This window comes from Ptychodera flava, chromosome 11 (genome assembly GCF_041260155.1).
Source record: "Ptychodera flava strain L36383 chromosome 11, AS_Pfla_20210202, whole genome shotgun sequence".
Classification (NCBI taxonomy): domain Eukaryota; kingdom Metazoa; phylum Hemichordata; class Enteropneusta; family Ptychoderidae; genus Ptychodera; species Ptychodera flava.
In genome coordinates this window covers 32,256,983-32,370,558 of record NC_091938.1, presented here as the reverse complement: position 1 = coordinate 32,370,558, position 113,576 = coordinate 32,256,983, and the positions used below count along the sequence as shown (strand labels likewise).

At 37.3% G+C, this 113,576-nt stretch overlaps 3 protein-coding genes across 6 annotated transcripts; 1 reads left to right on the top strand and 2 right to left on the bottom strand.

Moving 5' to 3' along the window:
• Nucleotides 1–7,004: 7,004 nt before the first annotated feature.
• On the bottom strand, nt 7,005–23,082 carry LOC139144109 (transmembrane protein 26-like). Of its 2 annotated transcripts, XM_070714779.1 has the most exons (3): nt 22,385–23,082; nt 8,447–9,263; nt 7,005–8,393 (listed from the first exon to the last, which is right to left on the bottom strand). In XM_070714779.1, the coding sequence occupies exons 1-2, from the start codon at nt 22,391–22,393 to the stop codon at nt 8,478–8,480; spliced, it is 795 nt and encodes a 264-aa protein (XP_070570880.1). In that variant the 5' UTR covers nt 22,394–23,082; the 3' UTR covers nt 7,005–8,393; nt 8,447–8,477. The 2 variants fall into 2 exon arrangements, 1 of the variants encoding a protein (XP_070570880.1); XR_011554742.1 differs by lacking the exons at nt 7,005–8,393; nt 8,447–9,263 and adding an exon at nt 11,068–11,236 and having other exon boundaries at nt 22,385–23,053.
• A 6,821-nt stretch (nt 23,083–29,903) lies between these two features.
• LOC139144107 (kelch-like protein 3) lies at nt 29,904–45,638 on the bottom strand. Its single transcript, XM_070714778.1, has 2 exons — nt 45,375–45,638; nt 29,904–33,392 (listed from the first exon to the last, which is right to left on the bottom strand). The coding sequence occupies exon 2, from the start codon at nt 33,357–33,359 to the stop codon at nt 31,101–31,103; it is 2,259 nt and encodes a 752-aa protein (XP_070570879.1). The 5' UTR covers nt 33,360–33,392; nt 45,375–45,638; the 3' UTR covers nt 29,904–31,100.
• Nucleotides 45,639–45,695: 57 nt separating this feature from the next.
• Nucleotides 45,696–99,793, top strand: LOC139144106 (uncharacterized). 3 transcript variants are annotated; one of them, XM_070714776.1, is made up of 21 exons: nt 45,696–45,880; nt 51,763–51,954; nt 52,599–52,723; nt 53,397–53,562; nt 54,385–54,503; nt 55,143–55,288; nt 56,306–56,452; nt 67,095–67,313; nt 74,727–74,879; nt 75,708–75,828; nt 76,146–76,359; nt 79,358–79,397; nt 80,027–80,151; nt 80,605–80,780; nt 81,351–81,424; nt 81,552–81,631; nt 88,703–88,847; nt 89,220–89,335; nt 96,793–96,925; nt 97,647–97,717; nt 99,611–99,793. In XM_070714776.1, the coding sequence occupies exons 2-21, from the start codon at nt 51,767–51,769 to the stop codon at nt 99,654–99,656; spliced, it is 2,604 nt and encodes an 867-aa protein (XP_070570877.1). In that variant the 5' UTR covers nt 45,696–45,880; nt 51,763–51,766; the 3' UTR covers nt 99,657–99,793. The 3 variants fall into 3 exon arrangements, with proteins under 3 accessions (XP_070570877.1, XP_070570876.1, XP_070570878.1); XM_070714775.1 differs by lacking the exon at nt 45,696–45,880 and having other exon boundaries at nt 51,717–51,954; XM_070714777.1 differs by lacking the exons at nt 45,696–45,880; nt 67,095–67,313 and having other exon boundaries at nt 51,717–51,954.
• Nucleotides 99,794–113,576: the final 13,783 nt, after the last annotated feature.

Genomic DNA, 113,576 nt, shown 5'->3' with positions numbered 1-113,576 from the left:
GACAGCAGAAATGCTATGTATACACGCATTTCCAGCCTTGTACTGGCAACCAATTGATCGATCACGTGCTTTTAATAAGATTGAAAACGAAACATTGTCTCATTTAGTTGTCTCGGGCTGGCCATATACGTTGAATTTAAATATTTGCCTGTCAGAGCTTTGCACAAGCGTACAGAAGCGTGTGTGACTGTCCGTAAACGATGCCAATCGCATGTAACCTCGATAATCCTGATAAATGAAGCCTGCAGAACCATTACAAAGAACGAAGAAAAATGTAAGAAACTATTAAGATTATTATTAGATCTCCTTGGTTTCTAGGTCGACCGAAATGGGGCATCCCACTAATTATCAAACAATGCACGATTCTTAAGCATACAGCAAAAAAGGCGAAGATGGCATAGTTGTACTTAAAACCCATTGAAAACTTAATTCCCATCTATAATGTCTACAAACATGTCATGTCTCCATAGTGACGAATCCTGCAGCAATTGTACTTAGTTATGTGAAAATCGGGAATTTTATTTCTCTCATAGAGATAACACAGGGATGACGGCCATTTTGAATTTTCAAATATTGGTAATCATCTGGTAACTTGTTCCTATATTATAATATGCTTAGCTCGAATCCGGCAATCTGATTGGCTGGACCCGGGGTTTATATTCTCAACAAGAATACCTGCGCGCCGCGTACTATTTTTGAGCTCGCGCAAATTTCGAACGCCAACTTGAGCATGTTGAGAGCTCAACGCGCCATAATGTCGAACAATTCTATGGCTTCAGATTGATTTTGATTGTTAAATTTTAGTCTAGTGCAGCTTGACGAACCAACAAATGAAGAGTTTCTGTAAGGAGCGGAGGCTATGTAACAATACAACATGATTTTTTAAAGTTTTTTGAGCGTTCTTTTAAGTAAAATTCTTCACGTTCGATGTCTAATTGCGATATCGCTGCCTTGCGTAACCGTATTTTATGAATTCAACTGTGCACGCGCGCGCGTTCTGAAACGTTCTTTTTTTGAGTTTGTATGAGGCTGGGCGCTCCTGAACTGTCGTTCCAACTTCGGCCCTATATAACGAAATTGCCCACTTTTTTCAACTTTAGCATATTATAATGAGGTTATAAACGGTGCGCTCGGGTATTTGGTTCGGATATAAGACCTCTGGGGTGAAATTAGCATATTTGGGTGAAATATGCTAATTTTCACCCCAGAGGTCTTATATCCGCAACCAAATACCCTCGCTTGCCGTTTATAACCTCTAAATACCGAACTTTGCACAGTGACCCCTGATTTTTATTCTTAATTTTGAAAGCGAAAGGTTGAAAGTTTCATCGAGGAAAGTTATAGCAAAAGTCTAACACTTTCATTTCGAGGCTAGAACTACCTCTACAAAAAAGGTCATGGATTCAGTTTGCCTCGATGGTACTTTTCCTAAATAAAGCAAAAGTACTTTGACATCCTTTCTCTCTTTAACATTGAGGTTATTGGACACCTAACTCGGGAGTAATACACCTTGCGCATTAAACTCTCCAGATATTTGGCCTGCTTTTATCCGCGGTAAGGTATTTCTGTCGACTGTCAACAATCATATCCCATCCAACCAGGATATGACACTCCGCTCTTGAATTGGACAACAATAATCGAATTTGGCAGTGCGTATATTGAAAGGTTAAACACTCATTTACTTTATTTCTGCCTTTCAAAGTTTTTCTGCCCTGACCCACGTCAGGCTCCTTTCTCTCTCGGCTTTTCATCCAATCGAAATTGCAATGGCTGTCTGTCAGGTGTGTTTGCTTAACGAGTCGCAGAAAATCGAATTACACGCCCAGTGGAGGCTTTGTATAGCATCGACATTAGGCTAACTTCCGTTCTGCACTGCCTTGTTTTCGTTAGTTTCTAATTCAATCTCAGTGGATGTTTCCGATGCCACTTTCTCTGGTCGAATCAGACATTTATTTAGTTCATTTCAATTTGATTTTAAGCGCATTGTTCCTCGTTGGGCGTTATAACGCCTTTTCACAAGGCGTTGGATGACGTCTATTTCAATGATTGTGCATTTGTTTGCAATGGGTTTTATGAAACCGCGCAAAGGATATTTTCAGCTTTGTCGGGAGAAAATCAACATGATTTATAGGTGAATGGAAAAGAAACGGAAAAAAGGAGGCCAGGTCAATGTCAGAGTAAAATATGAGTTTTCCGTACGTGTCATATTAAATAGTTTTATTTTCCCCTACATCCGACAGACCTTGTAAAACGGCAGCAAAATGTAGTCGAGGCAACAGTTAATATTTCCTTCGTTTACCATAATTTTCTAAAGAGACTTTTCCACAAAGCTCAAACAATATAGTTATTCGCGAATATTTTATGACTTTTCATTCTTTTACAAGGACGCCGTTGCAAAGACTGATTAATAGGCAACTAAAATATATGGTGTGCCAGAGCGAATGGTTGTGCGTGAAATAAAAATTCAACTCGTCTGCAGAGGTTACACAGCCTATTTCAAAACACCAAATTCAATGACAATACACACTTTCGGGCTAGACTGTAAAACAACGTTAAGACAACCCCGAACAATAAAAACCCATACATAAAATGAAACAAAAATAACACCCCGTCCCACTAAATAATTTCTGGGAGACGTGTTAGTTTTTGTTCTCATATAGTTCGTCTATCGTAGTGCTTTAGAGACATGAAATTAAAATTTTAAACCCCCGTTGCCATGGTTTTTCCGCAGTGTCAGTAAGTTTTTGACGTCATTGCATAATAACAACAGTTCATATTTTTCCAACAAATCTGGTCGATAAAAGATACAATAATGTAAAACCTGTGAGTAATATCTAACCACGCTATCGTAATTACTGCAGGGATGAGAAAAATAATGATATCCTTCGTTATAGCCCCTAAAAGACACCGGGTAAAATTTAAATAAGAAAAGCAAGCAATAACATTACAAGTCTTTTGTTCGATTGGTATAAACAACGATGCCTGTCCACTGCAGCTGCAGGTGTACTATTTACTGTCGTGTCTTGTTTTGGTTTTCATCGCGTTTTAATTTTAGCAATAATCCATGAAGAGCCTCCAGCCCTGAACCGCAGCGCATTTTAATTGTGTACAAAGGTCACGCGGAGTGCCTAAAGCGAGTCTCACAGACTGTCAGGCTTTGCAAAAGTCGGTTTAATGAAACCGATTTCATTCACAAATATCAGAATCTAATGAAGGAATCCAGATTGGCCAGCGGCGAGGATTATGCGTGCATAGTTACAATCGTCTTATGAAGTGAAATGAAATGAAACGAAACACTGGTCTTTGACGTAAAAATGGATAGAGACCGATAAGAACAGTTTGGTCTAACAATGACTGAATATATGAGTCATTAGATCTGCCTTATCAGACTTACTGATGATGACATCGCCATCTTATTTCGCTGATAACAGAAATACCATGGAAACAGAAATACCTTGGGTTCTGTCTAAAAAGGGGACTCCCACATACATGCATACATACATACATACATACATACATACACATACATACATATATGTGCATAAAACATGGGTATGCGTTGTCTCACAGTGTTGCAAATTCAAAAGAAGTGCAGGGCACTATAAATATGATTACTTCGAGTGCAATGTGATGATGTACGTAGCTCAGACACCGTGCATATTAACAGTTGTCACGCAGAATATTCACATTACAGTCTGGGATGAACAATAGATTTGGATTTTATATTTTCTCTCTTTCTTGTTCTTAAGATAGTATTTCTCTTGCATACCAAATATCTTGATAGTCCTGCTTTGCCTTTTTGCAATTTTGTATGATACTGCGCATGAGTAGTGAAAGGTGATGTTTCTATTCTGTTCACAAGATGTGTATTTTCGTTCCCATAATCCTTTGTACCTGAGTGATCCCCAATGGCGGGACTGGCAACGAGAATGCGAAGAATTGCCCAGCAGTTAATTGGGGGTAGTAGAGATGGGGGGGGGGACTTGAAAGTTTTGCTCTGACTCGTACATGTAGGTTTCCGCATGCGCATGTTTACCGAAATAAATGATGCCGCAGTCACTGTTTTGTATTTGACGAAGATTGTACGTATGCATACGTTACTCGTACGTGCGCATGGATTTTGGGAACGAGGGCAATAAATGGCTGGGAGGGGTGTGGAATATTTCGCCCAACAATAGCCTAAATTGTTAAGAGCCCCCAGCCGCTTTGGAAATCTAATTTCAAAGATAAATCCACTTGACTAGAGTACGGTGATGGAAAGCGTATTCGTATGCAAGAAATTCGATAATAGAATTTCACCTAAACTGTCATTTCACTATACCTGGTACATGGTTGCCTATAGCACGAACTATTAACAATCTATTTCCAATGCAAAACTAGCTATATCTGTGTATTTATATATGTTTGGCAATATTGATATGAATGAACTTTTACTTGAATATAGTGATTAGAAAGGCATTTGAGTGTATACAAGAAATTTGATTTGGAATTTCACCAAAATGTGCCATTTCACTACTACTGCTAAGGTGTGCAACAAATATGATATTGAACAGTTTCATCAAAAGGTATCAATGTGTTATACATGTACATTGAGTCTCCTTGGCTAAATACGGAAAACACTAGCTTTCTATGTTAAATTGATTAATTTGCCAGAATGCCCTTTTCCCTGGCCCATCCATTGTCTAGCCTTTTGATACCTTAATGATAGTCAACTGTCGCTGTCATTTCTCATTCTTCTCTCCCACTTTACAGTCAACATTATAGCGTTCACACTTACGAATTATTCATAATCGCCAGTCACTGAATCACAGTTGCCAGGAAACCAAAGGATTGTTTTTTGCCTCGTTCAGAATTATTTGCATTGAGTGAAAAGTTGGAGGCCCCGTCATGGTGCTCTGCAACTTTTAAGGCCCCCTTGAGCACCCACTGCCTTTCTCTTTTGCCACTGCCATTAATTGTGTTCATCATATTGATTGCGCATGCCCAATAATAGGTCTTCCTTTCCATCCTTGGCGCTGTGTTAAGTCCCAGCCAATCCCGTCCAAGCAGCATTGCGCTGGCTAAGCGATTCTCTGTAAAGCAAACCACTGTTGGTGCATGTCTGCTGACCGTGGTTATAATATACGGAAAGTACAAGAGCCAGTTATATTTCTGATGAAATCTGTGATATTTTGAACATAGAAATGTGTTTTCTATCACTGGTTTCATCTTCCTTTACTTTACGCACCGTCCTTCGGTTGATAAAAGGGCAGTGCTCGGCCCTTATTGCAACCCCTGATATGATGGTCTCAATTGCAACCCCTGATATGGTTAACACAGTAACGTATTAGGGAGTGTTTGTGGACAAACAGCAGTGTTATTAAGTGATCTGAGGTTGTAGTTATAGTGTTAAAGGCCTGTGTTGGCACCAGATTGTCCCATCAGAAAATTTACCCACTAAATTACAATTTCAATGGAAAACAAAGGCTATCTCAACCTCCATAATCCTCTTACATACTAGAACAAAGGCGACGCCAGGGATCTCCAAAAGGGCCTTAAGTAAAGCATGGAACTACCAGCGAGATGGGTAAAGGGGCAGAGACTCTCAATAGGAAATAGAACAGATACCATCAAGAAAGATAAATGACTAGTACTTATTTGTACTTTTCTATTTCATTATAACAGTAATGGCCAGCACATATACTGCGGCTGCGGCTTTGGACGCATAGTACCGTATACGACAAATACAGTAGAACGCCTCTAAATAAACAATGTCATGAAAGTAAACAATAAACAATGCCATTGGAGCATACGTAAACAAAGTCATTATATGGTAATAAGGCTGGCTGCCATAACATAAGGTAAACTTTCTTAGAATAATTTTCTTGTATGTTCGCCATGTGCATTATATTATTTCATTTATTTTTTATTAGACGTCAAAGCAAACTGTTTATCAGTAACAATGCTTTCATGTAGCAATATTAAGCAGCATTAAAATCTTTCAGGTCATATGCACATAAAACAAAGTGTTGTGTTTTGTCAAAGTGGACATGAATTTCTCAAAGAGGTAAGTGTAAACATTTTCCTCAACTTTATTCTTCAACGTACTTTACCTCCAAAGAAGCCAAAATTGCAGTCAAGCGAATAGAAAGATGCTGGGCATATTTGCTTGTTTTCCTTCACTATTATAGAGAGTGAAGTTTGTTTTATTTTTTCCTTTTTGTTAGAACTGTAAACAGTGGATGTTTTACCATCATCCCTACATTCCAATCTGCCAATAGTTCAGTATTTGCCTCAGCAGCAGTGATTCCAATTTAGGTAGGCAAAATAATTCAACCAAGGCTGGCTGCAATATATTAAGGCATTTCAGTGGGCACAGCATTTACGCAATGAGCCTCAATCTTGTAGAATGTGAATATTTAAAACTGGCTAATAATGTGAATATTTAAAAGTGGCTAATCTTTATCAGCTGTACAGATAAAGAAAATGGAGCATCAATCATTTGGAATAGATATACAATTATGCACACCAAGACTGGATTATTTCAGTGGTCGGATACGGATAGAGTGCAAACAATTTAAGAAATGTGAAACCAACCTGTCGTATTTACTGTTCAAGTCTACTGACAATCTTTACTTACCAAGGCATTTAGCTGCATGGCCTATAAGAACACAAAGCACTTGAACGGGGAAGAAACGGCTAATCATCATACTATATGGAACCATGGAACCTATCAGCACCAGGCATGGTTTGGTCTATACCAATTGTTTACAGTGAATTAAGTACTAAGAGAATGATAGCAATCTGTTTGTTGTTTATGTTTATTCATCTGTTATTAGCTACTTATTTTCATAAACATGAAATTCTTGTCGTTTCAGCAATATTGTTATCATTGTGAACGCATGTCAAAGAGTTTTGGAAATCACAATACGGACACTTTAACGGCAGTTTAATGGTATTCTTTTGTGTGTCTACATGCAAGTCACTGGTATATGAATACAAGATTGATGACTCAGAGACTATGATACTGAACAAGAAACAGCAACATATTTATTGGCTGATGTTTTACATTAGAAAATGAAAAACTCATACAATGAATAGAACAATCTTCTTAATGAATAAGAAATGAAATGACATTTTGAAAATTGAAAAATAATACCCAATTGACTACTGTTAAAGATGGAAAGGTAAAATTTCAAAAATGCAAAAATTCTATTGACCAATCAATGAAATCTGAAGATTCCGCTGAAGGCTCGATTTCAACAATCGTAGAGATCAATAATGTAAAACAGGAGAAAATCGTGCGTTTGAATTTCTAGTTATAACGGAATCATTAAGGTTTGCTTGTAAGGGATAAAAGCTGTCAACATTCCTATATAGTTTCACCTGTGGGGCACTGTTTGCGCCAATGCGTTTAATTAATTATTGGCAGAAATATAATTTTCTTACTAGCAATATAAGGGAATGACGCAATCCCTGAAATAATCATGTCAAATCAGGCCAAATCCATTAATTGGATGGTTGAATTGAATAACATGAGGAGAGAGAGAGAGAGAGAGAGAGAGAGAGAGAGAGAGAGAGAGAGAGAGAGAGAGAGAGAGAGAGAGAGAGAGAGAGAGAGAGAGAGAGAGAGAGAGAGAGAGAGGCACTAATCGAGTGAAAGAAGACTCGGACAAATTAAATACGTAGACAGACATGTAAAGATCGAAACATGGGCAGAAGGGCAGTCAGATATAGACATAAGGGAAGGGAGACAGGAGTAGAGAGGCAGAGAATGGTCACCTACCTAGACAGAGAAAAAGAGCGAAGTGGGCCTACACTTATGGCGAATTATTGCACCTATGAGCAAAACTAGATTAAATCCTACTAAAATTCACCACAAAAGACATTTAATAGTAAAATTGTAATATCATAAAATTGGTAAATGAATAATGAGCCTTTCAAGTAGACTGGAGATATCGGCTTGTAATGATGTGAATATAAAGTTGCAAATGGCAGTTATCTCTTGTCGGATATGATGATAATTTTGTTCCGTCTATTAAATTTCCCCTCCATTTTCCATAAATTGTGAAAATTGATACCTGAGAAATAGAGAAAGTGTACACAAAGTGACCCACTTTCAGTACACATGGTAACAGTCATGCTATGTGCCCTTCCGAGTGAACGGGGTTTCAGTGTTAATTGTGAATTTCTATCTTATTGAGAAATGTTACCGAGTTTGTTGGTGTCAATACAATGACACAACACATCACTGCGTGTCAATTGATTTCAATACGAAAAGTGAACTCGAACGGCAAATACAATACGGATTGCTTTCCGACTGGCAAATTGTTCATTGGTACGTGAAACTCTTGAATGGTGTTATCTCGAATACTGCAACGTCGGCCGAGACAGCCACGCTCTTATATTTAGTGCTATACCATCGTCGTAAACCACGCGCCTCTTTACGGCAACAGCTCAGCGCTACCCGTCATACAAGTGTTGCACAATGGAACAGATCAGGCAATTTCAACTGCGTGGTTGATATTACCGTTCTCTTGTCTCAAGTTTTCCAGAGATTTTATAACTCTTTGCCTTTCTTCGTTTTTAGCAGCAAGAATGAAAGCGGACACGTCGATCTCGTTATTTTGTGTCTTGACGTTTGAAACTGCCCGCGCCATTCCGGACCGCTGCCCTCTTCCATCAGTGGACGAGATAGTCGCCAATGCAACTGTATCCGGTCGCCGATCGTTTCCGGACTGTTTCTCAACGCGCAGAACGATGAGTCGATAGAGTTGCAGCAGCACAACGAGCAAATTCTTGCACGTGAAAAACACCATCATCTGACTGTCGATATTGTACCTTACCAGCAGATACATACGCGTCGTCAGATACGGTCCGTCCTGCATCAGCAGGGTCAGCATAATCGCCCACACCTCCGTCTCACAGCAGTGACACGTCGGCGATGTTATTGACACCGTTCTCATTTGTGATGCCATTCTCGGCTTCCGTACTTTTGTCGCTGTCAACACAAAGCAGAATTGCAGGAGACTCCAGGACCAGACCCCCATCAAAATAATGATGAGTATTTCGTTGCATTTGACCTGTTCTTCCTTGAGTGCCTCCGTGGAGAATTCTAGAATATCAGCAGCGATACCGATATAGACCAAGAGTAACTGAGAAAGTTGGTCTCGTGTAATTTCTCCCTTCGGAAGGATCCAACGCCCGACAATGAGCAGTCCAAGTAGAAGTTGTTGCATGGCAAGAACCCATTCGTCGCTTTTCAGAGCGATTGGCAGGCGAAACTAACAAGAGACAAACATAAAGTCACAGTTTACAAATTTATGCCAGTGTTTCTGTACTTCCAACACAATTTCCAAAGACAACAAATTTGCAGCTTGCATGTGCGATATTGGTATGGGTTTGAAAACCCAATTTAAATCTATAACAGAATAGTGCCTGTGATAGAATAGGCTATGTACAAAAACAATAAATAAGTAAATAAATACCCCTAATCCAATGTCATTGATTTTCTGTGATTTTCCAGCGATGGGAGGGATGGAAAATTACTTGTCTCCGGAAGTCTTTGAGTTGCAAAGTCGAGCCAGACTTTCAAACAGTGTGATTGAGACGATATCGTTTGAGTCACGCTACATTTGATGAAAGATTTAACTGAATGACAGCACATTGTTTATTTGTTACCCTATCTAAGCTCCATCTTTAACAGGGAAAATAGTAATGTAAAGGCAAAATTATGTAACGTTGCATGCAATTTATCTAATCAATGACATATTCGACTATTTTTTCTTACTTCAACGTCTGCAATTGCAGGGCTGTAACGGCGTAGACTAATGCATACAGGGCAAAACAGTTACATTATCGATTAATAAGGTAAAGAAGAGTTACGCAAAATAGAGTTCATAGCAAATATTAAGGACACCATATAATATTTACAATTCCACTTGATTAATTAGCTCAGTTAACAACATATAACTATTGATAGCTAGATGAAATTTAATTGTACCCACTGGCAAATTTTAGTCCCCATTTCAGTACAATCTCTACCTAGTAGTCGGTTTGGTCTGGCAATTTACAGGTGTCCTTGAAATTTCCAGTATAGAAGGTTTCCTCTACGCGGAGTTTCCTGCGCCGCCGTGACTCTCAGTTCAAACGCTTCTAGCATTCGTAATTTAACGAATTTCAACATCGCAACTAATCAGGCTAGTTTGGGATTTTCAGAGACCTTTCACACATCATTTCACCACATGACGTTAGACCTTGAAGCCTTTCGTCTAAAATATCTTTCTAACGTCAAATATTCATCGCTGTGCATTATTTATTTTGTGTATCGAATTTTATGACTCAATTACTTAATTAATCTTGTCATTTCTGACGTTAATTCTGAACACGTGCACACCAATGTTCAATCAAATTTAAAAGGCGGCATTTCCACTTTGTATTTAAACCCTGAAAAGCCCTGCTCTGATAAGAATGTTCTTATTGCCAAACGTTCCTCAGTTTTATTATCAATGATATGATAAGCTGGAGAAGATGCTGATTACCTACGGTTCGATGTTTTCAAAATAGTAAAATGACGTGAGGGACCTGTTGAGATTCAAACGCATGCGTACATGGGATTGTTTACAACCCTTTGAGGTATGTAGCCCAATATCACAACACCAAATTGACATCGTGAGCCCGGGAAGATGATGATAACCCGCAGTTCAATGATTGCAAACTAATAAACTAAATGAAGAACCTAGTTGAGATTCAGAATGTGTGCGCATATGCGATTGCTGTCAATCATTTGACACAAGTGCCGTTTATGGAATCAAACCGAACTTGGGGAACACGGCATTAAGACAGACAAATTGAGGAAAGGATAATTAGATTTTAAAAGTATGTGACGAGGAAAATATTCTTAATGCAGCCCACTCTACTCGCCGTGATTTCAACTCACTTCGTATAAAAATGTGCAAATGTACACTACAAACTGATTAGCAAGTCAAGTACTGTATCAGATGTAATCTCCTAGTGTTTCCAAGTATCTGATTTATTAGAATTGAGTTTCCATAATTTAAACTGTGTATTCTTTCCCTCAAATCTTACCCCTGACATGGTCGTCAGTGCCTCGTCCGCTTTGAATACGTTCAACTCCGAGCAATTGCTCATTCCATGGCTATCCCGATATTCCAGACGCCTTTCCAAGTTCACAAGTTCCATTATCCACATGCAGGGAAGTACGGATCCCAGATAAAACAAAACGCTGGGACAAAACCTGCACAGGAGGAATAAAAAAGTGTACAAGAATTTATAGGGGAACGTAAAGGGTGATATATCTAGAAATGAGGCTGATTTTAAATTTGAGTGTACACTGAACTCGTCAATGCTTAATAATCTAACTGGTTTTGATCAAAGTTTTACTGCGAGAAAAAAAATGTCGGTTACGATTAAGATGGTAAGGTACAAGGGTGCCAATCATAAACTCTCATTTACGACCCCAGATAGAGCCGGTTTTGCCTTTGTACAAACAGAATTTCTGACTACATCAAGTGGGCTTAATCAACAATAAAGAGGCCACGGATGTATTTAGAGCTAGTATTATCACTTGTGAATTTCGCTTTTCATGTATATCATTAATTATGTGACGTGAGTGTTAAACCTGGTCCAGATAACTAGGTCCAGATGGCCTAGTTTATGTGTCTTTCCACCTCTCTTATTCCCCTTCCCCATTATTGTGTAAAAACCGTACGCCTTTACGGATATAAAGAAGGAGACAATATGACGACAAAAAGTGTACGCATGATCACCAGCTTATAAATAACGGCTAAAATGTCAATGATACGCGAAAAAACCCCGTGGAATCTGGATTGAATGGAAATTTGCCGGTCGCAGTGGAACCTTTACATAATTGCCCAGTGACGCCAGTTTCACATTAAAATGTTTTCAGAGTCACGTATTACAAGCTGAGAGAGAAAGTTTAATTTAAATGGAAGAGAAATTCAATCTGTAAGACAATAGGGTTTTCAAGAATTAACATGCGTTTATTTCATGATCCTCAATGCACTATGTAGCAATGAAGTTTTAAAACTCAAGGTTTATATTGAAAAGGCTGTTTACCAAAACCAAGGATTTGAAGAGAAATCAGATTAATGGTTTGAATCAGACAGTGTTATTATCAGATGTCTGCAGTCTTGTCACGAACCTTGCCTGTCCTGACTTGATAGAATATAATATAGCTAACACACCACAAATGCAGTCATTGTATATTTCATTCACCTCATCATCAGCACATTTCTTTAAGTACACCTCGAGGGAACAGGTTAAACGAGGTCGGCGCAAATTTCAATCTTCTGTCATAGAAATAAGCTGTTCGTTGTTGAAGATAAGACAACAAGTCGATCTCGACACATTTTGCCCGCGGTGTTTTACGGGTAAATTTTCGGGTATTAAATATTTATTGGGCAACCGAAAGCTGTAAACCACAACTCTCCTGCTACGATTTGAAAGAATGTCCCCTCGTCCACGTTTTCCCGTCTCGCACACTCCTCATCAGAAACAAACAAACAAACAAACAAACAAACAAACAAACACCGCACATGCCCTCTCCCCGCCATTCACTAAAACTCTGGAACCCCTTCTCCGAAATACACAACCCCTAGATGTCCCCCCTCCTTTGCTCCTCAGCAAACACCCCACTAATTGGGGAAAATGCGCGTCCGCCCTCCTATCCTTCAAGAAACTGCATGAAACACGTTTCCATGCGAACAACCCTCAGGTGAAACACACCAATACCCATTATCCCCACTGATCACGTAAACAACATTTTTTTTTACCTTGAGAAAAACAGATCTCAAGATGCAACCGAAAATTAAGATGCATTGAAACATGGCTGTAGGATCCGAAATGGATCAGTTCTAAAGTGGTCAAATGGAACGCCAGATAATAGAACACGCTATAGCCGCCAGTACTCTGCATGATAAACCAACGCAAAGCCAAACTTTATGAGTGCTGTGCAGAGACAACTGTATAAGGTGAACTCCGCAGTTATCCATATCACAGCCCCTGAAGAGGGTTAAAACGACCACGACTTAATATCACGTGACGTTTCTTTTGGGACTATTGAGTATTAAGCCCGTAGAAAAGCGATTTACACGTATTGTGAGATTACATCCAGGAGAAAAGTAATTTCTTGCGAAAGAAAAGCTTATATTGATTAGCCTGCATCAATGGCCTCCCGGGTCGTTTATAATACCCGTCGACGACATAAAGTGGCAAAACATAATAAAATACAGTAACAGTAATTGCGACCCACCTTTATATAGATGTCAGTTGGCAATATAAGATTCAAAATTATTCCGGGTTCTGATAATAACGGTAAGTAAAGGGACAGTTATCCGAATGACGCACAATAAATTGCAATAGTATGGCTCCGCATGCATCTTTTGTGACATGTGTTATTACGACTGACAACACATATTAACTTTTGATGGTTCTTTGGCGGCTGAAGCGGCAGAGATTATGACAAAATTATGGCGTTATTGCGGTATACATTACGATGAATTTCCTGCCATCAACGACGTGTTGTCTTGGGATGGCGAGATGAACTGACTATAACTCGGGTGATGACGAGAGCTAGCTGAATGTCAATAACCTTTTGTGATGGAAGCTTCGTTGACTGACACATGACTGAAATAATATACCTGAAGTTGATTATTGAAGAAGACGTTGAAATATTGATGGTTGGACTTGAGATACACTGGAATACTGCAGATGGTATTATTGTGGTCTTCAAACCCGAAAAGTGTAAGGAAACATACATAATCCTGTCTTCATTTCGTTCAATGATAGAGACACAAATATACATACATGACGAGTGTACATGTATTTAAAAGCTGCATAAGCTGTATCTTTTGGCTGTTTTTTTTTCAAAACTGTTGTTTTTTGGTTTCCCTACACTTTCTGCATTGAATCCCTAAACTGTAATTTAATGCCAGTGTTTATAGCATATCAACACAACCTATATGAGTATAATCTACATTGTTATTGTTGAAAATTGTATTCAAGTCCGGACTAGATAGAATTCATTTGTAAACAATAAACAATGATCACTGCACACATACAAGCTGTGTTGACAAAAAGAATACGCGAAAGTTCAGCATGACAAACGGATTAGGGTCAGACACGGTAGTTGATATACAGAAGCAGAATACTGAAAAACTTGCCACAAGTTACAGCTTATGTCCCTCTAAACACGTATAGCAATATTCGGAAGTGTCACTACTTCCGTCACACAACTGCACTCTTCTTCAAAATAGTTTAAATTGCGTAGTAAGCATATCCAAAGGTGAAAACGTTTCTATTTAGATTCAATTCTATATGAAAGTTTGTTGCGCCATCGAAGACACTTCAAAGAAATTACTTTACTTTTCAATTGTTTGATGAATCAGCTGTATATGATTAACTTTATACAGACAGTTTCTATTATTTTGGATAACACGGAGCATGCGTAATGCTCGCCGCATCTGTACAAACGTGACGAAAGATTGACATTTTCGATCGGCAGCTGTTGACGTCGATGGTACAGAGCCGTGCAATAAATTGCACAATTCCTTTCTGACAGACGTCCTTGTCACCAATGGAAGCGATTCTTTTCTATTGACGACAATAATACTGACTTGCGGCCAACTAAATTAACTGCTAGAATTGCCAGTTGCTCTTTGAAAACTGTAGTCACGCACATCAATTATAACACAATGTGACTTAATTAGCAACATTTGTTTGGTTTCCTCATCTACAGACAAGTAATTTCGGAGCAGCTTTTCGTCTTACAATTTTGACATGAATAAGACCATCTCCATTGCAGTGAAGTTAGTGATCGACTAAACAAACAAGGCATCGTGGTAACTGTGATTTCAACCGTGCGTTTCTAAGAACCATCATAAAATGTGTATCTTGGATAAAGTGCCAGGCTTCAGACATGCCGCTATTTTGCTTCTGTATACCATTCAGCACTGAACGCACGATTTCACATTTTGTGGTGGCTATAAAAGCATAACAAAAAGCAAAATTAAATCACGTATAATGGCGACTCAGTTTGAACAATCTGAATGGTAAAAAAGCTGATTGAAAGTGACATTTGTTAATCGCTATGACACGCTCTTCACGCTCTTGGCTTCCGCGTTCACGAAGGTCAAGGGAAAGAGGTTTGCTTTTCTTTGAATGATATAAAGATAAACACTCGGTGTATAGGAGAGAGAGAGAGAGAGAGAGAGAGAGAGAGAGAGAGAGAGAGAGAGAGAGAGAGAGATTATGCAACTAAGAACACGTAAAGCTGCAGAAATGGTGCAATTGATATAATATATATATATATATATATATATATATATATATATATATATATATATATATATATATATATATATATATATATATATATATATATATATATATATATATTTATCACATGAACTGGCCCGTATCTCCACCTGTGTGACGTACACCAGCACAGATAAGAAATCCGTATTACCCCTGTTGTACGTCATCAACCGGAACTTTTTTCCTGCAATGGTACCGTTCGCACATGCACGTCGCAACACAGACCGATTTGTCGTGATCGATGCCGTGCTCTCATGGCATTTTACAAAAAGGTGACCCGATAAATCCAAATATGGAAACATAGAAGGCATGTCCAACGAAATTTCGAGTCGCTAAAGCTTTAGCTATTCCCAAGAATCGAATGAGGATACCGTCGATCGTTTTAATGGCTCAGTAACGTCACGGCACCAGTCGTAAAGCTCAATGTGGACGTCGTCGTACCTGGCGATCGCCAAGCGACGTCGTACCTGGCGATCCCGGTTGGCGATAAACCCGAAAGATACACCTCAACGAAAGTTCAACTTAATAAATGAGTACCGTATAATCTTCGGGAAAGCGACATAGAAGCCATAAGCATAAAGTCATTCGACGAACAACGATAAATTTCCTTCATCACACAAATTATTCCGTTGTTTCTCGATCGGAATCAAACCTGCAGCGTAAGGCTGTAGTGAAGACATAAGCTGTCGACCTGTACAGTGCAGCGCTGTAGAATCCGATGTATTTCGAAAGTTGACTCGGACAACACTCACAACAGAACAGAGTTCCCGTCAAGTAACAAAATTGGGATGTACCTACGGGCGATATATGTGTCACAGCAAACATCAAAGTCCGTAAGACGAAAACATTGACGACTGAGATGGCCACCGGCGGAGACCGGTGACGGCAGCTGTGCCCACTACAAACGTACACTGTATGTGTCATCGATCTGAAACTTTCGGGCTCGCCAAGATTGTAAACTTGTGATATTTTAAAAGCCACAGGATCTCTAAGAATGATAACTACTGTTTCGATCGTGTCGTTGCATTAACTTCATAAATATAATTGTAAATATTCTAAATAACTCAAAATACTGTGGTTATCCGTCGCTAGCGCGGTGAAAGATATGTCCGCCGATGGCAGACTTGCCTTGGCATCGGTCCAGCGCGAGACAATGATTGACAGGCGCACGTGACCGAATCCGTATGTCTGATTGGTGGAGATACCATTCGGATGTATCTAATTTTCAGGTTAATGGGATTTATGAATGAAAGTATACCTGTAAACATTTGCACTTCTCCTGGGTGACTGGCCGCTTTACTCATAAATGTAACTAATCCGCGTAAATAAAACACAAAATCGCGATAAAAATCATGCAGTTTGTTACAATAATTTTGATCCATCCACATCACAGCAAAATAAGAAGACTGTTCATGTGATAAATATATAATCCCATGGTATTTTTCTCTGTTTGACGTCATCGTATACTCGTGTTTTTCGCGGAGCCGCACAACTTCTCGCCTTCGGCTCGAAGTTGTACGGCTCCGCGAAAAACACTCGTATACGATGACGTCAAACAGAGAAAAATACCATGGGATTATATATAAATATATATATATATATATATATATATATATATATATATATATATATATATATATATATATATATATATATATATATATCACCAGTTTAGCAGCTAAGCGTGTTCTTTGAAAAAAATAAAAATATATATATATATATATATATATATATATATATATATATATATATATATATATATATATTGTGTATCAATATATATATATATATATATATATATATATATATATATATATATATATATATATATATATATATATATATATATATATATATATATATATATATATATATAGTGTATCAATGTTCCACTCTGAGCTTGTAAATCCCGATATTTCGAAGGGACTAAGGCTTAGTCCCTTCGAAATATCGGGATTTACAAGCTCAGAGTGGAACATTGATACACTCTAATACATTATTAACGATTGAGACTATATATATATATTATATATATATATACATATCGCAACTCCAAAACTGAAATGACGCGAAATGAAAAACCTTGCCGTAACAAAACTTGCGTTTACAATGGTGAGACTGTAAGTCAAGAAGTTCTGACAGTCACTTGTCGTTGGCAAGGAAGGTAATTTCAGCCGAGATTTCAGATGAATAGCCAACTGAACTTAAGAGGTATTGATCCCATCACGTTCTCCGCTATGCGACATTGTTGAATCCCCGATCAATTGATGTGTTCACATCTGACTTTTTCGCTGGCATTATTTGCCCATTAGTTGAGACACGAAATGAAGACAGTGTGTAATGGCCTTTGCTACTGAAGTCAGAAATGATATTGATTGACTTTGAGCATAAACCTGAATGCCAACCACATCTTATGAGGGACCGTTTTGTTATAATGGGCCATGGATGGGCAAGATATTTCAAATTTCCTCTCTCACGTTGCCCTGCAGTACATGAAGCGATCCTTGATGAATCGATCGAGAGATTTTAGTTAAACCGCTCTGATTGGAAAATACATGTGATGACCCCTCGGGAAATTTATAGATCGACAAATTCTAGATAGAAGGCAAGATTTTTATGACACGGACGTCATCTTAACCGATATTTTCTTCAAACTTTATATTCACAAATTACAATATTTAGCTTGCCAAAGGTTAAAAATGTTAGTGGTTCTCAGAGAGTATTACGGAATAAATTTTCATTGCTTTAGTAAAAAATGTATTGTCTGATTTCTAGTCAATCCTTCAAATTCCTGTGCTGTAATTTCAGAAAAGGATGGATTTTTTCGACATCGATTTTGCTTTTTTTGATGTACTGTCATTCACACATGTCAAAACGTACATCTACCAAAGCATGTACAAAACATGTACCATGCGTATGAAAGGTGCATCTGTTCAAACTCTTCCGCTACAGTGCCTTTCCTATTGAAACGTGTCACACAAGAGAAATGTGTAAAGATCATAGAAAACGTTAGCGGAGTCGCACTGTAACATGATTTTTTTGTTCGGTTACATCGATGAAAATGAATAAAAATAAACTTCATCTTATTAGCTGCTCAAGTAATAAAATCAAGAAATGAACGAAGACAAACACAAAACAAAACAAAACAAAACAAAAACACAAAGTAATATGCAATCGTCACACAAATGAAAAGGCAAAGAGGAGCACTGCAGTAAAAGAATTATCTGATCAGTCACAACATGTGTATCCAATTCAGAACTCATATATTCAGTTCAATGCATGTTTACGTGAAGGAAACAGGATTTGATGGAATTCTTCATTTTTCTGTTGTGTATATATTGAAACACAGATACTGGCATATTACTTCAAGAAACCGATATATTTGTGAAATTTGGGCCGCAATGGCCAATCGTTCTTTTTATTTAAAATAAGTTTGCATGGAAAATAAGCAGTGTCATTTTGAAGATTGTCTAGCTATTTAGAAGGCTTGATTGGCTATTTGGAGTATATAGGTATATGGAAGAGATGTTCGTTGGGGCGAGTGCGTCCAGCATTTATTTGGCATGGTGGGATGAGAGAGAGTATAGTCTTTAGGCTATTCTATATGTCAGTGATTATCCCCCTCTTCTTGCTGGTAATGCACTTACAAGATTCGTGAACATACCGATGGTCTAGTTCAGAAAAAATGATACCTCGTGGACTTTAGAAGACCCTATCAATGACATGTTAGATAAACGTACCTGTGTCCTCCAACCCTCCCCATTCATCGATTGGACGTTCCCTGGTCACGCTATCAATCGAGTTATCTCGCATCTTTTTTCATACTAATGACATTCATTGGCATTTACGTACCTTGTCTCGATTACTGTTTATTACTGTTTATTTTCACCTCGTGATGTCTTCAATGACAGTGAGAGCTGCACTGATAAAAATCCGTAACGTATCAGATGAAAATCGTGGAAACACTATTAGTGTAAAAAGGTTAAGTACGCGTTGGCGATGACGCGCTGTTTCTTGGGTGATCTTAAAACGTTTGATAAAGTAGTTCGTTTTTCTAGCTTGCTGTTCAATTCAGGTATTTCCGGAAATATTATTTGAATATTCGAAAACCCGAATAATGTATTCGTCAATTTTTTTGCATTTTCATTTTAATTTTGCCAGTGTATTTACAGGCACAGTAAGTGTAACGTTCGATAAAACTGCCATTGCGTTTTTGTAAGAAAACAGATATAATTATTAATAGTTGTTTTCTTCTTTGAAATATTTTAAATTTAGCATGCTGTAGAAAGAGAAGAAAGTATCATTAAACTAATGAAGCATTCAGCTTGCAAATTGTGTGCAATGAGTGACGTCAAAGTAGACAAATAATGAATTCTCCACGGGACTTGAATTCAGCTGTCCAGGATAACATTGTACTAAAGGTCGGACAAGTTGAACACTAGGCATTTTGACATGGTTTTAAGGTAGAATGCGCTTCGGGGACAGATATTCGGACTCTCAAACTTTTACAATGCTGATATTTCTCTTGTGGGGGTTCATTTTAAAGCTCTAGGCGTAAGGAAACTTTTCACCGGCTTAGGTTTTGAAAAATTTGAAAATTTTATTTTTCTTTATAGAGTTAACACAGGGGTGGCGGCCATTTTGAATTTAAATATCGGTAAATCTTGGATTATTTGTTTCTGTAGTACTAAAATTTGCACGGTGACCCCCCCCCCCCCCGGTTTTTATTCTTGATTTTAAAAGAGAATGGTTGAAAGATTCCTTGAGGAAAGTTTGAGCAAGAGTTTATCTTTCATTTTCGAGGTGCATACTACCTTAAGGAGTGAAACAAAAGTTGGAAATACATAAAACGTCAAGACAACACAGCTTTATTTATTACCATATTTAGACGTCATTTAGTAATGATTTATTACTGTTGTAAATGATAAACTGTGACTAATTCTATGTATCCGTTCATCTAATATTTTGAAACCACGCTGTTATTTTTCACGTATGGATGAAAATGTAATATCATCAATAATATCGGATTCACATTGCATGAAGGAAATAAGTAATCTCCTTGTAAGAAATAACTAAGCAGCGGCTATTAGAAATGACCGTAAAAAGCTGCATAGACTATACGTATGACTACATAGGTAATACCTAAATGATGGCAAATCCAGTGAAGCATTATGTACATAAACTGTACAAGCGTGTTCTTGACAGCTTGGCATTTTACAGTATAAAATCGAATTTACATTATCGATGAAAAAAAAATCAAAGTAGTGCCGTTATTCTGTCAGGTATTGCCTTGATTCCATTGGAACCTTCTCTTTGTCCATGCTGTAATCTATAGAAGTCAGCCCTTTATATATTAAGTACTAGTAATTATAGAAGATTTTAGATTATAGCTTACGATGTAATATTTGCTCCTAAAATTATACGGTATCATAACTGTCGGATTTGCAGAGGTGGCATGGGAACGTATTCTGTGTTTGCTTTAATCCCTAGGATCGGTACATCATCCTTCCACAAACTTTGTCGGCAAATAAGTGTACATTTGGCAATATTTCAACACAGTCTCTGGCAGCGCGCTTCTTACCGCTGTTCAGTGTGACCTATAGGGCACAGCAGATTGGAAACAAGCGGCTAGGTTAATACCTGCAAATATTACGTCGTTTTCGTTCCCAGCTGTCTTTGTCCAGGCTTATCGTTTCCTTAGGGAGTAATTACACAGTTTTCTTTCAATTTAAGATTCATCCCACCCGGTTTTTCAACATTATAGGTGATAACCGGATACTTAGGTCAATGCCTTGCACTACTCGGTCGATATTGAGACTGCAAGCATGATAGCCGACAAAGAATAGATTTATTGAAGGTAAATACCATAGCTCATAAAAAGGGGAAAGCGTTGGCACGAACGAACAGCAAGCAACCGGGAAATGACCGTTAAATTGCCCCTTTCTGTATATAGGTCATATATCCAGCTATTAAGATATATACTACAAAGATAAAACATCATTTACTGACTTCTGTGATAGAAAACTGATGTATGTGGCCAAAGGCTCCCGCAAGTCAAAAAGTCTGCCTAATTATATTTGTACCCAGCTTTCTCTCTGTACGTCAACTATATCCTTTACGTACCAGTCAATAATGGTAAATGTGGGCTCCCAACCAATGACCCAGTCGGAGATTTACATAAGAGAGTGTTTCTTAAGTGTAGTATGCACCTCGAAAGTGAAAGACTTAAACTTTTGCTCTAACTTTCCTTAATGAATCTTTCAATCATTCTCTTTCAAAATCAAGAATAAAAATAGGGGGTCACCGTGCAAATTTTGGTACTAGAGAAACAAATTACCCAAGATATACCCATATTAGAAATTCAAAATGGCCGCCATCCCTGTGTCAATTCTGTGGAGAAAAATAAAAAATAAAAAATAAAAATTTTCAAATTTCGAAAAACTAAGCCGGTGAAAAGTTTTCTTTCACCAAGAGCTTTAAAATGAACCCCCGCATGTTGTATATCAGAAGAGAATTGTAAAAGTTAGCGAGTCCGAATGTCTGTCCCCGAGGTGCGTTCTACCTTAAATGTATTTATGTTTTTGCGAGGGGTGAGGCTATGAAACGACTACTATGGGCCCTATAATTACGGGAAAACAATATTGTTAACATGTTAACTCGCCTCTTTTATGCAGCTTCAAAATGCCATTAAAATGATAAGTAGTAAAAAGTCGATTCCGTTTTGTTTAAAAGATATGAAAATAAACATTTAACTGGCTTTGACTGTTATTCAGCAATTTTCAAAAAGTCTGCCTATAAATGTGACTTGGCAGCAATATTTGCCTTAATTCGTTGCGTTACAGTGATGACGATTTTCTACATTATTTCCAAATTTAGGGTTTTGATCTTCATTGCCAGCGGAAGGACGCCGACACCTTAATTACTCTGTTTAAGAAAATAATGCACTTCATCGTCTAACTCGGTTACTCTGCCTAATACTCCGAAAGTACGAACTTCAATTTTCCTTAATATTAAAACTGTACAGGTTAAAGCTCTGTGATAGACTTACCACTTCCATTCCTTTCCCTTTCTCAACTTCAGTGTCAGAGTGCTTTCACATGCCAGCCCTAGCAGAGACACCAACAAAAACCAATAATACTGATCCTTCCTCACGTCTACCACTCTCCAAATTGCTAAAATCCCATGAACAGCAAAGAGAGTCCGGACAGTACACGCCTTGACAACGGTGATCACGGCCATGACGTCGTACTGGACAAAATCAACGATCCATGCTGCAGATATCCACTGGTGTTTCATTTATGAAACGCTGGGACTTTTTGTCGTCTTGTGCTCTGCTTCATCTTATGTTTACCGTGCAGCATGTTTAACTTCGTTTGTAGGCCTACTGTAAAGCTTTTCCCGGGAATTCAACGACGGTCGACACATCCTGTTTATCTCAGTTATCCCGCATCAGCGTGAGCACATGCATAGATTTCGTAGTTCTCACTCACAGCGGTGGCTTTTCTTCATCCTTCGCGTCAATCCCGCTGACGGAACAATCTTAACTGTTCGTGATATCAGAATGACTTGCGCTCTAGTGTCTCACAAAGATTCGTACGCGTTCGTTCACAAACAAATGCTGAGCTTTTCACCACCGTCAAGGTAAGTTCAACAACAAGATAAATAATCCGATAAAGTTCCTACCACATCCAAGTCACCTCTTAGAATCTGTACCGATGGATGCGTATACATGCTTAATCGTCATTTAAATCACGTCGGCAGTGTAGTGAAAGCAGGGCCCTTTGACGTATGGTTACCATGTGTACAAACACTAAACAAAAGAACATCGCTACATGTAGCCGATCCTTTATGGCAGGGTGCAGTAATTATAAAGTTGAGGTAAATCGTATCCATACAATTGTAGTTTAAGTTTCTCGTCTACATTTTATGAATAATTCGGTTTAATCCTCCCAAGAATGGCCAAATGAAATGTCAATGCTACCACATCAGAATTTCATATCACCACACTGACCCCAGATAGGCGGCATGAACTTTGCAGATTAACCCTTTGAGCGCCAAAGTCAATTTTTGTCGCCTATATCAAAATATACACCAGTCAATTTTTTTCTAATTTTTGCGAAAATTTTGATATAAATATGAAGCCAATAAAATGTGATATTCATTTGGTCCAAAATTGTCGTAAAAATTACAGAAAAATTCACAAAATTGGTAAAATGTTGCACACTATAATTTTGGTGGGAAAAATTACAGCGCTCAAAGGGTTAAGGTTGAGATTTTATAAAAGCAATTAGTTGTAACCTCTGACATTTTCAGCAAGTAAAGAAGTATATATTTTTTATTAGACTCCTACCTGAAGTTTGTTGAGATTACAAATATTCGCCTTGTTTTCATAATACATCATATACATTAAGCAACGTTGTTGTTTACTAATAAATTTCAATTCGGACTAGAATTCAGATGTCAACAATAATTCTTGACCGCTGAATGAGGTCAGTAGGTGAAACGCACGTGAGCCAGGTGAATGAGAAATGAGACAGGAGAGCGAATGATACTGAAATAGCGTAAAAAGAAGCAGAACGAAAAGTTATGTCATTTATGTATGTTGACACTTTGAATATTTGTTTGGAGGTTGAAAATCGAACTTCAACTTCAACGGAACTTAAATTATTTGTTTTCTCCGCGCTGTGGCGCAAAAATGTACGGACGGCCTGCGGTCGGGAATACCTTTTTTGTGACAGCACACACATGTACACGCTGTTAGATCAGAGTTAATCGTCCCTACACAAGTATATTTCGGTTATAACAGCTCCTATCAATTTTATAAAATTCGAATCATAAATTTCTAGGATAAGTTTTTTGATAACACCGCACAGAAACTTACAAGGGTACACTTTTCTCCAACTTACTACCCTGGCTTCTGACATTTTTGTTCCGAAAAAAAATTCTTTCGTTTATCGCTTCTGTCTCTAGAGGGCGACATTTACAGACAGCCACTATGGCAGGTGAGCATCCATATGGTATTATAATTATGTTGAGTACTATTAATAGAGTAGTTATCTGGGTTTCATGTTGTTTCCATGTAATGTGAGTGTACTCTCAATAATAAAAGCTGGAACTTTTTTCATCCCTACATTTCACACTTAATGTGACATTCTGCAAGCTCGCTGGCATTTAAGCATATTTTGTTAGAAAACATTTGTAGATAGAAAAGCCACGTGGTAGTCCAATTCAAAAGCACTGTTTTTGTATATAAACCTGCAAAAAAAAGTACACTAGGACACAAACAAACAATTATTTCTATCTGATATTTCGACTGGGAATATTTCCAATATTGCTTAAAAACTGTATTTGACATAAAAAGCATATACTTTAAATATGATAGAGAACAAATGCCTATTGTTGATTAAGTTTTTGCAAATGCTATAAAAAGGCAATAACTTTCAATACTACATTAGAAAATATTCTACACTTAAAAACTGTATTTGTAATAGAATAAATGCATCTCGTCAGGCAATTTGTAATTCATGCACAACATTTTATTAACATTTTAAAGCAAACAGCACATCCACTTCAAACAGTGTCAATATACTTACAACAAAAATAGTTTCTTATAAAACTATACATTTTACTACAACGTAACACTTCTTTCTTCAATCATTTTAACAGCAAGAACAGTTCAGGTCTCAATACCACAAATGATTAACAAGACACTTCCATATCAATTGCTTGTGTGTCAAACTGTTTGCTCAGCTGTGTGTACGGAACATTGTACAAGTACCAGTATATGTAAGTGTGTAATGTATACATACATGTACAATGTATACAGGAGGCATATATGTGGCATTTTATGTATACATGTGTGTAGATACAATGTGTATGTAGATACACACATATGTATAAATACATATATCCACATACATTACATTACATACATATGTACGTACATATGTATATATATATTCATACACACACACACACACACACACACACACACACACACACACATACATATATATATATATATATATATATAATGTGTGTGTGTGTGTGTGTGTGTGTAATTGCAAACATACATGTACAAGATGTGTTTATATATATATATATATCGTATATATATATATATATATATATATATATATATATATATATATATATATATGTATGTATGTATGTATGTATGATGTATGTATGTTTGTTTGTTTGTACATACCATGTATACATGTATGTACCAGGATGTGTTTTACATGTGTGTGAATACACAGCCAACTTTGATATTCATATGCTAAAACATCAACAAGATTTATAAATAATTCTCCAATACCAATTCCATGATAGTTCTCCTATTTTCATTTCAATGCAGTCAAAATTACCTCATGGCCATTCTGTTGTTAATTTAGCTCTACAGTACATCTCCACTCAAAATTTGAACCACAATGGTGACGTCATTGTTACTGATCTCTGGCAACGCTAAACCATTCAACTACCAAATTAATTGTATGTGCTGACAAACACTGTAAACAGATACACAAATCTCACTGATGCAGAATACAAATAAAATAGGAAAATAAGTTATTTCTTTAAATTACAGAAATAAAAGCTCTGTTGTGACAAATAAAATACATCTCAATATGTTCTTGAATATAAACGTAGCTGTGCAGGCAATGGACTTTCCATATATGAAAAACAACAATGAATAATACAGTGGATGCTGTATGCAAATATTGACATTACTGCGGTAAAATTTTTGCCACATAGTTGGGTCTGGCTAGATCGTCAAAGTCTATGCTTTTATCACAGCAAGCATTTTTTCTTTGGTCATAAATGCCATCATAAGACATTACTTTGTTCTCTTATTGTTGATTTTGTTCAGCTTTGTCATTTACAAGATACATGTGTGTTGTACTGTTGCCTGTGTGTACATTGCTGCAACTTTCAATGATGATGAACAATAGAAAATTCAGTGAGTGAAGTCAGTAGGGAGATTAATCTTAGCTGTTTTTTACATGCATCTATTGACACGATGAGAAAGGTGTACTCTCCTAACTAAAATTGTAATAAAGCATTTTCAAAAAACACAATTTGAATGCCTTGCCATTTACATTTGCTAACAAAGCAATGTTCATTCACAGACATTGGAACAGACTACTTGCTATGGATCATGTGGGTTGGGACATTTCTCACCATGTAGAGAGATAGTAGACAAGCCTATAATTTTACACTCTGGTAAATGTAACATATTAGATCAAACGGCCAACACATTGGAATACTAAAATATCTCATCTGATACTGACACATTAAACACAGCTTTTCAGCTCAAAATGTAACATAATCCATATATTATGCAAAATATTATGAAATTCACTTCAAAGCTGTAACTGCAAATGACAATTCATACCTAAGACCCAACAACTCTATGAGAAACACTGTAACAACCAGCAATGTATTATAGTACACACATAGGGTACTTTGCATGAAATCCTCCCTACGTCACACTGTAATTTATCTTCTGTTGTGTTGTTGAACAGATATTTGAATTGGCAGAATGTCAAATATTCATGGTCTAATCCTTGTTTTTTAAAGAAGGAATATATGTTTGTGGTTGGGGACTAGATGACTTCTATAGCCATGGCCACAAAGGGCTTTGCTGAAATTTACTAACTCATACTATCCCTTCCATTTTCCAGTTCCAAATTAACATTTGTGTGATTTTAATTATTTTATCTTTGCTAAAGTTATTGCCACCAAGAATCTCTTTTTCAACAGAATGATTCTGGCGAAAAGCTTTGCTTTCCTTGTTTCAACAGCAAACACAGACGAATCATATCTCTTTGTTGCCACATATTAATGTTCAGAGTAAAGCTTTCTTTTCTTTGTAACTCTGACTGAAATGAAAACATGCATACTGTGAATACTGAAAAAAATCAATAACTGTTCTGTGTGATTTTAATAATTGAATCACAGCTAAAGTTATCAACATCAAGAATCCCTTTTTCTGATAGAATAATTCTGGGAGAAATGAAACTGAGAGGGTGCAACGTCTTTCTGCTATAACTTAGTTTTGAGAATGGGGAAGCGTGATCTTTAAATAAATCTGGTCATTACAGACTATATCAGCTGTATTTTCATAGACACAGAATGCACAGGGTCGGTCATAGGTTGTGACATGCAATGGCCTGAATTCTGCTCTGGATTGCTTTTGAACAGCAGTCATACAATGGCTAAATAAATCCTAACAAATAATGGGACAAGTTCATGGAGTCAAGAGATTGGCTGACAATTGAGTGTTCATAGCAAACACAGAGTGATGTATATTTCCATTATCAACTGTGAAAGCTGGTAGTCAAAATCATGCATAAAGGAAAAAAGTTTAATCTTCAGCTGGCAGTTGTATGTCTTTTGAGAGAAAAGAGATTGCAGATAAGATATGTTAAAGCTTCTGTTAGTGGGTGCTTGCAACAGCTTTTGAAATACAAACTGGTAAAATACTGAGGTGGAAATAAAAAATGACCAACATGTACTCCTTTGACCTTTGACCTAAGCATTGTTGACAATTATGTATGAAATGTCTCTCAATCTAAGCAGAATATGATTTAAAATGAACTGTCGAAAAGCAACAAAAGTTGGAACTACTGCTGTACAGTGGTGTTTTTGGTTGTCATTGTCAAAGTCAAGACTGCTTATCTCATCTTGTTCAACTGTTTTTTAACAATACTGTGTCACTTATAATACATCATAAACCTTTGCCAGGGAGAGTTTCTGGTTCTGCTAAGGGGGAATTGTTGCTGTATTTGTCTTAAAACTGAGAAAAGTTGGGACATTAATTTTCTGGAATCAGTATTTAAAGCTTATTTTGAACGGTTTGATGCTTTCTGCCATTTGTCCAAAATTGTAACGAAATTTGTTATAAGTAAAGCAACACCAATCATAGCAGTGGGCCAATAGCTGAGGTGGTTGTGGTGACACCTGAAGAGTTGTTGAAGTCAAAATCCGCATGTAAACGATGCAAAACCGGTCAGAAAACAACCACCACAGCTATGATCCCACAGCTACACAAATCACTGCCAGCATATTTCAGTCTTGACAGCAAATAAAGTACTGTATTATATGCCTGCTGTCACATGACATACCAGTACTTTGTGTGGCGTGTACTAAAATATCACATGAATGCATGCAAACAATTATGTGATAGTATCTTTGAATGTCAGATAATATGCTATGATAAATTTGCCTACCACACAGATTGTTTAGCTGCTAAATTTCTGATCTATACTTTACCAAGTAAATGCTTTTCACACTGGAAAAGTCTCTAAATGTTGGATGAAGAATGACCTTGACCTTTATCAAAATCTTGAATTAGGTTAGAAAAATAGGACTTTAAAATTTGTCAATACAGGGTAAATGTACGGTATCTGCGCAGGTTTGCAACTTTTCAAAACAAATTTCTGACCTGTCTAAGCCTTCAAGATAAAATTGTACCAAAGAGGACTGTAACATACAGTGTATGTACATGTATGTTGAACTAGGTGATACAAACTTTCAGCAGGTATCTACATGTATATCATAAACATTCTACGAACTCAACTGCCAAATTACTATTCATTATTTAAATTTTTGGTGAACACAGTTTCGCATGCTTTTCCTAAAAAACACAGTGTAAGGAGTGCTTCTTCATTACACTTGCAAAAATAACTAACATTGCATTTTGAAATCCTAATATCATTTGACTTAGCAACCCCTTGACGCATCAATTATTCCTGACCAATGACTTATCACTTAATTTTTCAAAACCCTTTCATAGCTATGGTTTAGCCCAAAACTATTGTTTTTCAAAGGTGACTGCGGACCTGCGCACTGTGAAATGGGGTACAAAGGCTCATTACATCAATAAATCATGTCTGAAAACAGTTCTGCTTCCTTATTGAATGCAGAACACAAGCGGATTGTGACTGGCAATATCCACAATGAGCTGATAATGATAACCACTGAAAAAAAATAAATAAAAAGGAGTTGAAGTATTACCTTCATACAATTGCTGCAATTTCACAAAATATTTTTAACTGGGTGGTGTATTTTTCACAACATTGCACTGCCTGTAAAATGAACTTTCAGCTGATAGAAACTCAATGCAACTAATAAATATAGCAAATTTCTATTTCTCTAATTGCTAAAACATAACAGGTTAATATCATACTAATAAATAAACTAAATGGGTCAAATAATTTATGATGAAATAAATAAGTTTCAAATATTGAAGAACAAAAGCAGATGTAAATGCTGAATTAATCACACCATCGCCGGGTAGACACAAAGGGACAAGATTACACAACCAATGATTAGTAGTTTTTTTCTCTAAACTGAAAATGTAATAATTAATTTGAGGTTTGGTATCATTAGTGAAATTGTGGCATCTTTGCCTTTGAAAACCTTCTCAGTAATTCCCTGTTGAAAATAAAACATCAAAATTCTTGCATTCATAATTATTGCTTTGGCCATTCGATATACTAAAATTTTTAAACAATGTCTTCCCATTTTTGGAAACTTTCCTAATTTAGATTTTTCTTTCTTGCTTTCTTGAAAATAATGTACCAGAGTGATTTTAAAAAGCTTGAAATATTATTTTGAAATCAGGCATTGAGCTACAAAGACATGCAGGCTATGGTCCATGCACTGAGATTCACTATGACAATACTGTGTTTACTAGTTACTAAATATTTTGAATCAATTATTTTTATTCTGCTGCTTCTCTTTAGATTTATGGGCAATATGGCATAGCTTGATAAAGACCAAACTGATAGTTACATGTATGTGTTCATACACATGCAAACAGAACACTCCCTTGGGTAGTAGCTATGCAAACACAGCAAATGCCTAAAATATTTCAACGCACACTGAGGCTTGTTTATAGTGATAGTCTACATTATAGACACACTTATACTGTGTCTATGCCTACATGTGCACGTATGTATCAAAAACATGGGTGACTTCCTACAGGCAATGGTACAGTATATGGGTTATGCATGTACAGTTGTTGGCTAATTTCCAATCGATTGATTTTTTTTCACTATCACATGATTTTTTGGTGATTGTATCCATGGTGACATGTCACTGACCTATTTCTGCTCTTTCATTGCCATGTTTCATCAACACCATCCCTTGTGGCAAGGAGACTGCGCTCCATGCCATCAGACAACAACGACATAAAATCATGATATATCATCACATTATCCATGTATAAAAATGTCTCTAGAAAAATAAGCATTTACACTGACTATACAGTTTGAGATTTACAAATTCTACAGGTATAATTCTGCTCAAGTCAAAGACAGAAAAAAAATGTTAGAAATCTATCAATCACAATGTTGCCTTTGAAATCTGACAACATCCCTGATCTTTATCTCTCTACAAACTACAGGTACATATATTGTATCTGATTCACAAATATGGCACAGTCAACCAAAACACTTGTGTTAAAGCATGTCAAACACTGTTGTCTGATAATGATAAGCATATGAAGTGAAATATTATTTCAGAAAAATGTTTAAGCAGCAAAATTCAATCATTTTGTTTGAAAGCGTAGATATACTCTATATCTAATCCCTTGTAGCCTTATGCAAAGGACAGACTTTGATAGGAGGGGCACGTGGCTGCTGTGGACAACTGATGTGACCTTTGACCAAGCACAATTTGTAGCATCCATTCCTTGCATACACATATTACATCTTTTTTTTTGCACTTTAGAAGCTATATGATGCATGCTTTTCCCTTTAGCTTTCATTCTGCCATGGTCTAGCAATGTAGCCTTTGTAAACCACACACTGAAGTCCGGATGTAATTCCTTTGGACAGTGGAGTGCTGATTTCAATCTGCTCAGCCCATTCATTGCTGTATGGATTGTACCTATCTATCAACAGATGCCTACCACGCCTGGCCTGAGCATCACTGATGACGAACACTGTGTTGTTGTTCATTGCCAGGCCTACTGGATTCACTGGTTCAAACTTTGCCGGGTGCTGCAGTCTCGGCGACACCAGGGGAGGGTGACGAACCAGCATGCCGCCACGGCGCGGGGGGAAATTCTCTGCGTTGAACCTCTGGAAGGCGTTGTAAGTCAGCTGACAGCCTTCTGCGTCGTAAAGTCCCCAGCACAGGATGGAGTTGTTCATGGTCATCAGATGTTCAATGTAACGCATATTCATCAGACCAACACCAGCTGGTACAACACCCCACAGTCCAGTATAGCTGTGGTACACACACAGTGTGCGGATGACTTTGGAGTGGCTAGCCGCATCCATGGCAAAGATTCTATCTTTGTAGACTGTCACCACTGGCTTGGTGAGTGGCGTTGGCAGTGGTTCAACTTCTATCCACTGATCAGTTCCTATGTCGTATTTCTCCACTGCCGCTACAGGATGAGCCACATCTATGGATCCGATCTGTCCACCGATGGCATAGATGCTGTCATCCATGACTCCGACAGCCACATCATAGCGAGCCAGGCTCATGTCAGCACAGCGGATCCAAGCATTCTTGGTGATGCTGTACTTCCATGTTGTTTGGCAAGCTACGTCATGGTCAGTATCCCAGCCTCCTATCACAAATATATCGGTGTCTTTGGATATGATGGTGAATCGAGACAAGCCAGGGGGCAAGTTACCACTAGTTGCATTAACATGGTGCACCGTGTGGTCTGAGAGTCCCAAGAATGCACATCGCGGTCCATGAGAACCATCAAAGGCCCGAGTCAACACAAAGATCAAGTCCTGATTCATTGAATTTCTTGGACGGCATTTCTCACTGAATGTTTCGCCGGACGATGACAGTACTTGCTTAGTCTTGATGGCTACTTCAACTTTCTCCTTACAGGTACCTGATTTCAAAATGTAAGGATGCTGTTTGGAGATACTCTGCAGAAATGAATCATGAAGAAGTGGAAAGCGTACACATTCCATTAGCTCATCAAGGTAGCACCACCGTGTGTCTATGTCATAGTTCAACCAACTGCACGCTGCAGTGAAGACAATCTCTTCAGCAAGTACATTCAATCTGTCATCGCTGAGAATCTGAGTTAAAACTGGCAGTGGTAAATTGTAAAAATCTTCATTGTCAGTTAGCTTTGGAAATGCTTTGAAAATATACAGCAGTACATCGTCTCTTAGCTCGGGACTGAAGACGGTTGAAATGTCCAATATTTTAAAGCAATTTTCCGGATTAACAATGCGTTTGATACTGCTGATTGTTGCTGGTGGAAAGCACACTTGAAAATATGCAGCACTGGCTAGGAGTTCAAGGATGTCCTCATCTTCGATGTCGAACTTTGACGTGTACATGTACGTCACCAAATCTTCCACAATATCAGCTGGCTCTGAAAGGTCAATTTTCTTTGCCTTCTGCTCGGTGAAGTTATGAGTGAACATGGCTTTGAAGTAGTCACTGCATGCAGCGAGTATTAGACTGTGGCATGAAAACTCATCCTCCTGGCACACCAGAGAGACGTCTGTGTTTTCAGCGTGGCTTTTCATGAACTGAAACTCTGTCAGCACTTGAACACCGTGCATCGGTTGACACACGACAGCTTGGTCTGGCACAAGATTGTCCTGAATCTCGTCCAGCTCTTGGCTGATCTCCATGAATTTCAAACATTCCTCCGCGAGAAAGGTCAGTCTCATCAACGATGTCACCTGTAACACCTGCTGGACGTTCTCTTTAGTGATCAGAATTCGGCCAGTGTAACAGAAATTTACCAGAGCCTTGACAATGCTGGCTGCGATGTTATCAACATTGATGGCAGTGTTTTTCCCGACCTGTCTCCTACTGATGGCTTCCTTCCCTGAACAAAAGTCAGAAAAGTCAACGCCACATATTCTCAATAAAATCTTGTGGCAGTTAACTTGGCTGTTCTCAACATAGATGGTGTAATCAGTGAGCACTCTGTCTTGACGAAGTCTGTCCATGGACAAAAGTACTTGTGTTGCATGTTGGACGAGTTGATCGCTCTGTTCAGACTTTTCCATAATATTCATCATGAGTTATTATTTTCTTAATTCCAGTAAGTTTATCTGCAAGAAATGAAGTAGAAACAGAAGTGAATTTTAACAATGAATTGGTACTGATACATGTACATGTATGTATATTTTGTAATGTATAACAAATTTGTGTACTTTACTGTTTAGAAATAAACATATCTATAAATTCGATTCCTACATGTACATGTATACAGTGTTAGTAGCACACAGCAGTAGAACACAGCCAGTTTTCACATGCACATGAAATGAAGAGCCCCATCTAAGTGACAGGACTGACCACAGTAATTCCGACTGATCCATTAGCTCAGTTGGTAGAGCATCCGAAATGTATTTGGGGGATGTGGGTTCGAGTCCCGCATGGGTCACTTTTCATTTCATTTACTACAAAATAAACATGTTACCACATTCATGTATATGTAGGAACAAACTACACAATGTTCAATTGACTCACATCAGAACTAAATCCTGCCCCTTTAGACACTTAGCCAGTTTATTGAACCCATTGCCAGGTTATCTGTATACAAAACATGCCAATCTTTGGGTTGAACTGAATATATGTATTGTATCTTTAACTAAAAGAATACAGTATATTTCAATGCAAGGAAAGGAACACTAAAACACATTCAAAATTTCTCCTTCCTGGATGTTTTATCCCAAAAATTATTGTGTGTACAAATCTTGCTGAATCCAGTCAAAAGAACTGACCCACTCACCTTACATACACATTAAAAAAAATTTTCATAGCTGTCGAAGTTATGTACAGTTGTACAGAAATCAAAGGATTGCAGACACACAGATCTGTCGCAAAGCTGTTTGAAACATCAAGGTATTTGTAAACTGATTTGTGCGCAAATTGGTTGGCAACTTTTCAATAAGCACACTCAGGCATATTGTATTCTTTTGCTTAGTATACATGAACAGGTAAACTTGAAAAAAGTCTTGAGTATAATTTGGCTATTGGGGTGTCAATGAAGCCAGTGAGATATGTTGATGGGAAAGGGCATTGGGAAACTTTACAACCGGAGAGGGCCGGTGGTGAGTAATCTGTGTGGTGAGAAGGCAAAAGTAGAGGGCAGATGAAGAGAATTTTTGAATTGTAGTGACATGTGCAGACAGCCTTCACTTCCCCAAAGAATTTTGTTCAAAACATCCACGAATACAGTAAAACAGACCTGATTAATTTAAAGCTGCTCATAACAGATCAGCTGGCTCCCCCCCCCCCACACACATGCACACACATGCACATCCACCTCAGACCCTATTATACTGTGATACAGTTTTATTAGAAGTGTATCAAACTGTAATTCATATTTGCAACAAAGGTCAACAATCTGCGTATCAACAGGACTGGGTCGGGTCAGTTGCCGCTATGTTCAAACAAAGCCTTAGATAATTCTGTGGTTTTATCTGACACAAAACTTTTGATGTTGCCCCTTACTGTAATATCCCTGGTTGAAAGACCCCATGTTCAATTATAAATGAACTTGGAAGTTGAAGTACAGTATCATTCACTTGTTCCATTTTGATATTATAAATTATCTGTTCAATACAATGTACCAATCATCATTATGAATATATGTAGTACATGTACATACAGACAGATGTCCATTTTTGAAGTGTCAAAAATATGTACCAGCAGCTGTTCAGAGCTTTGATTTCTCCATTATTTTAATAAAAATTTTTACGAGGTCAAATAAGGCATTTTATAAAATCTAACTATGAAAGTAAAGGTCTAAATATTTTTGTAAACAAGAGGATTCATGTTTACTCTCATCCTGCCAAATTCATGTGACACCATCAGGTCAAGTTATCTAAAACCAAATAGGCATAACAGATCCAATATAATATTTCAATTTAACAAAAATTTGTGAATTGTTGACAGCCCATGAATGCTTATCTGTAAAAATATAATTTTCTATGACCAAACCTACCATAACGTACCGAGCCAAGCAGGTAAAAATTCATATCGATTTAGCTCAATACCAATTTTTACTGACTGCCTGACAGTACAGGGGTTTAGTGATAGTCTGTTTGATGGGATCAGTGTTATTATTCAGATTGTCCAGAGAATACTAGTCAGTGTAATTGTCAAAGATTGTATGCGGCAAAAAGCAGAGAATTTCCTGTGAAATGGCAGAGGACCTCTAAATGTACCTGCAACTTGATGACACATTTCCTCAGCCGAATAGTTATTAAGAATTTGACTGATGCATTTAATCACACATCGCATTGAGTAGAGTGCATTTGAAATCTTAGAGTTTTCATGGAGAGTTGTTGTACAAATACAGTACTCACACACTGTACACAGGTGTACTTTTAATCTGATCATTTATGTCTCATTGATAAAACACAAATAGAGTGAAGCAGCAGATCAGATCACTGAGATATAAATGTGTGTTTTTGTACAATATGTGAGACACATTTGAGGTTTTTTGTTTTAATCCTAAGTATTCAAATTAACCTGTGTTGTTCAGAATACTGTAGCTGAAGATACACTCAGCTGTCATTACATAAACTTGTCATGATTTGTATGGTATTACCGGTATAGTGTTATTTACACGACCGAAAGGTGGAACTATGTTAATTGCATGGAAACGGTTGTTTGACACATCATATACATAGGGTATGAAACTAAAAGTATTCAATAGATAGTTTTCATGTGGTTTTATTCCTTAGCAACTAAGGTATTGGGAAGTACAATCACATTGTCTTTTTGTCCGGCTGATATTTTTCTGTACATGTACGTGATAAACTGCATGTCACAGCTTTCAAAATGGAACACTGCCAAGTGAACCCCTTCCCCTTACCTCACCATAACAGTGCTAGCAAATCTATCATTCAAATTGGGATATAAACATTGTAGTGAAAACGCAGGTGTTTCATTAAACCGGTACACAATAACACAACCTTGAAGGTATCTGCCAAAAGCATGCCGAGTCCTTGGCGAGACTGTGTATCTACAGATATACCAGACTGTAAGGCCATCACTTACAATACAGGTCTATACTGTGTGCATCACATGACCAATATTAGTCCATATGCGCTAGTAGGTCTGGTTGAATTTTTATAAATATACCTCATGATAGTTGTGGTGTGCAGCATCAAATTAACCATATCTAGCCTAGTTCGATGAATGTACATGTATGATAATACTATAGGGGTGGTGAGGTACTTTTGAATAACATATCAATTTGTATTATATCTTGAGTACATATTGCTTTGTTCAGAAGCACAAACCGATGTGTTCAGCTTAAGAGGGTTCAAATTCAATCCAGAAATGTCAAAATTTTATACACATACCGTATGTATACATGACATGAAGTTGGCTGACTGAAGGAAATTTAAATAAATGGCTTAATTTCCTTAAAGAAACATTTAAAAGTTGGAGGGAGAACTGCAGCATCGTAATTATACAGTCCTCAACACTGACTTGCTATTTTTGACATGGAGATAACATGTGTAATGAAATATTTGATGGCAATGCAGAGACACAAGTATTATGATGTATTTTAGTTTTTAGACTTTTCATTGCATTTAGTGAATTAGATTTACTTACATGCAAATTTATGTATGAGGGGTTCATGGTAATGTGTAATTACAGCACCTTTCAGTGAACAATAACAACTACACCCAAGTTGCATTCATCCATAAATGATATATTAACTCAAAGGAAATGGTAAACAGAAAGACTTTGTACATGTATGTAGATATTATTTCTTCTTGATGTGACCTGGCCTTGTAACACTGCAAAGGTGCAGAGATATGATAATTGTGACCATGACAGCAAAAGATGTAATGAAGATTTTGTACTGAGTTCAGGGGATCTGTTTCTGATGCTGACTTAATAAATTCTTGAATATGCTTCAAGTGTTTATACATATTATGTACAGAATAGTAATGTGGCTGGGAAATCTAGAATGAAATACAGTCTGGGTCAGTGCCACTCAGTGGCCTTAGTCTGCCTTCCAATATGTTTACCTGACTGTGTTTACAAGTATCATTCCTTATCAAATAGCCAGTGTTGACTCCATTTAAAGGCCATGGTTTATCACACAATTTATCAGCTACTCATTGTGTTTTTTTTTCCACCTCTTTAGTTTAAGGCCACTTAATTTTATTACTTCTGTTTATGAAGTTTCATAATTGAAATTCCTTCTGTTCAAATATCCGCTTTTAATTTGTTCAACACTTCCATACCAACACAAAGGCCTAGACAGGAAAACTTAAATTCATGTTTCCCTGCACAAGACAGACAATAACACAATACATATTTATTGATAGACACCTTGGACAGGACACGATGGTCATGCTTGGATGAGAACTGCATGTACGCTTGATTCATACAATAACACATCAATGACTTCCATGAATGAAATAAATATGGATATTCATATTTCACCACCAGGTCAAGTTCATTAAAACTGGCAAGACATTACATTTTTTGTATGTTGAATTTTGAACATTTCATTTACGGCTTCTGTAAGCCTACTGTAAAATGCTATTTTTTCTTGCTTTACCTGCTAAAATATATATATTAGGTTGATGAAAATACACATACATTTTCCCTCAATACTGCTTTTCATTGAATCGACAGATGGGGATGTGATACAAATGTAGGTCTGGCAGGGTAAATCTGAAAGAATTGGCCAATTTTGAGGAAGTGCTATCAAATATCACTGACATCTTAGAAGTGTACATTTCCCTTTCACAGGAAACATGAGGAAAAGGATGTGATGTAAATGACCAAGCAAGCAAATGTATTGCCACTGAAAAGTCTACTATATGAGTAAATCATAACATTTTTTTTTCAGATGTTGATCAGCTTATCATACTTTTGCCTAGTTTTTAATCCTGAATGTGGAGAGTTCTAAATGACTTCACACATGAATGGCAATATCATACTAAGAGCTGAAGTGGCATTAAAGTAAAGCCACACTACATCTACTGCTAGTATTTGATTTTACTCCCTGACAGACTTCTACAAATTGGTATCACAGGTTAGTTTTGGTACTGGTACATTGGTAATATGCATCTACTCACTTTCAATGATGTGCTTGACTATATTTATGCACTACATACAAAGTAATATGGTAATACACATAGATTAAGAAATTTGCTCAATATGTTTCTTGCACCATGCATTCCATTCCATGTACAAGTAGATTGTCCATAGTTCTCCATGCCTACTTTGGTGGCCTTCATGCAGTACATGTATGTGTGAGTGCAGACTCAGTCAGGTTCACACCATATGGATGTGGCACCAAATTAAGCAAGGTTAAAGGCCAAACTGTTGAAGCAGGCATAGTCAGTTTATATAACAGGCCGGATAACAGGCAAAGTTTGAGTACTGTAAACCCTTTTCCTGCCAAGTCCATATTTCACCACCAGGTCAAGATGGTTAAAATTAATGAAACACAACGTATTCCATATGATGTATTTTAACATAATACTGTACATTTGAAGGCTGTTGAAAACATAAATACTGTAAAGTTGATTTTTTTTGGACAAAAGATGCTATAACATATCAAGCCAAGTGGGTGAAACTACGTCATTTTTTGGCTCAATACTGCGTTTTACTGACTTGGCTGATGGGGAAGTGATACAGTTATTACTGTCTGGCAGGAAAAGGGTTAAATGAGCACTATCGGTTAATGACCTGTGCTAATGCATGCTAGTTGCCAAGGAATTTATTGCAAAATTTTACATGTGTACATGTATGTACAAGTGATGGCCCATTGTACATGTATGTGTAGGCAAGGATGTGTGCATATACAGGTACTTGTTAGTCATGTAACATTCTACACTCCAATTACTCTGTCACTAAGTACTCCAGCCATGGTGAATGACAAAACAGGAAGTCATGTCAGAAACAGTACTGATTTATTACAAATTCTGATGTTTCAAGGACGTAGAAAACACACCCTTTACTTTTCAAGACATGCTCAGAAATCAATGACCATGACAATGCCCATTTCACTGAATGTCAGTCATTGTTTAGTCAATTACAAAGTATCATCTGTCAGATTGAAAAAGTTAGTTTCACTTAAACGTGTCTTTGCAAATTGTAAGGAGTGATGGTACATATGTGGCCCAAAATGAGACAACGTTTTATATGAGCACACTACACGACCGGTCGTACGACTCAATTTCGGTCGTGAATGTTCAGTATTAGGCGCCGTTCCAGTTGGTCATGACAGATTTAAACACGCATGCGTGATGAGGTAATTACCACAACGGTACCACCCAACCGGGTGTTCTTTCCGACACCAGAAGTTGGACGAATTTTAACTAATTTGTTCATTCAGGAACCTTCCACGACCAGTTGTCATGTTGTGGCCTTCAGTAGCGTTGGTTTTCCTTTTAATATTTGCTCCACGACCGGTCACAGGTCGTGGCTTGATTATTTTTGTTTTTCTTCCCCACGACCGGTCGCAGGTCGTGGATTTTTGCAAAGTTGATTAATTTTGCCGTTCTTTTCCACGACCGGTCGCAGGTCGTGGCCTGATTATTTTTGTCCTTCTTCCCCACGACCGGTCGCAGGTCGTGGCTTTCAGTAGAGTTTTTTCTGTGATTTTTCTCCATGACCTGTGCTCGTCGTGACTCTTAGTTTTTGACCTTTTTGCTCCACGACGGGTCGCAGGTCGTGGCTCTTAGCAGAGTTGTGTTTTTCCCGCATCTTTCTCCGCGACCGGTCGCGGCTAGTAGTTTTTGACATTTTTCCCGGCATTTCTTCTCCACGACTGTATACTGGTCGGAATGGATATGAAGTTAGATTATATAAAGTTCAATCTTCTTGTATTTCTGCACGGCTTCAGCCATGCACACGTCGCTAGTGTTGTGGGTGTCCCCTTAGCAATAGCGGATGTAGCGCATGCGTGAAGCCGGCAATGTTTTATGGGTCAAGGTCAGCCTACGTACGCAGTCGTTATAATCGGTCTGGTCAGAGAAAATCATTACGATTTGAAGTCGTAAAATTAACAAGAATGACCGTAGCATAAATGTTTTACATTTGATTTAACAAGAGAACAACTTTCAAAAAAATAGCGTCAATGACACTGTAGCTCCCATCCTGGACTATTTAGTGTTTGTTCTCTGGTCAGATATTTGAACATGTGTGAAAGGGATAAGTGCATGAAGTGAAAATACTTAAATGAAATGTACTGGAGACAGTGAAATATGTTTAATGTAATTATTCAGAATATAAAATGGAAAAAATACAGAATTAGATATATCGAATACTGTGATACAACCATTAACTCAACAAGTCATTTACAATGACATAGTCCCCACTTGAAATAGGAGTATTAGTCTTGATGGGGCAGGAAAATGTGGTCATTAAGAAGTATCACTGGAGTGTATATGTTGAGATCTATGGGCACATAGGTCTATGTCGTTGTTCCCAATTTGAAACACATGAGGCATGTCTAAGTTATGGTTCGAAATCGGGAAAAAGATCAGACCTCTAGCAGTATTGGCCAGCCAAGAAATACATATGCGCATTATAAATGAGGTACAAGATGTGACATCTTAAGGTCTAATATCCTATCAAAATTGCAGGGTATAGAACTTGTGGTTACTGAAATATGCATATATATGTATAATCAAGGTCAAAGGTCATCGAGGTCACATGACATTTTGAAAAAAAAAATTATATTGCTAATTAATCCCTATATGCCAAAAAATCAGATCTCTAGCTCTATTCGCTTGCCCAGAATTAGATGTGTACATAATTAATGAGGTAAAGCGTGTGTTGTCATAAGGTCTCCCATCCTACTAAATACAAAGGACATAGCACTTCAGGGCTCGACGTAAGGTCAAATCATCCACTAGCCCGAAGGACTAGTAGCAGCTCATTTTTAGTAGTCCTAAATGAAATCTACTAGTCCTGCTCAAGCAAAGCCAAATGTTGCTCTCATGTTGTAAAGAGGTGTATATGACCATTCTCATATTTTTTGTCGCAAAGGTTTTTAAACCCAATAACTAACTTTCATGCAAGACCAGCACATTTGCTTACTGCAAAATGTTTAACTTTGAATCATATATAAAGCACTAAAATAACCTGAATGAAATGTCTTGTGTAGGAGGAGAGGTCATGAAAATAGCCTATTGCCATCAAGAATAAAATCAGACGTAGGAATGAATTTGTTGGAAAATCCTTCATAGCTCAGGTAGTGCGCCACTAATTTGCAAAGAACATGTTTGTTCATGGTGGGGACAGATTTGTTTCTCCAGAACTGAAATTCATACAGCCATTCACAAATGTTCCAGTGGAGTGCCTTCATATTTTTGACATATATCACATTTTAAAATTGACCAGCTTGTGGGGAGGACCTCTCATTTGTAATAATGGTTTGTGAAAAATTTTGTTTTTAATAGTAAAAATGTTGCATTTTACCATTTCATGTGCTTGTGTCTTTTATGAGTTTTTGCCAGTTACTGGTAACAAAATGTGATTAGCACAAAAATAACCAATGACTCCCAGAAGTGATTGGATACAACAGTCTGATACACCCATTATTTCATACGTTGTTTTTTCACTACTGTTTTAAGGTTCACTTCACTTCACTGTTATTGCCCCAATAATTTACACTTTTCCACTAAAATGGCAAAACAATAAGTTGCTAGCACCAAGTTATTATCTGTGAGGAATTCCCTCACCTGTACAAGCAGTAGCAACTTGCCATAGCACTGTTTTGGCAAGCTAGATGGCTCTTTTTAAGATCAGCTTCAATCAAGCTAGGGGGTCTTGACTATATATGGAGGTCAGCATGTGGAGGCATTCTAAAGCAGGGTCAAGCTGGCTACGAACTATCGGAGGTGTTGTTTGGGAATGCCCTGAAGAAATCTGAGAAAAATCTTCTTTGAAAGGCAAGGATACAGTGTTTGAACGAAATTATGGGGTTGCTCATGTTTTTAGGCGAAGTGATAAGCTTTAAGCAAACCAAAATACACGACGTGCAGACAATTCCGTTTGATGCTCAGCGTTGCATTGAGCCATGTTTCCCGGGGCCATGTTACTGGCATGTACAGTACAATTTGATTCTCCGTAGCAGGTAAACTGTTTCATTTTAAGTTGGTGATCAATAAAGTTTGCTTCACTGTTTCACTGTCCAATTTGTTTGGGTAAAAGTTAGTTTATTTTTATATAAAATGTTCGAGGCTTGGAGTTGGTTCATTCTTATCGAATGAGTGGCCCGGCGTCCCATTAGTTTTGTAGCGATAAACTTTCCTGGACAGCTACGGAACTTGAAAATTGCACTAGTCCGCAGGACTACCTCCGAAGACATTTTTACTAGTCCTCTTGAAAATTTACTAGCCTCGGGCTAGTGGGCTAGCGCTTATGTCGAGCCCTGCACTTGTGGTTACTATTTATTGACATAAACATATGTTTTAGGTAAAAGGTCATCGAGATCACATGACATTTGGTCAAAAAATTTCTCCCTATAGTTATCCCTATATACCAAAAATCAGACATCCAGCTCTATTGGCTCGCTCAGAATGAGATATGCACATAATTATTGAGGTACAGTATGTGGCGTCATGAGGTGTCCAATCATACCAAACATGAAGGGTGTAGCACTTGTGGTTACCGAGTTATGGAAAAATATGTATATTTGAGGTCAAAGGTCACCAAGTCACGTGACATTTTGTCAAAAAAATTGTTTTGCTAAGTTATCCCTATATACCAAAAATCAGACCTCTAGCTCTATTGGCTCGCTCAAAATTAGATATGCACATAATTAATGAGGTACAATATGTGGCGTCATAAGGTGTCCCATCATACCATACATGAAGGCTGTAGCACTTGTGGTTACTGAGTTATGGACAAATATGTATATTTGAGGTCAAAGGTCACCGAGGTCACATGACATTTTGTCAAAAAATTGTTTTGCTAAGTTATCCCTATATACCAAAAATCAGACCTCTAGCTCTATTGGGCGCGCTCAAAATTAGATATGTGCATAATTAATGAGGTACAATTTGTGGCGTCATAAGCTGTCCCATCATACCATATATGAAGGGTGGTAGCACTTGTGGTTACTGAGTTATGGACAAATATGTATATTTGAGATCAAAGGTCATCAAGGTCACATGACATTTTGTCAAAATATCCGAGATATCTGCGTGAACGGATGGACTCACGGATGGACGAACAGACGGACATGACCCAATCTATAAGCTCACTGGACTTCATCCGTGGGGACTAAAAATTGTGTCACTGCATCCTTTTTGCAATATGAATACGATGAGAAACTAAATTTTTATTTTTTGTGGCCTTATACATGGGAGTCTATGGAGATCTGCCTTATACATGGGAGTCTATGGACGTGTAAACTAAAAATATGCAAATTTCACCACGATTTGCCCAAATTTGGGAAAGGTCACTCCTATGCACTTCCATACCAAGTTTCAAATCAATCGGACTTGTGGTTTCAGAGCAGGAGATTTTTGACCAAAAATGGGAGAACATTACAAAAAAATTCATGAAAAATAGCAAGTCCAAGATACTGACCCAAGATGCGCACAATCATTTCATGTCAGCCCAAAGTACTTACATGCTAATTTTTCATGTAATCTGCTCAGTGGTTATTGAGTTTTTTCAATTTTGACTGTTTTTACATTTTTTCACTTAATTTGCATATTTTTGGCAATGACAACTTCATTTGAACAAAATCTCATCTACAGCCCATCATCCATGTACACACCAAATATCTAGATGAAATGTACAGCGGTTTTGGAGTTTTTGATGTTGACGGACAGACATACAGACATACAGACATACAGACATACAGACATACATACATACAGACATTTTCCTAGCCTATAAGAATAGCTTCCATTGCCATATATACATATGGCTATGGGAGCTAAAAAACACTAGACAACTTTGCGATGTGCAGATGGCCTAAAAGCATGTGTGTCCATGTACAGCCTGAGTGATATCTGGACTGGAGGTTCGAACATCGCCGACAAATTCACACTTCAATATATTACTTTTCGGAGTTCGTTGCTGAATATTACGAATGAAATATTCTTTTAAACACAGTCTTACTTAGGCCTACCAACATCAGATTTCTTTCTAACATTTTTGTCCAGCCTTTTCATTAATTTTGTTTGCCCGACCTGATGTTTTCATTACGTTTTCGACTCGGACAATTTGCGTAATTATTGCATATTGTGTCGTGTTTAAAGTCATATGACCGTACCGACATCGATAAAATACGATTCTCTCATACCCTTTCCTTCTCAGATGGAAACCTAAGCATTCAGACATTTTGCCTATCCTAATCTGATGTCTTAGATGCAGGGACTCATCAGTTTCTTTGGTCAGGGACCCTATGTTTGATTTTGGTGAAGGGGTCACTGTGTTTTTGAAAAGCATCCACCTACAAGCACAAGGCTCCTGACACTAAGTATAGTTGAGTATTTATAAATAATATAAGGGTACTGCACTCTGTATCAAGCACTCGCATTCTCCTAAATTACATCTGACATAATATAATACCGGTACACTGATGCTGTGTATACCATTCCAATGAGTTCTGCTGAAGCGAGATTTTCATATACCGGAAACAATGTGTATAGTATAGTTTCGGCAGTCATTAGACACAGTTCCTGAGGTTGGCTTTATCTTGCTTTCTTATTGTGGGGCTGTGTTCTTCGTGACACCGGCTTATACTGCTCAGGGCGGTGCAGGGTTCAGACCGGCAGCGCATTATTTACATGTGGACGCCGGATGAAGAGAGAACATACCGATGGAAATGACAAACCTGACGACGCCCATCGCACGAGCTTTAGCTAAATTCACATGACATGCATTATATGAATAGAAACGTATGCATATAATGATCCGCTATTACCATTTGACAGTTACATCTTAGATTGATGAATTTGAATTCAAAGAAATGTCAGATTCCTTGTATTTTTAAAAACTGACGGTCACTGCGCCGTCGTGCCGAGTTGTCAAAAACAGTAAGTAATCGCACTGGTAAGGAGATCGGTATTTGTACTTACATAAAAACGATTCGCGTTTGTACTTTCCTTTCTTCGAGGCAAATAATGAAAGAACCTCTACCTGCTGGCTAAAATAATGTTTAGGTTCTGCCACTTCCGTGAAATGTCTTGGTCAATTTGACAGTGACGCACTTGTGTTAGATCCGGATTCCACCTCACGGCCAAACAGCTGTGTCGCCGGCGATCTGCCATAGAAAGTTAATTTGTTCGTGTTGGCTTTTCTCCAAGGGAAAAACTGGCATTAACCAATCAGAATAGCACCTCGTCTTCTACAGCCCAATCAAAGGTATTTTACCATATCAGTACTGTTACAAGGAATGATTCGTTTGATTGGTGCAAATTCCGGCGCGAGAGTGACTTCGTAATGGTAAAGATAACAAAGTAGGGTCTCATCGGTCCCCTCCAATAAAGGTTTCTTCGATTTACCACGCGTCAGTAGTGAAATGTCGTTTTGGAGTACGATCTGAAGTTAGACAGTGTTGGTACACTTACAAATTCATTGACAGGTATGTATGTAAATAGCAGTAAGCACGTGTACCTTTGTTTACGTACAGCTCAGCCAGCTGTCGTCCGTACTTAGAACTTCTAAAGGTTGTAAGGTGTAAAGGTAGCTTAGGTTGGCCGCCGTTGCGCAACACTCGAGTCGTCAATCACTCGCTCTCTTTCGGTATGTGTGGACGATTGTTTGAAGGGATGCACCTGTGAGTTTCGCGCGGGGCCGGGAGCACATTAGCTGTGGGTCCATAGCTGTGGTGTTCTCGGACGGGATTCCTGCCTTTTACGGGCTGGTTTTGACTTTTTACGATTTTAACCCCGCACCACAGCTATGGGAAAATGCGTAGAAAAGCGTCCATGTTACGCCCGACAGCACCCTTGTCGCAACTTTGTTCGGCGATATTTCGAAAAGTTTCCATCCAAATTACAAATTGCCAACACTCATCGACAACTTGGTTATTAGGGACTCACCACGACCAGAAATCCGCTTAAAATTCACTGAAATATCGCCGTTTTTCTAGCTTCAACCGACATGACTACCCGGAGATCGCCATTTTGCTGGCGTAAAACTGTTGTTCGAGGCTCTCTGCAGAACGTCACTACAGTGACGTAGCGGTGACCTCTCAACTTATAAAAACAAACTGAGAGATTACGGCCGGCATCCGCGCCGCATAAACAATCACAGATCCCAGGACTGAACTATTTTTTTCCCAAGTTAAAGTTTGATTTCAGTTATGTGAGACTGGCAATGTCCATAGGACAAACGATGGTCATCGATATCACACGATGAAATACTCAGTTTGTTTTCTATAAGTTGAGAGGTCACCGCTACGTCACTGTAGTGACGTTCTGCAGAGAGCCTCGAACAACAGTTTTACGCCAGCAAAATGGCGATCTCCGGGTAGTCATGTCGGTTGAAGCTAGAAAAACGGCGATATTTCAGTGAATTTTAAGCGGATTTCTGGTCGTGGTGAGTCCCTAATAACCAAGTTGTCGATGAGTGTTGGCAATTTGTAATTTGGATGGAAACTTTTCGAAATATCGCCGAACAAAGTTGCGACAAGGGTGCTGTCGGGCGTAACATGGACGCTTTTCTACGCATTTTCCCATAGCTGTGGTGGCGGGGTTAAAATCGTAAAAAGTCAAAACCAGCCCGTAAAAGGCAGGAATCCCGTCCGAAAACACCACAGCTATGGACCCACAGCTAGGAGCACATGGGTTCCGAATCTTGAGTGCATTTGTATGCAACACGATCATAATATTCATATTGTAGTGGTTTGTCAAAATGAAGTGTGCTCGGACATTTTGTAACTACCGTACATGTGTGTGCCAACCACCACCACCACACCACCACCATCATCATCATCATCATCATCATCACCATCATCATCATCATCATCATCATCATCATCATCATCATCAGTTATTCAAGGAAAATTGTGACAGATGAAAATACTCTATACTTCAAGTAATTTTGTTTGTATACCCTTTATATACCCGGTATATTTCTGCAACGAGCACATTAATATCCCATTCCTGGGAAAAGACATCTGGCACAACCGTAGCAAGTATTGCCTGATCGATACTGAGAGCAGAAATTGTATATTTTGACTTCCCTCCAAAATCACTGGTTCATCCCTAACCCTATCTGTGTCTTCCTTCATATTCAAAATATTCGTGCAAATGTACATCTCTATCACAGACACTGTTGTCCTCCAAGTTGTCTACGTGCCATCTGTGTGTGAGCCCTTATCCAATAATCCGCACAGTGCGATGGGTGACAATCTATCAAAAGAATACGTTGAATCTTACACGTACATATATGCTAACATAACATTCCATTACATAACATGCATTAAGTCATAAAGCAACATTCCAATCAATATACAAGCTCAAATCATTTTACTGTACAAATGACAATTGCTATCCACAGTACTCTAGCACCTATCAATGTCATTTACATGTATGTAGAACACTCATTTCTTTTAAAGGTCATGTGGTCTTGCGCAGATGAACTTGGTTCTGTGTTTCAGATTTATTTCAGCGTTCCACTGACACTGGCACTATCCCCAAACTTTGGAAAACTTTGACAATCGTATCCATTCCCAAAATTCCATCACCTTCACAAATCACTACAGACCAGTAGCCCTCAAATTCCTCATTATGAAATGTTTTGAAAGGTTGATTCTGTCAAATCTCCTCACCACGTTCAATCAAAATTGGACCTAAATTACTTAGCATATCAATGTAAAAGAGGTACAGATGACTCAGTCGCTTGTCTTCTCCATAAATTGTTAGAATATCTTGATAAAGCCGGTAACTATGCCAAGATTTTATTCATTGATTTCAGTTCTACCTTTCTTCACACTAATCAGTAACAAGTGTGATTGACAAATTAATGAACTTCAATGATCCATTTTCGAATCATTCACTGGGTTTGTAATTTCCTTACTAACGGACCACAATGTGTAAGTTTCACGGTCCAAACACTTGTGCCCCTCGAGGATGTATTTTGAGTCTGTTCCTGTTTATCTTGTATACAAATGATTGCCAGAGTAGTTCTCTAACTAGCCCATTTTTCAAATTTTCAGACAATGCAGCTGTACTTGCTCTTCTAAGTGACTTAGACTCAAAAATTCATCACAGAAAATATTTTTCTGATTGGTGTGGCTCAAATTTCTCAGCGCTAAATGTATCAAAGACAAAAGAGCTTATGATCGATTTTCGTCAGGTTCCTGATTAGACTGAAAGATACATCGCTTGAGGACGTTCCCTACACTCCGTAAGAGGGGGAGCGTACAGAGCGCCCTCGAGCGACGGATCTTCCAGTCTAGTTCTTGATCAAAATGACCCAATTTATCTTGATGGTGAACATGAATTGTTTTGTACTCAACTAAAATTTCTCTATAATTATTCCTATAGTTTTCCAAGCTTTTGATTTACCTGAAATATGTGACAACTGATGTTGAGTAAAACTCAAGGAATTGAGTATCCACTATTATTGTAAATGTGTAGCTCTGGTGGTGTTAGATAGCAAGTTATTGGGTTCTTGCAGTGGAAGGGGGGGGGGTAAATATTGTAATGAAGTTTGATATGATATTTGCATTATGTTTGTTCTAAATGTGCACATTCTTATTCTTCTCTTGCTAACCACAACTTATCATAGTCAATATAGAAATTTCTTGCAAGCCATACATACCATTTGAGTAGGTGACACAGAAGTTGTAAAAAACTTAACATCAGAGAGAAAGTTTTTGACTCGTTGCATGTGAATGAATTTAGCACACTAGTTGAAATACAAATATGTTACCTTTGCCAACACAACACCTTGTGTAAAAATGTGTATATACATACATCATACAGTGTTACTGTAGTAAAAAAAAAATTCTGGTTTAAGTTGTAAATTGAGACAACAGTAAATCATATCAGCCGCATACCAATTGCAGAAAGACGTGATTTGAGGAAAGGATCAAGATACTGTGTTTTACACACTAAACAAATATGTTAAAAAAAGGCAACAGAAGATACAGCTAAAGGAGCTTTATTATAACTGTATAAGGAGAACCAAAATCTTGGTGGCCATGTTTTCTAAAACCCTGCATGTACCATATGTACAGTTGTAAACAAAAATACTTGCCGAGAAGTCACAAAAATACCTATTAGTGAGATATCACTGGTAAAAATTTCTCTTGGTTCACCATTTTTGCAATAATAAAAAAACACAAATTTTATTTATAATGTTCAAAATTTCTGCCACAATGTTATGTGTGAATCCAAAGAAAATGTCATGTGTCGGTGATCAACCACAGAGAAGAAGAAAATATTGTCTGTGGATCAACCCATATGAACTGCATGTACATGTAACGGTCTTTCATTCATCACTGGTACTGGGTATTTCAGTATCTAGTTTATCTTTCTGTTTAATGACTGTGTTTTCCAAGTTAGTACCTTACTGAGAAAGTCAAGGTTTGCTTGGGAATTGCGATAAATGTTGACCTTGAAGTCTTCACTATAGCCTTCTTGACTTTGTATGTTACAGCAACCTTGTGACATGTAGGATGCATACTGTGAAAGATAGTGATGCCATCCTGTTGAAAACATAGTGTTTGTCATACAGCTGCTGATCGTGTCAAATTCTACAGCTGTTTTGGAAAGTCAGACAATGACATGCCTGTACATGTGTATTGGTACATGTATGGTGTGCAGCATTGGCGATACTGACAGCTATGCTCTCAAGAGAATGATGAACATCTGTCACTGATATTTCTGTCTTATGTTGACATCAAAGGTTAGGTTAGAAGATAAATGTGTGTGCTCAGATTTTCTAATCTGTCCTTGATTATGTAGACATTTTGTCCACAAAGAGTGTAGTATTGTGTTCCTAGCTTTGATGCTCAGTGCAGTGACATCATGAAGGCTGTGTAAACATTCAGGGTGGATGCAAGTTTTGGCAAGAATAATACCAGCACATGCTTAATTCTCATCCTGGTTTTCTTGCAAAACTGAGACATCAAGCATTTTTTCCTTTTTTCCTTTTTATATACATGCATGCACTTTGAGTTGAAACGATCTGAATGCTGACATATAACACAGTAACACACATGAATGTTTACTGTGCATAGCCCTAGCATCCAGTCAGAAGATAATTTACTATTTAGGATTGTACCAGGTACAGTGTGTACATGTATGTGTGATTCCAAACACATCTTCTATTTTGTGTAATAATGCACTGATATATTTTATATTTATGTTTTTGAATTAATATGCAAAAGAGATGACACAGCTAGCCCATGTTGATCGCGTATTAGGATGAGCAACAAAATATTTTCTGTGATCATATGGTCAACATGTTTTTTTGATTTGAATTTTTGATAATCATTATGACATTAAATATGAATAAGAAAGTGACAAAAATATTTGGTCATTCTGTATTTTACTTTCACTTCTAAAGACAAACTTTTGTGAACAGTGAAAATGTGTTCCAATATACAATGCAGAGTGATAGTGCTTGTGCAGTAATATCTAACAGTATGTCTTCGTACAATATTAAAATCAGAGTCAGAATTGTATTTTCCAATTTAAACAAATCTGCCCATATCTGCCTAGAAATATCATTTTTCAAAAATAGAAACCTTGACAGCAGAAATGCCCACCATCAACATGAAATTTCATATCTGTATAACTGTAGATAAGCAATTAAGCAAACAAACAGTAAACAAGAGAATTGAATTTTTAAGAGTACTTGCAGGTAATGATCTGGTAAGTAAGCAAAAAATAGGACTTGAAGTGTATCCTTTACAAGTTTTCAACCTCACTAAGCTTAGAAAGTGAAAAAAATAAAACAAGCAATTTTTGTATTTTCATCATCAAATGCATTATGAGCTGTCATCCATGAAGAAAGCTATCACATCATTTGCATTACATAGTATTGAAGGGCGACCTTCATTTCACAAATGATTTTTTTCATTGCCAAGTTGTGTACTACATTAAACATGGTATGTAGAAAGTGTGATATAGTAAATAGATAAACTGTGATCTACCATTGTTGTCATCATCAGTTCCTTTTATGGATAATATTTGATTATTGTATTGTTGATGATTTTGTACTCTAACACCTAGAGTAGCAGGCTCATGTTTTTGAACATTTCCTTAACATATTTCCATTCAAAAAGTATATCTTCAAGGATTTTATATTGGCGAACAAATACAAATTTTTTATTACACAAAAAGTTTGGCATACTTGCTGTGACTTTGCATCCCTGGAATTTCATCTGATCATCTGCTTTTTCAGCATATGTGTTATTTTAAACACTGCCCTCACTGGCAATTCTCAAATTCATATATTTCTTTTGTTTTTTTCTCTACTTGACTGCTGCTGCTTGAAATGTTCAAGGAATATGAATGAAGAATTGAAGACTCTCCGTGCCATTGGGAGCAGTGAAGACAAGCTATGTGATGCTATTCAAAGCATTAATCAGTACATCAAACATTCTGACCAATCATGCATTGATATGATCATTGAGAATGGAGTTGTTGAAACGTGCCTTGGGTTCCTAAGATCAACAAGATTTACTTATTATTTCAGGTATAGCTACAATTATGCAAACAGGAGCCACTGTGTACACAACATCAATAGAGCTATTGAGATTAAGGCTGCAGACTACTTTAGTTCAGTACATGTCAATGCGCTATTTTTTTGCCATCATCAATAATATTCCCAGTTTTGTGTCAGTTTTCTGACAATGTGAACGTTTGTTTTGACAATGTGATCACTGTTTCAAATGAAAACCAGAATCAGACCAATATGATGTGTATATTTACGACTTCAGTATGCCATGTGATTATTGGCCATTGCTACATAATACGGTTTCCTATTTAGAGAATTCAGATTCTGAATAATACAATTCATAAGAAATGTTTTGCTTTCCATTTGATAAGAGATTCTAAATGCTTAACACTCATTTTTAGTGCAATTATGCATTATGTAAAACAAAATATCCCTAGATTTCATTCAAAATATTGATTGCAAAAAAAACCAAAGGAAAAGTGAAATAGAGAGGTCAAAGGCTGAAGCGCATGCACTGTTCACTGCATAATACTGCCGTCAAAAGATGTGAAACCACAGATAAGGTTCAGAAAAGACAGCACACAACCTCAAACAGTATTTTTTCACAGATCACAACATGAATAGCAATTTAACACAGTCATTATTTACACTTTTTCCCCCAGGGCACATGTCTGTGCAGTATTGAACCTACTGTGCCATGGCAACAGTAAAGTGAAACAACAAGTTTGTTGCCCTGGTAACCTGTCTGCCATGCTTGATGACATCACATCTCTGTGCTTCACTACCAGTAAGTTACCCATTTGTGTACAGAGCAATTGTTTGTTTAAGTTTCTTGTATACGCCCCTACTGTTACAATTAAAGTGCCAAACTATTAAAAGAGAAGACATTTATTTAATGTGTAAAATGTATTATATTGATATATGTTTGCTAATTGTCAAGGAAACCACAACCAAAGATGGCAGCTATGCTGGGCTACCTTCCTGTCTGATAATGACATCATTTGGTTTTCAAAGATCATAATATCATAAGCCTGTAAAGCCTCACTGTGTTTCAACACTTTTGTAAAATTAATGGACTAGTTGCACTAAAAATTTGTTTACAGTGTTTTATACCGGTATTTCTCGAACATCCCTGTCGATTCGGCAAACTGTTGTTCACTAAGTAAATAGCATGTTTTTCCAATACCAGCAGCACCCAATTAAGAATTCTGTACAACATAGAACTGATATCATAAAATTTAGCCTCAACCGTCAATGACAGAAAATATCTGTGGACATACCAAGGGTATACATACCGGTACACATTTCACAAGATTTCAAAAGGCGATGAAACTAAAATTTAAAAGAAAATTTTGTATATCTTTTGCTAATTATAAAAACGAACCAAACATCAGCCAGGACAAAAACTAATTAAATCAGATTCTCATATCAATTTTTGTCGTTTAATTTTGTGTGTGCAGAGGAAGACCAAATAGTAATGGTTGAACAGGCAACAAGTTTGATTCAGACTCTAACCTATGATCATCCTGAAAATCAAAACACTTTGAAGAAACAGGGATTGGTTGAAATGCTGGTCAACTTGTGTGATGTGTATGGTGTCAAACATACACCAAGTCTGCAATGCAGGTACAGTAAAAAATATTGTTTTAGAAGAACACACAGATGAAACCATGTAATTAATTATTTTCTGGCCAGTTTCATTTTACTCTTCTTACAAAGCATTAGATCAAGATAGGGTGAAAATCATTCAACAAATATCTTATGGACCGATGTGATCCCTTGTTGTTCATTTGCCATTCTATACTATTTTCAATCTGTAAATTAATGTTTTAATCTCTCAGCATTTTTCCTTTCTTCTATTTCTTCTATCATCAGTTACCTTCTGTTAGTGTTGTTTTAATATTGGCATTGTTTGATCTACTTTCATGACCACTATATACAGTAGCGTTACCACATATATTTCCTTTAGTATCATTTCAACAGTCCAATGTACAGCTCTGTCGAAGCAAACTGTATTGACTGAATTTTATACTGCATTGCCACTGTTACTAATGTTCAAGCTTAGTGGTGCATATTACTCATAATGAAATGTCACATTTAGAATAGGAAACACTGGGATGGAAGGTCTTGTTGTAGGAGGGGGAAGGGGAGTGGATGAAAATAGCCAATAGTATTCATCTTTTTCAAAGTCCATGGCTTTTAATCTTAGCAATGACTTTTTCATCTGTCAAATTTTATAGATCAAATTTCAGGGCTTAATTTGAACAGTATCGTTTTCATAAATTATAGAAAGTGATTTATCTCTTTGTACTGTACAATATCAGCCTCGATACATGATGTACCTTTAAGCTATACCTTCTATTTTTGAATATGAAGGTCTTAGATATTGTATGACAGTCGTTATTTGCTGTTAATATCAGTTAAAACAAATTTTCAAATTTAATCCAGATATCCAGATGAAGCCTTGGACTTGTTCCGACAGCTTACTGACAACAAAGTATTGATTGGGAATATGAGACAGCTGGATGACAAAAAGTTATCTTATCTTCAGAGAAACATGCAATCAGGTAAATTATAGCATGTATCTTTATCAATCAATCTATCTATCTACCGGTATTTATATGTCTGTCTGTCTATCTATCTATCTATCTATCTATCTATCTATCTATTTATCTATCTGTCTATCTATCTGCAGTGTATGGAGCTTATGTATTTATATATCTGCAATCTATCGATCTATCTATCTATCTACATGTATCTGTTGTTAATATAAAACTAACAGCATGTATCTTTATCAATCAATCAATCATTCTATCTATCTATCTATCTATCTATCTATCTATCTATCTATCTATCTATCTATCTATTTATCTATCTATCTAACTGTCTATCCATCTATCCTATTTAGCTCTATCTTTTTATCTATCTATCTATCTGTCTATCTGCATTGTACAGTATCTAGCTTATGTATTTATACTGGTATATCTACCAGGTATCTGTCTATCTATCTATCTACCTATCTATCTATCTATCTATCTATCTATCTAGCTAGCTAGCTAGCTAGCTACATGTACCGGTATCTGTTGTTAAATATAAAACTAAGTTTTAGTATTTTGACTTCTTAACAGTCTGAGCTGAGTACTATCAACAGAAAATGAGGGTCCATAATGTAATAGATTTTTGTCTCCCTGTATCTATTTTGACAGTCTACAGGGGATTAGAATCAGAAGAGATTTATGAAGTTGATCTGTACGACACATCAACAGAAACTGACATTAGTATCAGCAAGGAATTGATATCTGCAGGATATGCCTGGCCATCACCGGATCAAGTTAGTCAGCCAGGATTGGAGGTTTGTGTAATTCAGACATTACCAAGTTGAACACCATTTGTAACTCTATGGACACTCTCCCAAACATGTAGAATTGTTTAATAATAGAAGTGAATATTATATTGCAAAGATTAGAGAATGTAATTTCCTAACGAGGTGGTATGCATTGTCATCTCTGGTTTACAGAAGTTCTGAACGCATTGACAAACATGACAAATACACTTCTGACGAGCTTTCAGTCTTTGGTGCATGTACTGGTACAGTATAAACAGAAACATAACCTTGAATCTCCTGTTATAATAATGAGATGCTATCATTGAAACTGAATGTGAACTTATGTGCAAATTACACGTAAAACTGCTCATCAAATCAAGTTCATTGCCATCAATAGTGTTTGTGGAATAATTAAAACAGTGAGTATGCTCATATAATGTATTTACTGCGCATTTAGATATCCCTTCATGTGCATTGTTACATGGGTACAAAACCATATCCATGCAAAGTTGATATTGGTGTATATTGCTTACATTTTTGATATCGAATGAAACACAAATGTACACTCTGTATGGTATATTTAATTCGCTTGTTCTGGATGAAAGTTTATTTGTGCTGTCGGAGCCTTGCTGTATACCGGGGTACACCATATTTTATTGAACTCTGCAGCTATCCATATAAGTGATTTTGCGCTATTGCTCTTTGAAAGAAAGAATTCATGTAATGGAGAGACCCGTGTAAAACTTTGTCTTGTAATTCTATAAATGATAATGTTATCGTTAATCAGGACAACTACCGATACAAGAATGACAAAGACGATAAAGATGATAATAATAATGGAGTTGATGTATAATTACTGCACATGATGTAACATGGTTCATATGCCATTACTCATACAAATCATAATTTAGTTTTAGAATATACCAGTACTTATGATTTCTTTTGAAAATTTGGCTACGTGTACTGCTATAAAATGTACCGGTATAAGTTAATAGCACCGTTCCACAACTTTCTTTGCTGATATTATTACACCTCTCATTTCAGGAAAACTACATGAAGGAAAGTGGAGCTGGTGTATGGCGTGATGTGGTAATCTCAGAATACACTGACATTCAGTGTTTTTGTGTACGTCTCGTGGAAGAAAATACATCCAAGACAATTCACAAACTTGAAGATATTCTGAAGTACAAGGTAATCATGTGACACTGCTTTTCTTCTGATCAAAAAATCTCAATCATGAGTGATTAGTGGTGAGCAAATCAGAACTGGTTTTCACACATCTATACTGTACATGTTGGTCTGACAGTATTAGGTTATACATGTAATTCTTCTTTGCTGAAACCAGGAAACTTGTCATTAGGTTGTCGGACAGGCCAGTGGACAGTCATTGTACTCTGGGTTTCAAATTGTTTTTGTCTTAACCCTTTGAGCCCCAAAGTCAATTTTTGTTGCCTTCATAAAATGTACCCCAGTCAAATTTTTTCAGATTTTTGCCAAAATTTTGATGAAAAACTAGCAAATGAAACGTGATGTCTGTTTGGTCCAAAATTATCAAAAAAATCACAGAAAAATTCATAAAATATGGTAAAATGTTGCACTAAAATTTTGGTGGGAAAAATTACAGCATTCAAAGGGTTAAAGGGACTGTAATAGCATAATGTTTAGTTGTAACATTAAAGCCCCAATAGCTGCTAATTTTATGCATTATTTTCATTGTATTTTCAAACCAAAGTTGGTTCGTGTAAATGTGCTAACTGAAGGCCTGTGTTGAAGTATCACTGCTTGCTGATTTGGACTGTGACTACATGTTTTAACAGGCTAAATAATAAAGGGATGCCGCACCCATAAAATGGCGCCCTCACGGGAAAATACAAAAAACATATTTCCTGCACATACACATCATGATCATACCAGAAACAAGCATGATGCCATTTACTTGAATGTACAACACAGGATGGCCAACATTTTGTTGTTCAGTTGTAATCTTTATTTTCTCTGTCATATGATTAGTTTTTGAAAATGGTGGGAAATCTAAAACCTTGACAGTGTTGTACACTTTTTCAGTCTCTAATGGGTCTTATCCAAAGAAAACTCTTGGAAAACTTAGGATATTTTGAAATCGGTTTATTAAACATTTGCAGCTATTGGGGCTTTGATAAATATCCACCAGAAGAGCATGGCTGCAGTGCTTCATTGATGGTCAGGTATGGCAATTCCCTTCACTCATATTGCTATGATACTTATACCGTACCTTTCCAAAAAGTTTGGAGCAAAGATTGCCTAAAACGTGTTTCTAGTCATTGTCCTCATAGAATGAATGACCTCAGCTAATACCTGTAGTTGACTGTACCGGTAGAAGACTCGTTTTTTTGCTCACGTGTTCATACACGTGGGCATATGTCGCAGCGATGTCTGTCTGTCTGTCTGTCTGTCTGTCTGTCTGTTGGTCCATTTTCTCAAAAACAGCTGAACGTATTTCAGTCAAATTTGGTAGACATCTTCAGAATTCAAATGGCTAGAACTGAAAAGGTTTTGGTGGGCATGGCTTGCATATTAATGAAGTTATCACAGTTTTAATTTTTCTGATACATGGTAGTCTATGGGAAGCCGGTATCTGTGGTTTGAGGGCGCTATCCCCACGTTACACTCTGGCTAGACGATGCTGAAATTAGACTCGGTTTCGGATTCGGTTTCGGATTCTAGAGACTGAAAGAAATTTATATTTTCAGCCAATTGTTACACTGTGGAATACTGGATTTTCCTTACTTTCCCTGGACCCTTTTTTCAGCTAAAATAATATCTAATCACACTAAACAAAGTGAAAATAACAAATTTTTTGACAAAATGTCATGTGATCTCGATGACCTTTGACCTTAAATATGAGTATATGTCCATAACTCAGTAAACACAAGTGCAACACCCTTCATATTTGGTATGATGGGAGACCTTATGACATCACATCCTGTACCTTATTAATTATGTGCATATCTAATTATGAGCCAGCAAATAGAGCTAGAGGTCTGATTTTTGGTATATAGGTATAACTTAGCAATACAATTTTTTTGACAAAATGTCACGTGACCTCGGTGACCTTTGACCTCAAATATACATATTTGTCCATAACTCAGTAACCACAAGTGCTACAGCCTTCATGTATGGTATGATGGGACAGCTTTTGACGCCACATATTGTACCTCATTAATTATGCGCATATCTCATTCTGAGCGAGCCAATAGAGCTAGAGGTCTGATTTTTGGTATATAGGGATAACTTAGCAATACAATTTTTTTGACAAAATGTCACGTGACCTCGGTGACCTTTGACCTCAAATATACATATTTGTCCATAACTCAGTAACCACAAGTGCTACAGCCTTCATGTATGGTATGATGGGACAGCTTATGACGCCACATATTGTACCTCATTAATTATGCACATATCTCATTCTGAGCGAGCCAATAGAGCTAGAGGTCTGATTTTTGGTATATAGGGATAACTTAGCAATACAATTTTTTTGACAAAATGTCACGTGACCTCGGTGACCTTTGACCTCAAATATACATATTTGTCCATAACTCAGTAACCACAAGTGCTACAGCCTTCATGTATGGTATGATGGGACAGCTTATGACGCCACATATTGTACCTCATTAATTATGCGCATATCTCATTCTGAGCGAGCCAATAGAGCTAGAGGTCTGATTTTTGGTATATAGGGATAACTTAGCAATACAATTTTTTTGACGAAATGTCACGTGACCTCGGTGACCTTTGACCTCAAATATACATATTTGTCCATAACTCAGTAACCACAAGTGCTACAGCCTTCATGTATGGTATGATGGGACAGCTTTTGACGCCACATATTGTACCTCATTAATTATGCGCATATCTCATTCTGAGCGAGCCAATAGAGCTAGAGGTCTGATTTTTGGTATATAGGGATAACTTAGCAATACAATTTTTTTGACAAAATGTCACGTGACTTCGGTGACCTTTGACCTCAAATATACATATTTTCCATAACTCAGTAACCACAAGTGCTACAGCCTTCATGTATGGTATGATGGGACACTTATGACGCCACATACTGTACCTCAATAATTATGCGCATATCTCATTCTGAGCGAGCCAATAGAGCTGGATGTCTGATTTTTGGTATATAGGGATAACTATAGGAGAGAAATTTTTTGACCAAATGTCATGTGACCCTGATGACCTTTTACCTAAAATATATGTTTATGTCAATAAATAAGTAACCACAAGTGCTATGTCCTTTGTATTTAGTAGGATGGGAGACCTTATGACAGCACACGCTTACCTCATTAATTATGTAACATCTAATTCTGGGCAAGCGAATAGCGCTAGAGATCTGATTTTTTTGCATATAGGGATTAATTAGGAATATAATTTTTTTGAAAATGTCATGTGACCTTGATGACCTTTGACCCTGATTATACATATATATGCATATTTCAGTAACCACAAGTTCTATACCCTGCAATTTTGATAGGATATTAGACCTTAAGATGTCACATCTTGTACCTCATTTATAATGCGCATATGTATTTCTTGGCTGGCCAATACTGCTAGAGGTCTGATCTTTTTTCCCGATTTAGAACCGTAACTTAGACATGCCTCATGTGTTTCAAATTGGGAACAACGACATAGACCTATGTGCCCATAGATCTCAACATATACACTCAAATGATACTTCTTAATGACCACATTTTCCTGCCCCATCAAGACTAGTACTCCTATTACAAGTGGGGACTATGTCATTGTAAATGACTTGTTGAGTTAATGGTTGTATCACAGTATTCGATATATCTAATTCTGTATTTTTTCCATTTTATATTCTGAATAATTACATTAAACATATTTCACTGTCTCCAGTACATTTCATTTAAGTATTTTCACTTCATGCACTTTATCCCTTTCACACATGTTCAAATATCTGACCAGAGAACAAACACTAAATAGTCCAGGATGGGAGCTACAGTGTCATTGACGCTATTTTTACTTCAGCCAATTCCTAATTTGCATATTAAATGAATTTTCATACTTAGAGTATTCATCTGAATTGACTTGATCAAAATTGATGTAACTTGCTATGTACATTTCAGACACTGTAATACAATATTATTGAAAGTCATTAATCATTTTCTCTTCAGCAAATTCCTAATTTGCATGTTTAATGAACTTTCCTAATAGAGATATATATCTGAATTGACTTGACCAAAGTTGACAAAACTTGCTACATATATTGCAGATACCATGATACAACATTATTGACAATCATTAAGCATTTTTACTTAAGTCAATTCCTAATTTACATATTTAATGAACTTTGCTTATTAGGGATATATACTGGGATTTACTTGATCAAAGTTGGCAAAACATGACAACATTGATGATTATACCTGGTTAAAACAATATCGAAAGTCATTTCACATTTTCATGTCAGCTAATTTACAATTTGCATATCTAATGAGCTTGAAGGACTTGGCCAACGGTAATTACACTTGCTATATAAATGACAGCAGTCAAAGAACTTTAATATTTTTATTTCAGCTAATTACATATTTGTATACTTCATGACCTTTGAGAATTAATCAGCGGTGATTATTGTTCATTATGTTGATCATAATACTTTCAATGAAGTTGCAAACATGTGGCAAAGGTTCAAATTTACACATAACTGTATGAAACACGTGAGCATTTTCAGTTCATATCTGGTATGACGTGGGTGTGTTTTGCAGAAAAAACAGTGTACTGGTATCATAAATATGATTGTATCTCTTTGTATAGCATTATTATCATATTCACAGTGGTCTTCAATGATATGGCTTATCATTCTCATATTTCTCACCAGTGCATGTCTCTCAAAGTTTGTTCAGGGCCATTCCACTGTCGTACCAGGTTGTGCGTAGTGGTTTTGGTTTGATTTGTTTCATGATTAATTTGGAAGCCAGTTCGTTTTCAGACAGGAATTCATTCTGCAGACTCTTACTGAATGTATTCAACAAGTAAGCACAGGGTTGAGAATTACAGCCTGGGAGGAGTTGTAATGAAGAGGCTGTACTTTAAATCTCTTTATTAAGATAGCAAGGTTTCTGCAGGCAATAACATGTCGGTGTCAGTGTCAGTGTCAAAAATTCCCAAACTCATGTTAAAACATTTCATTCAATCCATTGGGGTGTGGCATTGTATTACATTGTATTTTCTTGGAAAATATGAAAGAACTTTTGCAAGGTTGACTCCTGCTTTCATTTGGCACTCCAAAACAGTGAAGATAAGTATTTCATGCCAGCAGTTTACTCCAAATTATAAAGTCTGTTTAGCCTGCAGGAGTGTTTTAAAACTGCCAACCTAGGGAGTTCATAAAGGAGCTTCATCCTACTGTACATGTTTGCAGATACAACATATAAAAAATTCATGGTTTTATGCAGGGAAGGTTTACACTGAATCAAATTTTCAGAAAATTATCTGAATTTTAAGAGGATGAATATTTATACAATAGCTGTAAATTCAGTAAATGCAATTATAACTCAAGGGTTGGTAAATTTAATTTAGTTCAGTTGTTCTGTTTGTCAAGATTACCCATACACCCTATATATACATATAGTAATATTTTATGGATTACGGAAATTAACAAATTTTACACTGGTAAATTGTATTGTCCTGTGTGAATATGATGTTGGAGAGGGGTGGTATTTGCTTGTGGACACAGCCAGGGTTCTTCACAAATACTCAGCAAAAAGTGAAGTTTTTGCTAATGTCCTCAATTGACAATGAAAGTTCATATGATAGACTGGGTCACTGCTAATATCTGCTTTCTTTTCAAAAGGTATTTGTGTCAAATAAGTCTTTCAGCAACAAAAAGATAATTTATCCATGGGTTTTTAGATATTTGTCCTAAAGTGTTGGACTGGGAGCTGGAAGTAGCTTCCTGTTGCTCTAGGACGGTCATCTCATGGACACAAAAACTTATCCATACGCCAACTCATGGATGGAAAATGTTCGGGTTGTTAAATGTCCAGTAATTACCAGCCTGATACCCTCTTGTCATCTCGCAAGTGGTCATCTATGTATCCTCTATATTCTAAAAGTGGGGTGTTTGTTTCATACTGTACCGGTATGTACCAATATTGGATAGTAATTATTAATGACATCTTTAAGCTTTATTTTGGGTTCAGTACTATACGGTAGATGACGTGGACTATTTACCAGCAAGTCATGGCTTCCATTCTTGTGTTAACTGTATGGAGAAAATTAAATTTTGGATTTTCAAAAAACTGAGACGGTGAAAGTTTTTCTTTCTTCAAGAGCTTTAAATTGAGCCCTCACAAGTGGTAGATCAGAAAATAATAGTTGTAGAAATTTGAAAGATTGACTATCTGTCCCCAAGGTATGTTCTGCCTTAAGGAAATGTCATTGGCTTATGAAAGTTATGATGACATTTTACATGTATGAACTTTATTCCTAGGGTAATCACTCTTCAGTAAACAGACGTAAAGAGTCTATCCAGAGTTTAATTCTCTTGTTGGCAGAAGACAGGTGATAAGCTATGAACATACTCAATTGAGATGAATGATTAATTGTTACACTTGTTTTATTTGTTGCCAAGTAATTGCAAATTTAATTTACTAATGATATTTTTCATAAAAGGTCTTAAAATATCAATAACAAGAAAAGTGGTGATAACATTGTTCTCTCGCCAGGTACATATGTACTCTCTATATGTACTCTCTTTGTATTTGATTATTCAATGAATAATTAAGTGGATTCTCAATGATATTTCTTATTTTCAAGAGTGCAACGGAAATTAACTGAACTCTTCCATCAATTGCAAATGACATATACAGCATGTAGCAAATTAAAGAAAATTTGGTGTTCATCTAGGAAAGATGCAAATTTTAATCAGTTATTTTGAGCTATAAATTGAGATGCAGTTTAGACAGCTTTTGGCAATTCTTCTATAGTAAATTGGACATTGATTCAAGTCAACTGTAATGGCAAAAATTACTGAAATCAGTATTATGTACTTTATGCATACTGTATACATCAGAGAAAAAAGTCAAGAATTTTATTAATTTACAAAAAGAGTTTTTCACATTAAAGTTCTTTCTTTTTCAACCTTAAAGAGAATGGCAACTCAGCATAATTTCACAATGTATGAAAGCTGTATGATAAGTGATGCCATTTTTAGCTCATATTTGGTTTTGTATATAAATACCAAAAAGAGCTTATATGATGAGTCGGTGGCGTCTGTATGTCTGTATATTTGTGGGTATGTATGTGCGGATGTATGTCCGTCACACACAAAGGCTCCCATACCGCTAGAGCTACCATCTCAGTATTTGGTGTACAGGTAGATGCAGGGGTTGAGATGTGAATTTGTTCAAATGAACACATCAGTGTAAAAAATGTGCAAATGAGGTAAGAAAAAGTGAAATCCTGCAAATGTGCAGGAGTGATGGCATGCCAGTAAGAAACAGGCCAACTCCACTGATCTTGAGTCATTTCCTGTCATTGTTTATGAACTGTTACATATTAACAGACCTGCTGAAACCATAGACAGTAGAGGGGGGGGGGGGAAGACTGTGTATACTGAGAGGGGCCTGTTTCTGCTATGCATGTTGCTAAAGTTGACCCCAGTACCTAAAGTTTCAGACCTTAATTACTTTTGTCATTCTTGTTTTTCTGGTTGTACTGTGCAGAAATCATTGTCATACATCAACGTAGAATTTTCCTCCATTGAACAGCAGTGTTCTCCCCAGGATTTTTTTAGAAGAGGGCGAAGACGTGGTGCGAAGCACCACAAGCGACCGCGTAAGCTCCGTTGGAGCTTTTGAAAAACAGATATTAAAATGGTGTTATTTGGTGGCACTTGGGGAGTATTTTTTCAGATTTTTTTGTATAAAAATTCAAAGGAAGGAGATCTGAGACAGTGTTTCATAACTTTTACTACAGTTCACTGATTTCAATTGTGAAGATTACATTTTTTGAAATCGAAAACATAGCGAGAGACATACATTTATTCATCGATGTCAAAATGATCACGGTGACCATAAAACTCAGGCTTGGGGAGCATTTTTTCAGATTTTTTTCGTATAAAAAACACAAAGGAAAAGAGATCTGAAACAGTGTTCCATAACTTTTATTACAGTTCACGGATTTCAATGAAGATTACATTTTTTGAAAACGAAAACATAGCGAGTCTAGAGACATACATTTATTCATCGATGTCAAAATTATCACCATAACACTCACGTGTTCTCATCCTGATACACGTCCGACCGAGCCTAAAACAGGGCTCAAAGTTGCGACCATTTCAGTCGCATATGCGACCAAATTTTTAGGAGTTGCGACTAACTTGTTTCGGTTAGTCGCATTTAGCGACTGGAATCTTACGTGGGGCTACCGGTATAATTGCGGTATTTTTTGCTCACGTGTTCACACACGTGAGCATATGGTTTAGCCATGTCTGTGTGTGTGTGTGTGTGTGTGTGTGTGTGTGTCCGTGTGTCTGTGTGTCTGTATCCCCATTATCTCAAAAACGGCTGAACGTATTTCAGTCAAATTTGGTAGACATCTTCAGAATTCAAATGGCTAGAACTGAAAAGGTTTTGGTGGGCGTGGCTTGCATATTAATGAAGTTATCAGTTTAATTTTTGTGATACATGATAGTCTATGGGAAGCATGATGACCATGGTTTCTGGACATCTCGACCCGCTACCAACCTAACCCTGGTTAGACCTTATAGCCTTGCTCCTTCATGCCAAATATCAAAATCACAGGTCTTGCCAATTTTGAGAAGAAGATTTTTAAGTATTATTTTTCTGATTTTTCTATGACCTTTGACCTCCCCTATACCTATGCAGCTAAGCTATGGCAATGGCTTATTCTGGCGTATGTTAAAGTCCAAGACAGCCAGCGTCTATTGGACAATGGCCAGTAGGGGACCAAATTGCTCTCCACAATTTTGGGGATTCCACTTGACCTTTGACCTTGGCATCTTCCTGCCAACTCATTATTATGTGCATTTCTAATTCTGAGCTAGCCAATAGAGCTGGAGGTCTGATTTTTGGTATATAGGGATAACTTAGCAATACAAATTTTTTGACAAAATGTCATGTGATCTCGATGACCTTTGACCTTAAATATGAGTATATGTCCATAACTCAGTAACCACAAGTGCTACACCCTTCATATTTGGTATGATGGGAGACCTTATGACATCACATCCTGTACCTCATTAATTATGCGCATATCTAATTCTGAGCCAGCCAATAGAGCTAGAGGTCTGATTTTTGGTATATAGGTATAACTTAGCAATACAATTTTTTTTACAAAATGTCATGTGACCCCGATGACCTTTGACCTCAAACATACATATACGGCTATAACTAAGTAACCCCAAGTGCTACACCCTTCATATTTGGTATGATGGGAGACCTTATGACACCACATCCTGTACCTCATTAATTATGCGCATATCTAATTCTGAGCCAGCCAATAGAGCTAGAGGTATGATTTTTGGTATATAGGGATAACTTAGCAACACAATTTAACTTGATTTTAGTCATGGAAACTTGCTATATACATCAAAGATACTGTGATATAACATTATTGAAAGTCAAAAGACATTTTTACTTCAGCCAATTCCTAATTTGCATATTAAATGAATTTTCATACTTAGGGATATTCATCTGAATTGACTTGATCAAAATTGATGTAACTTGCTATGCACATTTCAGACACTTTAATACAATATTATTGAAAGTCATTAAGCATTTTCTCTTCAGCCAATTCCTAATTTGCATGTTTAATGAACTTTCCTAATTAGAGATATACATCTGAATTGACTTGACCAAAGTTGACAAAACTTGCTATATATATTGCAGATACCATGATACAACATTATTGACAATCATTAAGCATTTTTACTTAAGTCAATTCCTAATTTACATATTTAATGAACTTTGCTTATTAGGGATATATACTGGGATTTACTTGATCAAAGTTGGCAAAACATGACAACATTGATGATTATACCTGGTTAAAACAATATCGAAAGTCATTTCACATTTTCATGTCAGCTAATTTACATATCTAATGAGCTTTCACAGCTCGGCATATATGGCTTGAAGGACTTGGCAAACGGTAATTACACTTGCTATATAAAATGGTGATACAATGACAGCAGTCAAAGAACTTTAATATTTTTATTTCAGCTAATTACATATTTGTATACTTCATGACCTTTGAGAATTAATCGGCGGTGATTATTGTTCATTATGTTGATCATAACACTTTCAATGAAGTTGCAAACATGTGGCAAAGGTTCAAATTTACACATAACTGTATGAAACACGTGAGCATTTTCAGTTCATATCTGGTTCTTAATATGCAATTGCTTGCATTTGAAATGATGTTGGTGTTGTAATTAGCATCTCAGAAGTATCTCTAAATAGAAGTATCTCTAAATAGCAATATTTTGTAATTGCAGTGTACATGTGTACATGATAAATTTCAGGAAACTTCATAGAAACCTCAAGACTGTAAAAATACTCCATAGTTTATTATGTAGGGGAGGTATTATGGCAGAAAGTATAGTTTCTTGTTTCACCATTAGATGATGATTAGTTTGAGACTTGGGCTGTATGCCCTTCAGCAAGGCGCATTACTCCTCAGTGATTCATTTGGTAAATGCCTATCTTGTCCTGTCCTTGGAATTTACCTGTTGGATGGTGAATTAAAATTTGAAAAAAATCAAATCATTAGGACAAAATGTTGTAATTCATAAAAATTCTATGCCTCTCCCCAGAATCCTCTTCAGAGACTACTAAAGAAGCCATGTATTGGTGAGACAATAATAGCAGAGACGGTGTTCAATGGTCAACACAAACTGTATAGAGCAAAAGTTAAAGACTGGATTACCATGGCAACAATACTGGTCAAAGCTTTGGATTATGGACACATGGAGAAATTACCATGGAAACAGCAGTATGCAATGCCAGAAGGTTTGCAAAGCATTTCCCCTCAGGTAATTTTTGTCATGATATCTCAGACTGGTGGGTTAAATCTTTTGTTTTTCTAGAAATTATCTTTGCCGATGCTGCACTTTGCAGTTAATATATCACCAATACAATAACTTTTGGGTGAAACCACAGACTCTCTAGAGAACAGTGACGAGACAGTGTGATACGCTATTGTGCAACATGCTTATGTCAACAAGATGTTTAGCTGGAGCCTGGCTGGAACTGCTTGTTAGCTTTACTGTCAGTGACGTGAAGCTTATCTAATAGGTAGATGTGTGAATGGAAAATTCCATTTCCATTAGAAATGAGTCATTGTCTTTCTTCACCTTCAAACACAATCAAAGGCTGTTGATACTCAGACTCCAAACTTAAATTTACATATTCAAACTCCTTGCAATAACATTAAGTGTTTGCCATTGCAGTTCATGTACCAACCAGATAACTTTCATGTTTGTCAGCATAATTCATTTCTGTCAAAAGAATTTGATTTTTTGCCATACAGTTCTTCACGCTGGGCTATTAAAGATTTCCACCTTCATCAAAACATACCGGGGTATGTCAAAAATAGTCTTAGTCTTTACATAAAACAGCGAAGCTCTGTCGGCTGTTTGGTTGCATGTATTATGTTGTTCAAAATGAAGGAAGAAGGAGGCATTCTGTAGAATGAATATCCCTTGGGTATTGTTGTCACTGTTTACCCATAAAGTAACAATTCGTAGATCTGTCTACTTCACACAGTACAATGAATTACCCACAATTCTGTATGATTTGTATGGCGTCAATGAAGTAGCCAATAAACTTATGCATATAAGCAATAATGGAATAATGTAAATATAGTAATATTAATTGTCCTATTATATCAAGTACAGGTATATTTAGATAACTTTAGTGGAAATTTTTACAAATTTATTGTCTCTTTTCTTGTTCAAATGTAATTTTCCGTAGCATCAAAAGCGGGAATTGAGAAGAATGGTGAGCTTGAAAGTATATTTTCAAAATTTTTAAACCAAGGCTATGGATTGATCTATTCATAAGAGACATGATGAACTTCACTGAGGAATCTTCAGTAGTACAAATAATAACGAATCATGAGATATCTCCAATACTGTACTGTAGACAGCTTAAAATTGCAATAAGCAGTAATGACAAATTCATGAATTGCTTCTGCCTGAAGTTAAGATTATTAATCAATTATTTGAGGGCCCTCTGCCACCATGTCTGTATTTTGGTGATATGGACGTTCTTTTGCAGCAGTAAATTGACAGAACTATGACAAAAATTCAAAGGATAAAGTAGTATTGTGTAATACATTACTTAGAAGCAAAATAGTGAAATTTTATATGGAAGTTACACCTCGTCTTGTAATTTAATATTTGGGTGTTTTTCTAATAATTAATACTTCATATTCATTCCATTCACTGGCAGGAAAGACTAATGGGTGTGGCACAAAAGGCTTGGATTCAGACATTTATAAGATTCGATACATTTCATGTCACTCTGTCTGTTCCAGTGAGTGTTGTGTTAGTTTGGTACAATTAGCTATTATAGCACATGTACAGTGCCCATGAACAAGCTTATTGCAATCACAAATGCTTCAGATGAGTTAAATGCTACAAGCCAGTATCAAACATAAGTTGTCTGACAAAAGACATTATGTTAGAGTAGAATAGTAAAATTGAAACAAAATATCAAAAATAAAATCTTACAATGTAAATAATAAATCTATAGTTCTGAATTTGTTAAAAGTTTTGTTAACGTAATTCAAAAATTTGTCATCTGTAAGAAATGAAAGAATGAAACTTTACAAGATATTTGAATTTCAGGTAAAGGTATGACTTAATACAAATTATACCTGTAAAAATATTGCTCAGTGACTGTTTAGACCTTTCCTCACAATTATGAAATTATTGCAAACTATAATTATCCTGTATGATTAGTTGGCACTTCAGTTTGTCTCCACTGTATCAGCAAACAATGCAAATGAGTTTTGAAGGGCAAATGAGTCTCTTGGGACAGATATGTGAAATTAAAGCTGAGTAGCAAAGTGTTGAAAATGTGAAAGTACAATTACACAACCAAATTGCAACTTAAATAGAATATTGGTATTGAAAACTGTCTTTAATATCAGTTGGCATACTTTCTTCAAAAAACAGATCCATCGTACATGTACCATACTTACTAAAGGAGGGATCACTTTGGGGCGCGATAACGCGATATTTACGCTAAAAAATCAGAAAAATCGCATTCAGAAAAATCAATTGGGCAAAAAAGTCGCGCCGATAATTCAAATGGCGCGTACGTGATACCTTTACGCGATCTAAATTCATCGGTAACATTTGACAGGTTTGCAGTACAGAACCACTCATTGTGTCGCCGTAGAGAGCGCTATAATTACGCTAGAAAAAAGCTGTTGCAGAGTTACCCTTTTCAACAGCGTTTGTGATTGGTTACCAACAGGAAGTTTTGCGTTCATTGACAAATCATTGGAGTCGATACAGCAAGTGTTCATTGCTGCTGTACAGTGTGTTGTCGTCGCTCAAAATGGCGCTTTCGAAGGAATATTCGTGTTCAGTACGAGTGGTAGTGCGAAGAAAAAACGCAAATGCACTATTCTGGACTACTGTACTTCCGTTACTCCCGCACTAGAGCGTATGGATTCGATCGCCTCCGATTACAACTAACTCAGTGTGACAGTTTTCGGACAGGGCAGTGAATTTCGCCCAAAGCCGTTTCATAAATGACTAGCCCTGCGTACGATGCTGTGTGTTCCGCTACAGCTAATCGCCCCGCTCACCACACATGTGGTGAGCGGGGCGATTAGCTGTAGCGGAACACACAGCATCGTACGCAGGGCTAATAAATGACGAGCACAACGAAATCTTATTACCATACCCTTCGAAACTTTATTGTGTTTATCCTCAAACTGTTAACACCGACAGAAGTGGCAAATTAGGGGTCAAAGTTGCCAAATATTTGCCCCCATGTTGAGTGCGTGTAATCGGACTGCTATCGCAGTAATCTGACGTCGTATTTTGAATGTGATAAGGGGCTAAATATTGATATTTTGAAACTTCGAACCCCGATTTTCAATTTCCATGTGTTAGAAAGCTATTTGGAAATATTTCATGATAATTAGTTACGTTTAATCCACGGATGACGCAACTATATTTCAACGTGTATAGCGCTTCTAGATATCGGACACGGGCTGTCCCTGTGTGTAGCTGTGGGTCCATAGCTGTGGTGTTTTCAGACGGGATTCCTGCCTTTTACGGGCCGGTTTGACTTTTCCGATTTTTAACCCCGCCACCACAGCTATGGGATATTCCATAGACTAGCGGCCAAATCCGCCGCAAGCACCCTTTGCGCAAGTTTGCTCGACGATATTTCGAAAAATTTTCCATCCAAATTACAAATTGCCAACACTCATCGACAGCTTGGTTATTAGGGACTCACCAGACCAGAAATCCGCTCAAAATTCACTGAAATATCGCCTTTTCCCTAAGTTTGCGCGACATGACTACACGTTGACCGCCATTTTGCTAGCGTAAAACTGTTGGTCGAGGATCCCTGCAGTACGTCACTACAGTGACGTAGACCGTGACCTCTCAACTTCTAAACACAAACTGAGAGATTCATCGTGTGATATCGATGACCATCGTTCGTCTTATGGACATTCCCAGTCTCACAAAACTGAAACCAAACTTTTACTTGGGGGAAAAAAGTTCAGTCCTAGGATCTATAATTATTCGTGGCGCGCCGCGCGGATGCTGGCCGTAAGTTATTTTGTGTTCAGAAGTTGAGAGGTCACGGCCCTACGTCACTGTAGTGACGTACTGCAGGGATCCTCGACCAACAGTTTTACGCTAGCAAAATGGCGGTCTACGTGTAGTCATGTCGCGCAAACTTAGAAAAAAGGCGATATTTCAGTGAATTTTGAGCGGATTTCTGGTCTGGTGAGTCCCTAATAACCAAGCTGTCGATGAGTGTTGGCAATTTGTAATTTGGATGGAAAATTTTTCGAAATATCGTCGAGCAAACTTGCGCAAAGGGTGCTTGCGGCGGATTTGGCCGCTAGTCTATGCAATATTCCAAAGCTGTGGTGGCGGGGTTAAAATCGTAAAAGTCAAAACCAGCCCGTAAAAGGCATGAATCCCGTCTGAAAACACCACAGCTATGGACCCACAGCTATCCCTGTGTGTTGCGTTCTACACCTCGTAATCGTATTGTACGGTGTGGCTAACTTCACCAAGTTTGTAGCGCCCGAAATAGCTTTTAACCAAAAAAAAAAATCCAAAACGGGACGGCCAGCGTCACCTGACTTAATATGCTGTAGCATGACTTGTAAAACGCTATCAAGACGGAGCGAAGTGAGTATAACGAACAGCATGTCATTAAATGTCTGAAAACTGAGGTCGTCCGAACACTGTCTCACTGAGTGTATTGTTATGCAAATTAACCAATATGCAGAAAATCAGGGAAAGTTGGGTCCGGTTCCCACAGACTTTGAAATTCTCCCACTGTTTTTTTTCATGTGCGATTTTATCTCATGCCGTTCTTGAGCCAGGGTAATCCCTGTACCATACTTACTAAAGGAAGTATGATGTGTGAATATAAATATTTATATCTTCATCCCTGTATTTGAAAACATGGAAAGCAAATGTCATTAGGCCAAAGTGAAGCAGTGGAGAGGGTATGGTTTTTTTACAGAGATATATCACAGCAGTTTTCATTGAAAAGTCATTCGCATGTACAATACACAATACTGTGCTGACTTATGAACATTCAATGAAACATTCAAGGCCAATGAGCTGCAACTCTGCGAAATTAATCCAACCTCAAGGACCTCCACAATTTCCTCAGATATTCATTGCAATCTGTAAATTGGACGATAAAGTCATTAACTATGCCTCAACAGCATTTGCTTGTGGCAGGATAGGCAGGAAGTTGAACAGGTTTTTGTTCATTTTAAATTTCAGTTGCAATGATTAATTTCTCAACACAGGCAGTACTGTGCACCTTAAGAGGCATTCATCCAGCACCAGTGAGTCATGTGATCATCAACATTTTTTGCCATTATACAGTATGTCACCCTGAGCTATCAAAGATTTCCACCGTCCTCAAAACATAGTCACAAATAGTTAGTCTCTACGTAATACGCCGAAACTCTGTTGGCTGTTTGGTTGCATGTATTATGTTGTTCAAAATGAAGGAAGGAGGCATTCTGTAGAATGAATATCCCTTGGGAATTGTAGTCACTGTTTACCCATAAAGCAACAATTTGTACCGGTAGATCTGTCTACTTCACACAGTACAATGAATTACCCATAATTCTGTATGATTTGTACGGTGTCAATGAAGTAGCTAATAAACTTATGCATATAAGCAATAATGGAATAATACTAATATTAATTGTCACATTATATTAACTACAGGTATATTTAGATAACTTTAGTGGAAATTCTACAAATTTATTATCTCTTTTCTTGATCAAATGTAATTTTCCATATCAAAAGTGGGAATTGAGAAGAATAGTGAGCTTGAAAGTATATTTTCAAAATTTTTAAAACTGGTCTACGGATTGGTCTATTCGAAAGAGACATGATGAACTTCACTGAGAAATCTACAGTTGTACAAATAATAATGAATCATGGGATATCTCCAATAGTGTACTGTAGACAGCTAACAAATCAAACAGGCAGTAATGACAAATTCATGAATTGCGTGAAGAAACTTTGCCACTTAAACAATAACAAATGTCTTTGACAAGATTACTTGTCTGATGGCTCTTTGTCATCATGTCTGTTTATTGGTGTAATGGGTGTTCTTTTACAGCAGTAAATTGACGGAAATATGACAAAAATGCAAAGGATATAAAGTAGTATTGTGTGATATATTGATGCAAAAACTTTGAAATTTTACATGGACGTTATACCAGGTCCAGTAATTAAATATTTGGGTGTTTTTCTATTACTGCTTCATTTTCATTCCGTTCACTGGCAGGAAAGACTGATAGATAGGTGTGGCACAAAAGGCTTGGATTCAGATATTTATAAGTCTTAGATTCGATACATTTCATGGCACTCTCTCAGTTCCAGTGAGTGTTGTGTTAGTTTGGTACAATTAGCTAATATAGCACATGTACAGTGCCCATGTACAAACTTATTGCAAACGGCTTTCAATAAGTTAACTGCTTCAACCCAGTATCAAACATATGTTGTTTGACAAAAACCATTTATGTCACATTGGGATAGTAAAAATGAAACAAAACAGCCAAAAACATTTTTACAATGTTAATAATATATCTAGTTCTGAATTTGTTAAAGATTTTATTAACATAATTCAAAAATTTGTCTTCTGTTATTAATGAAAGACTTAAATTTTGAAAGATATTGAATTTCAGGTAAAGCAACGACTTAATACAAAATACCTACAAAAATGTTGCTCAGTCACTGTTTAGACCTTTGTCCACAATTATGAAATGATTTCAACCTAGATGTATAATTATCCCCATATGATTAGTTTGTACTTCAGTTTGCTTCCATTATATCAGCAAACAGGACAAATGAGTTTTGAAGGACAAATGAGTCTCTTGGGACAGATATGTGAAATTAAAGCTGAGTTATGAGTAGCAAACAGCTGTAAAAAAGACAGCTAAATTTCACAACCAAATTGCAACTTAAATAGAATATTGGTATTGAGAACTGTCTTTGATATCAGTTGGCACACTGTCTATAAAATACCAATTCATTGTACTGTGTATACCAGTATGTACTGTATTTACTAAAAGTGTGTGATCTATGAATATTAATATTTATATCTTCATTCCTGTATTTGAAAACATGGAAAGCAAATATCATTAGGCCAAAGTGCAGCAGTGGAGAGGGCATGGTTTTCTTTACAGAGATATGTCACAGCAGTTTTCATAAAAAGGTCAATTGCATGTACTACACAATACTGTGATGACTTGTGAACATTCAATGAAACATTAAAAGGGTATGCGCCTGGGGGGACTATATTCAGGCGCTGAATTTTTTTCAGTTTTTTTCTTGTCTACTACTTGATGGGGCTCATTTGAAAGCACTTGGTGTAAGAGACATTTTCATACTCTTAATTTTTCAAAAACTGAAAAATGATATACTTCCCCATAGAGTTAACACAGGGATGGAAGCCATTTTTATTTTCAAATATCAGCAGATATCAGGTTATTTGTTTCTCCAGTACTAAACTTTGCAAGGTAACCCCTGATGTTTATTCATGTATGGTAAGAGAATGGTTAAAAGTTTCATTGAGTGAAGTTTAAGCAAAATTAGGTCTTTCTCTCTGAGGCACATACTACCTGAAAACTCACAATTGCTCAATTTGGAATTTTAAAGCAAGTATGATTTTGTAAATTTGCAATCATTGATTTCTCAACACAGGCAGTACTGTGCACCCTAAGAGGCATTCATCCACCACCAGTGAGTCATGTGATAATCAAGAACTCATTAGGAATACTAGAAAATCTCTGTCAATCCAGTCCTAGCAATGCTCAACTTCTCATGTCCAATTTCAACATGGATGTTGTCATCAAGGTGAGAGTAAACAATCAGCTTTATTAGGAGTTCCAACTTGTGAATACAATGTACTTAGCTGAGCTGTCAACAATGCTGTTCATTTCAATGGAAAGTGATTGTTTATTACCATTAAGCGTTTGTTTTTGTCTGTATCGCAGCTATTATAAATATCTCATAAAAATTGCTAGTCCAATCAGCTACCTCTACATGTACATGATTGTATACTTATTACAATTCTCGAGTTGATATTCTGAATCACATTTTTTCGTATAGTCTCGTAATTTGTCAGGACATGTATTTTAGGTAAATGCGTCCATGTTTTGTGATAAAAATATAAGAATTTGTCTGTCTGATAGCTTTCAAAGTTTATGTGTGGACTCTTGGGACTTCATTCAGATTTGTTAAAAGTGTGATTCAATACTGATGGAATTGGTACGAGAAGGGACCCTATCTGCAGGGATGTGCAAAACACAGAGCTTGCTTGTAAATGTTACTGATACCATGTGTACAACAAGCCTGACTACCAGTTATTAACTTCCAAGTTCTCCGTAGTAAGAAACATCCTACTGATAAAACATTTTAATACATAGTTAAACTTGGAATTCAGATGGACCCAAAGTACAAACAAAACCACATGCTGAAATTGTAGATTGAAAAATGTGCATTCCTGTGTGTGGCTTTATTTGTACCACTGAAACATTTTGTCTTCAGTGTCTGTTTTTCATAGAATACCTTGGAAATTAGAGTGCATCATTTTTTCTGGAGGACTGGTAGGTTCATTTCCCAACAATTTAAGCTGCAACTGGTGTATGAAGAACAATAACAAGTATAGTTTTTACTTTTCAGTTATGCCAATCTCCAGTTGAAGATATTTGTGTGTGTGTAGCAGGTATCTTACTAAACTGTGCAAGGAATGCCAGTTTAAGGGCATTCATAGGACAGAGAGGAGGAGTAGCTGCCATGCTAGGTTAGTCCTGCACCAGTGTATTCTCATGTGTTATTTATGAAGCTCATACCCCCTCGGGATATCTTCATTACATTTGAATACTTTTCATAGTCTTAAACTTGCTCTTATAGCTGCAGGTGTTGGCATTCAGACTTTTCCACCAAGTTTTGGCCCTTAAGGGCTAACTCACAGTTGTTGAGAACTTAATGGAAGGTGAATTTATTGTCCTTCAAACAAAATCTCTTTTATCCCGAAAGTATAAAGTCATTTTCAAATAATACACTTTAAAAACTATATATCACTATATGCAAAATAGTCTAGTGACGATTTTTTTTCAGATATTTGTAAGAGATTCCAGTCAAATGAAGATGTGTTGCTGACAGCCATTGGTGCATTACAAAACCAGCTGTATGAGTGTGTGGCCAATTGTCTGAAGATGGTAGACCTTAATGGTGTGGCGGATATTTTACATATCACACAAGAGACTCATAATGAAGATATCAAAATGAAAGCATTGTGTGCTATCAAGAACTTATGTTCAAGTGTTATCCGGTCAGTTGCCAACAATTTTTAGTCCGTGGCGTAGACTTGTAGATTGGGTCCCGTCCGTCTGTCTGTCCATTCATCCTTCCATCCGTCAGCAGCCGTTTCTCTGTTACCCCTGAGCAGATTTTTTTTCACTGTGTGGAAGGATAAAGTACTGTAGCATACATATGCACATCAATTTATTTTGCGATACGATCCAGACGGCCATTTTGTCCCAAATTTTTCAGGCTTTTGAACCATAACTCAACTATCCCTGAACAGATTTCATTCAAACTTGGCACACAGACATTGTATTGTTGTGTGCATGTCAATTAATGGTGCCATGCGATCCAATATGGCTTCGGCAGTTTATAAATGTAACTATTGATCTTGCCATGGAAAACACCAACAGCCATAACTTTACTGTCCCAAGTACACAAACATGACCCCCCCAGACCACTATCATGTTATTTCCCAATATTTAACAAATTCAACCCACTCCCTTGTACTGAAGCTACCAAGTATGTAATTCAATCACCGTAATTCAAACACCATAATCCTGCAGGGACTGTGTCATTAGCGATGGCTTGTTATTTGGTCTGTTTGATATTTATTATGCAACCTTTTCCTGTCTGACGGTGTTACTTCCCCATCTGCCAAGTTAGTAATTAAACTGGCAGAATTGCTGTCAGGGAATATGGTTGTCAAAGAACTCTCACCAGTGGTTATTCACCTGGTCTTATTTTTGACAGGAAACTACAATTATAGAAACTATCTTTACAGGCATGAAAAAAGTCCTTTTAATTGCTCTCTAATTCTGCTTTTTGTAAAGAAAAGGTGCATTAGGCCAACAAAAATCAAAAGTTTGTTTCTCATCTTAGACATATTGCAAAAATGATGAATTGATGCGGTGTTTTTATTCCCCTTCTCATTTTTTAGCCACTATAGACTATAGTCTATAGAAGCTATTGGGATGGGTATGCGTCCGTCGTCAGTCTGTATGTATGTATGTATGTATGTATGTATGTATGTATGTATGTATGTATGTACCGGTATGTCCGTTTGTGAGGCGTCCGTCCACTCAAATATCTTGAGAACCGCAGTACTTACTGATTTGATATTTGTTATGTAGATGAAAAATATGATTTTGAGAAACTATTTTTTTAAATTTTTTGATATTGTTGAAAATAGGCAAATTAATGCAAAAAAGGTGTTTTGGGAAAAAAATCTTCTTCTTCATAACCGCTGGTCAGACAGCTTTGTTATTTGGTATACAGGTCCCTAGGGATAACCCAACTTAGATTTGTTCAAATTGTGATGAATATGCAAATGTGTATTTTTAAGGAATTTTTTGTCATTTTTGGTCAAAATTTGACTTACATTGTATGTAATTCTTGTACTGTATAAACCCTATCAATTCACCCAGAAAAAAATAATTAATATGATTTTAAATAATTGAATTAATTAGGAAATCATCAAAGCCAAAATAATTTTAGTGTGGAATTATCAGAAAGTTCAACTTTTTTTGACAGTTCATAGTGAAATGCTTACCATCTTGGAGGATTAAAACATGTAAGGCAACTTTCCTGAATCCCAACTTTGATATATTCTGAACCACCATTTATGTTATCTAAAAGAAATTGCTCATAATAGTTTGTCATGATAGGGTGGTCAAATAAATAGAGATAGAGAAAGTTCTAATTTCGATTTATGGTTGACTTGGTAAGGATAAAATAAGATTACTTTTCGAGGAAAAAAATAGAGTGGTCAATTAAAAGAGTGGTCAAAGTGATAGGGTTTTTATGGTAAAGCTGAGCTGTAAGATTCCTCGTGCTATTTATAGCAATTATGCAATCTGTGTAAACAGTGCAATGAAAGTGTAACATGATTCCTTATAATGCTTTGGATGACCTTGAACTTCTTAAGTTACAAACATTTGTCTCTTCAGTGTGCTTTCTCTGAGTACGTACTGTCTCAACTTATTCAACAGAACTTACTTACAATGTTAATTTGAAAGTTAAAATATGCTTGGTTAATAGGATGAAAATACTGATATTAAAAGATAACCTGCTCAAGATTCTTTATAACCTGACAGATACGCTGTTTTTTTATGACGTACTGTAAATCTTGATTTAAGCAAGTCTTGTTTACTTTAATTAGAATGTAATTAACTCTCGTTTATTTGCTATTATAGACTAATATAGTCTCATGAAATATGCAAATCTGTATTTTTACGGAATTTTTTTTCCTTTTTGGTCAGGCCATCCTGAAATGAGCTATCAAAGATATCCACCTTCTTCATCAATACATGTGTCACAAAAGGTTATTCTCTACATAACACAGCAGAGCTCTGTCAACAGTTGAGTCGCTTGTTTTTTTCAAAACCGCTGGTCAGACAGCTTCAATATTTGGTTTACATGTCCCTAGGATGACTTTAGTGAGATCATTTCATACAGTCAGGAAATACTTAATTTTGTATCCATGTCTATAGTAGCTTCAGGGACTTTGGCCCTATGTTTGAATTCTTCAACCAACACAAGAAGTCACAAAAAAAAACATGAAAACCTTGAATGCATGCAGAGATAAATTCAAGGCAGTACCAGTGTTGCTTTAGTATTTTTGAATAGCAACATTTCTGTTGTTTGATTTTTAGTGCAGCAATGCAGTTTTGACAGACTAATGTACAGTGACATATGTGTACAGTTCTGAATGGAATGTTAGTGTCAGTTGTTTTGTTTATGGTTCTTTTTTATACAGCGCTGTGTTATGCACTATCCTCGCATATTTTAGCCGGTTTCTTTTTTCATTTTATTTCCTCATGAGTGGAAAAAAAGGTTAACGCAGTGGGTCTCAATTGATGTGCATGAGGATGAGAAACAAACTTTATAATTTTCTTAGCCTTAGTATACTCATGTTAAGAAGTGGTACAGTATCTTTAAAGATTACAATTACATGATGTAGGCCTTCACTGTAACTGAGAACATCCACAAATTCAGAAGCTTAGAATTGTTCTTTCCAATTTCAGATTAGAAGATGTTTTTGAATATCCTCTCCAATGTAAAATGGTAGTGTATAAGCAGTAATAGTTGCTCATCATCTTGCATGATGTTACACTAAGTATTATGCATTAAAAAATAATTTCTCTTTTAAAAATTTACTACATGTATTTTAACAAAAGCATGCTTTGTACTAATGTTTTTAAGATAGTAAACACCTCAAAATTGAAAGACTTAAACTGTGCTCAACTTCCTGTTAGGACATATTAAACTAGTCCCTTTCAATATTAAGAATAAAAAGTAGTGGTCATTGTGCAATATCTGGTATAACCAAAACAAATAACCTGATGTTCACCAATACTCAAAATTCAGAATTGCCGCTATACCTACGGTATAATAAGTCTATGACAAAAGTTACTTTCTGATAGTCACAAACGTAAGCCTGTAAAAAATTTTATTTACTCATAGCTTCAATATGATCTCCACAAGTGAGAGACCAAGAATTCTTGTAAAATTTTGTGAGTCCAAATATTTAACCCCTAGGTGCATGCTACCAAAGAATGTTGGAATAGATCAGCTGTCCTGTTTACAGTCTTAAATCCATCTGTATGTTAAATTGAATAAATATAGGTATCATCTGAAAGTTTTGTTTATTATTGTTGTGAAAAGTGTTTTTTATGTTTTTTTTATGTTTACAGGTTTCTAGTAAAGTATCTAGCAATATACATAATGATAGTCAGATTGATGAAGGTAGTGTTGCATCAGCAGGAGAAGTCATAAACACTCCAAAGCTTATTGATCAAGCTATGACAAGTACTGAAAGGTAAACAGATTTCAAGTATTGACAATAATTCCTATATATCAATGATACTAGTTTGCTCTGTCAGGATATATGTGCCTAAAAGTGAACCTTTCTCAATCTTAACATTAAATGGTTTATAAACTTTAATCTGTGCAATTTCCGCATTTGTAACATGGATGAAGGATGTATTTCAAACAGTCAGTGTCCTTACTGTACAGGGAGCACTGTGGTGCATGTATATTGTGCGTGATTTAGATTAAAAGAAATGAGGAAAATCTGCATTCTTTTACCTGTGTATTTTTTATTTTTATAACAATTTTAACCCTCATTCCATTTTGAAATGTCCAATTACCCCATTTTAAATGTAGGTTGGTGCTGAAGATCACTGATGTAAAGCATGACTACAGTGCATATAGAGTACAGGACTGGCATATTTATTGGTATTTGTTTGGATCATGTTATATTGAATTTCAGACAGTTTGGCTTACCAACAGGCAGAGTTCAGAAAGCCATGTGTGCCAGTGTGTTGGAGAATGTGATCTCTGTTTACAAGGAGAAAGTTGATGCATGTATGGCACAGGCACTTAGTAGCAGTACATTGGCCACCAATGTTCACATCTCTGATGAATACATAAATGAAGGGTGTCTAGGTAAATGCAAATTTAATATTTAATACACTTCTGTTATGGTTATCTCTAAACCAAAATCGCATACACATACAATTGGATGTCAAACACCAGCGTATCAAGACTCTTCAAAAGCTGCAGTCCATGTAGACATCAACAAAAATGCAGTTATCCATATTTGGTGGCAAAAACAAAATAAAAAGTTTGAGTAATTGTCTTTTCAGGTTGTTATCTCACTAGAAGAAATGATGACATTACGTTTTCCTACAGCAAGACTTCTTTTTGCCAGTTTTTAACTAGGCCACTATTCACATCAGAAAATAGCAAAAGTGGTTGGAACTACATTATGATGTACTTGCATCTACCATATGCTATTTGACATGCATGCTAAGCACCGTGCATCCGATGTTCTCATTGGTTTTGATAGTATTTGATCAAGATGAAGTATCTGTTCAGTTCAAAGAGAAGTAGAAATACTAATTTTTTTAACCAGATTGTTAATTTGATTCCATTTCTGTACACTTGTAACTAATGAGGTAAAAGAGTAAATTGTGATATGGCTAAAAAGATTTTTAATTTCTTTATTTACAACAGGACAGATTAGTCAAACAACAAATGAAGATGATTCTGTCAGCGCAGAATCTGACCTGATTAATGCTACACAAATGGTAAGGCTGAAATTACAAATAATACAACAACACAAATGGGAGAGTGATGAAATTTTTAAATTCTTGCATTTTCAACTATTTATATGATATTCTTTGAATGTTTTTGTTAGTTTTATTTATTTTACAGGTACTTTCTGATGAATCTTTGCCATTTTACGTAAAAGAGATGCCTACAAATGTTCAAAATGACAGTACTCATGATGTCAGGTGGGTTGACAGTTCAAAGGAAATGTTGTCTTCAGGAAATAATACAATCAACGAGCATCAAACAAACACACAAACAGATTTTTCGAGGAAAATGTTAAGTTCTGTTTCTTGAAAGATACTTGCAGGTGAATTCATCTGCTTGCTCTCATTATTCTCTGCAACTTGAAACTTGGTTTATATGCATCTGTTCAGCTCACATTTGGTGTATGTATATATACCAAAGAGAGCTTATATGGTAGGTCGGCAGCATCTCTATGTCTGTACTTGTGTACGTGTTTACGGTATGTGTGTATGTATGTATGTGTGTATGTAGGTAGGTATGTAGGTATGTGTTGATGTACGACCAAAGAAAGCTTATATGGTAGGTCGGCAGTGTTTGTACCGGTATGTCTGTATGCATGCATGTATGTTGATATGTGTTGATGTACCGGTATGTCCGTCCACATCAAAAGTCCAAAATTGCAGCACCAACCACCCCAGTATTTGGTGTACAGGTGCACCCAGGATTGGAGATGTGACTTTATTCAAATAAACATGTCAGTGTCAAAAATCTGCACATGAGGTAAAAAAAACAGAAAATCTAGCACATTGCTAAGAAACTGTAACCACAGGCCAGATTGGTTGAAATTTGGTATGCAGGTTTTTAGCTCCCATAGCCATATGTATATATGGCAATGGAAGCTATTCTTGTAGGCTAGGGAACTGTCTATATGTATGTATGTCTGTATGTCTGTCCGTCAACATCAAACTCCAAAACCGCTGCACATTTCATCTTGATATTTTTTGTGTACATGGATGATGGGCTATAGATGAGATTTTGTTCAAACGAAGTTGTCACTGCCAAAAATATGCAAATTAAGTGAAAAAATGTAAAAACAGTCAAAATTGAAAAACTCAATAACCACTGAGCAGATTACATGAAAAATTAGCATGTAAGTACTTTGGGCTAACCTGAAATGATTGTGCACATCTTGGGTCAGTATCTTGGACTTGCTATTTTTCATGAAGTTTTTTGTAATTTTCTCCCATTTTTGGTCAAAAATCTTCTTCTCTGAAACCACAAGTCCGATTGATTTGAAACTTGGTATGGAAGTGCATAGGAGTGACCTTTCCCAAATTTTGGCAAATCGTGGTGAAATTTGCATATTTTTAGTTTACAAGTCCATAGACTCCCATGTATAAGGCAGATCTCCATAGACTCCCATGTATAAGGCCACGAAAAATAAAAATTTAGTTTCTCATCGTATTCATATTGCAAAAAGATGCAGTGACACAGTTTTTAGTCCCCACGGATGAAGTCCAGTGGGCTTATAGATTGGGTCATGTCCATCTGTTCGTCCATCCGTGAGTCCATCCGTTCAAGCAGATATCTCGAATATTTTGACAAAATGTCACGTGACCTTGATGACCTTTGACCTCAAATATACATATTTGTCCATAACTCAGTAACCACAAGTGCTACCACCCTTCATATATGGTATGATGGGACACCTTATGACGCCACTTATTGTACCTCATTAATTATGCACATATCTAATTTTGAGCGAGCCAATAGAGCTAGAGGTCTGATTTTTGGTATATAGGGATAACTTAGCAATACAATTTTTTTGACAAAATGTCACGTGACCTCGGTGACCTTTGACCTCAAATATACATATTTGTCCATAACTCAGTAACCACAAGTGCTACACCCTTCATATTTGGTATGATTGGACACCTTATGACAACACATACTGTACCTCATTAATTATGCACATATCTCATTCTGAGCAAGCCAATAGAGCTGGATGTCTGATTTTTTGCTCACGTGTTTACACACGTGAGCATATGTCGCAGCGATGTCTGTCTGTCTGTCTGTCTGTCTGTCTGTCCGTGTGTCTGTCTGTCTGTCTGTCTGTCTGTCTGTCTGTCTGTCTGTCTGTGAACACGATATCTCACGAACGGCTGAAAGGATTTCAATGGATTGAATGCAAAGATTACATTGTCAATTGCATTCACCACTTAAAGTTTGATTGCTGGTCCAATATCTCAAAACGGCTTATCAGATCAGAATCAAATCTGGTACATAGATTCAGTTAGCAAATGGCAAGAACTGATTAGTTTTTGGTGGGTCTGGCTTGCATACTTTTTGCTCATTTGCATAATTAATGATTTTAGGGATATATACCGGGATCTGAATTAACTTGATTGTAGTTGTTGAAACTTGCTATATACATCAAAGATACTGTGATATAATATTATTGAAAATCAAAACACATTTTTACTTCAGCCAATTCCTAATTTGCATATTAAATGAATTTTCATAATTAGGGATATTTATCTGAATTGACTTGATCAAAATTGATGAAACTTGCTATGTACATTAAAGACACTATAATACAATATTATTGAAAGTCATTAAGCATTTTCTCTTCAGCCAATTCCTAATTTGCATATTAAATGAACTTTCCTAATTAGAGATATATATCTGAATCAACTTGACCAAAGTTGACAAAATTTGCTACATATATTGCAGATACCATGATACAACATTGTTGAAAATCATTAAGCATTTTTACTTAAGCCAATTCCTAATTTACATATTTAATGACCTTTGCTTATTAGGGATATATACTGGATTTACTTGATCAAAGTTGGCAAAACATGCTATGTACATTGATGATTATACCAGGTTAAAACAATATCAAAAGTCATTTCACATTTTCATGTCAGCTAATTTATAACTTGCATGTCTAATGAGCTTTCACAGCTCAGCATATATGGCTTGAAGGACTTGGCCAACGGAAATTACACTTGCCATATAAAGTGGTGATGCAATGACAGCAGTAAAGAACTTTGATATTTTTATTTCAGCTAATTACATATTTGTATACTTCATGACCTAACCGGCGGTGATTATTGTTCATTACGTTGATCATAATACTTTCAATGAAGTTGCAAACATGTGGCAAAGGTTAAAATTTACACATAACTGCAATATATCAGTGTTCATTCTAGGATTTAAAAACTGTGGGCCCCAAATCCTGTCCAAACGGGGCCATTTTAGAAAATAGGGGCCATCATCACACATGTAAAACCCTTGAATTTTCTGCAGAAAATATATAGTCTATCAAGTCAAGAAAAGGAGAATACTGGAGATCGGGCCCCCGTAACCAATCAGCCTACTGCAAAGTTGTCCCTTGTACGAACGCAACAGGCCCAACAATGGCAACAGCAAACCGTTTGGTTTGATCCATGCCAATTGTTTACGTAACTTATGTGATGAATTATTGATATGTCGGACTTGAACAACTGTACAAATTGCTAAGGACTATGATTTTGACTATGGAAACGATCATGACCAAAGCTTAGCGCACCGGTAGGATTTCTCCGAGAGTGGCCCTCGATTTGCACGCATCGACAATTACTAATACACCGATACAGCACGAGAGTGTAACCCGTACGACCCAAATAAAGTGATCGATACATCAACTTTTAAACATAACTCGTATGTATTAGTAAATTTACGATCATTGCTTCTGGCCAAGGGTTTTTCACAGCGGTGTTGTTCTATGCAAAGACCTGGCTACTCTGGAAAACGAGATGTGTCCAACCTAAAATGTGTTGCTCTTCAAAACGATCATGGATGTTTTCCTTGCAGAGTTCAACGTTTCGTTTGTATAGACGGTAGACGTTGCAAATGCTTCAATCAATTTCAAGCCAAACGTTTCAACCGTTTTTCTTAAACGCTGCCCGATCATCCTTGGTTCATCAACTATACCGGCGTTTAAAATCCGAGTGGCGACTAGCTTTCCAACATTACACAGCGGCCAGTGCCCTTGTTATACATTCATATCATCGGCCATGCCACATGCTGATGGCTCCAATACACCGTTGCCCTACATCACGTCCTTTCTACCCAGCTTCCTATGTACCACCATATATGCTGTAGTTGGTATTTAATTGCAAAGGTTGATGCATGGGCAACTGAATCGTTTTACATGTCACACATCAAACCTAGAAATGGGGGCCATTCGATGATTTGCGCGAATTGCGCAATGGCGCGTCCTAGAATTAACTCTGATATATAGTGAAACACGTGAGCATTTTCAGTTCATATCTGGTTGGTAAAAAAGGATAACTGATTTTTGGTATATAGGGATAACTATAGGAGAGAAATTTTTTGACCAAATGTCAAGTGACCTCGATGACCTTTTACCTAAAATATATGTTTATGTCAATAAATAAGTAACCACAAGTGCTATGTCCTTTGTATTTAGTAGGATGGGAGACCTTATGACAACACACGCTTTACCTCATTAACCATGCACACATCTAATTCTGGCGAGCGAATAGAGCTAGAGGTCTGATTTTTTGGCATATAGTGATTAATTAGCAATATAATTTTTTTCCAAAAATCATGTGACCTCGATGACCTTTGACCTTTATTATACATATATGTGCATATCTCAGTAGCCACAAGTTCTATACCCTCCAATGTTGATAGGATATTAGACCTTAAGATGTCACATCTTGTACCTCATTTATTATGCGCATCTGTATTTCTTGGCTTGCCAATACTGCTAGAGGTCTGATCTTTTTCCCGATTTAGAACCATAACTTGGACATGCCTCATGTGTTTCAAATTGGGAACAACGACAGAGACCTATGTGCTCATAGATCTCAACATATACACTCCAGTGATACTTCTTAATAACCACATTTCCATGCCCCATCAAGACTAATACTCCTATTACAAGTGGGGACTATGTCATTGTCAATGACTTGTTGAGTTAATGGTTGTATCACAGTATTCGATATTTCTAATTCTGTATTTTTTCCATTTTATATTCTGAATAAATACATTAAACACATTTCACTGTCTCCAGTACATTACATCTTCGGTGAACCTTATACACTTTTATGAATATTTTGAATATATACTTAATTTTGTATGTTTGCTGAATTTTTGGGTTAGTTTTCTCATTTTAAGTAAAAATTCTCTTCTCTTAAACCGCAGGCCCAATTGCTCTCAAATTTTGGTTGGACGTTTGCAAGGGTGTTACCCTTCTAATTTGCTAAAATTACGACAAAATTGGAAAAAATTACTGTTTTGGAGCAATTTATCATTTTTGGTCAAAAAATTATAAAAAAATATTTTCGTTTTAAAGCTGCTGGACAGACAGCTTTTATATTTGGTGGATGTCAATAGTTAGATATGTGGAAATTGCCCTGAAATATACAAATTTCTATTTTTTAAGACAATTTTGTCTTTTTTGGTCAAGAAAACTTGTTCTCAAAATTTCTTGTGTGATAGCTTTGTAATTTGGTAAAAAGTCCTGATGGATGTTATTAGATAAATTTTTTTCTCAAAGTGTCGGGAAACCCCCAAATTTGTATACTTTATTAGGTAATTTTCTCAGTTGTGACCTGAAATGACCTTCACCAACCCGGGATATGTTGTGAGACAGTTTCGAAGGCTGTGAACATAATTTTGTCATATTTTGGATCAATTTGTAGTAAAATTTGTTCCAGAAAACTAAGCTGAGGTTAATTTTTTCATTGCAAATCAATTTTTGCATCTTTTGCATGTAAGACACATACGAACTCATGAGAAATTTGGATCCTGGATAATTCTAGATGGCATAGTCAACCCCACAGTGGAAGGCATTTCACTATCTGTAACTAAGTTAAACTGAAGCCACAGTTTTCAATCCCAGGTTCTGGCATTAGTCGAGTTCTCCTCCCAGTCAAACACTTGGCCAGTACGATGTTTGATTTATATGACATTAATTACACAAACTGATCTCAACCTTTTGCGCACCTTTTGCTAATCATGCAAACAGAGTTTGTACAAACGTTTGATTGACGGTCGGTTCAAATTGCCAACGGTCATTGATTCCCCACCACCAACGCTCGAATTTCCTAAAAAATTGTCATCCAGTCGCGTTAGAGTTTCATCGGCAGCAGCTTCGCGCTGACTGCTTGGCAGTCTGTCTACGTTTTTGCGGCCAGAAAAAACTAAAAAGTGGCATTTTCTAGAGCGTGTGCCCGCGTGTTGCCTGTTTAGTGTCCACTTACACAATGAATGGCGCCTAGTTTCAGGCCCTTTTAAGGTAAGGCTCTGCCTTTAAGTGCTGTTTACAATCGAATGATAGCACTTGTAGCATTAAATAAAAAATCCTCAAGGTTGTAAATACATTTCCTGCCCTCTGGCCATTGTAGCTCTTTATGTAAACATGGTCAATACCAAGGGGTGGAACATTTGATATTCAGTAGGGGGTACGGTCTAGAAGATTGATGAAGTAGCATTACTTTTTTACCAAATCCTTTGTACATTTTTTCCCCACTCCCACCTTTTCTTTTTGTCAAGCCTTCTCTAGCTGATTTTTTTGGTCGACATTTGCTTAATAATTTATATTTAGGATCTGCTTGTCCCATTGCCATAGAGCTGATATGCATGTTCCTGAAGATAACCTCCAGTACCAAAGTTGCAGACCTTATTTGCTTTTGTCATTCTTGTTTTTCTGGTTGAAATATTTCTTGAATGGACCAATTTAAACCAAATGTGAGCACATAGTGTCCTCAGTGGTATTTTTGTAGTGCAGGTGCTGGAAATGGTTAAAAAATTGCTTCTTCCTGCATTTTTTTCTCACTCAACATCGATTGACATACCAGTATGCAGCTAGACCAACAGCTTTTGAAACAACTTCCTAGCACAACCACTGTACTGGCAGTCTGATGGAATTCAGATCAGCGCTAGGCATTTGTATGTGAATAAAGTGCCTGTAATCAGATAAGAAAGAACTCTATATAAATGTTATTCAACATCCTGGCATCAGTTGTTTTTCAATACGTACAGTATGTAAAATATTGGTGTATTTTGTATCTTCTCCCCAGGAATACCAGGCTTTGATAGTATTTCAGTCACATAACAGCTATAACAAGATATTTTTGGCATGTTCAGAAATCAACTCATTTCTTACAGTCTTCATACCGGTATATACTCTTTCTTATTTGTCTTAGATGCCTTTGATTTCTAAAGATGCTACCATACTTTTAATTCGCTAATATTTATTTCATATGATCTAGTCCTTTTACAAATGTGATGAGGTTCTCTGATGTCAGAATAGCCAAGACAGTATGTGCATTTCTCAATAGTGGAAGAGGAGGTACCATTTATTTTGGAATTCAATTGGATAATCAGGTACAAGGTATCAAGGTGACCAGGAATGAGGTAAGTTAAGCGAAGGAAAAATCTAACTTTTATATCTTGCCTCAGAAGTGTGTCATGTTTTTATGTATGTCTTATGTATGGGTTTGTTATGTGTTTGTTGTATTTACAGCAAAATATGATATTCAAAAAGAGGATTATCATATCAGGTTTTGTGTGTATTTATATTCAATGACTGTGTATTTCCTACTTATCAAAGGCCTAGCTGGCAATACAGACTCTCAGGTTTAAACTTTGCTTGAATTGACCCACAATTGACCATTAGACTTTACAGGAGGTTTTGACTGTAGTTTTGTTCTTTTGTGTTCTTTGAGTAGCCAATTAGTATTCATTTTCATTATTCTGTTGTATATTTTTACTTTGATTTATTATCAGCGTGACCAAGTCCGTTTAAGTATAGATAGGATAATGGGTAGAATGATACCAGCTGTGACTTACAACAAGTATTCCATTGTCTTTGCTCCTGTTATCACTGTGGACAGTCGTAATTGGTGAGTTCACTGTATATTTATATGCAGAAGTTGCCTTGGATGACCTACACATATTTAAACACTTTCACGAAGTGATTAATTTTTAGCTCCCATATAATATGCATATGTATATATGCAAATGGGAGGTATTCGTATAAGGTGGAAAAATGTCGTCTGTATGTATGTATGTATGTATGTATGTATGTATGTATGTATGTATGTATGTATGTATGTATGTATGTATGTCCGTCCACATCAAAAACTCCTAAACCGTAGCACCTACTGTCTTAGTATTTGGTGTACAGGTGCACCTAGGGGTGGAGATGTGAATTTGTTCAAATGAACATGTCAGTGCCAAAAATATGCAAATGAGGGAAAAAAAGGAAAAATCCTGCAAATGGCTAAAACTCAGTAAGCATTGGTCAGATTTGGTTGAAACTTGGTATGCAGATTTTTTTAGGTATTCTAAAGTATGTGTGCAAATATTGGGATGAAATTTGCATGTTTGTATTTTCAGGGTATTTTTTTTCGTTTTAGTCAAAAAATCTTGTTCTCTGAAATCGCTCATCTGATTGCTATGAAACTTCATATTCATGTTCCTCAGAATGACCTCAGTCATGCTTATTTGTAATTTTGGGGCAATTTTCATAATTTTTGATAAAAAAAATTTTTATCCAAAAACTACTGATTTGATAGCTTTGATATTTGGTATACAGGTATCTAAGATTAATCCCAATATCATGTATTGAAAGTATGTTGAAACTGGCAATTTTTTTATTTTGGGGCAATTTTTGCCTTTTTGGTCAAAAAATTTTTCTCCTAAAACTTGTGATCTGGTAGCTTTGATATCCTAGTGTACAGGTTCGTAGGGTTTATGTTAATTTGATATATTTAAAATTAGGATGAAATCTGCAATTTTGTATTTTGGGGGCAATTTTTCTCATTTTGGTCAAAAAATTTGTTTCTCAAAATTTACCAGTCTGATTGCTTTGATATTTAGTAAACAGGTTCTTAGGGGGGTTTTTGTTAATAAGATATATTGAAATTAAGTTGAAATCCGGAATTTTGAATTTTTGGGGCAACTTTGCGAAACTTTCAGTTTTTAACTGGATATCTTTCATTTTGTATTTTTAAGATTTTTTTTTGGTAATTTTATACCTACTGGAACTAAGAGTATATAATGTGGTGATTTAGTAAGCATTTGATATGGTAAACTGTATTTGGTGTTGAAATGCTGTAAAAAAATCCTGGCAGATTTTGAAAAAATTCCAAACAAATAAATAAAAAATTCAGCCAGAGAAGGTTTGATAAAACGAAAAGATGGGAGAGTGGGGAAAAAAGAATGTACAATGGATCGGATGAAAAAGATACTTTAATGTACCTCATCGATCTTCCAGACACCGTCCCTTATCAAATAGTCCACCCCGATGTATTTTTGTGCGCAATTAACCATGCAGCAGGGTTTTACATGACGCGCATTTCTGCGTCCTTTACGCATAAAACCGGACGCAGGACCCCTCAAAAACTAAACCACGCGTCCCTTGGGACGCAGCAATATCTGTTGCTGGTGTACACCTTGCGAAGCTGCTGAACACGTAAAACACATCCCAGTAAACCTTACCGACCCCGTACTTTAACCCTTAAAGTGCCGCGTCGGTTTATAAACCGACACGGCATTCTCGCTCTCGCGCGCCACGTCGGTATATAAACCGACAGTGATTGCGTTCTATGCTTATGCCTAACTTAGCTATGCATTGCCGAACTCAGCCAGAAGGAGGGTATTCCTGACCCTTTGAACCAGTTTAGTACCATATAAGGACTAAAATAATGACATCATGCAGCCTAACAATCGAAAATTCCAGTAATTTATGCGAACTTTCTTCAAAAGAGGTCAGCGGTTTTCATGAATATTTAATCAGGTCTGCAGTTTCACCCGTACGCGGATACGGCCACAGTGCATTGAACGAAACACTGTACGTACGTTTTGAAAGCTTTACCATGCCGTAGACACGGAAGACAACTATATTATGCCAAGCTACTGCCCTCTGGGTGATAGAAATGATAGATTTTACAGTTTTTTTGAGAATATTTTATGGAAAAATGACGCGATTTGGTGACCAAATCGATCGCGATAGTGAACTTCGAACGTATCGGCGGCCAAGATGGCGGCACTGTGTGATGCCTAACTCTCGACATGGAACCCGAGGTTAAGGTTTTCGAAGTCCAAAACATGCAAGATTGAGAAATTTGTAAGGATTCGGTTAAATTGAAGTGTATTTTGTGAATTTTCAAGCGTTTGACTGCCAAAAAGCCCCTTTAAACTGTTGATATTTGACCTCCGGGCCGTCCTGAAGCGAGACGGCCATAACAGTCGACCCGGTTTGTAAATGAAATGTAGTTGTTCTGAACTGTTGACATTGCGAGACATTTCCTACGTGTTACGCATTTTTTTAACTGAAATAAACCGGACATGAAACTTTTTTCTCGATACTTAGTGGTTTCTTTCCATTTTGTGGCGGATTTTGTGGCGTGCTTGTCAAAAAATGTGATCAAACTTGGAGCTATGGCCATTAGATGGTAAAAATGCACGTTTCACATTGTTGAAGCTATCGTGCTATGGGGAGTTGTATGCCATTGTACATTATAGAACCCAAACGTGTAAGGCAAACGTGCATGACTAAACACTGTAAAAGTCTGCACGTTAGACATTTTAGACACGTTAGGTCCGTACACGTTGGGTTTGCACCATACACGATAGGTTTGCATGATTGGCATGATAGAAATTGGAGTCATGTGGAGAACCTAAAATGACGTACACGTTAGACATTTTAGACACGTTAGGTCCGTACACGTTAGGTTTGCACGATACACGATAGGTTTGCACGATTGGCATGATAGATTTTGACTCATGTGGAGAACCTAAAATGACATGCACGTTAGACATTTTAGACACGTTAGGTCTGTACACGTTAGGTTTGCACGATACACGATAGGTTTGCACGATTGGCATGATAGATTTTGACTCATGTTGAGAACCTAAAATGACATGCACGTTAGACATTTTAGACACGTTAGGTCCGTACACGTTAGGTTTGCACGATACACGATAGGTTTGCACGATTGGCATGATAGATTTTGACTCATGTTGAAAACCTAAAATGACATGCACGTTAGACATTTTAGACACGTTAGGTCCGTACATGTTAGGTTTGCACGATACACGATAGGTTTGCACGATTGGCATGATAGATTTTGACTCATGATGAAAACCTAAAATGACATGCACGTTAGACATTTTAGACACGTTAGGTCCGTACACGTTAGGTCTGCACGATACAAGATAGGTTTGCACGATTGGCATGATAGAGTTAGACCTTACCGTGTTTGTAGGCCATCACGTGAATCTTGAGACATATCGTATAACGTGCCGACCTAAGATTTACGGAGCTAACGTGTCTAAAATGTCTAACGTGTATGTCATTTTAGGTTGTCCACGAGTCAAAGTCTATCATGCCAATCGTGCAAACTTATCGTGTATCGTACATATACCTAACGAGTACGTATCTAACGTGTCTAAAATGTCTAACGTGTATGTCATTTTAGGGTCTCCAGATAAGTTGAATGGTACAGTCATGATATACACGTTAGACATTTTAGACACGTTAGGTCCGTACACGTTAGGTTTGCACCATACACGATAGGTTTGCACGATTGGCATGATAGATTTTGACTCATGATGAAAACCTAAAATGACATGCACGTTAGACATTTTAGACACGTTAGGTCCGTACACGTTAGGTTTGCACCATACACGATAGGTTTGCACGATTGGCATGATAGATTTTGACTCATGATGAAACCTAAAATGACATAGGCCTACACGTTAGACATTTTAGACACGTTAGGTCCCTACACGTTAGGTTTGCACGATACACGATAGGTTTGCACGATTGGCATGATAGATTTTGACTCATGATGAAAACCTAAAATGACATACACATTAGACATTTTAGACACGTTAGGTCCGTACAGGTTAGGTCTGCACGATACAAGATAGGTTTGCACGATTGGCATGATAGAGTTAGAGACATATCGTATAACGTGCCGACCTAAGATTTACGGAGCTAACGTGTCTAAAATGTCTAACGTGTATGTCATTTTAGGTTGTCCACGAGTCAAAGTCTATCATGCCAATCGTGCAAACTTATCGTGTATCGTACATATACCTAACGAGTACGTATCTAACGTGTCTAAAATGTCTAACGTGTATGTCATTTTAGGGTCTCCAGATAAGTTGAATGGTACAGTCATGATATACACGTTAGACATTTTAGACACGTTAGGTCCGTACACGTTAGGTTTGCACCATACACGATAGGTTTGCACGATTGGCATGATAGATTTTGACTCATGATGAAAACCTAAAATGACATGCACGTTAGACATTTTAGACACGTTAGGTCCGTACACGTTAGGCGTGCACGATACACGATAGGTTTGCACGATTGGCTTTTTTGGTCATGTTAGTTCCGACCTAACATGTCAAACATGCACTACTAAATGTAAAATGTCTAAAATGAAAAAATCCCGACTTCTGGCCATGGATGCAAACTTGGCGAACGGATTGACTAGTATGTATGGTAGTACGAGTCCGTGACTCGATAGCCACAGATAGTTACACACGCGTACGTGAATTAAACTAATGTAAGTTGGGTCAAACACCAAAATTAATCGATAAAAAGGTTAGTGAAATGTGTTTTTGTCTTCAACTCTTCATTATAGTTATACAGGCGGTTCAAACTATACAGAGTCAGTTGAATATGCCCTATAGTTGTGTGCATGTGTTGCACAATAGTTACCCCTCCATGTACAATATGGAACCTGTTGTCTCTGTGTATGCAATTAATACTAATTGAACACAGTGAAGACCATGGCATTGATAAACTATAAAACATTTTTGTGAAATAAATTGGGACCCCCATATTTTGATGTAGGACTCCCATTTTCTAACACCAGGAGTCCCAGGGACTCTCAAAAGTTAAAAGTGATGTAAAACCCTGATGCAGTGTATTTTAGTTTAAGATGTCAGTTAGGTAAGGATTTGAAAGGGATCGTCAAGTTCACCACAGTTTAATTTTATCTCTTGTTTCATCATCCTTGTGTAATTGGTTACGTTTGTAAGTTGTTCCAGATGTTGATTGCACCAGCTGTTCTGGAAGAAAACCATGTTTACTTTTCCGTGTAGGGTTTCTGAGTTGATGATTGTATGTTGAAATTTCTCCATGTATCTGGTGTATAGGCAAAGTGTAAACATTGGTTGCATGTTATGTATTTCAATCTTTGCCAAATATTGTAAATGAAAAATCAAAACAGTTTACTGTGTACTTGTAAAGATAACATATTTTGTCAATACATAACTGCCTTGCAGATTGATTGTCTTAAAGATTATCACAGGAGTAGAAAAGGAAAAGAAACTAATCAACTAATCAAATTGCTGTAACATATTCACTCTCAGTGCCTGTATAGGTGTATACTTAACTATTTTATCATAACATTCAGCTGTTTGTTATCTCCATGAGCCAAGGCACACTTGGGGTCAATGTCATCACTCTGTGCCAGTCTGTGTATGTCAGTCTGTCTGTATATGTATGTCCATGTTTCATACAATTGTTGACTTGTTTTGATAACTACATTGTATATGGGAGCGAACAGTGATGTTGTTTTATCACATGAACTGGCCCATATCTCCACCTGTGTGACATATACCAGCACAGATAAGAAATCCATATTACCCCTGTTGTACATCATCAACAGGAAGTTTTTTCCTGCAATGGTACTGTTCATACATGCACGTCACGGCATAAACTGATTTGTCGTGATCGATGCTGTACGTGCTCTCATGGCATTTTGACAAAAACGTGACCCGATAAATCCACATATGGAATCATAGAAGGCATGTCCAACGAAAATTTGGAGTCGCTAAAGCTTTAGACAAAAAGTAAGATGAAAACATTGATGACCGAGATGGCTACCGGCGCAGTGACGGCAGTGCCCACTACAAGCGTACCGGTACACTCTGTGTACCATTGATTTGAATCTTTCGGGCTCGCCAAGGTCGTAAACTTGTGATATTTTAAAAGCCACAGCATCTCCAATAATGATAACTACTGTTTTGATCGTGTCGTTGCATTAACTTCATGAATATAATTGTAAATATTCTAAATAACTCAAAATATGGTTATCGGTAGCTGGCGCGATGAAAGCTATGTCTGCCGATGGCAGACTTGCCTTCAGTTCGAAGTTGTACAGCTCCGTGAAAAACACTCGTATACGATGACGTCAAACAGAGAAAAATACCATGGATTATAAATAAATATGCATTCCTGTACGTAGTTTTCTATGGAAATATAGCCTTATAAATATTGAGTTTATAATTATAAATAATATCGATTATAAACATGAATTCCTATGCGGAGTTTTCTATGGAAATATGGCCTTATAAATATTGAGTTACATGCATCAACTGTATCTTTTTCATTATAAGACTATTCAGGACAATTTTTTCAGTGAGTATTGCATTATGACAGAGCATCATAAAAATGCACGAAAGCTCTTGTGACCCACCTAGAAGGTCACGTGATCATATCGACCATATTGGATTTACAAAAGGAATTCAAAAAATGTTGAATGTTTTTGTTATTTTCAATATATTAATGTACATGTATTTCTTTTCAGCGTAACTCTCTAAAAAATACTACATACGTTTTAAAATAAATTTCAGTACGGGGACACATACTCTAAAACATATTCCACATAAATGAGGTTAATATGCATATTTATTACAAGTTCATCTTCAAACAAAACGTTTCGCGATCAGTGTCAATTTCACTATCACTGTCCAGAAAAATACATACTCAAGGGCTTCATCGGTGTTAAACTATGCCCGCGTTGCCATTTTTAAATACCCTCCAACAGAAAAAAACAACAACAGATCAATGATCCTTACAAATTACATCGGAGAAATGACTGATGTATGGCGGCATTTGTAGGCGTGAGGAAATACTCAACAAACATGACGTAGATCAGACAAAGCCAATGTTATAGAAAGCATGTAAATGCGTACATTCTTGGTGCGTTTACGTGCCTCCCGCAGTCTGCCCGTTGGTGCAGAATGCAACCTCCCGCGGTGAAAGTGTTAATCACGAACATCTTCTCAGTGACTCTAGATACCAGATAGACTAAGGGTGTCATTATAATTGTTGATATTATGGCCTTCATACCAACTGCTTTCTGCATGGAATCACAAAATTAGGTAAAGTAAATGACATTTAGGTCACTTTTGGTCAAAATGTTTTTCAAATAAAGGTGTTCTGAATGCCCTTTATGTTACTGTGTTTCGATTTACAACCTCAAGGGTAATTTTAAATTGTGTCACCTCTTAACCTGATAATTCTTTTGAAATTTTCATGTCTCATTAGCAATTCAGGGAGGCAGCAAATTGAAGATATGTTTGTTATAGAACTGCACATCAACCCTACATCTGGTATTATCTATACCACACCAGATCCTTCATGCAGGTGTTACTTTCGGAAGGGAATTCAAAATACCGAGGTAATGATAAACAATTTGATTTTCTTTTATGCTTTCATTTATTTTATGCAGAATTTATGTTGCGTAGGTGTACTTAATAAATATTAGTCTCTTGGACTGATATAACTCCGCAATGATACACAATCATAATTTATCATTTCTAGAACATACTATCATGAAATTTTATCCAGCATTTCTTAAAACATAATTACCAGACATGAAACACAGCAAAATCAATAAGATGATTGTCCCTGTGAATCTGATAAGAATAACAAAAAAGTTTCTTGTTGTCAAAAAATTTGTAATAGTTCTCTTTTTCTGGTTGAAGGTGTTCTGCACTATTAATCATTCATTTTCATGATATGTCAAAAAGTTGATAACATGATTTACTGTCATTTTGCATTGTGCAACTAATTGCAGTTTGTTGGGTGTTATATGACAATGACATAAGCAAGGCATATTTCATACTTTCAAACTATGCAGAAATAAGGCTTATTATGATGATGTGATTGTATAAACTAATGATTTTAGACTTTTCCTCCAACAAAGTCTTGTGTCATCCATTTAAGAACTTGTAACTCTTTTCTGTATAAAGTTGACATTGTTGCTAGTAATATTTCCAACAGTGTTACTGCTGTATGATAAAGAGGTCTCCGTTTAGAGTAGTACCACATACACAAGCTAGGGTAGTAGGCAAGAAAGGTAATTGCATTTGTTTGAACTTGTCATTTTCTGATTGTAGGTTAGTCATCAAGAAATTCATGAGATGATACTTATTGAAGAGGAAGCTCAATTCAAAGCAGAAATCGAGAGGTAAGTCCTGCAGCATAAAGACACTTGATTAAACTTCTTCCAGATTTTATAAGCAAATACGAATTGCAAATCGTCGTAGGCTGACTTTCACTTCACATAGATTTTTTCCTGTAACAGTTCGTTGCCACTCTAAATTTAGAGTTCGTTTGCGCAATCGCAAATTGGATGACCTCGGTGAACTTTGATATGCGCATGCGTATTCAATCCCTGAATGCATCAAACAGATTACAGTGGAAATCTTTGTACGTACGTGTTGCCTACGTTATCTGACGCGGAAATGGACGATGACCGGCCACAGTGCAGCCAGGTAACGCATTACAGTCAACTCGCACCTTTCCATACCCGCCCGCAACCAACTTGCCAATTCCAACTCGTCCGATACCAAGTCGCCCGATTCCAACTTGCCCGATGCCAAGTTGCTCGTTGTTTGAGATGTAATTGTAGATTCCATGTACGCAAACCCGATGGCACATATTTCAAGCCCTAGCCGCACCTATGGTTCTCAATGTTAGAAATATGTGTTGTAGGCTGTTTTAAGAAATAAAACTTTTTTTTACGTACCAAGTACTCATAAAAATTGCAAAATAGTATCGGGCGAGTTGGCATCGGGCGAGTCGGTATCGGGTGAGTTGGAATCGGACGAGTTGGAATCGGGCGAGTTGGTTCTGGGTGGGTTGGAAAAGGTGCGAGTTGACTGGTACCCTGTAATAATGCCTTGACTGATCGCTTAGCGAAGGTAAATAGGTGTTTACACACCAATTTCAAGCTGATTTAGACCTCAATGTTCGCTTTGCCGTACATTTTCGTCCGTGTTCATAACTGAGCGCCCATTCATTGGTAAATTCCTGGGGACAATTCATTGGTATTATCACTGTATGTACTATAATGATGAAGTTCCGGAATGCGAATTAAGTTGAACTTGAAGGCGACATACAAAGTAACTGATTTCACTCCGTGCCGAATGTGTCTAGGTCGGTTCTTAATGTGTGACATACACGTGTCTGACTAACAGCAGTGTATCTGTATTAAAACCTGCATCTCGAGCATGCTGAAGCTTAATATATTTACGATGTGGTTTAACTTTATAAGGGACAGTGGAAAGTACGAAGTCAATGTCAACCCCTATCCATGTACTACCCTAGTGTGGGGTATTTGGAAATAATCTTATGAAGTTTGTCAAAAGCCTCAACTCCTGGAAAGACAACTTGGAAACATTCAGTCATAAACATAGCTCTTTATCAAAAGCTGCACTTCCAAAGTCTTTGGGCCATCCAAAGTTGGGCGATTATCAATTTCGCTGGCTTGACTAGGCTCAACGAATACAATTTGGAAGGGTAACCGATTTTCAAAAATGTCCCCCAACATCCCCCGTCAACGTAGCTCAATGAAACTGCCATCCTTTGTTCATCTATATCTATCAATTGAATAACTTGAATGACATTGCTCACAACACATAAGTATGCGAAAATGGGACATTTTTGCAGGTGCTTGACCTGTCACTGCCGATACTGAAAACATTGAGGTCACGATTGCACTACGTCAAACAGAAAGCTCGAAAAGTTGGCAAATTACGACTTATCATGCTCTCTTGCTGCCATGATGTTGTAGTGAGGTTAGTCACGAGGTTAACCACGACCGAATTTTTCCTAACTTGGCCTTGCATAGCGTTAAAACAAAGGCCGAAATTAGCTGATGTCCCAAACCAGACACGAAGACTTCGAAGTCAGTGACATAATTGAGTTGAGATCTGGGCATGCGCAGTAGTTCAAAACGAACCTCCAAATTAAGAGTGCCAACGAACTGTGTAATAACCTTGGTTTCAGAACCATTGGTGAAAAATGCCAAGTTGTTTCTCTCCTCTGAAAAAATACTATCTTTTTGTTTCTTTTACAGTTTGGGCAATGAAATAATGAAGATAAAGCAACCAAATGGAAGATAAAATAATGTTAGAGGCTTATTTTGTTTTCCACGTACACAGATGTAATTTTTATATCTTGAATGAACATTAGAGACGGCTTTGTCTTCATCAGCCTTATAGCCCTGACTGAGAGAAAAACTTTTGAAAGTGACATTCATGACCATGTAAATGTAAAAAATACTTTTATATTAAAGTTTATTATAGCGTATATATTTTCTCTGTACATTTTCTCTTTGAAAGGTAAACAACCCTCTCATAGCTTTAATATTTGCTTCAAGCAATGAGATAGTGAAGGGGTACAGCAACAGGTCATTCATGTAGTTGTGTAGGTCCCTGACATTTTAAATCTCTTTATGTTTTATGTCTTACATATTTGTATGCCTAGTTTTACACATGTGTGGGTTGTGCTTTTCACTTGTCTTCATCAGAAGATATTTTCTTTATGCTAGAGAATTCTTTCCATTATCTGTTCTTTTTATTTTCTCAGCAGTGTTTCCTAGATATACTTTACATGGTTGCTGTAAAAAGTGCATTTATTTGATCAGTATACCTGTATCATAATTCTGACATAGTTTGATTAAACAGTGGCCATAATGGTATTAACATTAAATTTAAAGTTGCCAGCCATCTCTTCAGTTCTTTGAGGATGAGCCGAAATCTTGTTATTTTGAACTAATTCAATACTTTACTTTGTCATCTTCATGTCTTGTGCAAAATCAGTTGACAAATTGACAATTTTGTCAGACAGTGTTCAGTAGTGAAGGAAAAATTGGTTACATGTTGACTATTAATGTCTATTATCTGCAGTGTTCTCACCAGGAAAAAAATTTGTGGGACATTTTGTCCCGCTGACCAAAAAAAGCGGGACAACGGATGATTTTTGTGAGACAATATATAAATATGTTAAAAAGTCAAACTGCAAATACGAACCTTATAGTATGCATGGAAAAAATAAAGGACTCAACAACTCATTCAACTTAACAACTTTTTTGTAAACATTCGGTGAAAATATCAACTGATATTGAATATCAGTGCCTTTTAATGAAAAGTCTATGGGACTTTCGTTCTTTCCAGTGTGAAAGTCCATTTCGGGCCCTCTACAATAACAGTAGTTGCTAGAGTGTCCAGCCGTTCAGCTCCCAGTTGATTCCTGTCATTAGTTACTTTTTTTCGCACACTAAACCCCCTTTCACAACCAGCAGAAGGAATAGGCCAAGTCAGCATTTATTTAGATCAGGAAACATATCCCTATGATGTTTGTAAACAATCATCAACTTTTGACGTGAAATTTTGGTCGCCAGCCAAGGCTACAAATTTTGTCAATTGATTGAAGCATGGAAAAAGACGTCCATGTTCTCACGTATGAGTTCGCCTGGAATAATATACTTATCACATGCGCAAGCCAAGAATTAATAATTTTTTGCATAATAAGAGAACTTTCCTCCAACTATTCCACATTTAAACCTCGGAACTACTTTTGGAATAATATTATCAATCGGCAGTGGGCCAGTTGTCAATCATTTCCAGTCGTAGGTACTAGGTCGTGTGGGCGAGGAACGGAGCAAATGCCTGATAACATCACACAACACGTATCTCCCGCGAAGTTTATACATGATTCCAAACATAGCAAAGACCAAAAATTATCTCAGACAAAGTTGCGTTATTTTTCGAGAACAAAATTCACTGAATCGCAACGGCACGAACACTATAACGTCGTTCCCGTTTTTGGTTGCCATGCGGAACTCACAGTATAATGCTACCAGCTTCGAGTTCGTTGTTTTCAAAAAATGTTCATGTAATTCCTTAGGGATATACAAGCTTTACATTCTTGTGTTTTCGTAGTTCGGATTATCGTTGTCGTAGCCTATGAAAATAGTTATCGTGCCCATGACGCCTCCAGCTTCCGCGAATTCCGTGGACATGCACCGGTATGCATGCAAGGCGAACACGTCCAGTGCGTCAGACTACCACAGTCTCGTGTGGTTCAATACACGACGGCCGCTGTGTGGTATACTGCATCCACACATCGGCCATCATGTATCGAATCACAAGTGACTGTGGCTTAAGTACGCCCTCTGGCGGGTATTGCCTCCAGATTGCCTCGGTTTCAACCCACGCCTGGTTTCAACCAGGAAGTGTAATTACTCGCGTTAATCATTTACGTCCATGGTGAAAAGTATTGGCTGTATGATACGGCCTGCCGGCCGTACGGCTGGCACCACGAAAGTTTATAATTTCAAAGGCGCGCCACTATTGGCGCGCACGCCCAAGAAATCAGCGACAAAACAGAAAAATACGCGAGAATGTCGCGGAATCGCGGCCTGGTGAGAACGCTGTATCTGTACATGTCTGGTGGACAGAATTGTCCACAAGGCTGTCTTTTGCCCAGTTGAAGGAAGCCCTGCATGCAACACAGCATATTTTGCTCAAAAAGCACTTTTTTGCTAATATTCATTTAATTTTTAATGAATTTGTCAACCCAAATCAAATATTGGTTGGGTTCACCTTTTAGCTTGTCAAGCAGTCATAAGTTGCCTGATAAAGAAGAGTTAATATATGCAAATGTATGCAAATCACCTGACTTCCTGGCTCCGTTTTCCTCCGAATTTCAAAATTTCCAAAGAATTTAACTCTAGTCTGGCTGTGTTAAATTTTCTGAAATTTTCACATTATGTTCTTTAAATGCGAATTAACAAAAAGCTATTTTGTTTGGCAATAAAGTTCTTACATTTTGAATGAGAGGCATTTTAAATTTTGCTAATCATGATTTAATATTTTTTGAGGTCAGTCTTTCCATCAACCCATGCCGTTTTAGAATGAGGATAGATAATGCAAAATAAAATAATTTTTTTTACTACGTATACTTTTCTTTCAAGTGAGGTATTACCGGTACTTTAAGAAAAAAGTGTCAAGTTTTTACATAATTTTTATCATTAATACCAAAATTGATGTTTTGACCCCAAATATACACAGACTTCATGCTTCAAGTAAACTACTGCTACCATACTTAACTTAAGAGTCTTTGCTTTTTGATAATATAGTATAAGGGGGTTTCCTTGTCATCTTTTATTGGAAATATTGCTTTGAAAAAAAAACTATTTTGGCAACATGAGGCTCCACCTTAAGCAATGTATTCATTGTTAGTCCTTGCAGACCAAGTCCGGCGGGGACTTATAGATTGGGTCCCTTTCGTCATCTGTGTGTCCATCAGCAGCCGTTTCTCAGTCAACCCTGAGCCTATTTTTTTCAAACTGTGTGCAAGGATAAAAAACTGTGGCATACATATGCATGTCAATTTATTTTGCAATACAATCCGATATGGCCACTGGACGACCATTTAGTTGCGAATCTTTCGTGTTTTTGAACCATAACACAACCATCCAGAACAGATTTAGTTAATTGTTGGTTCACAAATAAAGTACTGTGGTATATATATGCACGTCAATTTATTTTGCGGTAGGATCCAATATAGCCGCCTGGCAGTCATTTTGTTGCGATTTTCTCATGTTTTTGAACCATAACTCAACTATCCATGAACAGATTTTGTTCAGACATGGCACACAGACATTTTATTGTGGTGTGCATATGTAGTAATGATGGGATGTGATCCAATATAGCTTCTGCAGTTTATGGTGTGATGCGATCCAATATGGCTGGTGGGATGCGATCCATTATGTCCACTAGGTGGCCATTTTGTTACTTTTGCTCTGTAATAGCATGTCTGTTTTGCTACCTGTATAACTTGCATGATCTATCAGGTCAGAGGGCATGTGTAATGAAAAATTTGACATGATTGATGTAACTATTGATCTTGCATTGGAAAACACCAGCAGCCATATCTTTACTGTCCCAAGTACAGAAACATGACCCCCACAGACCAGTGTCATGTGATTTCCCAACATTAAACTAATTATATAATGTTCATTGTTAGTCCTGAGCCAATCTTCATCTTATAAGACAAACTAAAAAAATCATATTTTTTTTCAAATGTTTGTGTGTTAGATACTTGTTTGCCTTTTATATAGACAAACAAATGTGACATACATAGGACAAGTGTAGATACTTGTGTTTATTGTATGTGTTGGAGTGATATCAGAACATATGTAGAACTTTATTTGTCTCTTTATTTTGACAAGTTCATGACACACCTAGAAATTGTAAGCTTTACCACAGTCAAAATTGTTAAAAGAAATGCGTTTGTAAATTTCTGTGGAACAAAAAGTCAAATGTAACCATTCCTCTGATGTTCATATCACTGCTTTGAAGTTTTCCATGTTACATTAACACAATCGGAACTAGTTTTGGAAAATAGGATGGTGGAGTAAATATTGGTTTTATCTGCAAATGTTTGCTAATTTGCTTGTCTGTTTAAGCAATGCACTTGTTTTTAAGAGTAATTTGTAATATTGTAAAATTCATCCATGGAGAAACCAACACTTTTGATAAATTTGAAAAATATATGATCTAATTCTCCCTAAATTAGTTCCAATCTTGTTCAGTATAGGTTATCTGAGTAGATGATACCTTATCTTTTACATAGTTTATAATTTTTTAATAAAGTAATTTTGCAAGGCTTGATAATAATCTTTACGGCCCTGATACGGCTTTTACGCCCGTGGTCGTACGGCGGAAGGGCCCGAGCGTGCGAGGGCCCGTACGCCCGTACAACCAAGCTGTATCAGGGCCGTAAAGGTTTTATCATATACCTTATGAAATGGTAAATATGTAGTTTACATAATATTCAACATTGTTTGGGAGATAAAAATGCGTGCGATATCAAAAATTCATCGCCATTTGTGTCAGTTTTTCAGAAATACGATGACCGCTTCCCGTCGCGGATTGACATACATAATGACGTCATTTGTTTACCTGCAGAATTCTAGAACGCGCAAAGCAACATCCGTACTGTACGTGACCAACAGAGATCAAGGCTGAAATCGAGGTGTTAGAAGGACAAAAGCGTGTTGTCAGTGTAATGTTCAAACTAGGTTAAAACTGTCAATCATAAGCTACGCCCTCTATGACATCACCCGCTAGTTGCCATAGCAATTATTGAAATATCATGGGTTGTTCACGCCAAGTGGTTGGGTCCACACACACCAAAAAAGTACAAGTTCATATCAACACACCCAGTCGGTTCCAGTGTTTTGTTTCACTCCCGACATTACAAATGGCGACGAGGATGGGATGGAAGGAATTATGAACACTTCAAGAAACTACAAGTAAATTAAGTGAGTACCAGATTCTCGATCTACAATGCTGAGACAAGTTGAATGCCATTTACCTGCCCTCATCGAGACCGTCACTGAAGTTTGAACAATATCGTTCTATTATCTACCGTTACCGACAGCATCGTCTCTGATCAATATGGCTCTAAATCTACCCGTATTTCCTGAATTCGATCTCCGTCCACATGAAACTGCTACCACCCATTTTGAGAAATATGCTAAGCGACTGAATAATCTGTTTGCTGCCATTAATGTCACCGAACCCGGGCAAAGAAAGCTATGTTACTGCACTATGTTGGTGAAGAAACCTGCGATGTATTTGACACGCTAACCCTACCAGAACCAACCGCCGGCACAGATGTATACCAGGTAGCAGTAGAAGCATTTTCTAATCACCTTGAGCCACAGAAGTGTATCGACCACCATGTTTATGTGTTCAGAAAAGAAGTACAGAAATCGGACGAAAATGTCTCAGAGTTTTATACACGTCTACAGTTAATGGCGCGCAAATGTGAGTTTGAGGACGTCAACGTCGAGATCAAACGTCAAATCATTCAAGGCACTACATCAGTACGTCTCCGACGGAAAGCCATCGAACAAAGTCTTGACTTAACCATCTCCTGAAAACTGCTAGAGCAATGGAAACCGCTGATGATCAAACCAGTGAAATCGAGAAACAGCAATCCAACGCAGTAAGTTATAAATCTACTAAATATCGTAACGAACGCAAAACGGACATGAAACCGACACCTAGACACAGTAACCAAAGTAAACAGTGTGGATTATGTGGTGGAAGATACCCACACAAAGGAGAGTGCCCAGCAAAAGGAAAACGCTGCCATAAATGTGACAAAGTCAACCACTTTGCCAAAGTCTGCCGTGGTAAACAAAAAACCAGTACCACTACCAGACCAACAAGTAAACATCATGCCAGAGCAGTCAGTGACCAGAGCTCGTCAGATCCTGCTACACCAGCCGAAAGCTTTGAAGTAAATGGCAACAGAGAATATTCGTTTGGAGTAGAGGTGAGAGAATCACAAATTAACAAACCAATATTCAAAGTCAGTATCCATGGTACCCCTATCTCCATAATGGCTGACTCCGGTGCATCAGTGAACATCTTGAATTACAAAGACTATATGAGAATTAGACAAGCACCACAGCTTTCAACCAGTACTACCAAAGTGTATCCATATATGACAGAAAGCCCGTTAAATCTAAGTGGCGAGTTCCAAGCGAAAGTTACCAGTAATCACGGCTCATCAACAGAACATTCCATGTAGTAAAGGGCACATCAACCTCCATCCTAAGTTGGAAAGCATCACAGCGATTTCACCTCATCAAAGTTGTCAACACAGTAGACAATCAACCACCTGATCGACTGCCTGAACACTTGACAGTTTCCCAAGTTTGACCACAGGCATAGGTGAATGTAAATATCGACGAAAACGTCAAACCACACCGCTCAACCACACAGACGCATTCCTTTCCATGTGAGAAAACAAGGGAAGAAAAACTTGATCAACTGGAAAGAGATGATATCATTGAACGAGCACAAGGTCCAACACCATGGGTCTCACCAATAGTTGTAGTCCCGAAACCACACAAACCAGACGAAATTAGAATATGTGTTGACATGCGTTCAGTCAACAAGGATATCATCCGTGAACGGCACGTGATCCCTACAATCGATGACGTAGTATCAGATCTCAACGGTTGCACTGTTTTCAGTAAGATCGACCTCAACCAAGGCTACCATCAAATTCCGTTACACCCTGACTCGAGACATTTGACCACATTCTCGACACATACCAGACTGTATCGATACAAACGTCTCAACTTCGGTCTATCCTGTGCTGCTGAAATATTTCAGAAGATTGTCAGTTATGCAATCTGCGGAATACCACGAGTTAAGAATATCAGCGATGACATCTACATAGGTGGCATTGACCAAGCAGACCATGATAAACACCTAATGCAAGTATTCAGACGACTACATGACAATCGCTTCACAATCAACCTACCTAAATGTATACCGTATTTCGTGCATCGAGTATGCTGTTCTTCAGACATTCATTCTCAAGCAAAGGCATATCGCCAGACCCGAAGAAAGTTGAAGCGCTGCAAAACGTTGCTGCAGCACCGACCAATGTAACCGAAGTACGCAGTTTGCTTAGTTCTGCCGCATTTACTCACGGTTCATCAAGGACTTTGCATTAATCACCCGTCCACTTCAATTACTTACCCGTGACAGTGCTGAATGGCAATGGACTGAAAAGGAACAATCATCGTTCGAATCGCTGAAATCAGCACTGTCAAGGAAGACAACTCTTGGATACTTCAACCAATGAAGTCAACTACGTTATATGTCGACGGTAGTCCAATCGGACTAGGCGCAGTCTTAACCCAAAGACGAAACTACAGGAGAAGTTACACCGTTATACTTCGCTAGTTATCCGCTTACCGCTACTGAGAGTAGATATCCGCAAATCGACCGCGAAGCATTTCAATATATTGGTCTATTAAGAGATTTCATCTATATCTCTACGGTAAAGAGTTTACAGTTGTCACCAACCACAAACCTGTAGTTCAGCTGTTCAATAACCCAACGTCTAAACCGACTGCCCGAATCGAAAGATGGCTAATGGACTTGCAACAATATAAGTTAGTTGTAGAATACCAACCAGGAAAGTCCAACCCAGCAGATTATGCATCACGTCACCCAGTCCAATCTGACTTTACCGACATAACTGAAGAGTACATATCGTACGTAGCAGAAAACGCAGTACCGAAAGCAATCACGCTGCAAGAAATCGAAACCACAACTGCGAATGATCCAACCTTGCAAGCTGTAATGTCCGCCATCAGATCAGGACAGTGGCACAAAGCCACACACAGTGTTTCCGTATTTGAGCTATCCCGTTATGAACGCGTAAAAGATGAGCTCACCTGTACTGACGCCATAGTACTGAAATCAAATCGCATAGTAATACCAGCCTCATTGCAAGATCTAACTGTAAACATCGCACATGAAGCACATCTCGGTATCGTAAAGACTAAAGGACTCATGCAGGAGAAAGTTTGGTTTCCGTGTCTAGACAAAATGGTTGAAACCAAAATCAAATCCTGCCTACCATGTCAAATAGTTACTCCAAGCTATATCCGCGAACCGCTCCACATGTCTGTATTACCGGACAATCCGTTTGACGAAATCAGTATGGACTTTGCACACCCCGAAGGAGAAACGCTACTTATAGTAATCAACGACTATTCACGTTTCCCATTTGTCGAACCAGTAACCTCAACCGCCGCACATTGTGTCATACCAAAGCTTCATAATCTGTTTGCTACCTTTGGATTACCTGGCACAGCCAAATCTGACAATGGTCCACCATTCAACGGCGAAGAATTTGACAGATTCGCTAGTGTATTAGGCTTCAAACACCGCTAAGTTACCCCTCTTTGGCCAGAGCCAATGGAGAAGTGGAAAGATTCGTCAAAACACTAAAAAAGTGCTTCAAAGCATCGAAAATGGAAGGAAAGAATTGGAGAAAAGAATTGCAAATCTTCCTGCACAACTACGGCACAACGCCTCATGCAACCACAGGCATACCACCCCAGCACTGTTCTTGAAGCGCATCATACGCAACAAGCTTCCGCAGATGAATGACATCGACCCAGTATCTGAAATCGTACGCAAATATGACTCGCTGCAGAAACAGAAAATCAAGATCCGTGCCGACAGCAAGTCTAACATTAAACCAGCTGACATCGAACCAGGTGATAAAGTACTCATGAAACGACCGTTCAACAAAGCGAAAGGCTCTACCGCGTATGAACCTACTCCGATGACTGTTACAAGTAAGAAAGGCACAATGATCACAGCTGAGAATGACGAGCATGCAGTCACGCGAAACTCATTGTTCAACAAAAAGCTAGATAAGTCGCCACCTCAAAATTACCCAAGTAACGACGCGTATGACAACCTGTGTGAGTATGAACCAAAACTTACAAACACACCGCCGTCACCAACAAATGTACCCAAACCGGACAGTATGAAAGATAACAACAAGGAGACTGTAATAAGTCCTCAACCCCAAGGCATACCAGCCAGTGATGATTACTCACTGAAGTCTGCGCCTACCTTGCGCAGATCAACCAGAAGACGCATTCCGCTCAAGATACTCGATTTGTAAATGACTGTTACCATTACCACAGTGTTTGATATCCGTTGCGTTGCTATTGTTGAACACTTTGAACTTTTATGAACTCTTATCAGTGAACTTTAACAGTTGCATAACGATTTATCTGAATTTGGGTTACCTGAAAGTTATAGTTCAATTCACTTGTTATAAATGTTTGTTGATCAATGAACAATAATCCCCATATCATGCTACCAGATCAGTTTAGTATGATAGAGACTCTTAATATCTACAAGGAAGGGGATGTGATGTTCAAACTAGGTTTAAAACTGTCAATCATAAGCTACGCCCTCTATGATATCACCCACTAGTTGCCATAGCAATTATTGAAATATCATGGTTGTTCCCGCCAAGTGGTTGGGTCCACACACACCAAATAAAGTACAAGTTCATATCAACACACCCAGTCGGTTCCAGTGTTTTATTTCATTCCCGACATTACAGTCAGTTTCTGGTAATTTATACTGAACAGGCACGCACTTAGTATACACAGGATTTCACTAGAATTTAGAAATAGAAGCCGATGTCACCTGCACAGCTCCACTGTTGCCACGCGCAACTACGATCTGAGCGAGCAGATGTTTTCCTAATCTCGCGCTGGCTTTGTGTACGCATGGAACGTTTGCAGATAGCAACGGGCGTAGTAACCAGAATCGAAATATTTCAGAAATGCACGCGATTGCCCATATTTGCACGAATCTGAGGGCGCTTTCTCCCATAGCTTTACACAGGCACATGAATGTAGGTATATGATAATGTACTAGTATACACAGCTTCTCATCTGTTTAACTGTTGACCGTGCATGATTTTAATGATACACTTCTGCCTAATGTCAAATGTCTTATAAAAGTCTTTTCTCATAAATACAACATAACCTCTATAATTAGCTTCTCTTTTCATCTTCCCTCCAAAATTGAAGAACCTGGAACAGAGTGCCTGTTGGAAAAGCAACTGTGTCTGAATCATTCATTAGAATTAAATAAAAGTTTGATTAATGTAAATGTAATATAAGTATTCCCCCGTTGACCATTTTTTCATTGTCTTATATATTCTACATGCAACTTTGAATGAACAACACAAGACAAATTATCATGCGCATCTGCACCAGTGCATAAGCATGAGTAATGTGGATGTGGTATGGTTTTGATTGTCAAATGATGAGCAAGATAAAAACATGAAATTTGTTGCAATTCTGTTACTTTGAGCTTTACAAGAGATTGGTATGATCACATAAAATAGGCAGTTGAAACAGGTTATTGATAGCAGTTAATTGATGATAAATAGACTAAACATTTGGTTTCAATATGCACACCTAGTAACCATGGTTACCCTTATCCAAACAAATGTCAGCAAGTTAAAAGGCTTAGCTACCTTCTGATCAGACATACTGGTGTAGGATCTCACAGAACACACCAGCCTTCATGGCATGGTGACAATGGATTTACTTATATTGATATTGTTAACGCTGACCGTTGTCCAGAAGGAAGCATCTGCCTCAACAGGTATGTAATATCACCATCCTATAACCATATATCCCATCACATCAATTTTCGGAAACTATAATAGGTCCCATGGTTGAGATAAAAGTCAGTTGATTGCTGACTTGTCAGAATACCCCCATATGTGTAAGAGCCGTGAATAATCGACAAATGCACGACAAAGCAAACTATGCATTCAGGAGAAGGATTAGCTCTCTTTTGTTTATTGATTGTCTATTTGGTATAAACTAATATACGAAGCAGTTATGCCAGAGAAATTGTAGATATGCATGATAATCAGTTTGTTCTGAAACGATTTCCTAAAAACCCAAGAGCAGTTTGAACCTCTGACGACCTGTTTTAGCACTTTGTTTCATTTATAGGAAGTTCGAAGTGTTATTTTGTAACTGCATTTTCCTAAGTGAAAACTCACTATGGGAGGGATTTTGTCAAATGCGATGCTTTGTTGTTCGTAGCAGTTGTGCTAGAAATATCTTATGAATATAACATGCTAACTTATGAAAGATTAGGTTGTTGCTGATGTTTGTAAAAATCTTAACCTTTGACAGAAAGGTGCCTTTGCAGTGTTTTTGATTGACAAATAGAGGTTTAGTGACACGCAATTACGTTCGATCAGTATGAGTAGCGTCTTTGTCACGTGACAACCAGACCGCGTACGAATATAACAAACGTTCGGAAAGGCAAACGACACTGTACTTCATCACGTAGTCATAATTACGTGTAGTATTTTTTTTAGATATTCTTGATGATTTCCGCAAATTAATAATAATAATAATATAATAATATTTATTGCTTTAAAAACGCCTTCCATGTAAAAGATATCTCAAGGCGCATTACATTTCAGTTATTAAAATAGAACAATGGAAAATGGTTACAAATCACACAAGTAACTCTCTTTAAAAAGGTAAGTTTTTAAATGAGACTTAAAAACGTTAAATTATCAACACATCGGAGTTTCGATGGCAGCCTGTTCCACAGCTGAGGAGCACAAACAGAAAATGACCTATCACCGTAAAACTGTTAGCGATCGGCTGGTGTAAACTGATCGCTGCACCATCAGCAGTCGACCGAAGAGAGCGTCCCAGATTACGAACGCATATAAGCTCTTTTATATATCTCGGTGCCGTCGTTTAAGGTAGTGACTCGGGTTCCTTTGTAATTTTAGCGATTTTGTGATTATTTCATATTCTGAACCCCTGAAATATGATCTTTTTATTAGAGAAAACTGTGAGGTAACATTGTACTGGAAAATGTCTTAAATTTTAGTGAAAACACGGCCTTCTAACCACTGCGCGAGTTATTATTTTCTTTTTGTTTTAACGGTCCGGATTACTGTCAGCGTTATCGTTATACCTTGAGGAGATTATGTAAATTTTTACGCACCATGTTGCGCATGCGCACACGTCTTCATAAGAGACGCTATCCAACATGGCTGATGACTGCCGGCAGTATAAGCAGTGTAGCAAATTCAAACGGGGGCCGAAGAAGCAAAATGGAAAGCTGATGGACGCGATGTTGTGTGTTGGCCGCTACAGCTAACACACAGCATCGTACACAGGGCTAGCGAGAGAGTTGCCGACATCGACGGTTATTTACGAAAAGTGAATAAAAGACTGGCATTTTTGGAAGCGATCGAGTAGCTGAGGTAGGCAGGGATACGACTTTGGCCCAAGAACGCTGAATTTCGACAGTAATTTAGCTTTTTTACGTCAAGTCCCAAAATGGATTTGAAGTCACCGACCCTACGTACGGGTCTTTGCAGGGTTGTGGTGAGCGAGGCGATTAGCTGTAGCGGAACACATAGCATCGTACGCCGGGCTATAGATTACACTGCCGTCCAAAGAGAATCTATTTAATCTTCACTGGAAAATATGGTTCTATAACAGCAGCCCATATCTTGGACTGTCTTGGACTTAGTTTGTCCATGGATGTAGGAAGCATGGTTTGTCCAATTTGTCAATCCGACACTGTTATGTCGGTCTAGAGCACAGCAACGTACGCGAAACGTCGCTTCACGATCCTTGCCTGTCAATTTCTATCTGTGGTCAAGAGAGTGTCGCTGGGTGTCGCGATATGTCGCCGTTTCAATTTTACAATGAGTGAATCTGTCGAGTATCGCCTCAGTCGTTTATTTTAAGTCATGAAGAATCGCTTTTACGTGTAACTGAAGTTGATTTTGGTTTCATACCCGAGGCCATAATAGTACATGTCACAGTAGAAAGCGAAATAGCGCACGAAAACCCGGTCATTTTTTATGGTGAGCAAAAGGACTGCAGCAGATCACATGTAAAAACCACAAAACAAGTGCGACTTTCCCGCATTCCTTGAACTTCTCAACTACAGAATTTTTTAGAGCATCGAGAGTTGGTCGTCTCATCTCCGAAAGCAAGCAAGCAAGCAAGTGACGTCTTGTACTATAGGCACAAAAGTCGGCACTAAAATGAACTGGGCAACCATTTCACACTTGGTACGTGCATAAATTACGGGCTGTGAGACCGGAAGTCGAGCGCTTGCGCGAGAGAGCGAGCGCGCGTCGTCGCAGAACGCAGACCTGTAAACCATTCCGGCTGTATGATTTGTTTTAAACTTTTCTCGTCTTGTAACCAGACTCTAACCGTTACAAACAGTGTACAGTTAATATAATTATAAGCTAGATACGTATTTGACAAACAGATTATGCCCTGAATTATCTCTCTAGTGTTTATCGTGTAAATAGTACCCACCGCTTACGCTGACCAGCCTCACGTTTCTACGCACAATTTTCATCATTTTTAGGCGAACTAATGTTTAGGACTTGTCAGAAATTCTCTAACCTGATGCCCAATATTTAACCTAGACCCAGATCGAATAATTTTTTTTGAAACGCACAAAAATCCGACTTTTTTCGGCGATTTTGTGTGAAAAATGGGACGTTTACACAAATCGTCGATTTTCTCAGTTCCGATTTTTGCTATGTATGCGCACCTTCAAATGAGTGTAAGTCGGCGACGCGTGGGCGGATTTCCCCAATTC

Bases quoted from the DNA above. Each gene is read 5' to 3' on its own strand.
- LOC139144107 (XM_070714778.1), bottom strand. From the start codon at position 33,359: ATGATGAATATTATGGAAAAGTCTGAACAGAGCGATCAACTCGTCCAA.
- LOC139144106 (XM_070714776.1), top strand. From the start codon at position 51,767: ATGAATGAAGAATTGAAGACTCTCCGTGCCATTGGGAGCAGTGAAGAC. The intron at 53,563-54,384 runs GTACAGTAAAAA...AATTTAATCCAG, and splicing joins ACACCAAGTCTGCAATGCAG to ATATCCAGATGAAGCCTTGG. The intron at 56,453-67,094 runs GTAATCATGTGA...GCCTCTCCCCAG, and splicing joins AAGATATTCTGAAGTACAAG to AATCCTCTTCAGAGACTACT.